Below are 127,921 nucleotides of genomic sequence, written 5' to 3'. Positions count from 1 at the left end.
ATCACCTTGGACACGGCCTTGATTTGCCTAAGCGATGGAATCACGAAGGATGATCTGGTGGGCCCCACTATTGCCTGCGAATTTTTGGCCAAAACTAAAAGAGGAAAATGTGATGCTCTTGCAGGGTGTGATGGATGGAAGATACTCAGGCACTAGAGCTGGCCAGAATCCGACCCGATCCGAACCGAACCGAAGGCCTAGATCGGTGTGGATCGGGTAGGACCACTCAGATCCGATTGTACATTGGATCGAGTTTGGATCGTGGTCAATCCGGACCGATCCAATTTGAAATCCAATATGAATGGATCCGATCCAAACCAATCCAACCCGATCGGATCCTATATATAAGTTTTTTACACACACACACACACACACACACAGATGGGTAGTAAAAACTGTATGTGTGTGTGTGTGTGTGTGTATATAACACACACACACACATACACTTTTTACTACCCATCTCTCTACCCGTCCCAAACCGAATAAATTCTAACCCCTCTTTCTCTACCCGAAGGATGTGCCGCACCCACTCATTAGATATGGATACACCTGCTAGGTCATTAGATGTAGCCTTTGCAGTGGCCCACCCAAGGTGGTGCCTCTGGATGCAAGGTTCTAATCAGCAATGATGGGTTACTTGACTTTTTGCTCATCTCATTCCAAAGTATTGGTAAATCAAATAATATAAGTAAATGGATCGGTTTGAAAATCAATAAGTTGTTAGTGGTGAAATATTATTTCAAACAAAGGAAAAAGAAACCACCAGAATGCATCTGTATGGCCCTTTTGAATGAACTTCCACAGAGACTTCAGAGCGGACTCGGATCTGAGTACTCCCCCTGCCTGTCCCTGGCTAGAAAAGGACAGGTGCTTTGAGGAGTAATAGTAATGTATGGGTTTTATCCACACGGTCCATTTTTTACGGTACAGCACAAAAATGAGGCAGATCCAAGGCTTAAGTGGACAACACCAAAGGAAGTAACGTTGATAATAACACCCACCATTGAAACCTTTGTAAGGCCCACCGTGGTGTTTAATTACCATCTACCGTGTTGATAAGGTCACATAGACATGGATGAAGGAAAAACGTAAATATCAGCTTGATCCAAAACTTCTATGGCTCTCAAAATGTTTTCAACAATAGGTCTTTTAATCCCTACTGTGTGATCCACTTGAGCCTTAGAGCTGCCTTATTTTTGGACTTGTACCCTAAAATGATACTGCAAAATGGATGGACGGTGTGGATAAAACCCATACATCACAGTGGCCCCTCACCACCAATCAGGTGTCCCTATCAAGCCTTCTTTTACAGTGGCCCCTCACCACCAATCAGGTGTCCCTATCAAGCCTTCTTTTTCCATGGACTCATTTTTGTCAAAGTTGGTTTAACACAAGTGAGGGTTTTGCAAAGGGCATCCAAATGCACATAAAAAACCTTGGGTTGGCTCAAAAGGGAGATCCGGCCTAAAAACACCCCTTTGGAGGGTGCGTCCAAACAAACCTAATCACTAGCCTCTTAGCTAAACCTATGATCTTTACTTTTCCATGTAGGTGGAGATCATCCTTGGCTAAAACTATCTATCTGGTGCCCCATTGTTGGCCAAAGTTGCAGCAATTGGACCATCTTGTCCGTCCAATTATGATAATTTACTACTGGAATGTGAACCTCTTGTGGCCCGCGTTAAAAACTACAATTGGTTGAACTGTCATCACGGACAGATGATCAAGCTGTCCACTGCAAGCCAAAAGTGTAGCTTTTAAGATCGCTAGTTATGTTCAGCAACAATGTGATTTTTGCACAATGGCCCATCAACTGTGCAGCCGAATATGGATGGTCTGGATTATTCGATTGTCCGGCCATGTGTGTGGTGGTGATGCACTCCAATCCATCCAGATTTGGATCGCTTGACTTGGGACGACTTCTAGGGCCAAAAAATCAACAGAATGAGGTCAATGCATGAAGACTCCAATGGTCATCTGACGGGACTCACGTGGCAGGACTTGCCACATACGTGCCAAGGCACACACGAGTGCAAGTTCCATGACCTTTGCTAGTCGGGTCGCACCACACACTCGTTCTGGTCCAAAATTTAAACAGCATCAGATCTGCATCACTTGGAACAAAAGAAAAGGGGGGGACGTTCAGAGAATTGGTAAAGGGTGCACGTGCCAAGGTGCACAAGAGCGCAAGATCCAGGCCGTTCAGTAGCCAGGCTGGGCCATGTATTTACTTTGGTCCAAAAGTAGAGCCGCGTCAAGTAGGTAAGGACCGCTTATTCAATAAATAAATAAATAAAATGGACGGCTATAATTGCATGCGCGGTTCACAATCATCATAAACTGGGGTCCACTAAATGGGTGTGGGTGTGAGTCTAGCTATTAATTTAAATCTGATTGAAAAATGCGCAGGCTTGAGCTCAATTGTGTTATATATTATATTATATTATATATTTCAATTAATTTATAATTAGTAAGGGTAATTATTACTTTTTAATTCCCAAATCTATGAGAAAGACTTCCACAACAACATCGTATGGTAAGTTTATTATACATTAATTTGCATATGCGATCCACCTTGTGTATGCACCATGCGTCCAACTTATTAAATAAGATTGCCTCACAATGAAGTGGACTCTCAAAGTTAAAACCAATCTAAGTATCATGTCATTTACTAAACGCCTGTTTAATTTATTATAAGTTAGTGTAAAGGAATTATAATATTATTATGATTTTACTACAATCAAATCAAATAAGAGAATGGTTGGTCAAATGCAAGTGTATTAAGTAGATAAGTAACTTTTCAATAATTATGATAAAAAATCTTCAAAAAATCAATCATAATTTTTTCAAAAAAGACTATTGTTATATTTTTCTACAAATAAAAATGACACCATTGCTGTCAAAAACTACTGAAGTAAAGTAATTTGTAATTATTGTCCATTTCTTATATTTTACATTACAGTAAACCTCAGCAACCCACCAATGAAAATTGTTGTGATTGATAGTTAAAAGCTTATTATGGGCCATGAAAGTTTTGGATCAAGCTGATATTTGTATTTTATCTTCATCTGCTACTATTTTAACTTTTTGAACAGCTTTGATGGCAAATAAACTTTACCATGTGCCCTAGGTAGTTTTTAATGGTGGGCATTCAATCACCACTGTTTCCTGTGGTGTGGTTCACCTTAGGCTTGGATCAGGGACTCGTGGGCACTGGGCAGTTTTTAACTGTGGGCATTCAATCACTACTGCTTCCTGTGGTGTGGTCCACCTGAGACTTGGATTTGTTGAAGTTCTGAGACAAGTTTTAAAATGATCTGGAAAAACGGATGGACTTTGGATACATAACACATTCATCAGGGTGGGCCCCACGGTCAGGGTAACGAAATCGGACTTGAATGAGATGTCAAGCGTCAGATGAGACAGATAAAACTCAACCTCGACAGTCTTATCGGCTTATAGGGCACTTCTTTTATACTCTTTGTAAAAACACAGCTTGCTTGAAGCCGGGTGTGACCAACCACTTGTGACGTACAATGAATGCTGCGAGAGTAGTCTACGATCAAGAGAGAGACTGACTAACTAACTTTCAGCGAGTTAACCGAGAGAGCTCAAGAAACATACTCTCTTCAAATGCAGTGAAACTAATTACGCTCTTATCGTACTGACTAAACTCTGTTGGGCCCACCATAAATGTATCTGGTCTATCCATGCCGTCCATCCATTTTTCCATATTATTTTAAGGGTTGAGACCAAAATTTAAGCATACCCAAAGATCAAGTAGACCATACCGTAGAAAATAGTTGGAATAATGACTTCCACCGTTGAAACCTTTCTAGAGCCCATGTTTATTTCTCATCCAACCTATTCATAAGATCACACAGACATGGATGAAGGGAAAATACAAATACAAGCTTCATCCAAAACTTCCTGGCCCCCAAGAAACTTTCAACGGTAAATATTCAATTGACACTGTTTCCTATGGTGTGGTCCATTTGAGCTTTAGATATACTTCGTTTTTAGGCTCAAGTCCTAAAATTATCTGGTAAAATGGATGGATGGAGTAGATAAAATACATAAATTACGGTGGACCCCACACAGTTTACTCAGTATGCAATCCTCTTGCCAGGGTAACACGCACTAACGTGTTATCCGGGTAACACCTAACGCGCTCCCGTTTTTCTCGTAGATTATTGGGGTAAGGACCGAAAACCCCTCAGGTGTTGTTATCTGGACGAACAGGCGCTTTCTTTGGTTTTTACTCCGACCCTCGCCAGATATTTTTAAACAATCCTACCTACACGGCAAACTTACGTTAGTACTTTCTTTAATTCCAGTTATACCCTCGGACTCAATTGGCATTGGAGAGCGATAGAAACAGAGAAACAGGGGCATGGTCTCTCTAAATCACACTTGGTCCGGTTTTCTATCAATATGACCTGTCCATTTAGTGGGCCTCATCATGGATGCAAGATGTTTCAAAAATCATACTAATCAGAGGACCATAGCCATTACTTTTATTCCCCTCTCTAGAACTGAATATTGACCGTTAATTTTTATTTCTTTATTTTCAACCGTAGATTAGAAGGAATTTGTTTAGATGGCTAGGATCATCCAATTTGTGTGCGTCGAATTAATCCACGTAGAGTCCCGTAGATGGACAGTCCTGATTGAAAAATAATCATTACGTGTAATGTTCTAGCTTCTTTCTGGGTGCATCTCTCCTTTCCCCCGAGGAGATAGTTAGGGTCAGGTTTGGTGGCGTCCCCTGCCCCCTCTACACGCGTTGAGGGTGTGGGGCCCACTGAGGCGTATGCAAGGCAATGAAACCATCAGAGCAGGTGGCCCACCAATGAAATTTGGATGCCTGGAAAATCAGACTAATCCTAGCATCATGTGGGCCGCCATGTGAAATTGAAGGTTTTTGTGTGGCTGTTTGTTGCTTAAAAATTCATCATTGCTCGCTTGATAATTAGGTTGGTTGCGTAAAATCCAAACCAATCCGGCGGTCGTATAATCAATGGTAATTTATTTATTTTGGATTTTTTATTGTTTCGGTCATATAATCAATGGTAATTTATTTATTTTGGATTTTTTATTGTTAATTAAAGGTGATTTCTAGGTGTCAGCTCTCATGGCGTATCAAATACTTTCCTCTTCTTTTAGGGCCTATTTGATTTTCCAAAATCACTATAAATGCCCTATAAATAACTATTTATTATAATTTTACTTTATTTGAAAATAGACAGGTATCTCTATTTTGAAAATTGGTTTAAAATGGTGGGCCCCACCGTGATGCATATGACATATCCGCTTCGTCCATTCATTTTACCCAAACATCTTGAGGTATGAGCCGAAAAATGAGGTAGATCTAACATTCAAGCGGTCCACATCAAAGTAAACAGTGGTCCTAAGAAGTTTTTAATGGTGGGTGTTCGATTCCATTTTTCTTATATAGTGTGGTCTACTTGAACTCTGAATTTATCTCATTTTTTGGCTCATGCCCTAATTTCAATAGGCAAAATGGGTAGACAATGTGGATAATCTACACACATCATGGTGTGCCACACATATATTTAGCAGCATTCTTGATTTTATCCTCAGAAAAAAAGAGTTAAATTAACCTTAGAAAACAATGATGTAAAAAGAAATAATCATTATCCATTTACCATGTATTTACATTCATTTTAGAAAATCAAACATACCCTGACTAGAGGAGGGCTGCGAAGGTTGTAACAAGGGAACTGCATGGGTGGACAAACGAAATTGCCCCCGAATGCTCTAAAATAACTTGCATAAACCCATCTGAGCTTTGTGGGCCCATCATATTGTATACGTAAGATTTCACTCCATCCTTCATGTGAGAACTTAGGTATAAAAGATAAGTTGTTTTAAAGTTGTAAAGTTATAATGGGCTTAAAGAAATAATGTAAATTTGCTCATAAAACCTTTATACTTGTGAGGTGTGGCCCACTTGAGTTTTGAATTAGGTTTATTTTTATATTTTCACTTCATCCAGGCAAGTTACACTTGATTAATGGATTTGACCAAAGGTTTATACTATAGTGGCCACACACAAGAACTTATGGTTAGCATCCTATTCTCACTATTCATTTTGGTATGGCCCATCTATATTGCGGATCTAATTGATGTTTACCCCCATGAGCTAGAACTTGGGGATAAAACGTGGTGGATTTTACATATACAGTGTTGGAAATTATACAAATTAATGTATTTCTGTATAATGTGGAAACCGAAAATTGCAAAATAATCTGAAATCAGAACAGACTGAAGCACGTCTGAAACGTTGTCCTTAAAGCGTTATTTGCAACTACTAAAGTGAATTGAGTATACTGATTGGTTACAGGCAAACAACTTCTAAGATACGACGAGCCTGGTGTGGGTCTGCGTTCAGCAAACACGAAGGCCCATCAAATGGAACTCAATTACACACTTTCTGACAGTATCACAGTATAAAAGAAAAATCCCAAAAGAATAAGAAAAGAAGAGAAAAAATAGTTTCGACTTCTGCACAGGTCAGTTCAAATATTCAGCCACTGGTTCAATTGAACCGTCCTAGACCACACCGCTGGTCTGTTCTTCAAGCTAATGTTTAAGCCTTGCTATATTGCTGGAAACACTAGAATATATGAGTGGAGAGGGGTTGGTTGTCTCAGTTTGTATGGGTTTACTTGAGTGAATTGAGATGGTTTAGAAACCCATCAAGGCCCTCCTTTTATAGGCTATGGTGGCTATGAGGTTATGGTCCAGAGACTTAAATTTCATTAAGTCATTTATGGTTGTTGGAAAACTAGTCGCTTTATGGCCATTTTCTGACTGTTGTGCATGGACCATTAATCTTCTGCATGCTAACTACTGTGAGAACAGCTGGACCCTGCACTAATGGCTCAACTGTTACAGTTTCTGCTGCAATAGCTTTTTTCAATCCCTCTCTTTATGCTGAGAGATTTCTCTCTCAGTCTTTTAGTCTCTCTACTAACCAGTCACCTGTTATAGCCACTTAGTCGCACCGCGACTCACACACGTCTCACTCCGGTTCGCTCAAGGTCGTGAAGGAGCGACTCTCTGTGACACGATAGGGATGTGCGAAATACGCCACTAACGCCTCTACAGCTACACTGTCTCACATGCCTACGCCCTCGCACCCTGACCGTGACCGTGATTGAGCCCGAGCCCGTGCCCGTGAACACGCAAGGTCCATAGTCCACAGACTAGGTAGGTAAATATTATAATACTCCACATCCTTCATATAAATCACAGATTTTTCTCTCCCCTTTTCCATGTGGGACTATTCCCAAAAACCCACAGAAAGGTATTTTTTAAAACAACTTTTTATATATTATATATTATTTTATTATTGAAATATATTTTATTAAAATCAATATTTTTTTTTTGCAACAATCCTCCACTTGATTTTATAAAATTATTTTCTCGGTTAAACAATACTGCCAGAATAATCAGCTTATATGCATAAAGAAATATATCTTTCGATTTTAATCTTTCTTTAGTGTAAGTATCTCAAAATTCTGTCGAAATGACTGATAGCCGCAGCTTTGAACCAATTATTCCAAGATAACATAATTGAAAATACTACACATATATTCGTTATGTGTTTGTTAGAGTTCTCACAATCTTACTCAGCACAATTAATAGTCATGTGCTTATCTTAATTCGTGAATAATCCCGAGAGAAAACTCTTAACTCTCACGAGAGACGGCACCATCTCTACGTTCATATAGGTGAAATCTTTCCAGTGTCTCTGTTACTATAAAATATTTGTCCTTATAGACTGGATTTCATTAAGAGTTATAAGACTCAACCTTCTATCGTAACGCTCAGCACTTATCTATTATGGATGAGGTTTTATAATTTATTGCTGAAAACTTTCCACATATCAGTGACTTGTTCTTACCCATTAAACCTAAAATTAGAGATTTTCTGACTTTAGGTTGGGTTACCATCACTGGTGGAACTTTGGTAGAAGAGTTTCAACCCCATCCTTCTATATGTAGCCTTTACTACCTCTCTCGGTAGAGGTTTAGTGAAAAGATCTGTCAGGTTATTGCTTGATTTCATATAAGAAATAGCAATGATTACATCTCGAATCAATTGTCTGATATAATCATGTCGAAGACTAATATGTCTACACTTACCATTATAAGTGCCGTTATAGGCTTTAGCTAATGTGGCTTCACTATCACAATGTAGTGACACAACCGATATAGGCTTTACACAGAAAGAAATTTCTAATAGAAGATCCCTTAGCAACTCAACCTCTTTGCCTGTTGCAGCTAGGGCTGTAAATTCAGACTTCATAGTCGAATGCGTTATGCAAGTCTGTTTCTTGGATCCCCAAGATATGGCTGCACCTCCTAGGGTGAATACCCACCCTGCAGTGGACTTGTTGTCCCCTGCACTCGATATCCAGCTCGCATCGGTATATCTTTCCAATACGGCAGGAAACTCTGAATAAAATAGTCTTAAGTCTTTGATTGCTTTTAAGTAACTAAAGATTCTACTTATTGCATTCCAGTGTTCAGTACTGGGGTTACTAGTAAACCTACTAAGTTTACTCACAGTATATGCGATATCAGGTCTGGTGCATTGCATATCATACATAAGACTCCCTATAGCACTCGCATATTCTAATTGTGCAATTGTTCTTCCAGTATTTTCTTTTAGCTTAATACTTGGATCAAATGAGATTTTTGCTTCATTTATATTTAGATGGTTAAACTTGTTTAGTATCTTCTCAATATAATGAAATTGACACAAAGCATAACCCCTATAATGTTTTTTAACTTTGATACCAAGAATGGTATCAACTTGTCCAAGATCCTTCATTTTAAATACAGAAGATAGAAACCTCTTTGTTTTAGTCACACCTTCCAATTTATTACTTATTATTAACATGTCATCAACATACAAACAAATAATAACGATGTAACTACCATCTACTTTAGAATATATGCATTTGTCAGCTACATTATGCATAAAACTATGAGATAGTATTTTGAAATCAAACTTCGCATGCCACTGTTTTGGTGCTTGTTTTAATCCATACAAAGATTTGACTAATCTACATACTTTGTTTTCATTTCCTGGTAGAACGAATCCTTAAGGTTGTTCCATGTATACCTTCTCGTTGAGGTCACCATTCAGGAATGCGGTCTTTATATCCATTCAGTGGATGTGAAGATAATGTATGGAAGCTATCGCAAATAATATCCTAATGGATGTTATCCTAGCTACAGGAGAGTATGTGTTAAAGTAATTTATCCATTCTTTTTGTCTAAAATCCTTAACTACTAATCGAGTTTTAAAGGTTTAGATAGTCCCATTAGTGTGATATTTCTTCATAAATACCTACTTACAACCTATGGGTCTAGAACTTGAAGGTAAGTTAACTAGTTCCCACGTTTGATTTGATAGTATAGATTTCATTTCATCATTCATAGCTTCTTTTCAGAAAGCTGAGTCTCTAAAGGATACGACTTCTCTATGAAAAATGACACGTTGTGAGTCTATATAGTCATTTTCTAGACTCTTCTCTATTCTTGTCATTTGACTCCTACGAGGTTCAATAGGAGCTTCCACTATCTGTGAAGCTATGCTATCTGGTTCTCTATTAGGAGTTTGAATTTCATTATCCTTTGACTCCAAGGATAGTGAGTTTTCAAAGAATTCAACGTTTCTTGATTCCATTATTGAATTAGACTCCATGTTTAGAAGTCTATAAGCTTTACTATTTTGTGCATACCCTACGAAGGCGCACTTAATAGCTCTTGTTCCTAACTTAGTTCTTTTGGATTAAAGGTTCCGCAATATACAAGACACCCCCATACTTTTAAATATCTTAGGTTAGGTTTTCTACCTCTCCATATTTCATATGGAAATATTTTATATTTTTTAGACAAAATTCTGTTTATTATATGGCACGCTGTAAGCAATGCCTCACCCCATAGACTAAATGTCAACTTTGCTCTTATCAGCATTGAGTTGACCATCTCTACTAACGTTCTATTCTTCCTTTCAGCTATTTCATTTTGTTGAGGTGTGTATGGCGCTGTACATTGATGTATCAGTCCATATTCTTCACAGAAGTTATCGAATTCATTGGAGAAGTATTCTCCTCCTCTATCACTACGGAGAATTTTTATCTTCTTACTCAGTTGGTTCTCTACTTGTGCTTTATATATTTTAAACATGTTTAGTGCTTCACCTTTGCTCATTAATAGGTACACATACGCATACCTAGAGCAATCATCTATAAATGTTATGAAGTAACGTTTACCTCCGTGAGTAAGAATGTCATTTAACTCACAGATATCACTGTGTAGAAGATCCAATACTTAAGACGATCTTTCAACACTTGGAAAAGATTTCTTTGTCATTTTGGATCTTATACACACTTCACATTTTCCGGTTTCATTATCTGTGTATGGGATTAAACCGTTCTTAACCATGAACTTCAAGGTACTATACCCTATATGGGCTAGTCTATCATGCCACAGTCCAGCGGATTCAACCATATATGCAGAAGTGCTACTTTCATTTAGAGAAAAGTTAACCATTTCGTTACAAGCATGTCCCTTTCCGAGAAAATTTTCATTTTTGGACAGAATCAATTTACCTGACTCATATACCACCCATATGCCTGGTTTTCCCAAAAGATCCCTATAAACTATGTTTTACCTCATGTCTGGGACGTGCAGTACATTAGTTAGAATAAATTTCTTTCCAGAGGTGAATATCAATTTGACAGTTTTTTTGCCGACGACCTTCGTGCAGAAGTGCTACTTTCATTCAGAAAAAACTTAACCATTCTGTTACAAGCATATCCCTTTCCGACAAAATTCTCATTTTTGGACAGAATCAGTTTACCTGACTCATATACCACCCGTATGCCTGGTTTTTCCATAAGATCCCCAGAAACTATGTTTCGTCTCATGTCTGGGACGTGCAGTACATTAATTAGAATTAATTTCTTTCCAGAGGTAAATATCAGTTCGATAATTCCATTGCCGACGACCTTCGATCAGACTTCATTACCCATTTGGATTTCTTGACCATCGGTCAATTCCTCATAGATTTTGAAGGCTGATTTGTTATAACACACATGTACTGTAACGGCAGTATCATACCACCAACCTGGAACTTTGCCTTGGATGGTATTCACCTCAGTGATCATAGCCACGATATCGCATTGTTCTATTGCACTTGCCTCTTTTTTGGATTTGTGATAGCGGCATACTCGAGTATAGTGCCCAGTTTTTCCACAGACATGGCATGGGCCCTTGAACTTTCCGTTCTTCCTTTGGGTGTTCTTCTTGAATTTTCTTTTATTAGGTTTCAGGGAATCGTCCTTCTCGGGATGTTTGTTATTGATGTTTTCTACAGCATGTACCTTAGACGAGGTATTCTCATTATCATTCTTTTTATCGCGGTTACGAGATTCTTCCTCAATCCTGAGGTGTTTTTGGATTTGTTCTAGTGTATAGTCCTCGATTTTATGCAGCAACTTCTTTCTACAGTCTTTCCACATCGGTGACAATTTGACGATTATAGCCCCGACTTGGAATGATTCAGGAAGATCAATTTTTATCGCTTTGATTTTGTTTACTATTAGCTGCAGTTCTTGGATTTGGGGCAGCAGCAGTTTATTATCTACCATGCTGAAGTCAAAATACCTGGCGATGAGAAACTTGTTGGTACCTTCTTTTTCAACCTTGTATTTAAATTCCAGAATGGCCCAGATCTCCTTCGCTGATGACGTCTGTTGGTACAGATCGTACAGGCGGTCGGAGAGAGCGTTCAGAATGTGTCCTCGATACAAGAGTTCGTCTTCGGCTCTTTTGGTGCGGGCAGCTACTTGTTCAGGTGTGTCTTGTCAGATGCTTCAGGTAGTGCTTGCAAATTTGGATTTAATATATAATAGATCTTCAGCGCCGTCAAGAGAAATTTCAGCTTGTCTTGCCATCTTGTAAAATTGGTTCCATCGACCGATCAAGACGTATCAAGTCCTGATTCATTAACTTGATGGATGAAACACTGTCGGCTTCCATCAAATAAATAACACTTTAAGCTTGTTGGAAATTATACAGATTAATGTATTTCTGTATAATGTGAAAATCGAAAATTGCAAAATAATCTGAAATCAGGACAGACTGAAGCACGTCTGAAACGCTGTCCTTAAAGCGTTATTTGCCCCTACTCAAGTGAATTGAGTATGCTGATAGGTTACAGGCAAACAACTTCTAAGATACGATGAGCTTGGTGTGGGTCTGCGTTTAGCAAACACAAAGGTCCACCAAATGTAACTCAATTACATACTTTCTGACAGTATTACAATATAAAAGAAAAATCCCAAAAGAAGAAGAAAAGAAGAGAAAAAGTAGTTTCGACTTCTGCACAGGTCAGTTCAAATCTTCAGCCATTGGTTCAGTTGAACCGTCCTAGACCACACTGCTGGTCTGTTCTTAAAGCTAAGTTTTAAGCATTGTTATGTTGCTGGAAACACTAGAATATATGAGTAGAGAGGGGCTGACTATCTCAGTTCGTATGAGTTTGCTGGAGTGAGCTGAGATGGTTTGGAAACCCATCAAGGCCCTCCTTTTATAGGCTATAGTGGCTAGGGGGTTATGGTCCAGAGACTTAAATTTTATTAAGCCATTTCTAGCTGTTGAAAAACTAGCCATTTTATGACCGTTTTATGACTGTTGTGCATGGGCCATTAACCTGCTGCATGCTGACTGTTGTGAGACAACAGCTATGCGGACGTGCGAAGTGCAAAGTGTGCCACTAGCGCCTCTACAGCCACACTGCTTCACATGCCCACGCTCTCGCACTGAGCCCGTGATCGAGTCCGTGCCCGTGCCCGTGCCCGAGCGCGAGCGCGGGTGTTCCAGTGCTACACATTGGAATACGCAAGGTCCATAGTCCACGGACTAGGTAGGTAAATATTATAATACTCCACATCCTTCATATAAACCACAGATTTTTCTCTTCCCTTTTCCATGTGAGATTATTCCCAAAAACTCACAGAAAGGGTTTTTTCAAAACAACTTTTTATATATTATATATTATTTTATTATTAAAATATATTTTATTAAAATCAATATATTTTTTTTGCAACATACAGTTGGTGGGCTCCACAAAGCTTTAGGTGTAGAGGATTAAGGCGAGATAAGGGAGAGAGGAAAGAAGCCGAAGGGATATTTTTTAATTTGAAAATAGGATTTGTTTACCTGGGATGGATTAGAAAAGGAGAGTAAATTGAAAAATATAATAAAATTGAGGGGTATTAAGGAGGGCATTTTTAAATCGAGGGGTTTTTGGGAATGAAAATATACAGAGGGGCATGTGGTGCCGAAAATCCTGCGGCAGGAGTATTTGATTATTATCCTAGATTTTCACAAAACAGGGTATTTCAGTAATTGTCAACTTCCTTCGGAGCTCCCTACAAAGTCTCCGTCGTCTTCGTCTTCTTCGAAGACCTAAACGTAAAAAGAGAGAGACTCTGCCTCTCTTTCTCACTCACCTCTTTCCGTCTGCATCCTTCAAGCTCGATTTTCGCCATTAATGGCGGAATCCGAAGCTTCCGCCAAGGGGTCGACGACTCTCAGGAACGCTTGGGGGAGCGTCCTCGCCTTCTTCATCCTTCTATTGATCGGAGTCCTCGCCTTCTCGATCCGTCTCTTCTCTGTAAGTCTCTCACATCGCTTCCCCGTATAATCTCTTCAAAACACTAGATCGGTTCTCCATTCCATGATCTCGCTTTTAGGTCGGCATCTTGCGAATTATGCTATTGTTTTCTTAGACATTCTGTTGTCGTTTTGCAATTTCAGGTTATAAAGTACGAGAGTGTGATTCACGAGTTCGATCCTTACTTCAATTACAGAGTGACTCAGGTTCGTTTCGTAGGATCTATTCTTATGACGCTGTTTGAAGTTTATTTTGAGATTTCATTGCTACTGAAAGTCAATCTCCTCGTGATTGTGTGAGGTCTTGCCTTCTGATGACTGAAGCTTATAGTTTTAAATTTTAAGTAGGTAGATTAATGGTATCAGGAAATGCAGCACTTTCTACGAAGTTCTGAATTTTCTAAATGGACTTTTCTTATCTGAGATCTTTGTATTCATAATGCCATAGATTGAGCACCTTCATGATGGCATCATAATTTAGGGAGTTTTATGAAGGAAATGGGGGCAGTTCTCTCTTTTGGTATCAGAAGCAAGGAAAGAGGTGATGAATTGAATTTTTCTACAGAAGAAAGTATTGCCGGACTCCATGGATATCTTATTATGGAAATGAGAACTATGGTATTAGTTTTCTTAAGCAATGGATGTGTCTGGTGTAACTAAAATAGGTTCAATGATGAAAACCCAATTGGCTGAAGGCATTTCCAGTGTCCGAAGTACTCGTAGTAGAGCAGTCTATACAGTTGAACAGAGGGACCACGTTGTTATCCTGTGATCTTGTGTGTACTGCCAATTTTTGTAAGTTAGCTGTTGACAGATTATAGTTTTGTTTCAATTCCATGTGAACAAATAGACTTCAGATGCTATTGCCAGACACCCTGTAGCATTTTCTCATTCCCTGTTCTGTTCCCCCCCCCCCCTCAAGTGATGTTTCACAATTGATTGATCCTTCTCTTCATATATGAGCCTGTCGCTCGATGGTGGGAAGCAATTTGCCCAGCCTTGAAATGTGAAGGGTCCAGGGGTCTCCAATTTCAGCAACAAATTGGGATCTGTAATCCAGAATCCTTCAGCACTATAATCTGTGTAGACTGTCAAACCAAGCCTCAAAAATTATATGGTGGCTGACATTTACTTTTTATTGGTTTCAGTTCCTTACGAAGAATGGAATATACGACTTCTGGAACTGGTTTGACGATCGAACATGGTAATAGTGGTTATAACTCGTTTGAAAAGACATGTTTACACATTCTTTTAGCTATGACAGTGAATGAAATAAAAGTTACTAGAACATAATTCTTTCCCCATTTGTGACAAGGTATCCTCTTGGTCGCGTGATTGGTGGAACTGTTTATCCTGGATTGACATTGACAGCGGGTTCCATATGGTGGTATGTATTGTGGTTTATGTAGATAATGATTTTGGGTAATTTTGTTTTGCTCTTTTCCACCATACTTCTGGTCTGCTTTTTCTGCTTGGCTGGTCTGAGCAATCGGTGAACTTCTTATTTACTTTTTCTTATTTACCTTTTGATTTCAGGGCATTGAATTCTTTGAACATTCCCCTATCTGTGGAAACTGTTTGTGTATTTACGGCTCCAATATTCTCAGCTAATGCGGCTTGGGCGACATACTTTCTGACAAAGGTTCCACATATTCTGAATTTGTTCATGTTCTCCATTTTATTGACTGGATTATACTTGTTTATGTTTGCGTCCTACAGATTTCTCATGTTCTTTGATGATGTTTCATTTCTTTTCTTGCAGGAAGTCAAGGGTGTAGGAGCTGGATTGACTGCAGCAGCTCTTTTAGGAATGGTAATTTTGTGTTCTCACTTTTGTATTTGCTTGTGGAGGTTTTGATGGATATGGAAGTGGAAACCACGTTATTATACTTCGACAACTGAATGCAGCATTACTGGCCTTTCTTTACCTAGACCAATATCGATGAATTCTTTAGCTTGACATCTGTTACTTTATCTGGATTCCACCATTTTCAAGAGCTTTTGAGGTTGATGCACGAGCTTAAAATGTTAGTTTATTCTTGAGTTTCAGAGTTTTATTTATTTATTTATTTTAAATCTCTTATAATGTTTCTCATGAACTCTTCTTTTTTGGGCTACAAATGAAAGCCATCAAAGAGGAAAAATACAAAAGATCATTTTTTTTAGAGTTTAAAATATAAAAAGATACATCAAGTCCAATATGATGGATATGAATCGGTATGTGAATTCAAGATTTTGAAATGCGTAGAGTTGGCAAGGGCATTAGTTTCCCTTCATGCATGGTTAAAATCTTTCTTTATTAAAGAGGTTAAAATCTTAACCTCACTCAACAAAAACACTAATTTCCTAGCATTGTTGTCAAATAGCATTAGCGATTGTATGCGACCTAAGGGGCCTGTGCACATATGAGATTGCATAATCGCATATACCATCACACAGCGCCCCCAAAAATTTATATTTTTTCATCACATAATGCGATTGCATAATCGCATAAACCATCGCATATACCACATATGCCACTATGGTTATAAAACCGCATATGCCACTATGGCATATGCGACATATGCTCCCAAAATGGCATATGCGATTGCATATGACAACACTGTTTCCAAGGGATTAAGCCACTCCCACAATTGCACGGCTAGAATTTGCTTCCACTATTAAAGGCCCAATAAAATTCTTCAAGAAGATTTCCACACTAATCTTGATAAAAGCTAAAATAATAATAATAATAATAATAATAAAAGATAGTAGCTAACAAGTAACAATTCCGCATGGTTGTGAGTCCCCATTGTAGTTGAGCTGGAGAACATCATTTAATAGTCATGTGCTTGTTTTGTGTAAGTAGTAGGAACTCAGTGTTTAAGTGTTTTCTCAGGACTAGTGAAAATTTCTTTCCAGCAATAATGCATCCCTAGGATCTTCTGGTACCTATCATTTGCTCATGCGGCTTCTAGTTATGTTTTCACTTGAAGGAGCACACAAGCACCTATTGGTAGCTTGCCTCATCTGCCCGCAGAACCCCAAACTCTCTAAATCCCAAATGCCCCTACTCCTATGTGCTATGAAGCATGCATATGATGGTCAACTTGCATCCTGAACTTCCACCTAGTAAAGGATGTTGACGGGTCTGGCCTGGCCCATCATTGCTAACTGGTTCTGGTCCAGACTCCCAGGCCTGACGGGTTTGGTCTAAAAGTTTTTGCCTGACTACTAATTGGACCAGGCTCACAGGAGAACGACGGGTCTGTTGGATCAGGTTAGGTTGGGCTGGGGCAAGTTCAGGCCAGGGCAAGGTGTTCCATAATGTTAACGATGGCCATAACGGTCACCGCCGTTACCGTTATGATACGGGCCGTTATGGCCTTTTTTATTTTTTATTTTTAAAAAACTTGTTTGGGACCGTTGTGGACCATTACGGGACCACTATGGGGCCGTAACAGGCAGTTTTTTTCTTCTGTAACGGCCGTTACAAATGTTTCAGCCCCGTAAGTATGCCATGGCCAGGGTAATGATGGTATGTATAGCTATGATATAAAAAAATGTGCATTTCTGGCCAGGATCAGGCCTGATAAGTTTTTAATTGGGCCAGGGTCTGGTCTAGAATAATTGGCCAAGCTCGTGCCCAGATTTGTATTGTTTGGTTTGGTTCAGAACAACCCTGACCTGTCCCTGCCTGCTTTCCCCAACCTTGATTGAGACTTGGGTGCCCAGATTCAATGCTTCACAGCTGTTTTGTGTGGATATTAGTTCAAGAGTTAAGAATGTCACAATATCTAACCTTTCACTTTGTAAAATATTTATATGCCTTTTGTCAGTTAATTGCCTTTAGCTATACGCTGTGCATCAGTGAGCATAAAAAATCTCTCCTTGCAATAAGTTTTAGACTTAATAAATCAACAATGATGTTTATTTTTAAGAAATTGCTCAAAAACCTTTTTTTAAAAAAGAAAATTAGAATGTCAGATTCATGTTTTGGATACCTGTATGTAACAGCAAATAAAACCTTAACACCTTTTCAATACTCATTGATATGATTATACTCTCTTTACTTTAATATATCCCTTTTAATATCTTGATATTGATAGCGCATATCTTCCTTTTTTGTCTTGATTTTACATTTCTATAAATACTTTATTTCATAATATACTTTTAATACAACTGAACCCATGGATCGGCATTCTAGGTTTCTGGATCACCATCCCTGGCATCTGTTATTGATCTCCATTGAGCCATCCTCCTTTTCGTGGGGTTCTGCCAACAAGGAGAATATATGTGCTTGATCTGGTTGCTTTATTATTGTTATTTTTATTTTTATTTTTTGATGAATGACTTTTATGGATTAAGTCACTGGTTGTGGGTGCTTATCTTGTATTTTTGTCATGGCACTGTTCTCTGCTTTTATGTCTTGGTTTTGCCGCCTTCTTTTGACATTCTTTGATTTTACTTCCCATGTTTCTTTGGGACTGTGACTCTGCATGTAATTATCCTTTAGACAGACATGGCATCTTCCCTAAGCAATTTCTGCATTAGTGGTACAATTTTAGATTGAATGCCCATCTGTCTTCTGTTTTATGTTTAGGTGCCATCCTATATATCACGATCTGTGGCTGGTAGCTATGACAATGAAGCTGTAGCAATATTCGCTCTGATCTTCACTTTTTATTTATACATAAAGGTGAGACACATGAACCCACCTGATTTTATCCTTGGTGTTGATAGATGGTAATGCAAGGCTGATGCATGGAAAGGTTAGAACTAATTTGCGGACTAAATTTTTTCCACTGTAACAATTCTCCTCAATGGTGTCCTGGATAAAGAATTAAGATGACTTGGTGTTACTTCATTGAGACCATTATCTAATAATGATTCAAATCATATGCAGACATTGAACACAGGATCCCTCTTCTATGCAACTTTAAATGCTCTTGCATACTTTTACATGGTAAGCTTGATCTGTTGAAGTTACCATTACTGTCAGCTGTCAATCATATTAAAGGTCTTTTGGCGGATATTTTTCTTTTTCAGGTTTGCTCTTGGGGAGGTTATACCTTCATTATTAATCTTATCCCAATGCACGTGCTTCTGTGCATTGTAACTGGTCGCTACTCTTCTCGGCTGTACATTGCTTATGCTCCCCTCGTAAGTATCCATTCAGAAAAAAAAATTTATGGCATTGGGAAGTTTGTAGAACTTTTACTTCTTTTGCGAACCTTGTAGGATCAATCTGAATGTCCTGCAACTTACGTCACTGGAGAAATATAGTCTGTTATCGATGAACTATTTCCTTTTGATGGGAAGATTTTTCTTTGATATTTACCTACGTCAATGCAGGTTGTCTTGGGAACTTTGCTGGCTTCGCTGGTGCCTGTTGTGGGTTTTAATGCAGTGATGACTTCAGAGCATTTTGCATCATTTTTGGTCAGTTCATTTACAATGATGAATAGCATCATTCTTATTTCTTATTTTGATGTTTTATTGTCTAATATGTTTATGCCTTGTAGATGCTTTTTTTATTTTTATTTTTAATGAATGGGTAGCTTTATTGAAAGAGAAAGAGGTGGCAACAGCAGCCACACAACAACAACAGCAACTCAGGAAAACAAAAAAACAAAAAACAAAAAACAGTCAGCCCACCCAGGAAAAAAAAAAAAAAACAGACATTAAACAACAAACTTATCTTATGTCTTCGAGGAGAACAAAAGAGATCATGGTTGCCCCAGACTTTGCTGGAGTATCAGCCTTACTGTTACTCTGTTAGCCTCATGAGGGATATGAGCACCTCTTCCACAGAATGCACAATTTTCCATGAATGCGCTCAGCCATTAGTCCTCAAGATAGAATTGGATGAGTCTCCCTCAATAACCACTGGGATAAACTCCAGGTCCGCCACATTTTTGATAATTTGAAGAAGGATGCTTGCTTCATCAACATGGAATCAGTAATGCCAAGAGAATCTGAGAACCTAGCAATCACCACTCCGGGAGAATCACTAATTAGACCCCTCATCCCAACAGGCCTGGGATTGCCCCAAGGACTACCATTGAAGTTTGCTTTGAAAAATCTGATAGGGGGAGGCTTCCAAGATGTAGCAGCAGATTTGTAGACATTACCTCCTTCAAAAATAACTTCCAAACTATTCTTAGTCAACCACAGAGAAGTAAAATCCACCGCATTCCATAGCATCAACACCAAGACCTTGTTAATGGCCCTACCAACCACTGATACCAATGATCATCAATAATGTTCAACACCGAGACCTTGTTAATGGCCCTACCAACCACTGATAGGGCTGGTTCTTGCCTCCTAACAATGATATCCTGTGGGACCTGAATAACATTTTCTTGCCAACTACAGCCTTCTTGGTCAAGGTATTAGAATGGTGGGAACTTTCATGCATTATGGCCATTACGGAAAAAATGGCATGTAACGGCTGTTACAGTTATGGGGCTGATACAGGTTTTTCCAAAAACATGGGGGGTGGGTAGTGGCTGTTACGGCCCGTATTGTAACGGTAATGGCAGTGGCTGTTATGGCCACTGTTACCGCTATTGAATACCTTGCTGTGGTCGTATTTGCACTGTCCCTTGACACAACTTTAAAGGAATAGTGGTGCGAGGACTTCTCCAATGTGTCCCCCAAATCCGTACCCGGGACCCTCCTCACAATGACCTTATTGATCCTGCTTCTCTGATTTCTTGGCTTCACTGATGTAGATGACTCTAACCCCATGATTCTACCGTTCCTCATCTCTATGGCCCTTTCAGCATGGTCCATATGCCAATATATAGCAAAAGCAAAACCTCTGCTTTTGCCAGAGTTTTGTGCTTTGGCGAGAAAACTTCTGAAACAATGTGGAAGCTGAAAGACTTCTTTAGCATCATAATAACTTGAACAAAAGGTTAGATACGAGGAGACTGAATGGACCTATCTTCTGTTTCTTTCCTGCAACTTCCATCCAGCCTTCAATCTTCGCAATGGAACTCTCTACATTTTATGTATGGAGCAGCAAGTTTTACATTATGATTCTTGAAATAGTATGGGAGGCCTTTATTGCTGAATTCTCTTCACGAGCAACACAAATTTACTCAACAGAAAGCAAGAAAAAGGGGATCTAACTATCCATTAAGACAACTGATACAAATCACCAACTACTAACATTGGCCTTGAAGTCCTTAGCCAAAGCATCTGCTAAGGAATTAGCTTCTCTAAAAGGATGCCCAAACTAATCCCAGGAGAAAGAGGCTAAGTTTGACAACTCTTATGCAACACTAGAGCTGAAATAGTTTTGTGATCGCATTATTTCCATTGTGAAAACTTAATAGTTTGTTTTCACTAATCCCAGGAGTAAGAGGCTTCTGTCTTATGATTCTTATGCAACACTAGAACTGAAATAGCATTGTGATCGCATTATTTCCATTGTGACACTTCTTTTTCACTAATGCATGTCTCCTTGCGTAATGTCAATATGCACATGAACTATGGCATTGCATTTGGACTTGTTTATACAATGTGATCCATAATTCTGAATGTGTTTTCCTGCAGTGTCTTCTCAAATTCTTATGTTGAGTATCACATGTTTAATTAATAAGGGTCAAAGGGCAAGACTAGATGAATCAAAGAAAATGATGTAATTAATTAACGCATGTTAAATTAACAGGCGAGGGCAATAATAAAATGTACAGATGAAGTAAATGTTGTTTTTTTGGGTTTATCAATTTTTTCTTGGATCGGAAAGTGCACCAAATACATAAATCACCTTTCTTCTTAGTGGAGCCCAAGCTTTTCATTTTCTGAGTTTACCTGGCCTCTGTGATAAAGTAAGGATTACAAGTAGGTGACGAAGAAGCTTTTTAAGTTTACACAATTATACTGGTCTTGTCATGCATGGACTCTCTCGACTAGGAAAATTTACCTATTTTTGAGGAGTTGTGCGGAAAACTTGCAGAATTGAATATGAAAGATATCATAGGGCTCTTAATGACAGCATTTGCATGCCCATACAGTCCTGCCAGTGGCAATCCCTTTCCCAATTAATACACACACCCCAAAGAGCAAGGAAGCAGAGGGGGGGGGGGGGGGGTCATAGAGGGCAGTTGCCAAACAGTATTCTTGAGTACATGGAATTTCCAATTAAGAGGAGCAAGAGTAGCTCCATGCCTCCTGCCACAGTGCTGCAAGCCAAAAATGGTCAACATCTTCCTTTGACGAGTAATGTCGATAGCCAACAGAGTAGACAAAATAATGGTTCTGGTTTAAATAGAGAGGCAGGAGAGACAGTAAGAAGAAATGACTACAGTTTCTCTTGTTTTGAGTGTGTATGCAAAGCTCACCTTGTAGGCTTCTAGCTGAATGCTCATCTAAGAAGCTCAACTTCTATGAAAAGATTGTTGAAATCGAAGAGCGAGAAGAGGAGCCAAAAGGTGAGTATTGCAAAGCATAACAATTAGAACTTGATGTGGAGGGTCTTGAACCACTTTCACTATTGATTTGCTGAATGCTTACTGCTTCCAATGAAGATGGGTTGTGCACCAATATTTCCACACAGGAGTGCTTTGTGAAGGAAAAGCCGTGAAAATCATTGTAGATGGTGGAAGTAGCACGAACCTTCCCTCCTGGAGAATGTTAGATTAGTTGAAGATTAAGATGGAAGATAATCCACAACCGTGGATTGCTTGGGGGAATTATGAGAATTAACACATTGAAAGATCAATGATGATGATGATGATCATCCGAAGGGCACAAGAATAATCACTTGCTAGTAGGGTGGGGTAGGTTTTGAGTTATTGTTTGAAGATGGAAATTGATGCAGGACATGAAAATTAAATATGATATGCGAGATTTTAGGCTTAAGATCACGTTAGTCCAGAAACAATTACACAAATTCCATATCACACATAAAGGTCCAAACATTCAAATAAGGGGAATCTATGCGGGTCCAGGCCTATACATGATAGGGCTGAATCAATAAAAATTATGAACCAAACGATACTCAAAGATAAGAAATAATCATCCACACATGCATAGTAATTAGTCCCTAATCTAAGGGATTCACCAATTTCAAATCAAGGAACCTTAGGGTAAGAAAAAGGGGCATAAAATTGGAGATTTGAGTAATTTAGGGTTAGGTTTAGGGATTTTGGGTGAAAGCGAAGTGAAAGAGAGGAGAGAGACGAACCAGAGAAGTACCGCACGCATGGACAACAACAATGGCTCAGACCCACATGCGTGTGATCTCGGCCGCACGTGTGTGGGGCCCACTATTCAGAAAAAGGCCACCTTGGCCCTGGTCGACCAGGGATGGACTCCAAAACTCCCAAATCTCAGCTTGATCCGATGTACGGTTTGTGCGTCGTGCTCCGTCGAAGTTTCAGCCCTCCTGTAGGGCCAGATTCTGAAATTCTGATATGGGGAGGAGAATTGTTGCAATAGATGATTGATTCGAAGTGTAAATGATGGTGTGAGATGAGAAGAAGGGATGGTAAAAGATGGGTAGCAGAGATGGCGATAGTTGGGGGCAAATCGGGATATATGTGGATTCGCACCACGGTAGTTAACCCTTCGATGAAGGGAAGATTTCGCACCCAATTAGGCTTCACAACTCAGAGAGTAGGAAAACACAGAATTTTTATTAATCTTCAATCAATGAAAAGAGCTACAAGGGGTGCCTATTTATAAGAAAACCCTATACCCCAAAAACTCGCACCATGTGCGCAACCTATTGCTTGGCGATGAAGTAAACTAAAATAAAAACCAAACAGAGAAATCTAAAGCGTTCACGATGTTGTAAATAATAACAATAAGCAAAACCTAAAATATGAAATCAATCCGACGAGTGGGCTACGATCATGAGATCTCATGATGAGCTTTTCTTAACTATCGGGCCCACTTTTTTGAACCAAAACTTGTCTTCTAGCTAGGAGGCCCTCCCTGGACGTCATCATCGAGCCAGATCGATGGTGGGGTCCTCCTTCTGAGTATGTACGTGCGTAGGGGTGGTGGTGTGAGTGTGCATGTGCACGTGATGTCCCCATCAATTCTCCACGGCTGCGAAGATTTCGCCACTAGCGAAATAAAACTCCTGAACCACTTTAGGATGTCAGGATCAAGTCTCTGAAGCTCCTCCTCAGTGAGCCATGTGTTGTCTAAAGCTGGGCGTGACTTCCATTTAACCAGGTACTTCTGAAACCCGCCGTCTGATGTTGAAACTATCTGATGGTCCAGGATATCCTCTATTTCCTTTTTGGGTGTGTGAAGGTTAGGTATGAGAGGTGGAGGCTGGGAAAATGGGTTGGGAAGGATAGGTATGGGAGGTAGAGGCTGGGAAGATGGGTCGGGGCGGATAAGTATGGGAGGTAGAGGCTAGAAAAATGGGTTGAAAATGGTAGGTATGAGACGTAGAGGCTGGGAAAATGGATCGGGACGGGTAGGTATGGGAGGTAGAAGTTGGGAAAATGGTTCGGGATGGGTAGGTATGAGACGTAGAGGTTGGAAAAATGGGTCGGGAATGGTAAATATGAGAGGTAGAGGCTGGGAAGAAAGGTCAGTAAGAGTGGGTATGGGAGGTAGAGGCTGAGAAAATGGGTCGGAAATGGGCTATGGTTCAAGGGATAAATATGGAGAATGAGGACGGGTAGGCGAAGGGCCGGACAAAGTATTAGTGGTCCCCTGAAAAGTAACTAAATCCTACACGTTGAATGTGGAACTAATTCCCATAGAAGGTGGAAGATCTACCTCGTAAGCATTGAGACCGTTTCGTTTTATAATTTTGAAGGGTCCAGCGTTACGCGCGTGTAACTTACGAACGGCCCCCGGAGGGTACCGTTCGGGCCAGATGCAGACTATCACAGAGTCCCCAATATTGAATTCTTTGAAACGTTTATGTTGGTTTGCAGAAAATTTGTAATGTTCATTACTAGCAGTGATCTTATGCCTGATTTCTTGATGTCATAAATGAATGTGATGCTCAAAAGACTCCGCAGGCTCTGACACCCTATGAGATAGTGACATAGGGACAAGATCAATAGGTTTCCTAGGTTTATAAATAGTAACGACTTCATAAGGACTGAGACTTGTGGATCTATCGACAGAACTATTAAATGCAAACTCAGCTGTAGGTATTACGGTGTCCCATGTTCTGGTGTGCTCTATATCCCTCCTAGGGGGAGAATCATCCGGTAAATCATTAGGAAAGACATCACGTAACTCATCCATTATCGGAATGGCCTCAGTGGGTAATTCTACACTAGTCTCTGGTGCACTTTCTAGCTACAAGGCCGCACATGCCGTACCCCTCAAAATAGTGGTCTTGATGTCTCTCATGGGGTGGGTGCACGGGTGCACACCCATAATTGATTCCTTCACTAACTCCATTCATTGGTCTATCCACCAGGCCACCTACCTGAGATGGGACATCTACCCCAATGGTGGGGTATGTCTTGGCGATGGTCTTTAGTTGGGTAATGCGCACATCAAGTTGTTCTAAGTATTGGTCCATTTCCAAGCGCTTAATCATAAACTCCAACTTTTGGGACAACTTGTTTAGTGACACTTGCAATTGTTCCATATTTATTGTAGGGTGCCAACCAAAATTCAGCAATATAGTTGTCAAAATATAAGAGTTTTATTTATTTATTTATTTATTTAAATTTTTTAAAAAGAAAGAACCTAGTTTCTAAAAACGAAAAAGGAAAGTTTTTAAAATAAGTTAGGAAAGTTTCTAAAAAAAAGCAACCTAGTTTCTAAAAACGAAAAAGAAAAGTTTCTAAGAAAAAACAAATTAGGAAAGTTTCTATAAAAAAACAAATTAGGAAAGTTTCTAAAGAAAACAACCTGCTTTCTAAAAACGAAGAAGGAAAGTTTTTAAAGAAACAAATTAGGAAAGCTTCTACAAAAAAACAAATTAGAAAAGTTTCTTAAAAAAACAACCTAGTTTCTAAAGAAAAAGAAAAAGGAAAGTTTCTAAAAATAGAAAGTATGTTAGTTTCTAAAAAAGAAAGAGGAAAGTAAACCAGTTTCTAAAAAAGAAAAACGAAAGGAAATTAGTTTCTAAAAGCAGATTAAGAAAGTTTCTAAAAAAAACAGAAAAGAAAAGTTTCTAAACCTAGAAATAGAAAGCTAAGTTAATTTCTAAAATAATTCAAATAAGGGGATAACAAAAAAATTTCAGCAGCTTGTGTCAAGGTTTATGGACTTCTAAACAGCCATATATGATGAGAATTGATGCGTAATGGACATAAACAACCAAACCCTAAACATGTAATGAATTCCCCTACAAGAACCCTAGGCTCTGATACCAAATTTGATGCAGGACATGAAAATTAAATATGATATGCAAGATTTGAGGCTTTAGATCACGTTAGTTCAGAAACAATTACAAAAATTCCATATCCCACATGAAAGTCCAAACATTCAAATAAGGGGAATCTATGCGGGTCCAGGCCTACACATGATAGGGCTGGATCAATAAAAATTATGAACCAAACGATACTCAAAGATAAGAAATAATCATCCACACATGTATAGTAATCAGCCCCTAATCCAAGGGATTCACCAATTTCAAATCAAGGAACTTTAGGGTGAAAAGGGGCATAAAATTGGAGATTTGAGTAATTTAGAGTTAGGTTTATGGATTTTGGGTGAAAGCGGAGTGAAAGAGAGGAGAGAGACGAACCAGAGAAGTACCGAATGCGTGGACAACAACAATGACCCGGACGCACGTACGTGTGTGGGGCCCACTATTCAGAGAAAGGCCACCTTGGCCATGGTCGGACAGGGATAGACTCCAAAACCCCCAAATCTCAGCTTGATCCGATGTACGGTTTGTGTGTGGTGCTCCGTCGAAGTTTCAGCCCTCATGTAGGGTCAGATTCTGAAATTCTGATGTGGGGAGGAGAATTGCTGCAATAGATGATTGATTCGAAGTGTAGATGATGGGGTGAGATGAGAAGAAGAGATGGTAGAAGATGGGTAGTAGAGATGGCGATGGTTGGGGGCAAATTGGGATATATGTGGCTTCGCACCACGATAGTTAACCCTTCAATGAAGGGAGGGCTTCGCACCCAATTAGGGTTCACAACTCATAGAGTAGGAAAACGCAGAATTTTTATTAATCTTCAATCAATGAAAAAAGCTACAAGGGGTGCCTATTTATAACAAAACCCTATACCCCAAAAACTCGCACTATGTGCGCAACCTATTACTTGGCGATGGAGTAAACTAAAATAAAAACCAAACAGAGAAATCTAAAGCGTTCACGATGTTCTAAATAATAACAATAAGCAAAACCTAAAATATGAAATCCCATGATGGGCTTTTCTTGACTATCGGGCCCACCTTTTTTGAACCAAAACTCGTCTTCTAGCTAGGAGGCCTTCCCTGTACGTCGTCATCGAGCCAGATCGATGGTGGGGTCCTCCTTCTGCGTATGTACGTGCATAGGGGTGGTGGTGTGAGTGCGCGTGATGTCCCCATTAGAAATATCATGGTATCTTCTGCCTGATTCCAAGACATCATCTATATCAGTTTACTTCCCAGATATGCAGTGTTTATGCCGATTTCGATGTCTTTGTTAGCTGTTTGGGTACTATGTCACCTGTAAGAAGGGAATTGTCAAAAGCTGAATTTACATAAAGAAATACAAATAAATAATCAGAACTTCAGACAGAGTTAAAGACTTCATTGTGGGTAGCTTACCTTCTCAACTTAGACTAATAATAGGAACAAAAATCTCCAAGCATGTATTCAGCACATGTACACCTGCCCATCTGTGCATGCACAATATTTATCTTTAACATGTTTCTGCGAATGCATACATGTGCCAATTTGAGGATGCAAGAGTATGGACTTTATGATAATGTTGTTATTATTTGGTAACATTTTTGGGTTTATTTATTTTTATTTTTATTTTCTGCATTGTTTTAACCTTTTAATCCTCTGACTATGGTTTATTTATCTAACAAGAAATTGTCTTTTCTGCATTCTCTGCCAATGATTTGTGTTTGATTTGTATTCTTGTGCCACTAAATGCATTTCATTTGCAGGTTTTCATTATTATCCATGTGGTAGCCCTTGTGTACTACATCAAAGGAATTCTCTCACCAACGATGTTTAAAGTGGCTATGACTCTTGTTGTGACTGTTGGCTTGTAAGCTGCACTGACCTTTTATTTTATTGGTGAATTTAATCTGTAATGCATCTCTAGAAGTTTGAGAAATAGGAATCACATTGCCATTTAATTCAGACGTTGCTGTTTGCTTGTTCTTTAAAGTTAGGATTAAGCTTCTCTAATATGGATCAGGGTGTTCTATAGTGGCAGTCTTCTGTATAGATTACTGAAGGATCGCTAGGGTTTTCCGCTCTGATTTTATATAGTTATATTAGATTGGGTTGTAAAATATTGTACTTTTGACAATTGATCTTGAATACCAACTGGATGTCATCTTCAGGGCAGTCTGTTGTGCAGTGATAGCGGTGCTTGTAGCATTGGTTGCTTCGAGCCCAACAAAGGGATGGAGTGGGCGCAGTTTGTCTCTTCTTGACCCGTAAGTACTTACACCTACATTTGATAAGCAACATCTTTTAAATTTGTGTATTAGTTGCCAATTCAAAATGTAAGTTTAGTTTTTTTTCCAATTCATACTAGATGTATTGGCACTTTTAAATTTCTGTCTCAAAGGCAAAAAATGCGGGAGCATCTAATGCTAATCATGACTTGCTGAGAAAAAAGCATTCTTTTATGATCAATTGATCATTTAGTAGTGTTCTTAAGAAGTCGGGTACAATGGAAGATGGCTTGTGATGTTGATCATGGTTCAAAGGGCCGGCAGTAGACCTGTTTTGGACATTGGTGAATTTGGTTCATGATTCATCTAGATTGGTATTGCCAAAATGCTGACTTTGCCAAATTAAACTTGTTTTTGCAACTTCAAGTAGATTATTTTTGAGAAATTGTAATTGGATGAGTTGTGTACTGTTTATGCTGTTGCAACATGTTAAATAATCACATCCATTCATGTTATGCACCTTCAATTTAATTGCTTATTTGTAAATTGGTTGTGCTGTATGGTTTTATTTTACTTCTTTCAAACTTAAGATCATATTTAAATTTGAGTCGAAGATCGCGCCAGGTCTATTTGCACATAATCATCATGAAGCAAATGGTAACACGGGTCATTATGCAACAAGGTGGTTGAAGTGGGGTATCTCAGTTTTGGGACTTGATGATTTAGTTTTTTTGCTGGCATTGCCAGTTTCTTTCATGTGTATTTTTCCTTGCAATTTCTCTTTCTTAATGCTGTCATACGTTTCTTGGGACATACATTCAAGAAGATAGGCAATGGTAAATCAACTAACCTAAAGCAATTTCTAGAAAGATGGCAAAGTTAACGATCAAGGCTGGGAAGATTAACCATGAATTGTTGTTGCCAACTAATTAAGACGAGATTATGCAAAAAGTTCTAACGGTTCAGCTATTATTGAGATGCTATATTTTCATCATTTCACTGTTTATAGCTTTCAGTTTCCACTCTTATGGGGTGAACCACTTCTGCTAATCAGGAGGATTGTTTCCTTCTAGACAACTTGGTCAGAGTTGCCTTGTTTATAGAAATCTTTGGGCCTTGGGGGCCATGGCCCTCATTTCCTTTTGTAGTTTTTCTATGTTCAGTATTTTGGTCACCTTTTTCTGTGGTTTTATTTTATTGTATTTTCTTCCGTATTTGAGAAACTTCATAATTATTTCAGCTACACGAATCCTATACTGCCATTCTACTCTATCAAGGACCATATCCTCAGTAAGTTAATTTCTCCCAGGAAGCAGTTCTCATGAGAACCCTTTGAGAACTCATCCCATGTGATATGTATATCCGATCCAGGCCATACAGACCATCTGGCTTGGATGAAGGATCAGGTAAAGAATCACACTGTTTTGCAACTCAGGTGGGTGTGGGCATGCCCTCCCACTTTGCTGTGGCCCACCTGATTTTTGGATCAGGCTGATTTCTGGGCCCTAGGGGTTTCATGAGGTAACACATTTGATGGATGGATTGTATGTTGTGCACACATCATGTGGGATGAGTTCTCAAAAGGTTCTTACGAGCTCTCATGAAAACCAGTTCCTAGGAGAAATTTCTCTCCTTAGTTAAACCATAGGTCATTGAATCTTTTGTTACTGCCTCCACCCATGTCCTTTTGGGCACCTTCCCCTTGCTCTTTTAGAGCCTTCAACTTGAACCAACTCACTTCTAAGCCATGTAGTTCTTGGTCTCCATTGCACATGGCCAAACCATCTAAGTCTTCTTTCCCTCATCTTATTACCTATTGTTGCCACTCTTAAATTCCCCTGCATGTGTTTATTTCTAATTTTCGTCCGTCCTCGTCTTGTCACTCTTCCATATCAATGTCCTCATTTCAGCTATACTCATCCTATGAATGTGTTCTTCCTTGATTGTCCAAACATTCTGTCCCATAGAGCATTGCTGGTCTTATAGTTGTCCTATAAATTCTCCCCTTCAGTTTGATTGGTAAGTGGAGATCACATAAAACTCTAGAGTTATATCTCTACTTTATCCACCCAGCTCTAAGTCTATGAGCCATATTGTTCTCGATCTATCCCCTCATGAATTATTGACCCAAGACAAAAAAAAGAAGGTCATTTTGGGGTATTTCTTAGTCAACAATCTTAACTGATTCCTCGTTTCCACTACTATTGTTTCTAAATTGCATTCCATATGCTCTATTTTATTCGGTTGATTTTAAAACTTATAGATTCCAAAGCATGCCTCCATAGTTCTAGCTTTGCATTTACCCCCTCTCATATTGTTAATCAAAACTATACCAATTGCAAACAACATACACTATATGATCTCTTCTTGTAAATGCCTCATTGACTCGTCCATAACCAATGCAAAAAAGATACAGGCTCAATGCTGACCATTGGTGTAAACCTATTAACCTACAATGATTGGAAATTCACTTGTCTCTCCACTAGTGGTCCTCTCTCCACTGGTGGTACTCACATTTGTAACTCGCTCCCTCGTACATATCCTTAATCACGTCAAAATATCTTTTTAAGACTTCTTTCTTACCCAACACCCACCAAACTATTTCCCTAGGGCTTAGTTGCAGGATCCTTCTAACTAGCTGCTGCTCCTACTTCGGAATCTCACTCTTGCTCCCACTTCCTACCTGTTTATACTTGTTTACATTTCAAAAGAGGCACTTCCCCACTATTGCACCCGAATTTGTTGGCACTTCACTTGATGCTTTGTGCAACTATACTCTAGGGACTATTGTATGCTTCCTCCAATCTGCCATTAAAAAAAAGAAAAAGAAAAAGAAAAAGAAGAAACTCTCCGAGTCAATAAAGACCACTGTAGATACTCTTCCCGAAAAATTTCCACCAGCCGTTTAAGTAGGAAAATCGCTTCAATGATTGACCTTCATGTCATAAATAAAATTGATTCTCTGAGACATTCTTCTCATGCCTTAATCTTTGCTCTCTCTCTCTCTCTAAGGTTTCATAGTATGACTCATGAATTTAATTCTACGATTGTTAGTGTAGTTCTGTATGTCTCCCTTATTCTTTTAAATATGCACCACGGTACTTTTCCTCCACTTGTTTGACAATTTTTTCAATATAATAATCTTGTTGAACAACTTTGTCAACCAAAATAAACCAAGCCTTTATTAGTATACCATATGGTCCTAGGGCCTTTCTGTCTTTATCTTTCACAAAGCTTCTTTCACTTCAGATATCCTAATCTTATGAAAGTATCTATTGTCTCATATCTCATTTATTTATGATTCATTCTATTTCTAAGCTCTTAGAGTAATTGTTATCTAACAAGTTTTGTAAATAGCTCCTCCACCTTGATCTTATTGTCCTTAACCAAACCTTTTTGTCATTGTTCTTAATGCGTCTAACATCAACATGATCTAGGTTCCTGCCTTTCCCCTCTTTAGTTTTTGCAAGTTTGAAGACATCTTTTTCACCTTCTCTTGTCCCTAGTTTATTTTATAGATCATCATATGCCTTAAGTTTAGCCTCGTTACTTTCTTAGCATTCTTCTTGGCATTACTATATTCTTCTAAATTTTCCTTGTTTCTAGTCCCTTGTTAGGCCTTGAAACCCAGGCATGCTAAATCGGTTATGTATCGGCAGTTACCGTTATGCGATATGGAGTTGAAATGGTGGGGTCTAGAAAAAAAAAGAACAACAATGGCTGTTATGGTCCTCGTAACAGTTGTTACACACAATAACCCTAAAAGAAACAAAAAATAATAATACTTGATTTCTTTTCTTCCTCTTTTTCTTAATATACTGTCGCGGTTGCTGCGGCGCTGCTACAACGATTGTGGTAGCTATTGCGGCCTGCAACTTCTGCTTCTTCGTCGTCTTCTTTCCCCTCTAGTGTGGCCCCCCTTTCCTCTCTCTCTCTCTCTCGATTTACCCCCCCCCCCCCTCACTCAAAAAACAAATGGATGGTGTTGTTGTTTAACAACCACACAACCTTTTTTTTAATACTTTGCGGCACTGTTTCGGTGCACATGCACTGTTTCGGTGCATGGGGGCCACCTTAATCTATGTGTTGTATATCCATGCCATCCATCAATTTTTTCAGTTCATATAAGGACATGGTCCCTCAAATGAACCAGATTCAAATCTCAAGTGGACCACACGGTATGGATTAAATGTCCACCGTTAAAAACTTCGTAAGGCCCATTGTAATGTTTATTTGCCATCAAACCTATTGATAAGGTCACATAGACCTGGATGAAGGGAAAACACAAATAGCAGCTTGATCCAAAACGTCTTTTGTTCTCAATAAGTTTTTAATGGTGGGAATTCAATCCTCACTGTGCAGTCCACCTGAGATTTTGATTTTCCTCATTTTTTGGACCATGCCCTAATATGAGTTGGCTCAAAGGATGGATGGCGTGGATATACAACAAATGCGTCGAGGTGGGCCACACATTCAAGGCATCACTCATTATGGTTCACCTGAGATTTATATCAGCCTGATTTTTGGGACCATGCCTTAAAATGAGTTGTCAAAACAGATTAACGGCATGGATATAAAAATACATTGAGGTGGGCCCCACATTTAGGGCCTCATCCACTAGTGGTCCACCAAAGATGTGGATTTGCCTCATTTTTGACCATGCCGTAAAATGAGTTGGTAGAACGGATGGATGACATGGATATACAATACATACATCGAAGTGGGCCCCACGTACGTGGCCTGAAAATATTGTGCATGAGGCATATATTAACTCAAAATTAATTAATTACATTATGGGACTGTTGTTACTAAGTCACAATCCAAAATTTTAATTGTTTGAACGATTTTCACCTTTAATTTGTAGACACTTGTTTTTTGAAATAGGACCATTTGATCTTCTTTTTTTTTTTCATTCATTGTCCAATAAATGTCCACCAATCCATTAGTGAGATAAGTGCCAATAGATTGCATGAATTTGAGGCTAATTTGGGGCATCAAATAGTCCGCTAAATCAGCCCTAAATCAGCAATACTATTTGCCGGAATTTAATTTCAAAATTTTTTTTTCTTAAGATCCATTGGGAGAAATGATATCAAATTGTTAGGTTTGTGAATTACATAATAGGACACAAAAGTACCTAGTCTTTGTATTTTGAGACGAAATGTGCATGAGTCGTGAGGTATGTAATACATTGATAGTAGTTAAACCTGCAAATATGAGATGTTTTGATATTACATTCATTCTAATAAATTTATATTGACATTATATAGTTAAATAATTAAATATAAAAGATTTGCAATTAATTCCAAGTTGTCAGGTTCATAAATTCATCAGACAACCCGATACAACATTCTCACCAAAGACTGGACCACTACACTATCATAAATATGTTCAAAATTATAAATGAATGCATATTTGAAATATTTACAAAATTTCTGGATATTTTTCTGAATTTTTTGGAGCAATTTTTTTCTGACTGATACAAGGGCATATCGGCTGTTACGCCGATTCAACGTATCCGTAACGGTGGGCACCATTATGCCCACCGTTATCGCTATGGGATACCTTGCTTGAAATATGATCGCTTCTCACCAATAGCATTTTGGACCTCATCATTTCACCACCAACTCTTGCACTACCCATAAGAAAAAGTAGTAGTCTTGTACTTATATTGACTTTAATTTGCATTTGTGTTATATTTTGTGGAATAGCATACCAGCAGCATTTTTGTATTTGGTGGGAGCATAGTCATTGGTGAAAGCACACATGTTAGTTCTATTTTAGTGTCTGCCAATAACCGTTTATGAAAATAGGTGTTTTTATTTTTTAAAGATTATGAAAATAGGCGTTATACAACGCTCGGGCCAAGAAATTGTACAGTTCAGTTGAGGGTATCAATTTGTATAAGCGGACCCCATTGTTCAGTGATCCAAACTGTTGATATGATGGGGCCATTGTGCATGATCAATGCAACAAGTCTTCTATATGGAGAAGACCCTAACAAAGAAATGGCTAAGGAAGACGATACAGCAACTATACCCCATTCAACCAATAGAAGGTCAAATATTCTATATCTAGTATCTTCCAATCTGGGGCATTTTGGTCCACTGGCCATTCACAGTGAGCCCCATCATATCACTTTTTTGGCCCACCGAACCTTAGGCCTCACTTGTATGAGTGATTACTTAGGCCTTAGCACTGACTTGGTCCAAGCGTTTTATGATCCTCTCATAATATTACATAACAAAATCCTTCTCTTGGAAAAATATATAGGGAAATGGCGGATTTACAGAATCTTCATAAAGCTACTGTGAAGTTCTGCTTTTTCAATTTTATAAAATTGCAAATATGTTCCAAATCTTCATAAAGCTACTGTGGAGTTCTGTTTTTTCAATTTTATAAAATTGCAAATATGTTCCTAGATATGTATTCTAAGATTGCTCATTTTGCATCTTCAGTATTTGAGAAAATGTCATTCCATCCTTTTGATGATACTTCTTCAGGTCCATGACCTTTCATTAATCCATGATCTGTTGTCAAGTTACTCTCACAGATCTTTAGCCATTATCCTGTGAAGGTGAACTGATTATATTGTATCCAGCATTGACCATTCCTGGAACGGTCCCAGAAATGTCTTTCAAGGATCAAGAGAAAGCATTGACTGTTTAAGTTACCATGCATTTAGCTAAGCAGTTAGCTGCATCTCTCCTCGGAGAAAATAGAATGCTACCTACCTCTCACTGCCATCATCTTAGCCTTTATCCCGGCAATTTGGGGTTGACTTTGGTAGATTGGTGAAAGTTTTATGATTGACTGCTCGCTAGACATCAACCTTGCTCTTTCTCTGGTTCTAGGATTGGCTATCTTTTTTCTCTTCTTCTTCTTCTTCTTCTTCTTCTTTTCCTTTTTGTGTGTGTGTGTGTGTGGAAAGTAATAGGAACTTTCATTAAATGGAAAAGAAGCTCTGAGGTATCGCCAAATACAAACCAAAATGAAAGCAAAAATGAGGAAAAACATGCAAAAATTACAGTTTCTCAAAGCATCCTAGGCTCACGGCCCATTCATTTACAATAATTAATGCTCTACTAGCTACCCATTCCTCCCAACTGTTTTCATTTCAGAAACACCTTCCATTCCACAACCCCCCCCCGCCCCCCCCCGCAAATCATCCACATACTAGCTAGTAAGCATGGTCTCCAAAAAAGTTTGGCTTATGACAAAGCCACATTGTGCCAAGCCATGAAAATATCTTCGATGTTGAGAGGCATGGACAACACTAAATTGAAGGTTCTAAGGACAACTTACTACACTCCTCACACGAAAGGGCAATGGATAAATAGATGGTCAATTGATTCAGCAGAAGACATGCACATAAGGCATATATAAGGATGATCAAAGATTGCTTTTGAAGATTATCCATAATAATAAAAAAAAGACATGCATATAAGGCATATATTAGGGAAGATCATAGATCGCTTTCGAAGATGATTGATAGTCAAAATTCTTTTTCTTCCCACTAGCCACCCAGAGACCGCTATCTTCAGTGGAACACCATAATGCCATGCATGACTAGTCCGAGTAATCTTTGCTCCCTTCTTTTGAAGCACAAAGCAGAAGGACCGTACTGAGAACTGACCTGACTTGTCTTTAACCCACACCATCCTGTCTCAATCTTCACTTGACAGGCATCAGGGATGCAACCACTCTAGAAGAGTAATGAATTCAACCACTTCATTGTCTTGAGGATTTTGACGACACTGCGGAGCCCAAACAAGAAACCCACCGCAAAAAGAATAGCATCTAGCAATCATTATATTGTAATTCGGTAAAAGACGGGCCATTAATGGAAACTTGATATGGAAGGGTAAATCACCCCTCCAAACATCTTCCCCAAATGGGTCTTCTCCGCGTTCCCTAAGGAGAAGCTCGCACCTTCCTTGAATTTGGCTTTCACTTTAGATATCCCTTTCCAAACCGCCAATGCTCTGTATAGCAAGGAGTCCTTAGTCCACCACCCTCGTTTAGGGCCCCCACATTTGCTTTTGACAACCTTCCGCCAAAGAGTCCCTTTCTCCAAACAAAAGCGCCACCACCATTTTCCTAAAAGAGCCAAATTCATCAATTCTAATTCTCTTATATTGACACTGCCCTCATTGTAGGATTTGCAAAACTCGCCCCACTTCAAAAGATGGAATTTTTTTCTTTTTCGTGTCCCTCCAAAGAAATCACATCTTAGCCTTTCCAACCAAACTAAAACGGACTTTGGGCACTTGAAGAGTGAAATGAAATAAGGAGGCAAGTTTGATAATGTCGCTTCAATGAGTGTAATTTGCTCTCCAAGAGACACACTGCCCCTTCCAACTTGCCAATTTCCTTTCAAATATTTCCACAACTATGCCTCATAAATGTTTAGTCGGTTTCCCAACTTAGAGGAGCCCCAAGTAGGTTGAGGGATACGACTATGTGCCCACCTCGCATCCAAAAGGCCCAGCCAAACATTCTAATTCTTCTTTTTCCATATGAACACCAAGCATTTCACACTTTGCTAAATTTAGCTTATGCCCACAGACCACCTCAAAGCACCTAATAATCATGTTCAAGTTTAGCTTCGGTAGCCTCGCAAAAAAGAAGTGTTGTTTGCAGGCTGGATATGGGAGATCCGCCTTGAAACCCAAAAAAGACCCACATCCTGACCTCTAATCAGCATCATTCCCAGCACTTCAGCAATCACCACAAAGGGAATGGGGAAAGCAGGTCACCCTATCTGATACCTCTCCAACTTTTGAAGAAACCTTTAGGAGATTTGTTGACCAAGACCGATAACTAGCTGTTCCTTAATCCAACCTCTCCACATACCCCCCACAACCTATTCTATGTAGCATGTAGTCCAAAAATCTCTAATCTACATGGTCGAAAGCCTTTTCAATGAACAACTTCCAAACCACCCCATTTGCCCTTTCTCGTGCCTAGAATCGATGCACTCGTGCACTAGCACGATCCAATATGTCTCCCCTTCAAGAATGCTTCTTGGATTGGAAGAACTTCCAAGAACATCCCAAAATCTAGTTGTAAGAACTTTAGCCAGGATTTTATACGGCCCACCATTAAGACTGATCAATGTAGAGCCTCCCAACCTCTCCGCCCCTGAAATATTGGGAATGATCATAATGAAAGATGCCTCCATTTCCAAAGGAAGACGACCCCTCTTAAAAAACACCAGAGGAAAACCATCTAGACCTGAGGCTTTATCTCTCCCTGTAGAGAAGACTTTAACTTCCTCCTCAAAGAAGGGTTGTGCTAGTGATTCCGAATCATCCTGTGATAGGCAACAAATGGTTTGAGGCAGACTTAGGTAACATGTTTGGGACAGCAAAGGCCACTTCTCCACCCATTCAGGGAAAACAAGAAACCCATCGAGCCTTGACACGATTCTAACCGTTAGACCACACCCCATCAGGTCTGTCGGATCATGCTTGCCCACCCAATCCGGAAAAAGCCATCTTTCAACAAATTTCTGTAAAAGCTGACCACTTCTTCATGCACCCTATTTTTATCCTCAAATTTTGTTCCTTCCACTACAATACTACTCACCTTGTTGTTTCTTGCCTTGGCACTTGCAATGTTATGAAAAAAAATAAAAAAATAGTGTTTTTATTGTCCTCTTTAAGCCAATAGCATGCGAACATTGCCTCCACTTAAATTTCCTCTTCTATAAGCTGACCAATTTAGTCCTGTGCAAACTTAGATCTCAACAGTGTCTCCTCATCCGGCAACTCAGTCCCTTTTGCCTTCCGGTCCAGAGCCTGGATGTTGCTTAATATGGAGTCCGTTCCGGCTTGCCTCTTCTCTTCCACTTCTTTTTCCAAACCAAAATTCTTCTACATAAAGCGAAACCAGCATAGCCATTGACCTTAATGGATTCCCACCATTCCTTGATTAACAGTGGAAAACCTTTAACCTGTAACCACATTAATTCAAATCTATTGGGACCCCAATCCTCCAACTCCACCTCCACCTCCACCTTCAACAAGATGGGGCAGTGGTTTGAGGCAGGCTTAGTTAACATGTTGGGACAGTAAAGGCCACTTCTCCACCCACTCAGGTAAAACAAGAAACCCATCGAGCCTTGACACGATAGGCCAATTCTGCCCATTAGACCACATAAAGCTAACACCCCCTCCGGATCATGCTTTGCCACCCAGTCCAAAAAAGGCCTCATGGTGCTCGGTATTCTCCCCCTGGTGGTTTTTCCACAAAGGAACCTAGTGACATTGAAGCCACCTCCCACACACCATGACCCCATGGGTATTGGTCATATTAGAGCCACCTCCCACGCACCATGAACCCATGGGTATTGGTCATATTAGAGTCTCACATTGTTAATGCTTGCATGCCAGCATGTCATAATGCAGCCTACTTACATACATGGAAAACTTATTGGTTTTAGGAAGAGTTTTTTTTTTTTTTTTTGATAAAAGGGAATGGGTTTCTACTTGTTCTTCAATTCCATGTATTGAATTTATTTCCTGGACTATGTTGGGAACTGTTAGTCTGTAATAATCTCATGGTCCATGACATACACACTGCTGGGGAATCTCTTGTACAGCACAACATGACATTGCTTGTGGAATGGATTTAATTTGAGTCTTCAGGGGACTAACAGTCATAATGAAGGGATTCTGTTTACCTGGGTCGGTCTGTATGTCTTTATCTGATTTTTTAAAATGAAGTTTGTAGTTGCCCTTTTTCTTTTCCACTTTTGCGAAACAATGCAGTAAACATATTAATTAAGATTCTTTTATTTTTTTATTTTTACTTTGTGCTTGGGCCACAATTTATTTTTCTTATTATTCTGATCCTTCTCTACGTTGGAATTGAAACAGAACATACGCTAGCAAGTACATTCCAATTATTGCTAGTGTTAGTGAACATCAGCCACCAACCTGGCCATCTTATTTTATGGACATCAATGTTTTGGCATTCTTGGTTCCAGCTGGCATCATTGTAAGTATATATTCACTGCTTGTCTAATTCTCATATTGATGCCCCAACTCAGTGATTTTCCATAATAATTACATTTCCGTACCCCCAAACCAGTGATTTTCTTTGTGGATTAATTGCATTGCCAATGTGTTGGCCAAAGAGTATGTAAACCACCAGGCTCTTTGGATTGGGATGTTGTTTCTACTTAATGCCTTTGGGACACTAAAATTTTTCGTTGCCATCTTAAAAAAATAAGAGTAATAACTTGTTTGTACACTTACTGTGTATAGAAGCAGTCCTATTTCTTGTTACCGCGAATACAAGTTATGCTCAATAGGAGTTTCCACAGAGTGTAAAGTTTGTTTTATGGCTATGCATGTTGCACAGTGGGGCAGTAACTTCACTGGTTGTTAAACAATCATAAATTTATGACTAATCCTTCGATAGGTATGAACTTGTTGTTTCTGATATTATAGGTTTAACAGCCTGTAACTTTGCATGCATGAACCTTTAATGAGAGTGCTATGACCTCTTCTTTTATGAAGCATTTGATTTCTATATCTCGAGCCACTTGTGCTTTGCCTAGACTCTAGAGTCTAGACATAGTGGAAACATCTATTTTCTTTGTTTGGTTATGCTTTTATTCCATTCACAAATTTCAATGTCTTTTTCTCTTTTTCTTTCTTTCTTTCTTCTTTTTTGCATTTCCCTTTTGCTTTTATTTATCTTGTTTGTGTTTATTTATTGTTTATGGATATCATAGTTTGTGGACTTATTTCCATGTGTTGACAATAATATCTAATCCTTTGTAGTCTCATACTTAAGCATCAACTGAGTCTAGTTAGCAAGATTTTATTCTGGATGCAAGGGGTCCGACCTAAAATTTTTGAAATCATGTGATTCTATCCAGCATTGGTGTTAAGAATCAGAAGGCTGAGAACCTGGCAAGTGAAAAGGAGTGCAAGTTAGTGTTCATTTTGTGATTAACGCATTGTGGTGAATCTAGAAAATGAGTTAAAAAGAAATCCGTGTGTGAGATAAACAGAATTTTAGGAGGCCACATGTGCAGTGAATGTGACCATTGGTTATCCTCTTCTAACCTTCCATTTTGTTCTTACGCTGTTCCCACCTGATGATTGGACCTGCCTGACTTTTAATCTAGGGGCACATTAATGGCAAGTCCTGCTCTGTGAATAGCCTAGATCTCTCACGCTTCTCCTACGTTGGCACGTTTGGGGTCTGGGTTTTGCAACTGCAGATGCACAACTGCAAGTAGCATTCCCGTTCAGATAATTGAGTGAAATGTTGATCAGTCGATACTGATGAATGTTGTTAACATTGCCAATATCTAGTCCTAAACCCGAATGTTGCACAACATGTCGTACTTTTTGTGTAGATTGACAGCAGATTCGTCACTTTTTGGTCAGGCATGCTTTCTACCCCTATCTGATGCAAGCTCCTTTGTGGTCCTGTATATCACAACATCCGTGTATTTTTCTGGTGTCATGGTAAGATCTTTTTAAATCGTGCATTAGGTTGTTTATTTCCTCTGCTATTCTATTACCATCCTTTTGACATAGTTTTGGGTTTGTTTTCCAGGTGCGCCTAATGCTTGTATTAGCTCCAGCAGCATGCATTATGTCAGGGATTGCTCTTTCAGAAGCCTTTGATGTTTTCACACGATCTGTCAAATTTCAACTGCCTGGATTGCTAGACAACCTCGCTTCTGGTGTAAGCCCTTGTTTGGTTTTATTCCTGTCGTCTTTGCACATTCTTCAAACACTCTGACGAGTTGTTATCTAGCTTCTTGATTAACATTCAAGTTATTTCAACCTTTTTAAGGCAGGGGAAAGTGCTACTGGAAATGGTGTACCTCAAAATGATGTAGCAAAGGCTGACAAACGCTCAGCTGGTGATAAAACTGAAGATATTTCCAAGGAAAGGCCGTCGAGAAAGAACAGGAAGAAGGAAAAGGAAAATATAGAAAAGGTTCCTATTAAGTCTAAAAAGGAGAAGAAGCTTCTGGTTTTGCCTTTGGAGGCTTCTGTCGTTTCTATTCTTCTACTGGTCATGTTGGGTGCTTTTTATGTGGTATGTCTCTTCTTTCTATTTCACATAATATGAACTACATGGGCCCTGTGACATTATACCCATTGGTACATCTTTGCTTATGATTTGATTGAGGGTTGTGTTGCTGAACTGCTTGATAACGTCTGTTGTCAGAATATGACCCCCATGTGCCTTTCCATGACATCTTTTATTGGTGTCTATAGTGTGATTGATATTTTTCATTGTTTAGTAGATTTCATGGAAACCAGGAGATAAAATAATGTTACTGAAATTAACTTTTAGAAACTATTAAGTTTGTCTGGCAGCATAAGGGGTCATAGGATGGGTTTAGTAGAGATCTTTAACATGGAGAAGAATATCTTCAATATTTAAGGGTGTTGGATGATGACATGGATTAGATTCTTTCCTTCCTACAATTAGCATGAAAAAACAAGAATTTGGTGCATGTGTGTGCGTGCATGCACCTGCGTGCATGTGTGAATGGTGTACTCCTATAATTAGTAAATATGAGGAGTTGGTAGATCATCTATTTGTTGATTGGACAGCAGTTCAGGTGATCTGGTGTTGTTCAGGTGATCTGATATTTTTGTTCAGTCTTTTGGGGGAGGTTGGTGGGTTCAGGATTCTTTATATAGGGCGTCAGGGATATGCAAGGGGGTCTTTACTCTAAAGTCCAAGTTTATAGAGGGAGTTGGTTTTTCTCTTGGTGAGAGGGAGAAGATCCTTTTTTGGGAAGATACGTGGGTCGGGCAGACACCCCTCCAGATTGCGTTTCCAATGTTGGCGCACCTCTCCTCATAGAGCAATATTCCAGTTGTTAGGTGCTTCTCCTTTAGTGGGGATGTTGTGATTTGTTCTCCTCTCTGTTGAAGAACTTTGCTTGACGAGGTGGAAGACTTTCTAATGCTTCTGGATTGTCTTTAATCTGCTATCTGGTGAGAAGGGATCGAGATAGGATGGTTTGGCTACAGAGTAAATTAGGCCACCTCTTGGTCTGTTCCTACTATAAATTGTTGTGGCCTTCGTCGAGGGGTGGTGCAAGTGCACAAACCTCTCATGTATGGTTCTATACGGCTCCCTTGAAAGTTGTAGCTTGTGGTTGGTTAGTTGGGAGGAAGGTCTTGACTATTGATAATCTTCAAAAGAGGTCAATGGTCATACCTAATGCATGCTTGGTGTGTATGACTAATGCGAAATCAGTGGTCAGTTTGTTCATTCATTGCCATTTGTGCGGGCGGTGTGGATGAGCTTCTTTAGGCCTTTCAATATGTCATGGATGATGCCCAACTCCATTGGCTTTCTCCTCTTGGATTGGCATGGCGTTGGGCTTGGGACGCAAGGGCAATTTAGAGACTGGTTTGACTGGTGACCCTTTGAGCACTTTCTGGGGAAAGAAATGGAAGATGATTCCATAATGAGAGCAAATCGAAGGTGGAGGTCTTTAGTAGGGCCAAGCTTTATATGGTGGAATGGGCCTCTTGTATGAAAAGGGTTGAGGATTGTAATTTTTCGTTCATTTTTTTTTCAAGTCATTTACACTATCGCAACATTTTTTAAAAAAAATAAAATTACCGTTATCTCTAAAAAATAGTAATTTTATTGAAAAAAGCACCGAGATGTCGCAAAAGCTACAACCCTAAGAAAAGAAAATTACTATCTTTCAGAACATTGATACGAGAGGGCCATTCCACTACATATAATGTCGTTCTGCTAGTGACCTACGCCACCATGTTGCTCTCATTCCGAAAATATCTCCTGCTCCTTTCTCCCCAAATTACCCAAAGGGCAGCCAGAAAGTGTGGTCTCCAAAGAACCCTCGCTTCTGAAGACCCACTCCATGGCATGCCTTGAAAGCCTGCTGACTAAACTTCGCATTGTCTGAGAAATATTTAAACTCCCAAGGAAACAACTCCACACCTGTCACGCGAACGATAATGGATGAAAGGGTGATTGGCCAATTCATTGTTTTCCATATGCATGAGGCGGACATTAGGGATCATCACTGACCATTTTTTAAGTTTGTCTAGGTCAAGACCCTTCCCCTTCTAGCTAACCATCCAAAGGTTGCCGCCATTCTTTTTTGGGTGTGCATAGGACCACATATGCCGCATTTATTCCTACTACTATCCCTAAATGGTGCTTAAAATGCATAGTAGAAAGTGTGAAACGAAGAGTGCTGCGTGTCGTGCCTACTTGTACTGACCATCCTTGGATGGAGCTTGAAGCGCATAGTAAAGTGTGAACCAAAAAGAGTGTCTTGACTTATCCTTTCGCCAGACCATCCTATCCTAGTTCCCTCTCACTGAGCGGCATAACTGGATGTGATCTAATAGTGATACATACTCCACTTCTTCATCAAAAGGGAATCTACGGCAAGGGGAAGGCCATACAACTGACTCTTCTCAGTAAGAGAAGCATCGAGCAACCATAATATTTCATGCCATGGAGAGGCAAGCTATTCTCAGAAACGCAGTTTGCAAGAAAGTTTTGCCAATCTACACATGCTCCAAAAAGCAGATCTTCTCCCTGTTATTGAGGGAAAATCCAATCCCCTTAAAAAGCTTAGACTTTCACACAAGAAACCCTTTTCAGATCGCAAATGCTCTATACAAGGAGGTATCCCTAATGCACCACCTTGCACCCATAATTATTAGTAATAGTCTCCCTCCATAGGTCACACTCTTTCATCCCAAACCTCCACAACCACTTACCCAGCAACGCGATATTCGTCAGCCCCAAGTCTCTTATTTTGGCTCCTCCCTCTTCGTAAGACTTACACATCTCCCCCCAACTTACCAAATGGAACTTTTTCTACTCTTATGAATCCTGTCATAAGAGCTCATGCCTTTGCCTTTCCAATCTAACCAACACGAACCTCTTGCATCTAAATAAGGACATAAATTAGAAGGGCAGATTTGCCAAGGTTTCATTAATTGGAGTAACTCGACCTCCAAGGTATAGGTACCAGCTCTTCCACCTAGATAATTTTCTTTCAAACTTCTTCACTATTTTGTCCCACAAATGTTTAGCTAGCTTCCCTATGCACAGGGTGAAACCAAGATAAATGTAGCGGAAAGAGCCCACCATACACCCAAAATCCCCGCCATCTGCCTTATCTCTTCCATAGACATGCAAATGCCCAGCTCTCACTCTTGGCTATATTAACTTCTAGCCCTGACATTACTTCAAAGCACCTTTTAATCATTCTTAGCTTGTCTGCCATGGTTGCATTGGCCTCGAAATAAAATAAAATATTCATGTTGTCGACAAAGTGAAGGTAGGATATTGGCGAGCTTGACCGTTCCACTTTAAATTCGTAAAAGAGACCGAACCCCTACCCTCAATACAACATTCTACCCAAAGCTTTTGCTACCACCACAAAGAGGAAGGGAGAGAGTGGATCGCCTTGCCTAATACCTCTTGAGCAATGAAGAATCCTTTCGGAGAGCCATTAATCAAAAGTCGAGAACCTAGTTGAATCGACACACTCTCTCATCCACCTCCATTTCCTCCCACACTCAATCTGGCATAGCATATAATCCAAGAAGTCCCAATCCACATGGTAGCAGGACTTCTCAATATCTAGCTTGCATTCGACTCCTTTCAACACTTATATCATGTATCCCCTTGCCTAATACCTCTCGAGCGTTTGAAGAATCCTTTCAAAGAGCCATTAATCAAAGCTGAGAACCTAATTGAATTGACAATCTCTCTCATTCACCTTCTCCATTTCATCCCACACTCGATCCGGCATAACATATAATCCAAGAAGTCCTAGTCCACATGGTCATAGGACTTCTCGATATCTAGCTTGCTGTCGACTCCTTTCAACACTAATATCTTGAATCTATGAACTCATGGGCTATAAGTGCACTGTCTATAATTTGTTGTCTCACAACGAATGTTCCTTAATTCTTAGATATGACGCTTGCTAGAACTGCCTAGAGTCTGCAAGGTAAGACTTTGGCAATGATCTTATACTGTCCACATATCGGGCCGATTGGTTTGAAATCCCACCTGTCACCTTCGGAATAATGGCAATGAGACAACCCTTAAAAGAATATGACATGAAGCTCAACATGTCACCTTTTAGGGCTTCCCAAAAGGCTTAGAAGAACACCAAAGGGAATGCATTTGAGCTTGGAGCTTTATCCATTCCCAAAGAATCGACCAATGTTCATGGTATCAACAAAATCGGTCGATATTATCAGTATTGCACTGTTGCGATACAAAATCCGAAGTTAGAGTCGGAAATTCCTTGTATCGCCAAAAATATTGGCTGATATCATGAAAAATTGACAATATCACAAGATATCACGAACTACCTTTTGTTATTTTTATATGTATTGAGGATATTATCGATGCATATATCGATAATAGTTCTGGAAAAAAAAAGGAGGAAAAATAGGGAAAAAATGTACCTCGTCTTCCTCTTATTCTCCTCCTCCTCCTCCTCCTCTCTCTCTCTCTCTCTCTCTCTCTCTGAAAAAGAGACTGCTACGTCTCTGCAATCTTTTTGGAAAAAAAATGCTATCAACCTTAATTACTCGCCATGCGTCACCCAATGTTAGGCAAAGGGGTCGGTGACTCGGGTGGGCCCTATCATGATGTTTATGTGAAATCCAACTCGTCCACCAGGTGTGTCATCCCATGTTAGGCCTAAGGTCCAAAAATTAGTACCATTCATGGTTTAGGTGGACCACATTATTGGAAACAATATACATGCAATGCTCACCGTCCAAACTATTTCCCTTGGTTTGGCCCACATGAGTCACAGATTGGCGTAATTTTTAGGGCTCCATTTCTAAAATTTGTTGTGGCATCAAATGATTGGAGTGGATTATATATAATCATTACGGTGGGCCCTATAAAAATCAACGTTGGACATCTTTTTACCAATTGTTTCATTTGGTGTGGCCCACCTGAATCACAGGTTAGCTTGATTTTTTGGCCCTAGGCCTAAAGTGAGATTACACATTTAATGGTCATGGTGGATTTCACATACCGTACCACAGTGGGCCTTGAAAAAATGAAGAGTGGGCGTTCTTATTTTAGCTTTACACACACACACACACACACACACACACACACACACACACACACAATGGTGAAGGTCTCAGCCCAACTGGTTGGACCACAAGTAATGGCTCACCCCCATAGCGTAACCAGCTTATGGGGGGATTCGCCCAAGCGTAGGCACCTCCAAGCTAAGCACAAGAATCACACAAAATAGAAATAAATAACCTATAATTTTTATTCAATTCAACAGTGCCTTGATATTACTTATCTCAGGCCCTTATATAAGCTCTTGAAATATATAAATAAGGAAAACTCATAATGTTATTGACAACCAATGACCTATTACAAATATGGAAAAAGAAATAAGAAATAGAAAAATAGATTTAAAATATTTGACCAATGGATTGTTTATAGCTAGTTGATTTATTTGGCTATCTAATTTCCCAAATAATCTAGCTACCTAAATAGGAGGCTTAGCCTCCTTATTGATGGACTAGTTGTTAGGTTGTACTTAATGGGCCTGGGCTTGGCCCATGGAATGTGGGCCCAGATCAGCCTACATCAGTCCTCCCCTACTTGAAAGAGCTTGACTCCAGTGAGTTAATGGCCTGCTTTTATTCGTAGAGGTCAAGATTTAGATGCTGGAAGTTTGTGCATGTGATTCATATAGCTTTGAGAGATGTCGTCCCTGCCAATGGACGAGAAACTTCCAGTAACCACCTTGGCATGCGTAGACGGTCTGTTCATCGAGAACATCAAGGTGGCAAAACGTTTGGAAGTGTGATGACTTGTTCTTCGATACCATTGTCAATATGATGCCTACAATAGATTGAAAGATCTTCCACATTGAAAGGGGGTCTGATAAGTAAATTTGGTGGGAGATTTAAAGCATAAGCATTGGCACTAATTTTCTTTAGGATTTTGAATAGTCCTGCATTGCGAGGATGGACCTTCTTCGAGGTATCGAGGGGTAACTGTTCAAGACGAATACGGGTCATAACCATGTCACATTATGCAAATTCAACAAAGTGACGTCTTGTATCTGCATGTTGCTTATAACTTTCATTACTTGCGGCGATATTGTGTAAAACTTCGTCATGCAATTGATGCATATGGCAGATGAAGTCATTAGTTTATGCGCACTTGGTCTTGACTCTATGGGTAGAGGAACCAAATCAACTGGAAGATGTGGTCATATACCAATTACTACTTCAAAAGGTGACATCCCTATGGACTTGTTGACTGAGTTATTATTAGCAAATTCAGCCATGGGTACTACTATGTCTCATGTAGCTATATGATCGCGAGCAAGACATTGTAATAACTTGCCCAAGCTACAGCTGACCACTTTCATTTGACCATCGGTCTAAGGGTGGTAAGCACTAGAGAACTGAAGCTTGGTTTTTGTTGTTGCCCAAAGAGTTTTTCAAAAATAGCTCATGAACTTGGTATCACAGTTAGATACAATTGTCTTTGGAAGCCTATGAAGACCAACCTCTCGAAAGAATAATTGAGCAATTTTGAGAGTGTCTGCTATATTCAAGCATGTTATGAAACGAGCCATCTTTGAAAATTGACCAACCACCACGAATACTAAATCAACTTTCCTAGCAATCTTTAACAAACCTAGGATGAGGTCCATGCTAAGATCTTCCCACGGAGCATGTGGGATTGGTAGTGGTTGATATAATACACAATTTTTCTTGTGACCCTTAGCAAGTTTGCAAACCTTGCATACCCGGCAAATCTCTATAACATTTGATTTAATACAAGGCCAAAAGTATCTATTTCCAACGAAAATTGGGGTCTTATCGCGGCCCAAGTGTCCACTACACCCATTGGCATGTAACTCCCTCACAACATACTCATGGACAGACGTATTGGGTATACAAAATTGCATTCCTCGGAACAAGCAGCTATCATGAATGCTGAAATGTGGGTGTCTCGCATGCTCTCCACTAAGAACGCCGGTATAAATAGAAATAGGCTTTTATTTAAGAAGTGTGGAAACCCATTCCACATTGAGAAGAATGAAGACGGTCTATCAAACCATCTTGAAATGACGAGTGGGCTCAATGAGACAAACAACTGAATTGAGGGAATTAGCCATGTTTTGCAATGGCCATTTTGCTCAATGCTAAATAGTTACTCTTGAATGCCCCCCTTAGAAATTCTCTAGGTTTATTTGCACTTTTAGTTGCTTCATATTGCATCCATCGAAAAAGAAAATGTTGGTTCATGTTGCCGTGGAAATATATGTAATTTCGTGTGCGTGCGTGTATGTCTGTAGTATACTCTTGTGGAGTATACCCGTAGCGTAGCGTGGCCGTAGCGTTACGTAGTGTCCCAAATAGCGTAAATCTCCTATAGCGTACGCTACAGCTACGTAGCACATAGCGTCCGTAGCGTAAGCTACAATGTATTTTTTTACTATTTTAGTTTTTTATTATTTTTTCACGTTTTCTTTGTTTCTAATATTAAGGAATGTGACCCTTGTATTGTACTTGATACTTTTAACCTATGAGATTTTTATTTCTTTTCATAATTGTGACTTGTGATTTCAATTAGACATTATTAATTAAAGTGGTTTGCTTAGAAAGTTGTTGATGTGATAATTATTTGATTTGGCTTATATATGTGGATTGACTTTTGATAAATGATGACTAATAACTTTTTCGAACATGCTTATAATTGATAAAATGAATAATCTTTTAGGCATTTTTAAATTTTTATATATTTTTTTCCTTTTTTCTTCACTATTTATCATATTTGTCCTATTTTTAAATTAAAAAATAGAAGTATCGTATAGCTTACACTACACGTTATAGAGGGTTGAGCACTATGCATTATGCTACCGCTTTTTAAAATACGTTTTATATATACACACACACACACACACACACACACACACACACACACACACACACACACACACGAGTGTGTAGGTTAGTCTTAAAAATAACCCAACACAACCCTTACTGCCCTAGCCATCTCTCCCTCTCTTCCCTTCCAGCTATTGTTTTTCTTCTGAATTAGATTTCTGCTTGGAATCAGAGCGTGCAATTCGGGACCTGATCACAACCTGCGGTAGTAGGGCCCACTGCTGACGTCATTCGTACGTACATGTGACGTCAGCATTGTACGACTTGGCAATCATTTTGGAGCAAATAGTATGGATTTGGTGGATCTTGATTTTAGAGGAATAATGGAGATTTTTCTACATTTTTTGAAGAAGTTTTGTATTATGTTTCAAGGAAAGGGAAGAAAAATTGAAAAAGTCTAGATTTCTTTTTTTTTTTTTTTTTTTTTCTGCTGTGCTGTTTTTCTTAAGGACTTTAGAGCAAATCTTCCACAAGGGGTAGGTGTGATTGATCAAGAGCAATCGCCGGATACAAGTATCACGAAGTTTCGTCAAGGTTTAAGTAATGCTATCGGATGTTTCATAAGAAGGGAGTGTTGTTGGCTCTTGTTTTTGGATGTTTTGTTGGGATTTCTTTATTCCATCCTGTTCTGATGTTATGGGGCTGCGATGTAAAATCATGTTGCTGGGATTGCGAAGTTGAAGTTCTTGCTCCATGCCTAAAAGTATGCTACGCACACAAGGTGTTCAATGTATTGCTTCACTCAACTTGACATAAGGGATTTTTACTAGTGGTGGATCTTTTCTTCTCAATTCATCATCTCTTCCTTTATTAGGCCCATGTTGTTTGTTGTGAGTGTAGTTCACTCACATTATGTTGCACGTGATGAACAAAAGTCTCCACATTCTATTGTGGGTGTATTCTCTCAAGTGTGTGAGTGTAGTTCACTCATTTATTGTGCAAGTTGCACATGTTTGTGAGGGAATTTTACATGTGGATGACAAGTTTGGGACTCGATGGTTGTCGAGTTTAGTTGTGGCCTCCTACTTGAAGAGAAGATTCAACCGATGAAAGAAGTTCAAGCTACAGTCTATATCCTACCATGTTGTGTTTGAGCAGCAATGATCCATGTTCATAGTCATTATCTTCCTTTTATGTATTCCAAGCTGGGCATGATCGATATACAAGCTCCAACTTGAGGGGGAGTGTGCAAAATATACGTAATTTTGTGTGTATGCGTATATGTCTGTAGTGTACTCTTGTGGAGCATTGTAACTTTCCTTCATAATTAATATTTATATGAGTGTGTGGCTTAGTCTAAAATATAACCCAACACAACTCTTGTTGCCCCAGCCGTCTCTCCCATTTCTTTCTTACCTTCCACTTACTATTTTTCTTCTGAATCAGATTTCTACTGTTGCTTCTCATAATCCCATTTTTCACTTCATGAACATTAACAACTTTTTTCATTGTAGGTTCATTGTGTCTGGGCAGCAGCAGAAGCTTATTCAGCACCATCTATTGTTTTGTCATCTTACTCGCATGATGGGTTGCATGTTTTTGATGATTTCCGAGAAGCTTATGCCTGGCTGAGCCATAATACTGAGGTGGATGATAAGGTGATTCTTCTATTCTTTATAGTTGTAAGGTGATTCTTCCTCAATTCTTTTCTTGTAATATTCCAGCATGCATCATCTGCACCATCACATCTTATTTCACTTCCACAAAATTCATTTGTAGTTTTATTGGAAATTATCTGCGTTACTTTTTGTTGTTTATTATTTGCAGATTAATTATTATTTTTTATCATCAACAAGAACCAATATACGGGGTGCCAGAGGAATTCTCTGTTGTTTTTTTGAAAGATGGTAATTTTATTTAGGCTGCCAAAAGAAAGCAAAAACAGAAAACAAGAACAGACAAAGAAACAGCAACAAAAAACAAAAGAACCAATCCGAAAAGAAAAGCACCCTCTGTTATATTCTTCACATTTATATTAACTTTTAATTCTAACATCCATGGTAACAGGAACCTGATCCTCTTCAGTGATTAGTTTTTCCCTATGGAAGAAGCGCCCACCTTGCTTCACATTGTTTTAGAAAGTCTGATATTGACAATTAAACTAGTTCCCATTGTTATCCTCGTCAAAATATGGAGTCTCAAATTGCTCCCGAAGCAAAATGGAATGGAAAAAATTCAATCTGTGGCCATCTGTTTCCTACCTTTGCGCTATTTTGTAGAAGTGAAACTTAAGATCATATATGCCATAGTGATTTAGGATTAAAACTTTCAGTTCAGAGGTGAGTTTTGGCAATTGTAGGTACCATGTTAGTCCTACTTAGAAACTCAAACTCCATTTTCTTTAGGCTAGTGTTGAAGTCAATGTGTGAACTTGGCCAAGGAAGGTGTTTCCGTGCAATCTCTATTCCCAGTTTCTATTATCTTGATGGATATTTGTTTCTGTTATCATCTTTTATTAATAATTCTCTTGGCGATCAGGAAAAAGAAAGGAAAAATTTAATGCCAAACACATTAAAAATAAATATATCAACCAATCTAGATGACCATGAGTGAGTGTATTCAATAACTCTAGGACAAATCAAATACAAAATTTTTCCATTATAGCGCATCTCAAAAAAGATGTTAACGTTTTCTATTCTCCTCTTTTGTTAATAATTCTTGCTGGTAAAAGGAAAGGAAAAAACAAATTCAAGTGTCAAACTTGTTCACATATTTCAGCATGAGTTAAAAATATATAGCACCCACTTTAGATTTATATATAAGTAGTTTTGATTAACTTTAGGACAAAGCAAATCCAAAAATTGCTAATTCATTTCAGCGTGTCTCAGAGTTCATATATGTCGAGCATGAAATTAACATTACCTTTTCATGCGACAACTGGTGAATTTACAAGCTTGTCATGAAACATCGTGACTTTTTTTTTCTAAGAAACTCATGTTTTATTGCTTGTTAAAAAAACGGCATGGCTCGTGATTTACCCAAGACCTGACCTCTTTGCTTTCTGAGGATATTCAGGTAACTCGAAATAAAAGGTATGTCATTTCATGTTTCATTGCTTGTCATAAAACAATGTGGCTTGTGATATACCCATGATCTGATCTCTTTGCTTTTTGAGAATATTCCAGTAACTCGAAATAAAAGGTATTTCATTTTCAGGTCTCATCACCTATTTACCGACAACCTGTTGTACACTACTACCCACTTTTTTATGCTTAATTTTTTCGTATCCAATTTTTCCCTTGAAAATATTATATATCCAGGGAAAATGCTTGTAGAAAAGGGTTACAAGTTAACCTATGATGGCTTGTAGGTGATCAATTACCTTTTTATATCGGCAGTTTGGAATATGTGATTGTCTGCTTCCTTGCAACATACTGTTGCAAGTGCCACAATAATGAGGAAATTACTGATACTTCTGGAATTGGCTGGGAGAATATTGTCCCTTCAGGAACTGTTATTCTCTGGCTTATTTGAATAAAAGATGGTTCCTATTTTGTTTATTTGTTCATTTCCTGATGCAGGATAATTAACCACTTGCTCTAAAAGCTCGAATTGATAGAGCATGGCGAATCAATCCCTTTATCTCGTAGCCCAGGCCCCACATCTCATGGGTTAGGACCTCGGACGAACCCTCCCTCATGGGCCCCACTTCACAGAGGTTCCGCCTCACACGAGCCACTTGCCTTACACGGGCCGCCCACCCCGAGTGTGCCCCTGCATCCCACAGGCCACCCCACTCGAGCCCGGTGTGAAAATGCCCCTGCATTAATCACCCCCGCTGAGGAGTATCGAACACGAGACCTCCCGCTCTAATACCACATTGATGCAGGATAATTAATCACTTGCTCTAAAAGCTTGAATTGGTAGAGCATGGTAGATCAATCCCTTTATCTCATAGCCCAGGCCCCACATCCCATGGGTTAGGACCTCGGCCGATCCCCCCCTCGTGGGCCCCACTTCACATGGGTTCCTCTTCACATGAGCCACCCGCCTCACAAGGGCCGGGCCCGCCTCACACGAGCCACCCGCCTCACAAGGGCCGGGCCCGCCTCACACGAGCCACCCGCCTCACACAGGCCACTCACCCCGAGTGTGCTCCTGCATTATATATTCCCAGTTCTTGTTTGTCCCATTAATTCCAATTTAGATATTGATGGTTTTATGAGTACTACGATTCATGTTTTTACCCATGAAGGCGGGTGCCAGTTGACTTCTTGGTCAGTAGGCAAGCTCTGCTCCCTAAATTGCTCATGTTCTTAATTTAGCTTGTAGATTATGACTGGCAGGTTTCTGACTAGCTAAGATAGCTTAACCAATACAATATGGGTGCTTATCAAATAATTGTTACAGGTTGCATCTTGGTGGGACTACGGCTACCAAACAACTGCAATGGCCAACCGTACTGTTATAGTTGATAATAATACATGGAATAACACACATATTGCAACTGTTGGCACAGCCATGTCTTCTACAGAGAAGCCAGCCTGGGAGATTTTCAACTCCTTGGATGTAAAATATGTTCTTGTTGTTTTTGGAGGTTGGTTTCCTTTGTATTTGACCACTACAATTCTCAGGACCTTTACTAGAGGAAACCATGTTCATTCAGAAGGGTTACTGTGATTTTTTCAGGTCTTGTTGGCTACCCAAGTGATGATATCAATAAGTTCTTGTGGATGGTTCGCATTGGAGGGGGTGTCTTTCCTCACATTAAGGAACCAGATTACCTTGTAAGTCATTGCGTTCAGGCTGTGCATTCCATCTAAGATGATGTCCTTTTTTTTCGGTTTAGATTATTTGACTGTACTGCATAACCATGTCAAATCTTGAATTGTACTTTCTGATTTACTGCTTTTAGAAACTATACACACATCTATCTTCTTGGCATGGGGTGGGTCTAGGGAAAGAAAAGAACGTTCTTTGGATAATGGCTTTACTCACAATCTGGTGGGCTGTTTGGGAAGAAAGAAATGTTAGGTAATTTAATAATGTTAGTAAGCCGATGGAAGGCATATCCCAAAGGGCTAGATTGCTGGTTATAGCATGGGCTTCTTGTGTCTCTAAAGTAAAGAATGTAATTTGGCTTTTCTTGGGTCATTGTTGGGTCGTCTTCTCGGAGCCCGGTTCTGTTGTTGCTTCTGCTTTCTTTTGTTTTTAATAAAATTTCGTCATCTTTCAAAAAAAAAAAAACTATACGCAGCACATTTATAATATGACAAGGATTGCCCTCTATGTTGTCTACAACTTATTTGTTGCTGGAAATGTTGGACGGAAATGAGCAGTTGATGACAAGTCTTTTCACCCTAACGTTGTATAACAGAAGGATGGTCAGTACCGTATAGATTCTCAAGCCACACCAACAATGCTGAATTGCCTCATGTACAAGCTCTCGTATTACAGGTCTGCACAAATTTCTGAGTGTTCTCCCTTGAACTTTTTTTATTGGTATGCATTGTGGATTCTCATGATGGTTTCACCCATTTTTTATTACTTTCTTAGATTCGTGGAGACGGATGGTAAGGGCTTTGATAGAGTAAGGAGGACAGAAATTGGAAAGAAGCATTTCAAGTTGACCCATTTTGAGGAGGTCAGATCATCTGAAAATTTTGTTGGAAGTGTATACTTAATAAAGCATTTCTTGTATATAGGGGCTATTGCATAATCAGTTATGTTTGTTTTTTTTCAAAATTTGGATATATTCAATCACACCATATTTATGTTTTGCCCCATAATGGTGATAGGGCTGTTCATGGGCTGGGATTTTAACTGTTCACTCTGGGCCTATCTGAAATTTTGATTTTGATTAGCCCAAACAGAGCCCTCTGACAGCCCTAAATGGAGCTCTTATTTCTGATGAAAGTAACCTTGATCTTTTGACAATTACTGGATTGCCCCTGCTTTGATGTGTGCACATTTGCAAAGATGCAATTTCTGAACCAATTGTCCCTTCTCGATTCTTCTCCGGTCATCGATTCACTTACACGATCTTTCATTGATTCAGGTTTTTACAACACATCACTGGATGGTGCGTATTTATAAGTTGAAACCTCCAAAGAATAGGATCCGAGGAAAGACAAAGAAACCAAAATCGGTATATTGGATCACTAGCCCTAACTATATATTCTGCAACTCATTATGGGTCAAGGAACCACCTATAATCTTTTTTTGCTTTTCTGCAGGGTTCAAAAACAAGTTCACCGACCAGTCGAAAGGGAGGTGGAAAGAGGAAAAACCCATGGCATTGAAATATATGCATAACACAAGTTTCCTAGGGTAAGTCAATTTTCATTCGATATATGTGCATGAGTCCCTAGCCCTGTAGGGGGCTGCACTGGCGAAATTTGCCCCTTTCGCCCTTAACAAATATGAATGCCTGATTAGAGGTTTTGCACCCTCTTCCTTTCATCTTGTATCTCTCTTTTTTTCTTTTTCTTTTTTTCTTTTCCCCTGATTATCATAGTATTCAAGGAAGAGATAGTTTTATGAAACCATTTGAACGGCTTAGAGAAGAAAGCAATGGAGAAATTTGAGAACAGGCCAATATAGCATTTGCTATTCTGGCTTTTGAGAAAATCTTTAGGTGCTTCATGCAGTTCTGTTGCCAATAGGGCAAAAGCTCATACAAATGGGGAATTGTATGATTCTTGAGCGAAGGATATGCACATTATCCTCACAGTAGAAAACAATGACTTGAATGAATAGATTCAGTGGCGAGGAGCATAGTTGCAGGGTACAGTAAAGCCCAGTTGTTTGAATCTCCCTTTGCCCTTGTCGCATTTGAGTCGGGTTTCACTTGGGGGCATTACTCAATGATCCTAGTTTTCTAATTTGTTGAGCCCCACTAAGGATGGATTTTCTCCAGAAATCCACTAGGTGGAATCCTGCAAGGAAGCAGTTGAGAAAGCCCAACGGTCCTATCTTCAATTGGGGAGAAGGCCAATGGACAGATACCTTTAGTCTTTCGATTTGGGAGATAGTTGTTGAACAACTCCCCCACCCACTGAGGCTCTTCATGTCAAATAATCTGGACCACCAGGCCTGTGTTGGAATGTACGAATTCGAGGCTTGGGGACAAGGATATCTTCTAGGATCCCATAATTACAAAATACCAAGTGCTGGGATATTGTTTCATATAGTCATTCCAAACATGAGATGGTCGATTTTTTAGGATAAAATGTAGTTTATAATTATCATTTTGGAAACTGTAGTTGAAAAAATAAAGGTTGATGCTTACAGTTGTGAGGTGTGTCGATCAACATATTTCCCATTGTCAAGGAAGGGAAAAAAAATGCATATATGGATGTGCTTCTGTCTCCTCTGTATCATGTTCCATGCTGTTTTCTTCCATTTTGTAGGGGCGGTTTCAATCATCCATGTGGACAGTAAGGGGGCGTAAGTTACTTTAGATAGGCCACTTATGCCACAAGTAGTTTATCTTGGTTTCTACTTATTCTGCTGATGAGTATGTTTGGTAAATAACGTGCTTATTAGCCAAAAAATAGAAAAGCTTCTTTGGTTTCCAACATCTTTAGGTGTTTATCCCTCAAGTTTGTTTGGTCCCCATTACATCCACCGTCTATCGTGTGGGCCCTACCTTTGATGTTGACCATTTGTTATGTGGGCCCCACCTTTGATGTGGACTGTCCATCATGTGGGCTCACCTTGGATATGAGCCATTCATCATTACATGACGACCTTTAATGTGTTGTTCATTATGTAAGGGTCAACTTTGATGTTGGTCATCCATCATGTGGGTCCACTTTGATGTTGGTCATCTATCAATGTTATTGTCCATCATGTGAGGCCACCTTCAATATCCACTGCCCATCATGTGGAACCACCTTTGATGTGGGCTGTCCATCATATTGGGCTTGCATTGGATGTGGGTAATTCATCATTAGGCTCCAACCTTTGATGTGGACTGTCCATCATGTGGGACCCGACTTCAACATCCATTGCCCATCATGTGGAGCTCAACTTTTATGTGGACTGTTGGGGCCACTTCTTTGAAGTGAGTTGTCCATACACCCACCTGTTTTGAATGTGGGCTATTATCATTAGGGGCTGACCTTTGATGTGGACTATCTATTATGTGGGCCCACGTTAATATGGGTGATCCATCATGTGGGGTTAACCTTTGATGTGGCCAGTCCACCATGTCGGGCTGGCCTCCTTTGACACACAGGGGGTCAAAAGTTAAAAAATCTAATAAAAAATTTATGGGGATAAATAGCATTATGCACATGAGTTACTTTTCAATCATGTTCACCAAACTAAAGTGAAGAAAGTAACTCAGGGGGTGTTTGGATCTTAAGTTACTTGAGATATGCTACTTATGCCTTAGGTAGCTTATCTTGGTTTCTTCTTACTAAGCTGAAGTGATTAAGGGCATTTGGATCTTAAGTTGCTTAGGATAAGTATGTTTGTAAACGACATAGTTATTAGCTTCTCCTCTCTTTTATCTCTTCTCTTCAGCAACTTATGAAAAGTAGGGGTGTACGCTGAGTCGAACCGAGTTGAGTCGACCTCAGCTCAACTCGGCTCGGCCACTAGCTAATCCCAGCTTGAACTCAGCTCTGGCTCAGTCCTCGAGTTGAGTTTGATCCAAAATTGAGCCTCTGCAGCTTTTCACAAACACATGCAGTGTAGTTTCAATTTTTCACTGTATGTAAAACAACAGCAGTTGTTTACAAGTATTTCATCAAACACCTTATAGGCAACATCAAAATCAAGAAAAAATAGTATTTGTTTCATATACATACCTTCCTTGCCAATAGCCGACACTTCGTTGAGTCATTTCATCAAACCCTTGGTGAGCAACATCGATATCAAAGAAACTGAGTCACCAAACTAGTTCGGGTTCGATCCGAGTTGAGTCGAGCTTGGGCAAGCTCAAACTCAGTTCGAGCTAAAAGACTCAGCTCGAACTCAGCTTCGAACCGAGTCGAATCGAGCTTTTTCGAGTCGAGTCGAGCGAGCTAACTTGGTTCCTGTACACCCCTAATGAGAAGTAGAAAAACTACAAAAAAATTAAAATTAACCAAAGTGGTTAAGTACTTTTAAGTTAAAAGTTACTTATAACTAATCATAAAACCAAACTTACTTATCTGAAATAAGTAGAAAAAGTAACTTTTTTGGTGGTATCCAAACCGGCCCTAAGTAACTTTGAGTAAAAAAGTTACACATAATTGATCGTAAGCATTTAAAATAATAATAATAATAAATAAATAAATAATAAACTGATTTGGTGGTATCCAAACTGGCCATAATAGATTCACATTCCCCAATCTTTATCCCACTATTTCTGTTACTGCATACAGTTATAGCTGCGTCCCTCACCTGCCCCACGATGGAAGCACTTGGTGTCCTTGACCATTCATTCATGGACCACAAAATGGATGGCCAGGACAATCCAGTCTGTGTTTTTTGGTCGTGCCCCTCCCATGGCGATGGACCCTAGTTGGCATGTGAATGAACAACATGCCTCTTCCTGGATTAATTACGGTTTTTTCTGGAGTAGCGAGGTTCCTTGATTTATTATTATCATTATTATTATTATTATTATTTTAATTTTAATTTATTAAATGCCCAGTGTGGTGGTCTCGTTCTTAGGGGTCATTCTTTTGGGTTTTATCTGGCTTTCTAGAATATTTTAAAGATGGACAGATAAGATTGTGTGGAAAAGTTGGTCTAAATCAACAATTAAAGAATCCGTGATGTTGCCTTGTTCTAAAGAATAACTTTGATCAGTTGATCGTAAGCCTTGAATCCACGGTTTCTAAGATGGATGGCTATGAAAGACAAATGTCCACAGTGTCGTTTTGCATGGTGGACTTTGAATTGTGTACAACTTAACGCGCAGTTAAATGAAACCTTTCGCCTCTTTCTATCAGGGCTGGTGCCAGAACACTATCCCTGACTGAGGGCAGGGCCGGTGTCTAAACAAAAGACGTCTTTTTAACAAAAAATATTCAAGGCGATCCTACCTGTCCCACATGCAATCAGGGCCCAGAATTTCATTCACAGCTATTCTTCCACTGCCCCACATGGCCCTCTTCACCCATACTAGAAGCTTTCCTAAAATGGTATTTGAACCAAGTGTAAGTGTCACTGTATCCTTAACAAGCTGTGGTTTTTATATGACTTGAAAGTCAGAAATTTTGCAAATCTCCCGAACTTTCTCATGTCATCCTTCAATCGCATTTAAACCGGGTGGAAGTCACTGTTCCCTTGCATGCTTGACTAGAATGAACAATGAACAGACGAATATTTTGTAATTCTGCCCATCCTTCACATGTCATCCAAACCATTGGAACTGACACAATTGACTGTCAGCTACCAACCAGCTTTTGCTGCTTCTCAGTTGGGAGTTAAAATGAGAATTGCCAGACCCAGTCCCTGAAGCTTAGACGTTGGTCGGCAAAGTGCATATTTAGAAAGGCAAATGATGCAATAGGAGACATTGGCTAGATCAGCCTCTGAACCTTATCCTGAATTGAGAGACTATTCCTCCCAGTACCGTAAATATTCCATCAAACTCTCCTACTTTCGGAGACGTTCTTAGGAACAATAGCATAACTTGGTATACAAAAAAGGCACAAGTGATTTAGACAAGGTGAGCGTAAAGAGGTGAATTGCAGCATGGCGGCGACACAAATGTAACGTCAGGCCATCAATGAGGTTGCCCCACAGTAGATATGCTATGGCCCATAGATCAGGCCAATTCCACTGTAGGCAGAGCCACATTTTAAGAGTAAAATGGATGGCTAGAAGGAAAATTTTCAAGCACTTATATTGGACGAACACTTAGTAGCATGTGATGTGAATAGCAGCCTAGGTTTTGGTATAGGTCGTGTTTTTTTCCAAGTACATAGATTGGATCTCACATGTGTGCCGTGTTGGGAAGTGTCTTGATTCACCTCTTAATCTTGTTTGCAAGTCCATTTAGCGTCTCTCGTTGCCATTGGGCGAGAACAAACAGTAAAAAAAAATATAAATACTCGGAGAGAGGGAAGGAAGTTTGGGATAAGTGATTCAACAAATACTTTCCAAGAGGCAATACACTAGCAAATATTGTAGATACCAAACTAGGAACTCCAAATGAGTGTATTCGAAGGGGGGGAAAAGTAATTTATCAAGCACTCATTTTCCCTACGTGAGGTACATATGTATGCAATCTGGACTACTCATTTCTTTGGACCTTACAGAATGTGGACCACTAGTTTGGCAATCCTAGAGCCACCAACTGGATGACTTTCGATGATTACAATGGATTATTTAGGAAAAGAAAAAACACCGTACAAACATTTTCAATCACCAATCTCCAATTCATAACTAGGATCATCATAATATTAGCATGATTTTGGCAAATGGAGCATGCATGGTAGGATCCAATACATGAACAGTCCAGATACCATACACAAGTGCCGCATGTACTACGCATAAATGCCTAAGCATACATGCCAGTGCAATAAAGCTCCTGTATGTGCCACACACGTGCCATCCCAATGGGCCCAAGATCCAATCCATCTTATCAGAACAGAATCACTACATTGATGTCCTAGCCTAAAAATCAGGCTGATCCACTGGTCAGGTGGGCCAAAGATTTGAAAACATGTGTCCCCACTCTGAAAAACTTGGCTGAAGCTTTCTAACCCCCCACATGTTTCCAGTATTGATGACCACGTGCCAAGTGGACCAGATTTATTTTTGGGAGATTATGTAGAATGCTGGACCAACCTGATGGATAGATTGGATCTCGCAGCTTGTTTAGCATTGAATCCTTCGCCATCCATTTGAAGGCAAAGGAGATTATTCAAACGCCATTCTCATTACCTCTCCATCACCTCAATTTCCTCTTGGGATACAGACTATATTCAAAAGCTGGTAAAAAAAAATAAAGACTTTCTTTCAATGGCAACAATAAAGAAACATTCTCATGGTCAAAGAATTCTTCTAGATAGCTCGAGTTGAGACATAGTCTTCAAGGCGTCCAGATGATGAGAAAGAATGACTCAAACGCCAGCCCTCTCTCCTCGACATCCAAACTCTCGAACGTCGTATTGTCCAACAGAATTGCTACACCCACGAAGTCGTGAAAGGCAAGGTGTCTTGAATGGAGATGTTGGATCAATAGTGTTTCCTGCTAGGAATCTTCATAGAAATGTGGGCGTATGAAGAAAATTCCCAAATAACTTGAGATACTTCCCCTGGACTAGCAGTGTAATTAGATACAGATTTCCACATATTGTACTGCTTGAAGGTGTCACAGTTTCTTAGGCAAGTTGTAAGTCTTCTTAAGAAATTTGGAAGCTGTTTCATCGTTCCGATAACACAAAACACGGAGAAGCGTGTTTGGCTCGGTTGGGTTCCAGTTGCCTGGAGTCGGAGGCAACGGAGGGTTTGATTTGGCAGAAGGGCCATATGCCTCAAAAGCCAAGCGTCTAAACCGTTCAATCAGGTTCTCAGTGTCTGCTTGAAAGAGGGGAAGGACACGTCTCACTGGGGTTGCAGCCTTCTCCACTAAATCCTCTGGCAACCTGTCTCCATTGCACATGTAAAGATCTTTAAGGGTCACGAAATCCTCCTCTATAATCTGGCAATCTTGGCGAGAGAAAGCACGGGATGGACCACCAGCAAGAAGCACCAGCAGAAACCCATCAAAAGAAGCTTTCATTAATGTTGTAACCACAGAGTTACACAGTTGATTATGCACAGTGGAAGAGATCATATCGAGAGTTGTGTCAAGCTCTCTACAGAAAGGCTCGATCCTTGAAATTGCCACATCGCCTACATACAAGCCATCCCATAAAACATGGCTTAGGTCGTGGAAAACCACCTTAAATGCAGTCACCTCACAGAGCTGTTGGATCCCTTCCTGACAAGCAACTAAAGAAAGCTCAAACTTGTTCTGCACCCCCTTTGCAGTGTCTATGTGAGAAGATTTGGTGTTCCTGAGATAAGTGACAATCCTTTTCTCCAGGGTCTCCAACTCTGTCCGAATGTGGTATAACGTATTCATGCGGACACATAGCTGCACGAGTCCAAAGGAGTCATGACCATTCAATGCCCCAACCTGAGAGTTCCTTTGGTGAGAACCTTGCAAGTTCTCTTTCTTCTTAAATACTCCCTGAAGCTTTGACCCAATTTCACATCTGGTTAATGCTGGCATAGTGGGAATGTAAGTATTCCGTGTTCCTGCAAACATGGAGTAAGAATCTGTCAAACAGATTTTTAAGTTTGAGCCCTGCTCACATGATGTGCCAGTGCGCTCGTGGCACATTTGTCCGTCTGAAAAATATGTGAGAGACATAGCAACTCATCATGCTTGCGGGCCCGACCATGTAGATGCCCGAGTCCCAAAATTGGTCAATCTGCTCATCAGGATAGCCACGTGTATAAAAAGAAAGGGGCAATTAAAAAAATCAGCCATCCACATTCGACGTGCATGTGGCCCACCAGACAAGTGAACCAGCCAATTTTTTGGCCAGTGAATGTACATGGTGGAGCCTGCCTGATGAGGAGATGCTTGGGTCTTGCACGTGTGCCACATGCTGTGAGTGCAATCGAGCCCTGGTTGCATTTCCCTTTAAGGTTTAAGACAACATGCTGAATATCTTTTGTGGCTTTTCAGGACATACCACAACCAGATTTTGCCCTTGATATGTAGTGTTGTAGACTTTGATCAATTCCAGTGATCAAGTCAGGAAGCAAGGCCTGATGCATGGTCATTGGCAGCTGAAAGAATGCATGCAAAGTCTCGTCTGTTATTCGTAGAACTTCAATGGAAGAGGGAGCAAACTTGTCTTTATTTGCCATTGGATTCCAAACCTACAAAAACACAACAGTCAACAGGTTATCTTGGGGAAAACTAAACAAACAGATGAACATATTTAACAGATTCAAAAAAACATGAGGCATTGAAAATGCAATGCTAGATGAGCATGGCAATTATGAGCTACATCAGATGTGTATGCATGCACGTATAAGTGTATGCACTTTTTCCGTGTGAAATTTCTTAAATGCATGGTCATTCTCTGATCAAAATAAAAAGCCTTGAAAATTATATATTCACCATCAGCATTTCTCCCACTGAACTTCTCTATCTCCTCACTCTCCAAGGCTGTCAACGGGCCAGCCAAGGTTTGTCCAAGCCCAGCCCATAAAGTAAAACCCAGCCCCAAGCTGTTGGCCCAATTATACAAGTTCAAGCCCACCTACGATGATTATGTAAGGCCAGTGCACGACTCTACCGGAGCCTGACCACCCACATTTGTGCAATATCTAGGCTGTTCATTAGGTGTTTCCCACCATGCATGACATATTATGAAATGGCCTTTAAACCCTAAATTGGCAAGGCCACGGGGTCTCGGATACAGCCCAAGTCCTGCCCAAAGCAGGCCAAGCTGGAAAGCCCAAGAAGACAGCGTGGTCTGTTGACAGTCCAATAACTCTCTGTGGAAACCTTTTTTTTTTTTTTTTTGGGTACAGCAGCAATAAATTTTATTTAAACTAAACTAAACGAAAGAAACATGAAAGGGAATAAGGAAGAGCAGGACACTGAGAGGCCAACCCACCAGCTCCCCCCACTCTAAAATATTACAACACATTAACCCAAACACCTGAGAGGTCACCCCATTTACAAACATTGAGCCCAACCACCCAGGCCCTGAGGTAAGCCGCTTCACTAGACTCAGAACTGCTGAAAGTATGGTTGTGTTGTTCTTTCCACAGAGACCACAAAAGAGAGGCTGGAGACGCACCAAAGGACTTATTTCCTCTTTCCAACAGCCCGCAATTCTAGGCCATAAGATAATATATCCAACCACACCAGTCATGGCCCAAGCCACACTGAAAATATTACAAAAGTCCCTCCAAACCTTCTAGGCGAACTTCCTCTTTATACTTTTATTGGTTCTATAACTACAATTTGAATAATATTTATTAATTATTTAATATTTAGTTCTCATCAACAATTATAAACCTTTTCCCTTTAATTTTTCATAATTAATTTGATCATTTTTTTAATCTTCCTTAGAACTTCTATGGACCAATCAAAGCCCAATTTGGGCACCTGGTGACCTAGCCAGACTGATTGCTTGTCCCATTTTCAAAACAGTGCATTTTGAGTTCCTTTAGGGACCATTAGGTGACCCTAGAAGCAAGCAACATTCCAACACCAACAGGCAACAAAGTATTAAATTACATGCTTATCAAATATGAAATTAAATTACAGAGTGAATAAGTCATGGAAGACTGAGAATAAGCATACCTCTAGCTGCACATTCTTATCAATCCATTCCTTTAGCCTGTTGACCCTTGTTTTTATCCATGCTTTAGCCAGATTGGCAACTGCATATTCAGCCTCATAAAGTTGCATCTCACGGATTATTGTTTTCCCACCATCTTCACTGTTGACTGAATCTTCAACAGCAATCTGCACAAGCTCTTTCTCCAACTTGTCTGCAACTTCGAACACTTGGACAGTATCAGGTGTCAGCTCAGTAACACGCTGGATTAATTGTTTTAGTTCATTCCCATAGCAACGATGAAGGGTAGTAACAGCAACACCTGCAGCTAATGGATGCCATCTTTTCAGTATTGGACTGAATACTTCCTTTTCTTTCCTTGCTAGATCACCAATGTCCTTTGCAAGGATGCAAAGAAATGGAGTGGGATTTGGCTTGGTTTTAGATGATCGCCTGCTTGAGGCTACTTTCTCCATTCCCTGCCTTAAGACAGATCAAACCGATTAATGAGTCATCAATCCAACAGTTATGTCCCTTTTTTAAAGTCAATTGTTAAGGATATACGTGCAATAGAAAAGGAGTTTGCTTCGGATGTGATCATGACAGATTGCTACCAGCATGTGTTGTCAAATGGGATCTACGCACAGCCACTTTCAGGCAAAGGAGATTGTCCATCTTCCAGGCACTAATTTTGATGGATGATGATAAAAAATCATGGCAAATTCATGATTCTAACTATCAATTAGCGGTACTCAGATGTAATTTGAAAAACAATAGTCAATGGGCTGTATTCAAGGTTAGAACACAGTGATCAAGATCATCTGATCAGCATCACTTTGGACCAATGTCCATTTACAGTAGCAGTAGATTGACATCAGACCATTTCTGTACATGGGCACCACAAAGCAACCCATGCTAATTGGGAATCTGTTGCAGCCCAAGCAATATGAACTAACAAAAAACTTTACTAGACAGCATAAACAAATAAATGGGGCTTGCACCACTAAAAAACAGAGAGAGCTTGCCTGAGCAAAAGCTGTTTGGAGTGATGACTTGATGTAAATCTCAATCTTGTTGCGAGCTACATCGACTTGTTCTCTCCTCCTGCGGCTATTTTTCGCACGAGAAATACCTTCAAGTATCTTTCCAGATAATACCCCCAAAGAAACAATACTCTGCATTGATGAAACATTTCCTGGATGGAATGTGTCATGATACGCAAGTAGCCGTTTTTCCACCCAACCCAATATCGAACCCAATGTCGAATTAAAGATTTCTGAATATGCAGGATCTTTTATTATCTTTTCATCCTTTGCAACCTCAGCCAACTGATTCTCAGCTGCAAACAGCAGTTCATTTTCCACTTCACCTGTTGTTACAAAACGGTTGAATAAAACCCATGAGAAGCAAAGGTTATGAAGCACTTGATTCATGCCAAGGACCACCCATGTCTTCTTTATTAGTTCTATAAGCTCATCAACCTCATCTATGATTGATGTTTCTTCATTACAATCAAAACATGCTTCTAATAGCATCTGGTACAATCGGAGATTCAGCGGAAATCCATCTGCCCAGTGGCACGTCTCAGGAACCGACCCATCAAACGATCTGCAAGCGAGAGATGTCACAGCATCGCGCAAGCCTTGCATCAACTCAGAATTCTTTCCAGTTTCTATTGGTCTGTCTGAAGCTCCGCATATAATTTGTCGAAGCTGTTGCGAGGCAGAATTTGGATTTTCTAATGGCTTAAAAGGATGCATAAGTAGCCCCGCCTCAAGAACCTTCAAACTTCTCATCTGCCAGGCAGTGTATTGTTGCTGGTCAGGAAAATCTGAAGCCCTTAATTGCTGTAACAGCTCTACTGGCAAAACCATTGATTCGAAACTTCTTCCATGCTGTCCAAGCATAAACAAAAGCCATGGTCAATTACATGGAAACCTGCAATGGTGCTGCAAAATAATTAGCACCATTACTTTCTTTTCAAAACAAATAGAAAATGATGTCCTTGTTACAGTGGCCTATGCTAGTCATGGTTGAACATTTGTGTCCCTGTATTAACAAAGAAGGACAGCGAAACAGAGAGAATCACTTGGAACTTGTCCATGAGATGAAAGTTTAGGTGTTGATTGAGAAGACATAAAGCAGTAAACTTGTTCAGTAGTGATGAAGCAAACATAATAAGGTAGGAATACACATGATTTAATGAATATACATCCTCCTTGAGACACTTAAAAACATACGAACACCAGGATATAAGCATCCACAACAATCAGAAAAAAGATCTTACCAGCAAGAATATAAAAAAGGAAAATAAAAAAATAGATGGTAGCAAAACTGCAAGAATTTGAGCCAGTAGATCAATGGTAGACAGGGTGCGTTTCAACATTGAGGTCTCAGATTTGAACCTCGCTTACCAGCCAATAAACAAAAACAAAAGAAAAAATGATTTTTAAAAAAATAACTTGAAACTGCCAATGAAAAATCAGCATGAACTCAACAATGAATTATCAGACTTATAGATATTATGTTGCACCAAAAATCCGTGAATCTTGATCTAAGTAATGACACTGCTAGCAAAATAAGGTGAATGCCATTTTAAAGGGAATCTACATATGCCGTGGTTACAAAAGGGGATAAAAATGGTCATGCAATGGAAAAAAGAAATGTAAAGAAAAGAAAATCTTTGACTGTTAAGTGGAAATGCTTAAGAAAGAAATCATTCATATACTTTTCAAACGATTCACAGGTCTTAGGATCTCTTTTCCGTAGACGACATAATACACAGAAAAATTCATTTGAAAATAATACAAAACGAGTTTTAAATGGCTTAGATTTTAGTCTTTTTCACTGTGTTTTCCTAAGATGTTGGCAAAATAGCTAGTATTTAAAAGAGTGTCATTTTTCACAAGGAAAGACATGTTCTTGCCACTACGGGTATTGAAGAACGGATGAATAAAGAAATCAAGTTTTCAAATGGGATAAGAAAATGATGAAAATCCATAATATGTAATTCCAATTAACTAAAATGAGATGAATTCATTTTTAGGCATCTATCAAACAAGCCCTAAGAAAATGGTGAAAATATAAACTAAGTTTTCGTCTCATGAGAAATGTCCTATCTGCTAAAAACTCCAAAATGATGGTTGAAAGATGATTTCTCAACAAGTGAAGCATCTCTGCAACATAACCAATTACATTTTTCCAGTGGCTAACTCTCTATGGGGATTACAGGATTACAAGCAATTTTCCAAGGAGTCAGCGTGTACACTGCAGAGATCTATATTTTTCCCATGCAATTATATTTCATTTGAGAAACAGAATTTCTCCACGAAAACTCCTACCAAAGTGATCGCAAATTGCAACCACTTCAGAATAAAGATATATGCCATCGATCAACAGCAACAGAAAACATTACAATAAATCAGTAGTAGTAAAAAATCAACAACAGATTAGCTAAAATTCAAAACCACCAGTACTGCCATACCATGCACAAAGAAAGAAGAACAACAGAATATTGGATCGACATATGTGATTCAAGAAAATGAAAACATCAAACAAGACCCAGAAAAATAAGCTTGGAGAAAATCAAGTCGTCGTCATCATCATCACCATCATCGTGGCTTGTAAAACTTGTCCCAGCTATTTGGGTCTGCTAAAATCAAATGAATGCTGATCAGATGAGATGAAAAGGTCGGTATCCATATCTGATTAAGACAATGCCTAGAATCCAATAACAACAGCCATGATCCATGACTAAGAAAAAAGAAACTCAAACCCAACGTCACCAAGCATTGGAGCAAACTCACAAACCCACAACACAAATCCTGATAGAGAGAGAGAGAGAGAGAGAGGAGAAAAGAAAATGAGAATGAAAATGAAAGAAAGAAAGAAAGAAAGCATGAAAAGGCAATTCAGCGAGCATTTACCAGTCCGCCAGTGATCCTCAGCACGGCACGCCGGACACGGGAATCCGCCTCCTCTGAGACACTCATCTGGACTCTCATGAGCTCCCCAGCAGTCACCGGCTTCTTCGGCCTCAACGGGCTGTTCTCCTTCCCCAGGCTCTTCGATGAATATGAACTAAACCCCAGCGCCGCCTTCATCTTACTCGCCGCGCTCGACGTCGCGGATCTCTGCGGGGATGGCGAGGACGCCTGCGGCGGCGGCAAGATCGACTTCTCCGGCTTGCCCGCGCTGTCTCGATCGGATTGCTCAGGAGTTTGGAGCAATGGCATTGAAAGGGAAGATCTGCAGGCAGCAAGGAAGATCTCATAGGCAATTTCTCGCAGTTCGGGATCGGAGAGATCGCAGCTCAACTTGCCAAAAGGGTAGGCGAGGTCAGAAATGAGGATTTTGGGATTAGCCGCTTGTCTCTTGGATTCGCTTACGCCTCTGTCCCTGAAAAGAAATGCCATCTTCGTCTAGAAATGTAGGTTTTCTCTTCCTAGATTGGAAATTGCTTCTTGTTAAGCGTTCTTGAAAAGGCTAAAACGCAAGTAGAGGTTCTTTTATCTAGAGAGAGAGAAGGTGAGAGCTTTGGTTACTGTACAAGATCTTTGTAATATGCTTCGGCAGGATTTAGTAAATGGTGGTGATAATTTTATTAGAGAAAGGTTAGCTGGGCCCGAGTAAAACAAAATTTGAGGCCCACCACAAAACTCTGTGGGGCTTACCACAATGTCTTGTACGATATCCACTCCGTCCATCACTTTCTCCCCTTGATGTTAGTGCGAGATCCCAAAAAATGAGGCAGATCCAAGATTACGTGGGCCACACCACAAAAAATAGTGGGGATTGAATGATTGGGGCCGCTGAACTTTTGGATCGGGGTTATATTTGTATGTTCCCTTCATCCGGTCGGTAATCCCCTTTATCGACGGTTGGATGGCATATAAAACATCACGGTGTGCCCCACTAATCTTTCAATAATGAGTGGTCAATCCGCACTGTTTCTTGTAGTGTGGCCCACCTGAGTTTTGGATTTTACTCATTTTGGATGTCGCATCATAACATTAGCTGGAGAACCAGACAAAAAACCAGATGAAAGGTGTGGATGGGAAACGGTTTGGCTACTCCCCCCGCCACCAGACAATGGCTAATGGTTGGTGCCACGTGGGACCCGCCCTGATGTATGTGTTTCATCGATGCCGTCCATCTATTTTTCTAGATCATTTTATGGCATGAGACAAAAAATAAGGTATATTTAATCTCAAATGGACCATATTATAGGAAATAGTGTTGAATGAACGTCGACCATTAAAAACTTTTTGGGCCATAAAAGTTTTGGATCAAACTGATCTTTTTTTTTCCCTTCATCTGGATATATATGATCTAATCAACAGATTGGATGTCAAATAAACAGTACAGTGGGCCTTAGGAGGATTTTAATGGTGGATATCCAACCACTATTTTTTCCTGTAGTGTGGTCCACTTAAGATTTATATTCCTCTAATTTCTACCATGAGGCCATAAAATGATCTTTAAAAATGGATGAACGGAATGGATGAAACACATATATCATGTTGGGGCCCACAGAGCACCGACCGTCAGCTACTGGGCTGGTGGCAGGGGAGTAGCCAATCCGTTTCCGTGTGGATGTCATAGACATCTGGTAAGCCGACTGAGTTCTGCGATTACCCGGGTCTCCCGTCCTGAGTCGGGTATGCATCGTTGCATGGACCTTCATTTTAGACTGTTTGAATCATGGGTCCCGTCCTGGATGGACCGTGGATCGATGAATCGCATCCGTCCATGATGATGAAGATTTGATTTCACCTCTCTCGTTGGACCACCAGACATTTCCTTTGTCCATTTATAACGGTTAACGGTACATCGATCCGATGGGCTTATTTATTTTATATTATTTTGAATTTTAAAATATTTCTTTCTTTCTTTCCTGGCCGCTCAACACTTTCATTGTGATTGCATTATGTTAAACATCTAATCAGTGATTCCAAAGGAGATTGTTGAAACAACGGCCCACGTTTCACAAGAATTGATTAACCTTAGATTGTCTTATCACTTAAAATTTCATCATAGGGCCCACGGATGGAATACTCTTAATCATTGCATTTAAGCCCATTGTTTCGTCAAGAAAATTCATTTCACTGCCTGTTCTGTGAGCCATAGCATCTTGGGCTAGTTCCAAAAATTAAATAGATCTAAAAATCTTCCAATGGCCTATAGTAGTTTTTATTTGTCATCCAACCTGTTCATAAGATCACACATACATGGATGAATGAAAAACATAAATATCAGATTGATCCAAAACTTCTGTGGACCTTAAGAAGTTTTAAATGATAGAGGCTCAATTCACACTGTTTCCTGTGGTGTGGTCCACTTGAGCTTTCTTTATTATTTATTTTTCGGCTCAAACGCTATAATTATCTGGTAAAATGAATGGATGGAGTGGATAGAATACATAAATCAAGGTGGGCCCTACAGGGTTTACTAAGAGTATTGAGTTATTCAGTAAGCAATCCGCTTCCACTAACGTATCGAGAGATAATCCATCCACCGTGATTCCGTTCAAAGTAAAATGCAATGCTCTTTGGAGGCATGCAGAAGCAGTAGATTCCCATAGTCCGTGCACGCTATGAATATTTTCAAAATGTTCTGGTCATATCGTTGTAAATTACGTTGAATATAAACTATTACAAAACATTCATTCAGTACTGACCAATAAATAATTTTAAAGACACGAGTATAAAATGATTTATTTTTAACTGTTAAATAAATTTTCCTTTAAAATCACATTAATTTCATGATTAAAAAAAAACTAGGGAAAAATTAGAACTGCCTATGGTTGAAAACCTCGTGTTAATATCATTTGATTCTAAGTTTTTGTGAAAATATTATTTATCCCTGAGTTAACATAGCTTAAATCAATGAGCAACACGTGACTAGCAGACATAAGGCGCTCTCAATTTGCAATGTGTAGGATAAGTTTTAGTGGAGATCTGCCATGGCAGGACTCTCGTTTAACCAGTCATTGCACTGTATAACTTTCACTGAGAGAATACTAATTGTAAAGCTCTAAAAGAGCATTCAAAAACCTTTTAAGAGACTGCAAAATCAGAAATGATGGGCATGAAGCCATCCAAGTCTTAATTATTAGGACCCATATCTAAATCCAACATGGACCCAGGTTGTGTTAGAGTACCTATTAGGTACTCATTGGATCTTAAGACCTAAGTTTTGAATTGAATTCAGATTAGGTTTGCTTCAAATGAGAATAGAGCTGTACATGAGTTGAGTTAGCTTGGTTAGTTTGCTCAACTTAACTCGGAAAAGCTCTGCTTGTATTGGCTTGAAATTAGGTATAGGTTGAGTTGAGTTGATTTTTGAAGCTTAAAAAATTTTGAACCAAGTTTGAGCTTGCCTGAGCTCAACTCAACTCAGCTCGAACCCTGGATAGAATCGACTTGAATTGAATCGGCTTGATGACTCAGCTATTTTGATTTTAATGCTTCTCGTCAAGTGTTTGATAAAATGCATCAATGGAATATTGTTTTTTGAACTGCTCTCATATTAGAATATTCTCAAAATGGATATTTGAAGGAAGATTGGAGAAACAAATCTCAAAAAAAAAAAAAAAACTTTTAAAATGTAGGAATATCATTATATATTGATCTTGATGTTGTTTGCCGAGTGTTTGATGAGATTATTACAAGCATTCTTACTAATTTACATTTGAAATGTGAGAAATTGAATATATAATCTAGAAAATGTCAAACATGCTTGAACTAGGCTGGAGTTATGTTGATTGAGCCAACCTACCCTGTCAAGCTGGAAGACCGAGCCAAGTTCTGTGCCAAGCTCAACTGGGTTCAACTCATGTACAGCTCTAAACGAGACCATGAGAACATTCATACAAGTGGTCCCACCTAATGGATGAATTAAATCGCGTGTAAATGTGCCATTTCGACGCATGCATGGTGCGTAATTGGGCTCCGGGAGGCAAGACCCGAAAGCCACGAAATTTCTTAACATGCCAAAGAAAAAAGGACCGGGCCGTTATAATTGGATCCCGTGGTCCCCTGACCAAACAATTCCAAGAATTACATTCTCACCATCAAGTGCGTAGGCTAAAAGAATGTTACCGGTCCAAATTCAACGGCCAAAATGAGAAGTCGAGTATGTTTTGTGAAGACGAATTTAGAGTTACACCCATCCCAGATGGGCCCATGGTTTGGATGGTTTGGATTGATGTGCATGTGTCGTTGATCAGACACCACAACTTAAGAAATGAACTAATGTAGACCTGGCAGAAAAACCAAAGTCCCATGTGGGTCCCAATCGTTGAATGCTTTATTAGTTAACAAGGGAAACATGTGAAATCATGACAATTGAGATTTAATAAAGCAAAAAGCGTTTGCCGTGTGACCTTCACCTCCTGGAGAGATCTCAGCAACCGCCATAAGTCGTCTTAACATACACCTCGATGGATGGTTGCTATCCACCTTACCTCATGGGTGCGTAAATCTGAGCCATTAAAAAGGAGAGTCCCACCACCAAGATCATCTGGTGCAAAGATCAGATGGATCCACCCATCAAGTGAGCTATAACTGCACGTTGAATCACTCTCGCCGTTCATTATTTTTTTAAGGTGTGGCTTACCTGATTAGTAAATCTGCCTCGTGGGTCCACTTTCAGAATGGCTTGGATTTAGTACGCACGTGACGTGATGGGACAAGAGCGTAAAGCAGATAATACTTACAGTCCATTGAGATGCACGCAAACATTCCCCTGCATAAATATGGGGAACGGATTGGCTACTCCCCCTGCCACCAGGCTGATGGTCGGTGATCTGTGGGCCCCAAGATGCTTTTTTTGTTTCATCCATTCCGTCCATATATTGTTTTCAGATCATTTCATCATATGAAACCAAAAATTAGGTATATCCCATTCTCAAGTGTACCACAGTACAGGAAAAAATGTTGAATGAGCGTCGACAATTAAAAACATTTTGGGGGCCATAAAAGTTTTTTGATCTAGCTGATTTTTGTTTTTTCCCTTCATCTGGGCCTGTATGAGCTAATCAAAAGATTGGATGTCAAATAAACAGTGCATTGGGCCTTAGGAGGATTTTAATGGTGGATATCCAATCACTATTGTTTTCCTGTAGTTTGGTTCACCTGAGATTTATATCCCTCTAAATTTTTTAATAAATCCATAAAATGAAATTTAAAAATGGATGAACGGAATGGATGAAATAAATAAATTATTCTGGGGCCCACAGAGCACCGACCACCAACCACGGGGCTGGTGGCAGGGGGAGTAGCCAATCCGTTTCCATAAATATCAGCAGCATTGTCGTTGTTTTCCTGAGTTTTACTGTCCGTGCTTTGATTGGTTTGTTAGGTTTGGCTAGTGAGCCATGCGCCGGCCATTGAACTTTCAAGCTACTCGCAGCTCACACTCGCAAAGGTGTTACGCATTTGAAATCCAAGCCGATCATCAGACAGGCCCAGCTGTCTCGAGACAACGATCAGAAAGTCAAGCTTGTTCAATGGTCAAGTTTGGCACACGTGGGGAAAATAATGGACCAATGGTTCACGCTCACGGTAAGAGTGAGGTCTACCAGATGACCCTGACTTTTTCACATGATATCTATATGGTGGGCCCCGCTTTATGAACGGCCTGGATCCTTGGAACATATATCAAGTTATCTTCTCTGAGCTATTCGGCCTTCAAATATGCGCGCATGCATCCTGATCCGATTGATCTCTGGCCCACTGCGGGTTACACCACCATTCTAGCGGACCAAATGATTAGACCAGTAGATTTACTAAAATAAAGTAACATTCAACCACACTGCAGCAATAAAAGATAGAGGGTAATGGAATGGGCCCCACATCATTAAATAACGGTAGATGATGACAGGGTTTTTTAATAATGTAATATGATGATTGCAATGATAGAATCTCATGAGTATTTCATGGATTGAGGTGTTACAGTTAAATGGGGAAAAATAATAATCAATTCCAATCATGACAAGAAAAGGATGGTTTCTTGACTGTCTTGTTTTAACGAGGCGGTCCTTTATTTTGCTATTCTGCCTTAACACTATCATTCTCATGAATAAGCAGTTTGGTGTCTCTTTCTCAATCTCTGGCCACTCATTCAGTTGGTGGGCCATGAATGCATTTGATCGAGTCTCCTTCTAAGTCTGTGGCCGTTCACTCAGTCGGTTGGGCCATTCACTTTAATAAATGATGGTATTAAATGCTCACACTATTAATAAAAAGAAGCCTTCAAGTGCGTGAGACATGAGCGCATCCTTAGAGGACGCAGGTTGCGTCCTACCCCCGCCCGGATGGTAATCCGTCCGGGCAGGGCTCTGAGGGGCCCAAAGTGATGTAAGTGTTTTATCCACGCCGTTAATTGATTTTCTCATATCATTTTAAGGTATGAGGCAAAAAATGAAGCAGATCCACACCTCCAGTGGACCACATCAAAGAAAGCTGCAGTGATAATGACTCTCACCGTTGAAACCTTTCTAAGGGCCACCATTATTTGTTTTTTTACCATCCAACATATTAATAATGTCATGCAGACGTGGATGAAGTGAAAACACAAATATCAGCTTGATCTAAAACTTCTCTAGCTCCCAAGAAGTTTTTAATGGTGGAAGTTAAATCCCCACTTTGTGGTCCACTTAAGACCTGGACCTACCTAATTTTTTGTATCATACATTAAAATTATCTGAAAAAAATTATGAACGGCGTAGATAAAATACTTAAATCAATTTGGGCCCCACAGAGCCCTGCCCGGACGGCTTACCGTCCCGGCGGGGGTAGTACGCAATCCGCGTCCGTCCTCAAGCTGGTAATGTGCATACCTATGCGAGATCCAAGCCGTTCATCAGATAGGCATTATTGTAAAAAAAAAAAATTTTTCTGACCATCCGCACATGTGGTCCACCTAGTATAAGACCACTGGCCTTATCCTTGGGGCAGGGCATGCTCATATGGGATACGCCCGATAAGAGGCCTACGTTACTTGTCACAGTATATTTGCAAAGAATCATTTTTTCGGAAACGGATTGGCTACTCCGCCTGCCACCAGCCCCGTGGCTGATGGTCGGTGCCATGTAGGCCCCACCATGAGGTATGTGTTTCATCCATTCCGTTCATCCATTTTTACATATCATTTTAGCACACCACAGGGAAACAATATTGATTGGATATCCACCATTAAAATCATCCTAAGGCCCACTGTACTGTTTATTTGACATCTAATCTTTTGATTAGGTCATAAAGGCCTAGATGATGGGAAAAAACAAAAATCAGCTTGATCCAAAACTTTTATGGCCCCCAAAAGGTTTTTAATGGTTGACTCTCATTCAACACTTTTTTCCTGTAACGTGATCTACTTGAGATTGGGATATAACTCATTTTTGGGCTTATACCATGAAATGATCTGGTAAAATAGATGGACGGAATGGATGAAACACATACATCATGATGGGGTCCATAGAGCGCCGACCATCAGCCATTGGCTGGTGGCGGGGGAGTAGCCAATCCGTTTCCCATTTTTTCGATCTTCTGTGCCAAGGAAGCTGCATCTATTCTTGTCTTTCAAATAATATGGTGTTTTTCTATAGACCATTTCCCAATTATTGTCTATCAAAATGCCAGATATTGAAAAGCAAGGATGGGTGGGCTTATAAGATTTAATAATATCTATAATATTTTAGGATATTCACAAAGTCGAAGATAGATAGGTCTTATCTGGTGATTATTTAATTGCTATTGGAATGAAAATGAGTTATTGGCCTTCATCCTTTTGATTCACAATTAGAATAGCTATGGAGCATTATCAATGGTTTAGATTGTTTAGAGGAATTTAATGGACAAATAAATATTTGCCATTATACCACTCAATTTTTCCTTTGAGAAGTTTTTCATATCATGTTATTAACAAAAGGAAATGCCTCCCTTCCATAAGAGATGAGCTAAGAGGATCAGAGAATTTTGGTTACAATAGGGATAATCCTTATTGCATTCAACCTTTTTTCTCTCTTCTTGATGGATTTGAATTTCAAGAGAAAGTGATTAGAAAAATAATATCCACTAGAGATCATTTCCACTCAGATGTGCCAGACTGACAATTCTCAATATTCATATGTTGAGCATCATACTTAAATTTCTTACAACCTCTAGAACTTCTTATACAAGTTTTCTATTTGCCAGGCTCAGCTATGATGGCTTTAACTTTTCTTAGCTGAAAAACATTCCAATTCAATCTCATATATCAATTAGCTATATAGGCCTTTGAATACAATGATTAAACAACATAATTCAATATTTTTTTATATGAAAGCTTAAGACTTGGACAAGAAATAGTGCATCGTGATAATATTTTGATTTTTTTTTATCATGATCCATCATATATTTTTAAGGTCGTTTATCATTTGCTCTATCTTATGGGTATGATGTTGCATCCACGGGCATCCTATTACTTTTAGAACTCTATTTTCATTATCCTAATGTATGCATTTGAATTCTGCTCATATATTTCTACTAGTACATCTTACATCGCTTTAACAGTCTTACACATCTTATATATGGGTATGAATTCCTTGTGCATGGTATTAAAAAAAAAATGTTACAAGATGTATGATTATTCATCTACAATTTTATATAGTGGCTAAAGGTATGTGGTTGAGTTGTCTTGCAAATTAGGATCCTCTAAACTAATTCTAAAGTGTATGCTATGTCATGCTAATATAAGAAGATTCTCATAGCACCGGATCATCCTTCCTAATAATTACAATTTAATTATTCACCTCTAAGCAATTCTACAACTAGTGCTTTCATAGTCATCTTTACATTGCAGAATTAACATTACTTAATTAAAATCGTGTGTTAATACTTATTAATTAATCTTATATGAGATCTAAAAGGCCACATACTTAAAGTGGTTGGGTACAATAATCAAGTTTTCAAATTAAGAAGAATGAGATGCTTTTGCAATAACTATTTGTATAACATCTACAACTCCTTTATCATGAGTGCAAGTATTATTATTTTGGCAGCAAATACAAACTTCTACTCAAGTTGTGCGTGCATAACCTTAGAGAATGACCATATCTAGCATTAAAGGATTACGAATTTATAACAAAAGACTTATTTGTGCAATTATAATACTTATAATTCAACTATCATCAGTATCTATATTAATATTGCATCCCTAATCAATAAGCCGATTAGCATTGTTGATAATTTCAACATCCATGATCATCACCATTGATCATGGATCTAACCATCACTATCGATCACCAGTGTTGATTACGGATCCACTCATCGCCGTAAGTTGATAAGGGATTAGACCATCACCAACAATCATCAATGTTAATTAGAAATCTAACCATCATTGTCGATCATCAACAATGATCAAGAATTTGACCAGCACAATTGATTATCAAAGTTGATTAAGATCTAACAATCACCATCGATTATTATCATTAATTAGGGATCTTCAAAACGTAATGAAAAATAAAGTTTTAAAAATTTTCAAATTTATTTTTATGGTCCCATGGATCTGTTTTTAGGTATTCTCAAGTTTCTAAAAAAAAAAAACTTTTGATGATTTGGATTTACCTGATTACTGTCAAGAATTAATTGTTGATTTTGCCGATGTTGTTCCCTTAATCAAAATGTTTTTCCCTAATCTACCCCAAATGAAAGAGAGGACGAGAGGCACGTGCTAACTTTAGAAGATATTTACATGATTTTAGGGACCTCCCTAAAGTTGAAGATGATTTTAGGGACCATTCTAACTACCATGAGAGTAGAAATGACCTATTCACCCTTCTAATTCATGGTTAGAATGGTCATCAGACACCATTAACAGTTTAGATTGTCTAGAGGTAGCTTAATAAACAATCAGGTATTCTCTGGTTATTACTCTCAATTTTCTTTGAAGAAATTTTCAGATTGTATCTTCAAATGAGGGAATCCTTTCCTTTTATAAAGAGAGGAATTGGGAGGAACAGGAAGAGTTGGTTACAATAGGGATAAGCCCTATCATATTCAATCATCTCTATCTCCCCTTGATTGATTTAATTCCAAGAGAGTGATTTGAAAACCAGTATCCACATGGAAATACTCTGAGTGAATCAATATGGGACCCACCCACAAATGGTTTCCTACATGTGGGCCCCACGTCTAACAATCAAACACAAAATGGTGAGACCATTGCTCACACATGGTCAAGCTTGATTGGTGCAAATATAAACAACTGAAGGATACAAATGGTGGGACCCCCACAATGTGGACGACTGCTTACACATGGTAGAGCCCAGGATTGTGTACAGACCAATGGTGGGGATCCTTGTATTAACAACCCATGTTTGAAAAGCAACACCAATCAGGTGATCTTGGCCATCCATCAACGGCCTTTAAAATGAACCGGCTGTACAAATTGAAAATTGTTCCCTACTAAAAATGGTGATAAACATCATGTGATCGATATTATTCTGAATCACGGACCACACAAAATATGGCCCACAATCGCTAGTCTTCTGACTGATATGCGAGAAGGACGACAACGGGTCAGGTTGTCCGGCTAGAGTCAGCTAGCACTAGTTTGGCAAATTTAGAAAGCGGGCCAAGAACTATAGCCCGAACCCAACTAACGACACATTATCCTTTTAGGTGGGTCCAATCCAATTGAAATTCATCAAGCTGAAACCAACTCTACCCAGTTGAAATTCATCATGCGGAAGTCCAACCTGACCCAACCCATTCAATGGTTGCGCTTGACTGACCCACCCAGACACATCACAAACCCAACCTAAGTTTTAGAATGAAATATGGGGCTATAGGTATGAGCTGCTGAGCCCAGTTAGTACATACATATCTATACATTATATTACTCTATTTCAAGTTATGGGTTGGGTCAGATATCGTTAGCTACCACAGCCCATTGCTAACTTAAAAAGGTGAATTGGGTTGGTTCGGGTAGGGTTCAACCAAGACGTACTCATTTGCTTAAATGGGTCATATATTTACTCAGCCCGGACCCATCATAGACTGGCTGTCCAATGGATGCATGGGCCCACCCAGCCCATTGTCACCCCTAAGTTAGTTATTCAGGTTTGCTAGCATATATCCTAAAGCATTGCAATAAGATAATGTAGGGCTCTAGCCATTGGATTTGGGTGTTTTTAGTAACCCAAACAGTGTATGGGTGCCCAGAAGAACTCTTAGATTGAATATACGAGATGTATTCTAGCAAACCTCTTACAATCTTGTCTCCTCCATGAGAGGGGCAACGTTTGATGTCATGTGTACACATGCTCCCATCCTTCTTCGTCAAAGATTTTTAGGATTCAATGGTTAGAATTGTCCCATTTTGCTTCAGTACAAAGGTTCAAAATTACATGGCCTATCAAATATGATATTAATGAAAAAGCAGAATGTGGGCATGTACAAATTGTAAATTTAAAGTGGAAAAGCAAAGATTTTTTTATTTTTTATTTTTAAGTAAAATGATTATTTTTCACTTTTTACATGGGTCTCATGCCTGCATATGTGGTGCTAGAGTGAGTGCATCCAGCACCCTGCTCCATGTTTCCCATCACCTTAAGTGCGGGTGATACACAATCAGAAAAAAATTCTGAACAGGGGCGTGTAATTAAGTTAAATTGAATTGGCCAATTGAAGGTCCGCAGTTATGTATCAATAACACAAATCTCTCTTATTTGACCTTTCAGCTATATGGTTAACAAGTGTTTATTAGACGTTGAATTGAAAGATATCCAAGAGTGGTATTTTTAGCAAGAAGATTTTTTCATTTGACCATCTATTACTTAGTGTATGCATAAAACATAGCCTACTTTTAAAGGGTTTTTTTTTTTTTTTTTTTTTTTTAAAAGTAAATACTCACCTTTTTAGGTTGTTAGTAAAGTAAGTGTTCACCACATAAAGTATGGTATTTTTAAATATGACTAAAAACCTCCTGATAAAATCCTTCTTAACTAACCGACTTAATTAATTGTGTGACCTAAAGCTTTTTGGGGTCTACTGTGATGTCCTTTTGACATCCCCTTGTAACGTCCTGGATTTTCACTGTTTTGGATTTTCAAAAATTCTTGAAATTTTTTCTATTAATTAACTTATAATATCACTTAATGACCATTAGCACTCAATGCTAGTTTATACAGGGGTGGTACCAGTAAAGAACCGCATAAGTTCGATTAATCAACCACAGGAAGCCAACGAATCCGTCCGGATCTTAACTAATAGACCAAATTAACCCCATTACTCTTTTAGCCCAAAACCGACGATTCAGAGTAATCATGATATAATCTTCACTTTCACTAGTTATAAATAGGTCACACTATAGTTAATCTAAACCCTAATCATTGCCCACAAGAAATTTCACTATCAAATTCATTCCAGAAATGCCCCGATTCTTCGAACGAGCTCTAGACTGCTCGTTGGTAGGCCACTGGTTCCAAAAATATAGAATAATGTCCGTCTTACTGGGCTTGACGTCCATCGCGGGAGTCGGACCTGGGTACTGCCCAGAACCGCTTAACTTGAGCCGAAGTACAAGTGCATAAGAAGTATATGTACCATAAAGAAAGGAACTGAAACTTAAGTGAATTGGGTTGTCCACTCTTATACAAAGTTGAGGATTTCGGACCGGCGGTTTACAACTAAACTTTACTCGTGAAGTAAGGATATTTCCCTACTCATATCTGTATAGCCGCGGCCCCGATCGACTATCGATGACCGTTGAACAGACTTCTAATCATATCTGTCGATCGGCACATCCAAATGACGATTCAATCATATACATACGTAGATCATCATTAGGACTAACTATCCTACGGTGTATATTGACTTGTACACCCCATAGTAGGCCCTAGAGGATAAAAAATCCTTCCATAGGATTAATATAGTAAAAACCTAACGTTTGGGGCCATTTGTATCGAATCTGGCATTATAAAAGGGGCTTACCCCTCTCCCCATACGAATTTGCCCTAGGAGGAAAAGGGAAACGGGAGAAGAGGAAGGGGAGAAAGAAAAGAGTGAATGAGGGTGTTGTTGGTGACGCCCAAAGAAACTTGGAACTTTGGCAATCTCATTCTTTCTCCCACATCCACACTCTAAGCTCGATTCCCAACCAATTGAGGAGGTAAGCGCCCATCTTTTTGTAATTCTTTGTGTTGAGGGTGGATTTGCATGAGATTCTAACATGCAAGTACATTGTCTTAGAATTCCGGGCGATCGACTCCGAGTTTGGCGCTCCTAGGTCGTTTTCCAAGCCTCCAATGATCCATAGGTGCAAACTATTATTTTTAGGTGGCCTAGTACTAATTTTAGCATGAGTTTAATGATTTTGCTTGCTTGGATGATGTATTTGGAGAATCTAAACAAACCTGGGGAAGACCCTACCCTTGAACCTATCGATTCACATGGAATAGTTATGAAATGTTGTTGCCTTTCCTATGATTTAGTTTAAATAGATGATTGCATGTACTTATCTTGTTTGGTTTTCATATGATGTATGATCTATTAACTCTTGTGTAATTTGGTTATATTAGGTATAGAAAGTACTTAGCTTCCTCACTAACCCACACAAAACACATGCACTCTTGTTTCATAATATTGGTAGCTTTGCTTGATAGGAAAATCTAAATTATATGCTGAGAAAATATGAAACATGATATTGTTTTATGCTAGATGATAACCCTACTAGTTGGCATGTTATAGATTACCATCAAATCCTTGGATTGGTCAGAAATATGATGAGAGTGAAGGTGGTTTCATTGGTAGGACTGTCTTGAGGTTAAACCCATGGATTTGGGCGGGTGCGTGTGGGCGACAATAGTTAGGCTACATGGGTCGCTCGAACTCAATACCGTCTATCCCGTACTCGCATAAACTTGTGCGATCTAGCCTACTTGCTAACCAACCTTGTTCGTTAATCTTATTTGCTCACATATGCATGAAACCTGGAACAACCTTCAACCATTGGAGCCTATTGTCAACCATTTGAAATCGATCCATTGACTCGAGAGCCGGGTATGGTGGAATGAGACACTGTGTTAGAGCTGTCGGCCTACGCTGGGGTGACACGCCTCCTCGTAGTGACCACGAGCGATCTCACATTTTAACACTTCCCATGTGCTTGAAGTAGGGGATGAGGGAACCCGACGGGTCAAGGATCGCTGGGCTTTGGCCTCACACGTTAAGGTTCTTGGCCTCGTAACCAGTTCAGGGCATTGATACGTAGGGTATGTCAGATTTCCCAACCTACTGGATGAATGGACCTAACTAAAAACTCAGCTAACATGATTACATTGCATCGCGCTAACTAAGGTGGCGACTTGGCAGTTCAGGTCACTCTGAGGGAGTGTTGGTCATACGCGATCGTTAAATGGAGTCGCTTGAGGGAGTATTATGGTGAGGGCATGCATCATATCATCTATCATGCATACGCATTAATAAGATTAGTTAGGTGTTTATGAATGATTGTCTTTCATTAAACGCATAATATAATTGATGTCTGTTACAACTTAAGACTAATAGCACCCACTGAGTTGATCACTCACTCCCACTCTGAGACGGTGTTTTAAAACACCAACCAGACTCTCCCGTAGATGCAGGTGACGCAGATCACGAGGAGCCTGACGGCGCGAGTCTTGACGAGGAGGACGAGTTGTCTTACTTCCAGTTGATGGGCGGTTCTCCATCGGCCTAGTAGATGGATTTGGAACGCTGGGTGTTGGACTCAGTTCATTATTCTTTTTGGACATATTTTTGTGATTTGGTTAGGGAACGCCTTATGCGACCAATTCACATTATTTTGGACTTGTATATTTAGCCTCTTTTATCTCAGTAGACTAGTAGTTGTGGTTGTATTTCATGTTTCAAGAAATTTCATATTGCACATCTAAACCTGATTAAGCGCAAATTAGTAAAATCGATTATAAGCAATGTCTTGGAACTCGGGAGCCAAGCGTATGCACGACCCCCGATTTTTAGGGCGTTACACCCCTTCATCCATTAGTTTTGCCAACTCATTATATGACATGAGTCCAAAAATTAGGCAAATCCAAAACTAAGGTGGGCCACACCATAAAAAATATTAGGGGATGGAAACACCCAATGTTGAAACCTTTATGGGCTTACTGCTAATGTCTTTATGGCATCCAGTCTGTTTATTAGTTTGGCAAGCTCCTAATAAGACATGAACTAAAAACCTTGGTAATCCAAAGCTCAAGTGGGCCATACAAAATAAATAATGGGGATGGAAATGTCTATTGTTGATACCTTCGAGGGTCCATCATCATCTCTATATTTTACATGTTCATCCAATCAATATTATAAGAATGAAGACAAAACACAAATATCTATATCATTCAAAACCTTTGGAAGTCCCAGTAAAGCTTGAATAGTATGTGTTCGAGCTTATTATTTTCTGTCGTATGGCTCACCTAAGTTTTTCATATGCCTAATGTTTAGGATCAGGCATCCTACCATGAGCCCATGTGATAAGAACATTATGATGTGCTCCATTAAATTTTGGCATACCCGGGCTCGTATTTAGGTACCATTTGGGTAAAAAAAATGCAAACTATGTTATGGGAGGGGAAAATTTGTCTTTTTAAGCTATTAATGATTTTTATTATTAGAACCCATCAATTAAAATAAAAATAATTAGCTGATTTTTTTAAAGATAATTTATTTAGAAAAACTTAAAAAGTAGTGATTTTTAATACATATATTGAATAATTGATGACAATATAGAAAAATCCCTTTAATAAAAATATTAAATAATTCTTTGTTAGGTAAGCATAGATTAGTCCACTAATTAAAAAGAAAAAGAAAAAGAAAAAGTGTTCATTAATCAGAAGCTAATATTGCTCCACCAATCTTATGTTGGCACTGTGACGTGGCTACGGTGGATCCCACGATTTAAGCGTTTGATTTGAGTTAATTTATGTAGCGCGTCATTTTCAAATGCCTACGTATCAAGCATTGCACGCTGCCAGAGTAACAAATAATTTTGTGTAACCGTTGAGACGGTAGGATGAGATGAAAGCAAAGCAAAAGCTCTGTGAAGCCGTTGATCTACTCTACTCCCGCGGCCCCACAGGATCCAATGGCTACGCGCGTCTCTTGCTTGAATGCATCCGTACAAACGATTTCGAGCAAGGAAAGAGACTGCAATCTCACATGGAACGCCACTGCTTCAAACCCAACGACACCTTCCTCCAAAACCGCCTTCTGCATCTATATGCCAAGTGCGGCAAAATCTCCAGCGCCCAGCAACTGTTCGTCAAAATGCCTCAACGAGATGTTTTCTCATGGAACGCCATGCTCTCGCTGTACTCGAAATTGGGTCTGGTTGAGAACTTGCGAGAGCTCTTTAATCGAATGCCCACCCGCGATTCCGTCTCGTATAATACTGTAATTGCGGGCTTTGCAAGCTGTGGTTGTTCCGAGGATGCTCTGGATTTTTTCCTATGGATGCGAGAAGAAGGATTCGAACCGACGGAGTATACCCATGTGAGTATTCTAAATGCATGTTCGCAGTTACTGGATTTGAAGCTCGGTAAGCAGATTCATGGACGTCTTACTGCTAGTAATTTGAAAATGAATGTGTTTGTCTGGAATGCTTTGATTGATATGTATGCGAAATGTGGCGAGATTGATCAAGCGCGGAGCTTGTTCAATCAAATGCTCGATAGAAATGTAGTTTCTTGGAATTCAATGATTGCAGGTTATTTGAAGAGTGGGCAACCTGGGAAGTGCCTGGATTTGTTTCGCCAAATGCAAGTTTTGGGTGTTGAGCCGGATTTGGTTACGTTGTCTAGTGTTCTAGGTGCCTATCTTCAGAGTGGATTGGTAGAAGAAGCACGTAGGATTTTTAGTGAGATGAATGAGAAAGACAGGGTTTGTTGGACGACAATGATTGTGGGTTATGCGCAGAATGGAAGAGAGGAGGATGCCTTGGTGTTGTATAGTGAAATGCTGTCGGAAAATGTTAGGCCAGATAGTTTTACTATGTCGAGTGTGGTGAGTGCTTGTGCTGGATTGGTGTCTCTGGATCATGGGAAGGTAGTTCACAGCCAAGTAATTTTGATTGGAATTGAGGTTGATTTGCGTGTATCAAGTGCCCTTGTTGATATGTACTCTAAATGTGGAGAAATCACAGATGCTTATGATGTTTTCAATAGAATGGCGACCCGGAATGTGGTATCTTGGAATGCCATGATCATGGGCTATGCACAAAATGGAATGGATAAAGATGCTTTGGTTCTTTACGATAGGATGTTGAAGGAAAACTTGAAGCCCGACAATATTACCTTCGTGGGCATTCTGTCTGCTTGCAGCCATGCCTCCTTGATCGAAGATGGGCAGATATATTTTAATTCGATTAGCAAACTGCATGGAATGAAGCCTACTTCGGATCACTATGCGTGTATGGTCAATCTCCTTGGTCGTTCAGGGAATGTGGTTGAAGCAGTCAATTTGATTAAAGGCATGCCTGATGAACCGACATCCTTAATTTGGTCCACGCTTTTATCTGTTTGTAGAATAAACAGTGACATCAAACATGCAGAGATTGCAGCAAGGCATCTTTTTGAATTGGACCCACTTGATGCGGGACCTTATATCATGTTGTCGAACATGTATGCTGCTTCTGGAAGATGGGATGATGTTGCATCTGTGAGGTCTCTTATGAAGGACAGAAAGATCAGAAAATTGGCAGCTTACAGCTGGATCGAGTTCAATAACAAGGTACACAAGTTCATATCGGATGACAGAACTCATCCTCAAACTGAGGAGATTTACAGAGAACTGAGTAGACTGATGGTGAGACTGAGAGAGGAGGGTTTCGTTCCCAACACAAACCTCGTTCTTCATGATGTGGGGGAGACAGAGAAGGTTGAATCCATCTGTTATCATAGTGAGAAGCTCGCTCTTGCATTTGGATTGATCAGGAAGCCTCGAGGGGCGCCCATAAGGATCGTGAAGAACATACGTGTTTGCAGTGATTGCCATTTGTTCATGAAGTTTGTTTCCAAGGTTACTGATCGGCATATTGTGTTGAGAGATTCAAACAGATTCCATCATTTTGTGGGTGGGCAATGCTCCTGCAAGGATTATTGGTGATGGGAGCTGTTTTTCTTAAGGGCCTGTTTGGAATTTGGATTGGAGAGGACTTTTCAGAATATGTCATCTGAAAAAATGTATGGATGTCTGGCTTGTGCAAAACATTCCCAGCAGAGGTAGAAATGCTGCAAACCATTTTATCAACTTGCATTGTTTCACTTCCTACTCAAAGCAAAATGAGTTGCACTAATCCTCTCTGACTCGATCAGAACCACTTTTATATAAATAGAACCCAAGCATAGGCTTCTGGTCCTTACGATGCTTATACCATGAAAGGAAGAAGCTTTTAAAAGATGCATGCATTTTAAGGAAGTAACAACGGAGGGAATAATAGAACAGGAAGAGCACCGGGATATTGCATTGGAATCACGAAACAAGAGTAAGTGGTGCCTGTGGGGTGAGGGAACTGCCTCAAAGCCTTTGCTGCAGCAACTTTCATTTAGACATGCAAACTGGATAAACAGAATGCATTGACATGCATACATGATTGTGGTGATATTACTGAGAAATAAGAAGCATAAGCCATCTATCAAAGATATAGATGGGTCATCCAGGGCTTGGCGTGGATTGTTTATCAACTATGTTTCTTGTGCATGGGAACTGGAATTGTACATGACAGCAATGCTTGGTAATCTCTGAAGTTCTGCATGGATACAGGCATGAATATGAATATGGATAGTTTTGTACCATAGAGAAAAGAAATATACATGCGGCTTATTCATAAGGACCTCTTTGGTAGACACCTAAAAATGAGTATATCTCATTTTAGTTAATCATGATTATATAGTAGAGATGATGGTTGTTGGTTATAACGCTTATTTTCAATCCTTGTGAAAAGGAAATATGATCTCTAAGGCATAATTATGATTAACTAAAATGAGACGAACTCAATTTTTGGCCTCTACCAAACATGCCCTAAGAACATCAAGGACTATTCTTTTTTGTAAGTGTAATGTAGTTCACAAGCAACATAATTGGGTTTTCTGTTATTCATGAGAAGTACCATGTACTGGGACATATTGGTATTTTAGCTCATCTTGGTTTGCATGAAGAGAAAGAACCACTAGATTCTAAGTATATGTCTTCCCATTTCTTTCATGTGCTTGAATTGGAGCCGCAACTAGTGGACCCTTTCTGATTTCAGTGAGATCATATGGTGCTAAAGTTCTGCTCCCTGAGAAGCAACTAGTTGCAAGTGTCTATTAACAGAACATAAACTTGAATGACTATGGGATGTTGAGAATATAGATAACCTGAATAAAACCAGATGAGTTTTTTGAGTGTTTTGTACATTTGGGGGCGGTTTGGAATTTCTGTCAAATGCAGATGGGAGCGTGTGTTTGCAGCCCAGGACACAAATGAGATGATAACGTGTCTGACCCGTTATCACTTCATTTTCATTGTGGGCTGCTCTCTCTGAATGAGAGCTTTTAGCATCCAGCCATCCGCACTTTGCTGGATGGGCCAAACAGTCTCTGCTTCTGCAAAATGCACACAGCTGAATGCACACATGAGTCCACTGTCGTTGTAGGGACATTCCAAATGAGGCCCTTGCTCTATTTTAAGTTTTTTCAGTCTATACTCATAGGGCGTGTTCGGATATATGGAATCCATGTGGAAACGGAAATTGTTTTCCACTGACAAGATAGTTGGGCTGTTTGGATATATAGGTTCCACATAGTAGTCATTACTCTTATCCATGGTTAGAATTCCCTAGCACAAGAAACAAGATTCCCTGGCACAAGAAATAAGGTGACTTCTGTCTAATGAATTTGAGGTTTCCACCTACTATCTAAATAGGCAACCCATTTTTTGAATCCTGTTTTCTACATTGATCCTTGGAGATTATCATTAGGTAATCATTACATTTAGAATCCAAACAGAATCCATGTATCCAAACACGCCCTAAGGGAATTAACTTTTCCTTTCTTACAATTTCCTGAAAACATTTTCTTTTTCTATGAATCCAAACCGGCCCTTAGAGAGAGAAATCCCCACCCTACCTCTCTCCCTCTCCGTTACTTTTAGAGATGAGAAATTGGATGGTTATTGTGCATGTGAGATAGATGGGGCTGTTGCAAACGTGTTTACTGACATTCTTTGTCATACATACAGGCCTTTCATTGTGTGTTGGCCCACATGAACATGCACTAGTGGGAAAATCATGTCGGTCTACTCATCAGCTGGGCCATGAGAGTATGTTGGATATGGATAGCTGGATAATTTTCCATGATCGGCAGCGTTTCTCATGCATATCTGTACCTGATTAGTGGACCAGCTTGATTTTTATGACATGGTACTTTGTGGTGGGCCCACCCGATGAATGGACTATATTTCCCATCTGCCATAAACTGAATTCCAAAGCGTTTCCTTTTTAAAAAAAATTTTAAAAATAAAATTTACAAGATTGCTCTTATGATGAGTATTGGGTTTGCAAGTGTTAGCCTAATGGGGTAAACCTCTTGTGGCCTTTGGAGATAGAAGTTTTTTATTTGTAGATTTTTGTTTTTGTTTTTTTGTTTTGTTTGGTTTTGGAATAGAAACACTAGGGAGTCACAAATCTGTTTCTAGGAAACAAGTTCCCACTAAAAGATATTCTGTTTATGGTGTTTGGCTATTGGGTAAGCTATTATCAAGAATCTGGATTTTCTGTTTGGATACTAGGAAAGAATGGTTAGGATCATGGGTTTGAGTATCATAGAACAGAGCACTTGAATATGTACATCATGTCACTTGTGCCAACATGGCACAATTGAAATATAAGACATTCATTGGGCTAGGCCTGTCGTGAAATAACCTTGTCCCAAAGAGAAGGGCCAATTCAATCATCAGGTCGCCCATAATACAGAGACCACTAATTTAGCTATTCACTAGAGCTGTACAATTCAAACACAAATAAACCAAATCCGCCCACATTCAAGAACCATTTTGAATGCATATTAATAGTTGATTAGCCATGCCATTCAAAATAAGTACTCACTAATTGAGTCTCAACTATATCCAAAACACAATAAAATCTCTTTTATCAACCATAAAATAGAAACACCACAAATCCAAAATCGAACATGATTCATGTAGCGGACCTCAATTAGTTGGGATAATGCGTAGATGATGATGATGATGACAGTAATGGTAATTGTTTCGTGTGAGAGTTTTTGCCTAATTGGGTAACTGGTTCCGGTCTTTGGCGAAAGATGACCGAAGTTCACTATTTGCTCAGTGATTAGAATAGAAACTCTAGGCAACTTTTTCCTTGTTTTCTGTTCCTTTTGAAAGATAAAATTATAGAAACTCTAGGTTACTTTTCATTGGGTGAAAGTAGCGTGTCACCATTAGCAGATAACTTCTCTTCGGTTTGATTTTTTTCTTTTCTTTTTGAGAGAGAACGAAAAAATTCATTAAAAAGGAAGAGGAATAGAATCCACAAAGCTAAGGAAATTACGCAGCGTCCCTTAGTCTGATCATACAACCGAATCAGTGGCTTGGACTGACTGGGTGGGTAAACAAAATGTTTAGCCCAGCAGCCAGGGACCTGATTTCCTGAAAATACATTCCCTTGACCGTGCGACCGTGTGCGTCTGGTCTTCTACTTCGGTGAACTATCCTAGGTCTCTGTGTGAGTGCATGGAAGATTGTCTGTATTTCTAGAAGATTTTTTTTCTGTGAATTTTATCATAGCTAGATGATCTAGATGTGGGGTTGTCAAAGCATGGCAGTCTGGGAGGCTGTCAAAGAGAGGTGGTCTGAAGCACTGCTAACAGTTCCAGTGCGGTCATGCACAAACGTGTTCTGGGCCACCATTTCGCAAGTATGCTTGTTAAGTCAAGCAATTGAAATAAGTATGATCTTATTGTAGAGATTGAGGTGAAATGATGGAGACATCTCGCGCATACGTGCACGCACGCCACCTCACCTACGCACGTACGCACGGAGTAGGAGGGCCCCACCATTGATCTGTCTCGATGACGACGTATAGGGAGAGCTTCCTAACTAGAAGACGAAGTTTGGTTCATAAGATTGGGCCTGATAATCAAGAAAAGCCAATCATGAGATCTCATAATCGTGGCCCACTCGTCGGATTGATTTCATATTTTAGGTTTTGCTTATTGTTATTATTTAGAACATTGTGAACGCTTTAGATTTCTCTGTTTGGTTTTTATTTTAGTTTACTTCATCGCCAAGTAATAAGTTATGCAAATGGTGCGAGTTTCTGGGTATATGATTTTTCTTATAAATAGGCACCCTTTGTAGTTCTTTTGATTTATTGAAGTTAATAAAAAAATTTCTGCTTTATTTTTCTACTCTCTTCATGAGTTGTGGAAGAATTCAAAAGTGAGTGTGAAATCCTCCCTTTTCGAATGGCTAATTACCGTGGTGTGAAGCCACATCGATCCCGATTCACCCCTATCCTCCATCATCTTTTTTCCCATCTTCCCCCACCATCCGTACTTCGAATTCGTCCTTTTGTTACATAAGATTTTTTCATTACAGAAGGTTTCCAAATTTCAGCCCGCAGGCGAGCTGAAACTTTGGCGGAACACCACGCATAAACCGTACATCGGATCGAGCCGAGATTTGGGGTTTTGAAGACCATCCCTGGCCGACTAGGGCCAAGGTGGCTTTTTTCTTAATAGTGGGCCCCACACACGTGCGGCCGGATCACACGCACGTCCGTCTGGCCATTGTTGTTGTCCACATGCGAGATCGTCTTTTGGCTCAGGTTTTTATCCTCTTTTATCCTCTCATAGCCGTTTGTCATGAATCCTAACCCTAGATTACGTTTTTCCTAAGTTATTTGTCAATTTTCTTACCCTAGGGTTCCCCAAATTAGAATTTTTGAATCCATTGGATTAGGGACTGATTACCATGCATGCGTGGATGATTATTTCCTATCTTTGAGTATTGTTTGGTTCATAATTTTTATTAATCCAGCCCTATCATGTGTAGGCCTGGACTCGCATAGATTCCTCTTAATTGAATGTTTGGATTTTCATGTGGGATATGGAATTTGTGTAATTATTTTTGAACTAATGTGATCTTAAGCCTGAAATCTCGCATATCATATTTAATTTTCATATCCTGCATCAAAATTTTAATACAGGGGCATTTTCACACTGGGCTCGAGTGAGGTTGCCTGTTGGATGCAGGGGCACACTCGGGGGTGGGTGAGTCATGCAATTTGGGGCCTAAGGGGAGGTCTCGTGTTCGAGATTCCTTACCAGGGGTGAGTAATACGCATTTCACACCGCGCTCAAGTGGGGTAGCCCGTGAGATGCGGGGACACACTCGGGGTGAGCGGCCCATGTGATTTGAGGCCCACGAAGAGGGTTCGACCGAGGTTTTAACCTATGAGATGTGGGGCCTGAGCTATGAGATAAAGGGATTAATTCGCTATACTCTAACAGTTCGAGCTTTTAGAGCAAGTGGTTAATGGTCCTGCATCAAATTGGTATCAGAGCGGGAGGTCTCGTATTCGACACTCCTCACCGGGGGTGATTAACGCAGAGGCATTTTCACACTGGGCTCGAGTGAGGTCGCCTGTTGGATATAGGAGCACACTTGGGGTGGGTGACTCATGCGATTTGGGGCCCAAGGGGAAGTCTCGTATTCGAGATTCCTTACCAGGGGTGAGTAATGCGCATTTCACACCGGGCTCAAGTGGGGTAGCCCGTGAGATGCAAGACACACTTGGGGTGGGTGGCTCATGTGATTTGGGGCCATGAAGGGGGTTCGGTTGAGGTCTTAACCCATGAGATGTGGAGCCTGTGCTATGAGATAAAGGGATTAATTCACTATTATCTAATAGTTCGAGCTTTTAGAGCAAGTGGTTAGTTGTCCTGCATCATGAAAACATATATCTAATGTAGAAGCATCTTCATAGTGTGAGATGAAATCAGTGCATGAGGTGGACTATCTTTCAACATTGTAGGGTGCTATTTGTCGACCCAAAGTGTTGGGGTTTTATCTTGCTGAGTAGATCTGAGGCAAATCTTGGTGAGTTCCAGATTCGGCGATATTGGCAAGATCAGGGTTTCTTACATGGATTTTTTGTTTTTCGATAATTGAGAAACAAGGCAAGCCTATAGAAGGTTTGAAGACTTTCGGTAATGGTTTGCATGCAATGATGTCATGTGGAAGGCTTATCACGGTATCGTGAAGTGCGACGACAGTAATGTTTTGTATTGGTGCAGGTCTTCCGGAATGCTTAAGAAGATATGGAGCCGAGGTCTGTTGAAGACTGTATGGAAAAGACATGGTCGATGAGCTTAAGATGATGTGTTGTAGTGCTTAGAAATTTCAGTTAAGGGAGGCTATTAGAAATCACAGCCGAACAAGTTTTTTTCATTGTATAAGTGGTAAGTGTTTGGTTAGCGTTTTATCCCAATTGGATATGTTGGTCTCTGTAGAAAGATGAGAGATGCTTGCTGTTTGCAGAATTTGCGAAGATATAAATTCTAGATGACTTTTTGTTGGGTGAAAGTGGTGTTTCAACTTCAGGAGAACTCATCTTTTATAAAAGATGTGGTGAATAAAAGCAAGCTTTTGTAGAGAGTGTTTTGTGTCGTTTTTTCTTTAATATAATGCATTGTGGGCAATAAGAAAATATGTTCCTGTGTGCTTTTGGTGCTATAAGATCTCCTTGTTTTTGACAGTGTATTGTGCGTGTGCATGTGTGCTCGTGGGTGTATGTGTCATAGCATGGAAGATTTTCTGCCCACTAGACCTGTTTGGATTGCGGCATTAGTGGTTTAGAATTGCATTTGGTCCAATGTAAGTTTCATATGGTGTTTGGATGTGCTTGGAATCTTTTTATTATTTATTTTTTTCTTTAATTCGATCGCGGGAGAAGGAAAGATAGAAGGCTCGAAGGATTGAATTATTCCAGGTATCATATCATCCAATCCCAACAAGAAATACGGTGAGATTTCTGAAATCCACTGCATTTGTGGGCCTCAAGTTGATACATGTGTTTTATCCATTCCATTCATCATATACGCCCTTTACAAGTGACAAATGAGTTGCATATGCATACTGGTGACCAACATCAGTTGTGAAATTACAATTTCATGGCCCTGCAAATGGAGGTTTCACTTAATACAATATTTTTCTTAAAAGAAAATTTTGGCTCCAAATGTGAGATGGAACATGCAAAATATCATTGTAGACATATAATCATTGTGCAGTAATGGTGTGAATTTCACCTAATGCAATTCGATACCGTTTAATATTGCATTCCAAACAGGCCGAAGTACCTTTTACAATCATGCCATGTCGGCATGTGTGGGGAGACTAGGAGTCCAATGGCCACTCTTATGGCCGACCCAATCTGAAAAATGATTATCCACGGGCCAGGTCCAGGTTTGTTTGGGCCAGGGTTTTTTACTGGTTAGAACGAGCCTGCCTATTTGAAAATTTGATTTTTCTGGGTCTGGTCTGTGTCCATTGACAGCCTATTTTGAAATTTCTAAAATTTTAAAGAACCTGTAATTGACTGGAGTGCCTCATAACTGTGTTTTCTAACATAGCATGGCCATTATACATGAATAAACGTATTATGATGAGAGAGAGAGAGCCTTTCCTCGGCACGCTGTGTAGTCAATCTTTTACAGACGTCCGAATCCAACGGGCAGGATATTAAAAAATTCATGCGATTGGCAGATTTGGCCTACCCATCACTGGACCCACCAAACGATTAGTTCGGATCATGGGCTGCTGGGTCACATATTCAATTGAAGACAGCTAGCAGCTAGCACTGAGCTTGTATTCGGTCCTTCATCTGTAGGTTGGCCCAGCCCAGTTGAAACCTTACCGTTGATCAGGAAAATGTCCACAAGTTGCACGGTTTAGATTATTAAAATCCAAGCAATTTGCGAGTGGTAGCCTATCCACTGTGGAGCCCACACATGAACAGCTTGGATCATGGATTGCTGGGCCACGTTTCCAATTGAGTGCATCCCATCACAGGCTGGGTTTGACCGTGTTGCTAGGCCCTTGTCTCATAGGTTAGCATTCCACAATAGAAAGGTCCACCATTGCACGGTGATATTATCAAAAGTCACCCAATTTGTAGATGGTGTTAGGTAATCCACTAGAAAAAGGGCATCGAATTAGGACCGTTGGTCAATTTATTTTGACCGGTTCATTTGTTTCGTACACGTGTCGCCAATTTTGCTTGTTGAGGCATGGTATCTGAACCATTGAAAACTTCTGATAGCGGCTCGGATATGACACACGTGTCCGGCGAATATACTCACCAGGAGGTTTTGCTCCAATACATCCCGACGTACTGCAAGATGATGCGTCGTGACTTTAACCAGTGGAATTTGGATTTTTCAGTTACAGCACCGTTTATTATGTGATAGGGATTCTCTTGGACGGGGATTATCGTCAAAAACTCTCAGATCGAATGTTTTAACCCTTTGATTATACAGATGTTATGGAAACCATTCATTTTTCAAATATTAAAAAGCGATTTTTCAAACGGTTGAAATAATAGATGTGAAAGATTTTAATTATTGTATATCCAAGGTGATGTTAAACAGATAAGCGGTTCAGATCATCGGAAGACACCCAAATTTAAAGGATAATGTCCCGATGTACCATATTGCAGTGGTCCGGATGTGTTCGAGCAAACCTCCGCTACCAATTCCCCGGCGACTCTACGCTGATAATCCAACACGTTGAAAAACAAAAGTGCCAACGTGATTCTCGCGAGGATAGATTGAAAAGGTAACCTAGGCACACGTAACAACTCAGCATATTTGTGAGAATCCAGACCATTCATCTGGTGGGCCTTAGCCTGAATATGAACTTAGAGTATTCAAATTCCATCCGTTACACTAATCAGGTGAGTTGTCGTTTGAATTGAACATAAGCTGTTGGTGATTTTCTTTAAAGCCGTTACGCGAGCGTGGTCCATATGATGAGTAGATCAGATTGATTTAACGGTCGTAGTATTTTAAATGTCCGGCCCACCTGATGATTGTCCCCTAATCCGTACATGTGTTGTTGACACGGACAAGGATTGCGTCCTACCCTTGCCCAGACGGTAATCCCTTCGGGCAGGGCTCTGTGGGGCCCACGGTAATGTAAGTGTTTTATCCACGCCATTCAACGCTTTTTTCAAATAATTTTAATATGCGAACCGAAAAATGAGATAGGTCCAAGGCTTTAAGTGGGCCACAAAGTGGGGATTGGACGTCCACGGCTTTAAGTGGGCCACAAAGTGGGGATTGGACGTCCACCATTAAAAACTTCTTGAGAGCCTGTGAGAAGTTATGGATGATGTTGATACTTGTGTTTTCACTTCATCCACGTCTAAATGACCTTATGAATAAGTTGTATGGTAAAAAAAACATTACGTTGGCTCTTAGAAAGGTTTCAATGGTAGGTGTCATTATCAGTGTAGGTTCCTTTGGTGTGTTCCAATTAAGCCTTGGACCTGCCTCATTTTTTGGTTTACATATTAAAATTATCTAAAAAAAGTATTGAATGGTGTGGATAAAAACGTTACATTACAGTGGGCCCCACAGAGCCCTGCCCGGACGGATTACCGTCTGGGCGGGTATCCGTCCGGGTGGGGGTAGGATGCAGATCCGTCCAGGTGGGGGTAGGATGCAATCCGCGTCCTGTTGACACGCACACGGACGCGGATTTCTTATGAAATTCTGTCTTAGGGAGTTCCTGTGCTGGAGCCCAGGTGAGGCCATTGTGATGTTTGTGAGAGATCCTACTTGGCCATCCATTTTTTGAGTTTTATTTTAAAAGAAGATGTCAAAAATGAATCCGTTTCCAAAGCTCAAGTGGGCTGAAAACGTGATAATTGAATGTCCACGGTTGAAATATTCATGGGCTACAAAATTTTTAAATCACACTATAATTCATGATTTTAGTTCATCCCAGTAGAAATGAAGTTATTAACGGTATAGATGACATTTAAATATTACACTCGAACCTAGGTAGATTTCAATGGTAGGAATTTCTCTAACTATATTTTCCTTTAACATGACCCACTAGAGCTTTAGATGTGGTTCATTTTTGACATCATGTCGTAAAATCACAGAACCAATGGAAGGGAAAGATTTCTCACAAACATCACAGTGGCCCCATCTGATTTCCCAGCTCCGGAACAGGCTTTCGCAGGAAATCTGCGTCCCACGCATGACGCAATTCACATCTCAAAAATAGTATGGCAAATCCTCGTGGCGTTTCCTCGCCGAGCAATTGGTAACCACTAGCTTCTAGATTGTTCCGATAATAAGCCAACGAAAGGCCCGCAATTTCAATCCAACGGCTCAGATTCTCCCGAAGCTTCAAGAGAAGAAACCCTCCTTTTATAAAACCTAATATCCCCTTTCCGTTTCTCTCTCACTTGCAGGAGTCACTCGAGCTAGCTAGACTGCGGCCTTATCCACCTCCAAACCCCCCAAAACCCTACGCCTCCAGAGCGGTTTTCAGGTACGAAAGCCGGTTTTTGGTTTCTGGTTTTAGGGTTTCTGAAGGTTTCTGATTCTCCTTTTACAATCCTGCGTACATATGAGAATCTGATTTCTGTTTGGTTGCGAGTTGTGAAATGTTTCATTGTTTTATTTGTGGAGGGCGTGTTTGGATCTACGATTTGATTCGATTGCGATATTTAACTTGCAGAATGAAAATGAAACTTGATTACTGCAATTGTTTCGTTGGTGTTGTTTGAATGATTTTGGTTACATGTGATGTGAGACATGAAATGAAAGCAATCGCAATTGGGGATTGGTTATTCAGTGTGGATGAAGTGGCAATCTAAGTTGGTGCACGTGTTTGGTGTTCCCTGCAGTGTACACCGAAACATCTCCACCGTACACGTGGCACTAGTGTGCGGTGATCATGGCTGTTGATTTGGTTTGCCACCATGTGGATGGGCCACAGCTCGAAAAGCAATGTGATGGGGCTGCGGTCGCCATCTCTACTATATATCACACGATTACATGTGGGCAAAATCCCCAGCAAATCAACATCATTTTAGTTTTTCGACTGGCTAAAACGAAAGATATTTAAGGGTTTTGAAATTTATTAGAAGGCATTTAGGGAATTTAAGAAGGAGGCCTTGTCACTATCCAAATGACGGGTAGACTCCATCTATAATTCACCATCATTTTAAAATGTTTGTTACTCATCTCCTCACATTGGGACTCAAGTATCTCTATTATACATAATGCGAGTAGTGTTTGGCCAATTTTACCTTTGCTATTAGTCAGAAGGGGTGTAAACTTTCAGTTTAAAAGGGAAAAAAGGAATGTGGCTGGACCTTCAACCAAGGGTATGATTGTCGTTTTATTTCTTTCATGCGAGTAGCCTGCTCCCATGTAGCACCTTGTGCTCCTTTTTGTGTGTAGCCCACACAATTATTAGGGAGCCCATTCAGCAAAGGCTTTGTAGGGTCTACTATGATGACTCTGTGACATTATTGCATACACCTGTTGTTTCAGCTCATGTTAGGACATCAACACAAAAAATAGTTAGATCTAAAACTCAAGTGGCCCATAGCAATGGAAAAAGTTGGGATGGATTGCCCACTGTTGAAATCATTCTGGGTCTCTCTCTCTCTCTCTCTCACTCTTCCCCTAGCTGCAATCAGAAGCCCTGGCCAGAAAGTTGACTTCTCTCCCCTACTCAATGTGTGTTGCACGTGCCATACGCCTTAGTGGATATCTACACTACCCAAACGTTGGGTCACAGCATATGGAACATATCTCTAAAATCACAGGAACCAAGCAGTTCTAACCATCCAATTGCTGGCTGTCAAAGGGAGGGATAGAAGTAAAATGGTGAGTGGTCTAAATTGCAAAGGCAAGATCACATATTAACAAATATCATGTTCTCAATGTGATTTTTAGGGTTCAATTCATCCAAATAGAGGTCATTGATTTGGAAGGTTTGGATTGTCATGAAACAAGGCCATGGGTACAGTTGAAGTGTCGCTGCCCATTTTAAAATAGTGGTGAACTATAGTGGGTTAGCTCATGAAAAGAAACATGGTTTTTACAAATGCCTTCACTTCTCCCCTCTCCCAGCATTTGCATACTGTTTCCCTCTTGCCAACACTACTAGTGGGTGTTAACTCAAAACAAGCAAGAGTTCCCATTCTGTGCGAACTTGAAGCTTCCAATCACAACTTTTTTTTGGGTGGCATGTGGCCTATTGATGTGATGTGCCCCCAGATAAATGGTTTTGATCATCATTACACGTTTGCCACATGTTTTGTATGGATGGCCGTTCGTAGGGCACGGGCAATGGTCTTTGCAGGACATGAAGGCATAAATTCAGCAGAAGAAATATGTGAATGGGTGCCTTCCTTGTGCTGTTAGAGAAAAGCTTAGCTTTTCTTTATATGAACATGAGGCCTCCTTCAGTTCCTAGGATTATTCACAGCCTTTGATGCAAAATCCTCCAAACTTGCCTCCAACCAATGTTCTGAGGGAAGTTAACTGAGTTACCACAGCTAAATCAAGACTTGCTTCCGGTTAAGCAGGTCAAGTCAGCTGCCAGTCAACTAGAGACCTGGACATAAGGCTGGCAATAGGCTGGGCCAGCAAAATAAAAAATTTGAATATGGCTGGCCCAAAAGCCCTGCCTGACTAGTTGTAAATTCTGGCCCAGGCCGACCCATTGCTAGCCTACTTGGAGAATGCTTCAATAAGTCGTCAAACACTGGGCTGGGACCATGTCTAGGCCATGTAGTTTTTGGGCCTAAAAATTAGGGCCAGACCTGAAAAATAGGCGTGGTGCCTGATGACTTGAAATTGAGGCTTGGGCTGGAAGCTGATGATGGGCCAGAAAGATCCATTAACAGTGCTTTCCATATTTGTTCTTCACTGCAAGCATGTCTGTATGTGTTTGTGGCTGTGTACCTTCTGTTTTTTTTTTTTTTTGAAAAGGAGAACATACACTTTCTTTAAAAAAAAGAAAAAAAAATTCCTATTCTGCATTACTGTCTAACATCAGATGGTGCAATTCAGAATTGATACTGTTGATGTCTCCTTCTTTATCTCTGTTTCTATCTATCTATCTATCTTTCTATCTACACAAACAAATATTCAGCCGTTAATGAACAGTCTGGTAGCAACTGCACCAGCTGGTCTCCAGTAAAGGAGAAGGGTTAATGTCAGTTGGACCAGCTGGTTGTCAAACTCCTTCTGAGCTAACTTGAGAAATAAGTTGATGCCAAATAGCGTGGACAAGGATATGATGGTGACTGCACACATAAACACGTATATGAGAGAATGATAAACACGTATATGAGAGTGATCACGCACAACTAGTTGCATGATATTAATGATGTCAACTTTAAGTTCAGAAAAGAATCCTAGGGATCTCGCTTGAATTAAGAGCAGTGAATCTGCAGGTGTATATGATCATCCCTATATGCATATGCGTCTGTGGTTGTGTGCTTTTGCGTTTTCATTGTGTTGGTGCTGCTGTGGATGGACTTTCTTTTTTATTTTTATTTTTATTTTTTTGGAAGGATCTGCTGTGGTTAGAGTTGTTAAAAGTAATGATGAAAACTCTTAGGTTCTAAAAGGACATGGCAGCGTCTTTCAGCACCATGTCGACAGTTGGCTCTTTGGTGGCCCCTAGCGGCCTTGCGATGGACAAGAAGCTTTCAATCTCTTCAAACAGGCTCTCTTCTCTTGCTTCAATATCTACAAGTTCCCTAGGTGGCAGGAGGCAGCGTCTCCATCTGCAGAAAAGATGTTCTCCTAAGATAAGTGCAATGGCCAAGGAGTTGTATTTCAACAAGGATGGGTCTGCTACTAAGAAGCTTCAAGTAAGTTTGTGAATCAGCTGCTTTTGATGTCTTATACTGTCACTTTTAAATGTGCATGTACTACTTGCATGTCCCTTCCGGCTGAGTGGGAGGAGCATGTTATAAATTCTTATGCAGAGGGAATGTCTCAGGATTGAGTTCCAATGGTTTATTTCATATCAGCTTTCAGAAGAAATGAGAAGTCCATGGCTTTGTTATCTCTAAGCTTTTGTTTTCTGCCCTTTCAGGCTGGTGTGAACAAGCTTGCAGACCTTGTTGGGGTCACTCTTGGTCCCAAGGGCAGAAATGTTGTCCTGGAAAGCAAGTATGGCTCCCCAAAAATCGTTAATGATGGCGTGACTGTGGCAAGAGAGGTATGTACTATTTGGTTCTTATCAAATCTCAGGTCGAGCATCAAGTACAGTTTCCTATGTTTTGCTTGCACTTGCTGCTCCTGTTATGTGAACCTGTGGTTACTTGATAAATACATTTTATTTATTTATTTTTTTATTTTTATGGACTGCTTTACACTAATTTTTTGGATGTAAATTCGATTATGTTATTGAAGCACCATGCTGCTATATAATGCCCTAGTATTTTGCAATTGATACGATTGATGCAGGAGTGATAGTGGAGTTTGTGAGTTCTAGATAGGTGTATCAAGCAACTCATCGTCATGCCATTGCCACCATGTATGTTGACCTATCATGCATGTGCTCAGTTCTAAATCAGGCTGGTCCATAGTGATTGAAACAAGACAGCTAAAGAGAAGTTTGCCAAATTGCTCGTAATTTGTTCTGAATACTGTGGTCCACATGATGAGTGGGCTAGCCTGATATTTGAGATGGCATCTACATTATGGGCCCACAGATGGTTGACTTAGTTATTGCTGTGTGTGCCATGTTGGCACATGTGGTGGATCGGATGGTTCATAGATGGGTTGCTGCACACATGTGAGATTAGCAAACCTTATGTAAAAATAGATGTGTTATTGGTTAGTAGTCATACTGTTGTTACTGATTGTTATTCAAAATTTCAATAAATTTTCTTAGGTTGAGTTGGAGGACCCTGTCGAAAACATCGGAGCTAAGTTGGTTAGACAAGCTGCTGCCAAGACCAATGACTTGGCTGGAGATGGTACTACTACCTCAGTTGTTCTGGCCCAAGGCCTGATTGCTGAAGGTGTCAAGGTTTGTGACATTTTAGCTTACGCAATCATTTAGTGGCAGGTCTTCAAAGGTGAACTTCTTTGAGAATTCAGCATACAGTGTTGTGTATTACTAACAGGAGGTGATTTATTATTCAGGTAGTTGCTGCGGGTGCGAATCCTGTTCAAATTACTAGAGGTATTGAGAAGACTGCGAAAGCTCTCGTGGCCGAACTCAAGTTAATGTCAAAAGAGGTGAGTTAGACCCTCTTGGGAGGGTGCATTCTAATGTGGATTTTGTTCAAGGTACAGTATTTTGCGTTGCTTTCATGGCTACTGTCTGTCTGTGTGGGCTATGGGGCCACTGGCCTGCTGCCTCACTGGAAGCCACTGGAGACTACATCCTGGGTCATGTCTCAGGAAGGCAAATACACTAACTGACTCGACTCTGGAGCTGGGTGTGTGCATGTGTGGCCCTTCTAAAGAGGAGCATTTAGCTGTGTTTAACTTCTCAACGGAACTTCAAAAACGCTATTTTTGGATTCTTGAAATTCAATTGGGTGGCTAGGGCAGTTCTGGACACACAGAATCACAGAATCTAACTGTTGCTCACTGCTTATTTCTCCCATTTCACTGCCTTCTTTACAATAATCACAGAATGTTTCTTGAGGTTTTCAATTTTTTTTTTTTTTTAGGGTTCAAATCATCATGCAGTTAATTGATGTTGCAGGTTGAAGACAGTGAGCTGGCAGATGTAGCAGCTGTCAGTGCTGGAAACAACTATGAAATAGGAAACATGATAGCTGAAGCCATGAGTAAAGTGGGTAGGAAGGGTGTTGTGACACTTGAAGAAGGCAAGAGCGCTGAGAATACCCTCTATGTTGTGGAGGGAATGCAGTTCGATCGTGGTTACATCTCTCCATATTTTGTGACAGACAGTGAAAAAATGGCCGTTGAATATGAAAACTGCAAGGTTTGTGGTTGTTTGGTTGAGTTCCCATCATGCAGCGTATCGGCCGCCCCCATGATGTGCTATGGGGGTGAACTGGTCCCTTAAAATAAGGGGGCCGCATCAGCTGATAGCCTGATACACACTGGATCGGCATTGATGGCCGATAGAGGCCCCCATAAAGGGCCCGTTTCAGAAAAAAAAATCCAGCTTTTTTTGAGTTTCTGTGCTTCTTTCTTCATTTCAACCATGGAGAAAGCTTAAAAACACATTTTATACTAGATCTAGGTTTATTTCAGGGATAAAAACACATGATCTGAGTGCCACTTGATAAACTGAAGCAGAATGAACCATTTTGGGAAAAAAATAGAGGAAGGGGAAAACTATACATAACATACATATATTTTTATTCTTTTTGTTGTATTTCAGTGTTATAGGCCCTAATGTATTAAACCATGTTGAATGTGTTTGGTCTGGGCCTGTTGGGTTGACTTTCAATAGGTGTTGGTGACAACGTTCTTATCAAAGAATGGTCTGATACACCATCGAATACATGTTAAAAACTTTAGAAATGATAAAGCACGATTGTTTTAAAAAGTTTTCCCATTTTCCTGTCAATCTTTTCAAAGTTTTTTGGGGAAGGGGAAAAATACATCTGATACATGCCCATATCATTTGATACACCCCATACCATATTGTTTATTGGGCATGGCTGAAACACCTGCAGATACTGTTATTTAAAACCTTGGTTCCCCCTTTTTACTTGCAGCTCCTCTTAGGCCACAACATTCTTAGAATTAGCTAGAACCTTGTGATTTTGGATTGTCCTGATGGGTGGTTCTTTCATGTGCAGTTGCTTCTTGTTGACAAGAAGATCACAAATGCTAGAGATCTAATCAATGTTTTGGAAGATGCAATAAGGGGTGGATATCCAATCCTGATAATTGCTGAAGACATCGAACAAGAAGCCCTTGCAACCCTTGTTGTGAATAAGCTCAGAGGGGCCTTGAAGATTGCTGCTCTAAAAGCTCCTGGATTTGGAGAGCGCAAAAGTCAATACCTTGATGACATAGCTATCCTGACTGGAGGTTAGGCCCTCAGCTATTGCTTGTATTTTAGGCTGTTGATTAGCTGGGCTGGGGTTGATCAAAAAAATAAAATGAACAGGCTTGCCTAACCAGCCAGTTGAAAATCTGGGTCCAAACCAACCTCAGCATGGCTGTTAAGAACCCTAAGTATAATTTTCATTATCTTGGGTAAATGTTCATCCAGACCTAGATGTGCTTGTGCTGTATCACCGTGTTAGTTAGCCTGGCTGTTTAGAACCGAAAGCGTTTTTTTTTTTTTTTCATGGTCTGTGGTAAATGTACCTCCAGATAGGATGTACACGAGCCGAACCGAGGCGAGTTTGGCCCAGCTCGAACTCGGCTCGGCTCTCGGGCCAGCTCGAGCCGAGTTTGAGCTGAGCTTGAGCTTGGTCTAACTTGGACTCGGCTCGAGCTTGACTTGAACTCGACTTAAAGTTCAAGTCAAGTTCCGAGCCGAGTCGAGCTGAGCTCGGTCTAGCTTGGACTCGGCTCAAAATTTTTTCGAGCTCAAAAAATCATCTCGACTTGGCTTGAATCCTGTTTCGAGTCGAGCTTTTCCAAGTTGAGTCAAGCGAGTTAACTGAGCTAACTCGGTTTGCGTACAGCTCTACCTCCAGACCTAGATGTGCATTGTTGCTTCACCTTTTTGTTTTATGTTTAGTGTGTTTCTAAGTGTCATTATTTTTTTCTTTTTTTTTTTTAATTTTTTTATTATTATTATTTTTTCGTGTAGCTACTGTGGTTAGAGATGAAGTCGGACTGTCCCTAGATAAGGCTGACAAGGAGGTTTTGGGACAAGCTGCTAAGGTAGTACTTACCAAGGATGCCACCACAATTGTTGGTGATGGGAGCACTCAGGCTGCTGTAAATAAGCGAGTTGCACAGATCCGGAATCTTGTTGAGGTGTTTTGTTCTTTCATTTTTCTTTTTTCAATTGTAATTAAATTGTTCTTGGCCTTTCCTTCTCCATCATCCTTCAGCTATTGAGCATCCTTAGTGGCATATATATTTCGGGGTTTTGCAGGCAGCTGAGCAGGATTATGAAAGAGAGAAGCTTAATGAAAGAATAGCAAAACTCTCTGGTGGTGTTGCTGTCATTCAGGTAGTCTTTAGGAGTCCTCCTCCCTCAAACAAGATGGTTATGATTGAACAACTAATTGGTATAAATGTGTTCAATTCCCCAACATTCTTGGCACTGCTGGACAGGTTGGAGCACAAACAGAGACCGAACTGAAAGAGAAGAAGTTGAGAGTAGAAGATGCTCTTAATGCAACTAAGGTATCTTCTTCTTTCCAGAATTGGGGCCATTTTTCAGTCTTGAGCTATTTTCATGCTTGATGTTTCAACCAAACCAGGATAATTTGTTTTCTTGATGTGTGTGATGTTTTCAGGCAGCAGTTGAGGAGGGTATTGTTGTTGGGGGTGGCTGTACGCTGTTGAGACTCGCATCAAAGGTGGATTCCATCAAGGATACTCTTGAAAATGATGAGCAGAAGGTAGGTAAATGAATGTTTGATGAAAAAAAGAGAAAGAGTTTGATGTTTGGTTTGCACGTCTATTTTGTGTTTGTAATATGGGTCTTGATTCTGTTGTTTTGACTTGTCTGCAGGTTGGAGCAGAGATTGTTAGGAGGGCTCTGAGCTATCCACTTAAGTTGATTGCCAAAAATGCAGGTGTCAATGGAAGTGTGGTCACTGAGAAGGTGCTTACACCATCAAACTGAATTAATTCTGGCAAAACTTCTTGAAGCCTTTTATATTCTGTTGCATTGAATGGTGCCATTTTGATTGTTCCCTTTAGGTTCTTGCCAGCGACAATCCCAAGTATGGCTACAATGCTGCAACAGGAAAATATGAGGATTTGATGGCCGCTGGAATAATTGACCCTACCAAGGTAAGTTGCTTTTTCATTTTTTGTGTATACATTTATGGTATAGTGGCATGACAAACATGAAATTTCAGTTAAATTTATTCTCTTTGTAGTTCTGATCCCTTCAATGTTTAACATGTCACATATTTTGAAAATAAACTAGTATGTGTGGCACATGCATGAGCACATGCCATAAGGAGGTCATCCCCTTGGATGGAACATGACCAAAAAACTGCACAGATTATATTAACCTTCAGGTTTTCCCTTTGGATTTGAACCACCCACAATGTTACATTTAACAATGCAATTGATAGCCCTTTAAAAATGGATGGTTAGGACCACTGGATTACTGTGATTTTAGAGCGATTCTCCATTGATGATTGGACCCTCGACCACAAGGTCTTCATAGCTGTATGTTAGCTCCAAATGGAGGAGATGGAGCTGTCACCATTTTGAACATGTTGCGAAACTAACAAAATAGTCTAGGTTGGTGCAGAGGATGCATGCATGTGGCTACCAGGCAACTCATGTACTTGTGGAGGTGGAGGCAGCCTGCAATGTAACATAAGTGCGAATTTATCAGAATTCTTCACACAATGCATGTCCGTACCTGCTGTTTCTGGGCCATGACACAGTTAAAGTGTGACCCATTAGGTGTGTGCCTTAGACCAAGCATAGATATAGGCTGAGGGCACATACATGGAAAAACTCTGCATGAGAATGTAGTCACAGGACATGAATGGCACTTGACCAAAAGTGCCAACTTCCGCGTTTTATGTAGTATAGATAAAATACAAGTTCAAGGTAGCAATCACTTCGATCTAATAGGGATTGACCACTATACCCTTTTTTGTTTTCTTTATGAGGGAAAGCTATTTGGGAAAATCCTGTTTTTCCGGTTTTCCTTGATTTCTACATAATTCTGCAATGCATGCAACTTTTTTCTTTTTCTGTGTAAAGGGGATACATTCTATGTTTCATACATGCATTTACTTGTTTATGCAGTGTTTTTTTTTTTTCTATATCATGATATTGATTGTATGCATTTATTGGTGCGTTCCGTATGGTGGGTTGATGAGGTGGACATTGATAGACATGTTAGTGTTGGATGGACAGTTCCAAGTAGATGATGTACTTGCCCCTTTTTTTTTTTGGGTTTTCTCTGTCTGTAGGTTTAAATTAATTTACTAAGGTAATACAATGCATTATCATATCACTAATGGAGTGTGCTGGCCCGTTGGATTTTGTGGGGCTACCAAGTTTGACACTGGCATGTTTTAGTGTCTAGATTGCATAGATAATATTGGGTTGAAACAATCTTCTTTATCTTAGCATATCGAAGTTGACAGTGTTTGGTTTTTCAAAATGTAATGGAAAATACAAGTTTTTAAATTTCAAAATTTGTCTTAATTAACTTAAGGATCCTCGTTTAGATATCATCAAGTTTTTAGAAAGCAAAAAAACCTAAACCCTGTGGCTAGGGATTACCTTGATTAATGCCATCAATAAGTGAAGAACGTCGACGCTGATTCGCACCCCCCCCCCCCCCCCATGAAGGAATGGCATGAGAGACACAAGTCAACCTGGGAGTAGGCCCGGGCTGACATATCAGATCCTGTCCAATTGTGAACCTCACACATCTCGAATGTGTTATGGAAGGAGGGAGATGGAGATATCTCTCTCTCACTTCTCTCGTTTTCTTCTCTCTTGAAGTGATGCCCAGGAGGGTTTGGGACGTCCAAGGCTCTCTTCCCCGTTGTCTGCTCCCTCTAGGATAGGATCTATGCGTAAAGGAGTTGGGGTTGCTAGTAAGATACAAGTTATAGTACTCCACCACCTTACTGACTTTGGTATATGACTTGCTACATCAGAAGTCCGTGATCCTGCCTTAACCAAGGTATCCCGTATCGGTATCGGTTGGCATAATGGTGCCCTCTGATACGGATACGGATATAGGGGTGTAACGGTGATACGGGGGCGTAAGGGCCCGTGACGATGCAAATTTTTTTTTGCCAAAAAATTATGGATTAAATCTGGAATATTCTAAGCATTCCAAATATGCATTCATTTATAAATTGGAACATGTTTATGGTGGTGTAATGGTCCACTCTTTGGTGAGAAGTTGTATCGGATTGTCTGATGAAGTTATGACCCAGACAACCTGGATTTGATTGCAAAACTCATATATTTAATTTTCTATCTACTATCAATGATAGATATATTAGAATGAATGTAATATGAAAATATCTTACATGTGTAATATATTCGAATTTTTTTAAAAAAGGGTCGAAAATAGTGTGTAAATAGAAAAAAATTATAAAAGAATATAAAATGACAACAACAATCTGTAAAATGGACATTAACATGTTCTACTATGATTAACACATCATATTCTACCATTAAAACAGCAAAACATTCAATAAAAAAATGATTTTTCGAATTTTTTAAAAAAGGGCCGAAAATAGTGCGTAAATAGAAAAAAATTATAAAAAAATACAAATGACAACAACAACCTGTAAAATGGACATTAATATCTTCTATTATGATTAACACATCATATTCTACCATTCAAACAACAAAACATTGAATAAAAAATATAAATACCTATTTTTGAGGAATTTCTGGAAAATGGCCCACGGAGCTTCGAATCAAGAAAATCTTTAATAAAAGTTGCTTTTTTCTGTAATACCAAGCTAAGAGTGGTTGAAAATAACAATAGAATGATTTAGGAAGAGTTTGGAAGAAAGAAGTTTAAAAAAAGTGAAAAAACAGACCTTAAAAAGGGAAAAAAAAAATGGCCGTTTTTTGACCGTTACGTCCTAACCGTTACGGGGCAGTAACGATTGTTACGGCTACAGAATCGGGGGGTGTCCCGTTACGGCCTTGTATCGCGTAACAGCCACTGCCGTTACCGATACGTATCAGCCGATTCAGCCCTATCGTAACGGATACGGGATACCCTGGCCTTAATCATGTGCCCCAATTGACCAAATCCCTCCACTCTCTATGGCCACTATCCTTGTCCAATGTCCCATGCTTGCGTAAGGTATGGATCACCATATTGTAACCACTGGATGTTCATCATTGTCAGTTTAAAACAAATTAATGGCTAAAACTAAAAGTTAACAGTTGAAAAACCCCAATTAACTATTAGAAAATCTTTGTGCTGGCCTGCCTTTAAAACACCTGAATGGTCCAAACATAATATTAGTCGTAAGTAATGTCCTGGGAAACCAAATGGATTTGTTGTTGTATCATGTGAGCCTCAATGAACCTTGATGTATACACGCAGCTACACCCACTTTTTCTGGCCATAAAATGACCTAGTAAAGGGAGCCAAAGCACATGTTATCATGACCTTTCACCCTACACGTTGTCAGCTATAGGATTAGTTAAAGCTAGTGCAGCTACAACTAGATCTAGTCTTAAGCATGATGGGTCTCCAGCTTTAGAGACTTGGGACTTGGCACTCGATCCTGCTAGTGTAAGTGCCCAATAGGTCCAACCCAGGAGCCTATATACATGGCACACTCACACTCCCATGTGGGGTTAGGCCTAAGGTATACTGACTCGTTGTCATGCCTAACGGTGGATACTTTTCATCCCGACTTGTCGTTAGTCCTGTCACACAGGATGACCAAAATAACAATTACCACCACAGGTTTGTCCTGTAACCTGCCAAGTGGTCATGGCTAAAAGGGTATGGAGACCCATGTCCCACAACTCTCCCTTGGCCAGTGGCCATTGTATCCAATCTTAAGTTCTCAAGGACAAGCAGAGGAATCCCTCTCATTAACCCATTCATATAGCACGATTGCAATGTTCCATGCACACAAGGCCCATGAATGTATGCATCACTAATAAGCTTCATATAAAATAGTGTAAATATTCATTTTTGGCACAATCCCAACAATAACATCAGAGTAAAACACTATGAAGCTGTGGTCAATATTTGTTTCATTCTATTTTACCAAAGTCAGTCATGGGTTGTGTACTAGTTCTTGCAAGCTGTTTCATTTGGGTCAGTGCCAGAACTAAGGCACATCAGTGCCACCTTTAGAAATTGGGAAGTGTGTGGAATACTTATTATGCACTGGGCTCCATTCTTCGAGGAAATGAAGCCAATGCAAATATAGGGAACTTCCAAATGCACCCTGTCAGTCTGCGTTGTCCAAGCATGGTCTGTTCTGATATTTTGTCATTGAAAATTAGGTGGTGAGGTGTTGTTTGGAGCATGCTGCCTCTGTGGCCAAAACCTTCCTCACATCAGATGTTGTGGTTGTCGACATCAAGGAGCCCGAACCCATCCCTGCTGGAAACCCCATGGACAATTCAGGTTCGCCAACAAAACCCATAATGCATTATTGCCCTTTTTCGTTTTTGAAAGTTGGATCCGATTCCAAATGCAGTAATGAATTAACCGTTTTCTGTTTTTGTTTATTATCAGGGTATGGCTACTAAATAAGCTGAGATGTGAATGTGAGGTCCACTGGGAATAAGACCCACCAATGTGACGGTAGAGGTCTTTATTTTTGTAAAATTAAGTTTATGGTGGTAGTTGAGACTGTTGAAGCTATAGTGAGGCCCTTAGTTTAGTGGAATACGGCATGAGATTGTGGGTTCAAGAGATTGCATTCTTTCTCATGATGTTTCTATATTTCTTGAAAGCAGGACATTACAGTGCTGTTCTTCTTTGTACCTCTTTGTTGGAAGTCACTGTAATAATTGATTGACATCATAAGAGGTAACGTATGGGGGAGTTGGATTTGGAATATGCTAATTTGAGTTGCGGATGTATTTCTTAAAGAGACATCACCGCCATCTAAGAAATGCCTTAGCATTCATGGCCCCAAATTCTTTGTTTCCTGATGAGGGGCAAAAAATTCTGTACATGTGGTCTATGCTACGGTCAGTCAACCTCATGATCTTGTGGCCTTATGTTCTGGTTCCAGTCCAAGGTGGTTTTTTTTTTCACACGCGCACACACCCCCACACACTCATGCTGTAGTGGGATTTCACCACCTATGGATACTCAGAACCCTTGACCCGGTGTTGAAACTCCTGAGAGTCTATCACCGGAGCAAGAGTAAGGATTCCAAGTCCAAGGTGTTTGACTATCTTGAATCTCTGAAAGGACCCCCACCTCATAATGTATGGCTTTCTAAGCATCCATGAAAATGGTTTAGGAATTGTGGTGCTCGATATCGCAAATTTTCAAATGCACCCCAAACAGGGGGTGCAACTCGAGCAGGTTGGGTTGTGTTGATAGTCCACCCGGCCTCACCTGCCAACACAGCCCGACCTGAATGCCAAAGCCAACAGGACTTCCTGTGTTATTGACCCTAACTTACCCAATTCGACATGATCAGGGTTTGAAATGGGCATAAAACTCTTTTAACTGTTACATGTCACCGTGTATTGCCATGTCAGGCTGTTTTGGGTTGATACAGGGCATGCTACATGGCTGATGCGCCCATATTGTTCATGGCTGCTACCAGCACCCATATCGGTCATGGCTGATGCTATTATGTATTGGGAGACACAAACCAGTTTTGTATGGAACGAAACTTGGAACTGACCGATCCAACTTGACCTGAATGTTTTCAACTCATACCCAACCTGATTTCAAACTGTGTTGGTGTTATCCAACCTGAACCCCCAACCTGAGCACCTTTTGATGGTCTAACCCAACTTCAGTTCCTGACCAAACTCGGTTGGGTCAATCGGGTTTGGGCTACAGCCCTACCCTCAAAACCTTCTATTTTTGTGCAATTTTCTGTGCTGTTGAATGCTATGAGACCCGAAGTTTATCTCGTAGGAAAAACTTCCAAAATGAGGAATGTTACCAGTTGATATTGTGATTACTCTGTGGGCATTCTAATGAGGAATGAATGGTTAGAAACAAATGGCCCTTTTCTATGTGTGGCCCACCTGATGAGTGGAACAGTTGAGCATTCGGGATGATATTGCACAGAGACCTGCTTTTGGTATGTGGTCTTGATCTTGTACGCTGTTACGAGAACAAAAGCTAATTGCTGATGTGTGACGTGTGCGTAATGATGTAAGTTTTGCTTATTGCAAGTTGCTACTCATTTAGACGGCACACCAGGTACCTGGAATGGCACATGTTCTACTTCTGCAAGATGGCTCTGATGGCACATGTTCTACTTCTGCGGGATGGCTCTGATCTATGCTTCCAACAAGAGGAATCACTCGCCTTATTTTATATGATAAATCCTTGTCTGCATTGCTTGGACCAATAAAATTATTGTTATTTATGAATTTTTGGACTAATAAAAATATGGTCATATTTGAAGTTTGCTCTAATTTTATTTAATTTTTACAAAATTGATTTGAGATGTTTGGGAATTAATGATATAATTTAAAGAGATCCTTGGAGAAGCTACCATATTCATTATAAGTTATATGAATTAATCTATTTGAGTTTATCATAATAAAGATTGCAAAAAATTCTAAAATTTGATCAAATTGCTGTAGGTTATCTCACTAGTGGATGGAATTGACACTGTCCGCCTCCATTGCAGCTTTATTTCCACTTCATGTAGGGGTAGGTTTCTTGATAGATTATTTCACCACAAAATGGCAGTGGCATAATTCCGCACATAATTAATTATTTCTCTATATTGATCAGTTTAATGAAAATTTTAAAAATATTATGGCGAACACCAATTGCATATGCAGTAAAGTTTCTCAGAAAATAACAAGATATTAGATGATTTTCTTCATAAGGTTTTCTAAAATCTAACTTACATTTTTCTCTTTCTTGAAGGGTAAGGTGAATAAAAGTTTGATAATATTCTTTGATGAGTTTTTTAAAAATAACTTTGACGATTTTGTCTTCCTTTAAGAATAAGGAGAATGATAGCCAAATGGTCTCAAGCAAGTACTCTATTATACAATGTGCTATTAGTTGATGGTCACTAGACTTTTTAACAAAAGGGTAAATGACAAGATTTTATTTTATTTAATATTAAATTAGATTTGTTTGTTGTCTACGGATACATCAATTAATTGCATAGTTAGAAAATATGTAAACAATTGAGTTGTGGATATAAAGTATGTAAAAAAGAAAATTGTAAAAGCAACCTGACCATTCGTAAAATTGGATGATGTTATTCCATCGAGAGAGTACATTGCGGAAACTGTATTGTGTTTACTTCATTATAAATGACATGGATATATAGATGTGGGTGATTTATAAGAGATTTTAACAAAGATTCATGAATCCATCTATATAACTTTACATATTATACAATTGTAAATATATATCCGATAATCTAATGCTCCTCACAGCTAGAGCATGTATATCAATCATGCCAACTGAGAACATCTGCAAAGAAGACAATGACGATCAGTATATGCCACCACTCCTAACATATAACATGCTTGGATATTAGATTTTTAAATCTTACTTGTCAGTGGATTGAGTTTCTGTTTTAGGTTGAGGCTTCTCTTTTAAATTATAGGCCATCCAAACTTGACAGCTTTCAAGATACTAAATGACTATTCATATGTAATTCATTTTTAATACATACGTGTAACATCGTGTTGTAGGTGGGTGAACTACCTCCACAACGGTCAAGAGGGGAACTACACCCACAACAGTATGTGAAAGCATACTTGCAACAATATGAAAATATGTGAGTGACCTATGATGAATGAGAAATTACGTTTCCCGATTGATTATTTCAACACAAAATAGTAGCAGTTTATTTCCATCAAATAATTAATTATTTCTCCATATTGATCATTTAAATAAGTGTTTTATTTATTTATTTATGGTGAGCATTGATTGCATATGCAGTAAGGTTTATCAGAAAATAACAATAAATTAGACGATTTTCTTTGTGAGGTTTCTTAAAGAGTAACTTGGACATTTTTCTCTTCCTTGGACGATGTTATTCAATAAGAGGGTACATTGTAGAAATTGTATTTTATTTACTTCATTATGAATGACATGGATATTTAGAAAATGTGAAAGATTTGTAAGAGATCTTAACAAAGATTCATGAATCCATTTATATCGCCTTCCATAGTATACAATTATAAATACATATCTTATAGTCTAATATTCCTCATAGCTAGAGCATAGATATCAATCATACCAACTGAGAACATATGCCAATCATGCCCAATTGAGAACATATGCAAAGAAGACAATGACGATCAGTACGTGCCACCACTCCTAACATATAACATGTCTGGATGCTAAAATTTTAAATGTTGTTTTTCAATAGATTGAGTTTTTGTCTTTGGTTGAAACTTCTTTTTAAAATTGTAGGCCATCCAAACTTGACAACTTTCAAGCCACTAAATGACTATTCACATGTAAATCATTTTTAATACATACATGCAACATCATGTAATAGGTGGGTAAACTACATCCACAATGGTTGAGAGGGGAACTACTCCCACGAAAGTATGGGAAAGCATATATGCAATACTATGAAAAAATGTGAGTGAACCAGGATGAATGAGAAGTTAGGTTTCCTGATTGAAAGCATACATTTTTTTTTCATTTTTTTCAAAAAAGAACTGGGGATTTCATATATTGAATTAACGGATTATGTACAGCCTGACGCTTAGTGCGCGCTTGAGAAACCAAAGCGGACCATAAACAAACCAAAGCGGACCCAGGTACCCTACAGAGGGAACAACCTAGGCCCAAGATGACAAAAAACACCCTATAGACATTCGGGCTTCTGTAGGAAAAAAAGGAATCTGAGAGAAGTCTATCATAAAAAGAGAAGCCGAAAAAGACCCCAAGCTAATGCAGATCTAATCACTATGGGAGGAAAGTCGAACTGCCCCCAAACCCAGCCTATCTAGGAAAAGGCCGCCTCTCACATGCCTAGGGAGGAGCGAATAGTGACGAAAGAACGAGAAAACCTGATACTCACTTCCCATACGGGCCATACCATCTGTTGGGCCATTACCTTATCGAATAAATGTGCCCAAAACTAATATGACCAAAAGCTCTCCAACGCAGAATTCTTTCTATCCAATAGGCCCATTTCCATGAGGGGCACGTGATGCCATTAAGAAAATCAATCACCAGCTTTGAGTCTGACTCTACCATAATATGGGGAATCTATAAACTGACACAGAAAGCGATCCCGTCATGAATTGCATGAAGCTCCGCATATGTGTTGGAAGCAAGCCCATATCTTTCTGAAAACGCGAACATAAGCTCCCTGTCATGATTCCTGCAAACGCCGCCACCCCCAGCCGGCCCTGGGTTTCCCTTAGCCGAGCCATTTGTGTTAACCTTGGCCCAACCCCTGCTAGGTTTCACCCACTTGACGATTGAATGTGGGGGACGGGGGAGGGGAGAAATTGAGATCCCCAGAAACGCACGAGCAGAACTAGAGGGAGGCGGGTACAACAATTCAGGGCCACACTGAACTAGCGAGGATATCCACCATTTCACCTTGAACACAATCCCATCAACGTGCATAGTCTTGCCTTCGAATTTAGCTAGGTTCCTAGACTTCTAGATCTCCCACAAGATGAGAGAGGGGGAGATCCTACGAATCGGGGATAGATGCTAGTGCAGACCTGCAGAGATCCACCATAGATCTAGGGTCTCAAGGATGGGCAAGTTAGAGGCGAAAGGGACTTCGAGGGCCCGCCCAAAAAACCTTCCAAACGGCTGAGGCTGTTTCGCTGGAGAAGAAAAGATGATGCAGAGTTTCAATGCTGTGTCCTGCAGGTGCAACTCCATTGCAGCAGACACACTTGGAAGCCAGAGATATGCCACGCCCCTGCATGGTTGCATCAGTTGGGATCGCCCTCTACAGGATGCGCCAGACAAAAATAGATACTTTGGGTGAGAGTTTCTCATGTCAGACCCACCTCGACCAAGCCCTGCGCGGAAAGGGAGGCCTGCTGAGATCCCACACTGACTTGACGAAGAAATCACCCGAAGCAGAAAGAGGCCAGATACAACAATCAGGTCTTTCCGATAGATAGAAGCCCCCCTGAAATATAAAATCTATAACATACTAAGGGAGGAAGGCGAATGCAGATGAAGGCGGAAGAGGGCCATTCAACCGAAACATCCAAGGCTCACCTTGGATGTGGGTCATTCATCAATAGAGGCTTACGTTTGATGTGGTCCGTCTATCATGTGAGGCCATCTCAATATGGACCATCCATCATGTGGGGCCTAGCTTCAATGTCCATTGCCTATCACATGGAGCCCACTTTTAAAGTGGACCATCCATATAGCCCCACCTTTGAAGTGGGTCGTCCATCATGCTAGCCCGTTTTGAATGTGGGCTTTTTATCAATATAGGCTGGGCATTGATGTGGACCATTCATATATGGGCCTGCATTAATATGGGGTCATCCATCATGTAGGGCCAACTTTTATGTAGACTGTCCACCGTGTGAGCCCCACCTCCAATGTGGAGAGTGCACCGTTTGGAGCTTCCTATGATATGGACCGTGCGAGAGAGTTTCCTTTAACATGGACTATGAGAGAGAAGTAGAAAAGTTATACGTTAAACAGTTAAAAATAAATAACTTATTAAGATAAATAACTTTTAGCAGTAAATTAATTTTACAATAATGTTTACCAAACTAACTTAATTACTTAACGTAACTTCAAAAGCAACTTATTTGGTGGCATCCAAAGGTGACCTTAGTATCGTACATATAAGGGAAAATATTTAATCCCACGCCCCGCCCAAATTGGGTCCATATGATTAATGGTTTGGATCCCCCTCCCACATTGGTAACATATGATTAATGGTTTGGATTCTTCATTCATGAGTGTTAAATGTATAAAATCCTACAAGTCTTCATGCTGTCTCAGATGGTATCCAAGCCACTCATCATGTAAGGGCACTGTTAACATACCTTGGCCCACGTGCTACAATAGGAATATGGTAGAACAATCATCATCCAAAACAAGCGGCAGTTATATCCATCAGTGCTGAAACAATAAGCCCACCTTGAATATTCCTATTATATATATTTATATATTCCAAACGCCAATGTCCAATCGATTTTGTATGAAAAATAGACGTTATCCAAACAAACAAATTGAAATGATAAAATTAAATTCTTTTAAACCTAAATTACTAGAATTTTTATTTTTATTTTTTCAGATATGTATGTTACCTTCAAATATTAGGTAACTAAAAACAAACTCCTAACTATATATGTTAAGACTTACTTAGCAGTTAATAAATCTTATCATCCAATAACTAACAAAATTCTAACAACTAATCCTTATCAAGTATAGCTCTTGATTAAGTTACTTGAAAATCCTGTTTAGGCTTAAATTCTCATATGAATAAATTGGGGAGGTGAACTACAGCACACATATGTAAGTATGACACGTGCCAATCATTAGTTGGGGTACGACCGTGAACATGCCCTGACCCATGAATCAGGACATTCATTCATCACGTGGGCCATACTCGTGTGAGTAAAATGGACGATTGGAAAGGTATAACCAACACATAGTCACGAGCCTCTCCTAACAGTTCTGATACGCCCTGGGGCCGATATTTTAAATGAAAATTTATAAAATAACTATCTAATTAATATCAAATTTATATTTGAGTGCCTTTTTTCAAAAAATATATATTTTTTAAACAAAATGGCAGTGGCATAATTCCGCACATAATTAATTATTTCTCTATATTAATCAGTTTAATGAAAATTTTAAAAATATTATGGCGAACACCAATTGCATATGCAGTAAGGTTTCTCAGAAAATAACAAGATATTAGATGATTTTCTTTATAAGGTTTTCTAAACTCTAACTTACATTTTTCTCTTTCTTGAAGGGTGAGGTGAATAAAAGTTCGATAACATTCTTTGATGAGTTTTTTAAAAATAACTTTGACGATTTTCTCTTCCTTAAAGAGTAAGGTGAATGGTAGCCAAATGGTCTTAAGCAAGTACTCTATAATACAATGTGCTATTAGTTGATGGTCACTAGACTTTTTAACAAAAGGGTAAATGACAAAATATATATATTTTTAAAAAAACTACCTCATTAATTGATATAAATATCATCCTACTACCTTCCATCACGGCTGCCTAGATACCAAATGTTAGGTGGTCCAGGTGGGCTCTACCACGATGTTTATGAAAAATCTCATGGACCACAAGGTGTGTGAGGCCAAGAGTTCAAAGTTGAGCTTTATGTGATTCAGGTGGACCACGTGATTGGAAACAACGTATAGGACAATACTGGCTCTCCAAATTATATTTTCATTAGTATGTCCTCCATGAATTATGGCTGGGTATAATCTTTGGCTTAAATGTTTGTGTGGAATCTAATGATTATAGTGGATTTTATGGATCATCTTCATTTTTCGCCACTGAGAAAAATGTGTGAAATCTAATGATTGAAGTGGATTTCATGGAATATCTTATTTTTTGCCTATGTAAAAAAAAAAAAAAGAAAAAAAAGAAAAAGAAAACAACTAAATATCTAATGGTCGGAGTGAATCTTATGTAAAGATCATGGTGGGAGTGAATCTTATGTAAAGATCATGGTGGGGTTATTTATTTTTTATTTTTTCCTTTGATAAATACAATACGTACAGTAGGAGGGCTTGATTTTGGACAGGGTCCACCATGATGTTTATCTAAGATCTACTTTGGCCATTACATGTCTAATCCTAATTTAAGCCAAGAGCCAAAATATCAGGATGACTTCTCATTCATGTGGGCTACACTTAAGCAAACAGTTGGAAGAGAAACATCCACCCTTGATTTTGAGAGGGCCCACTAGGATAATCACATGAAGTCCACTCCAACCATTAGATGCCGCCCAAATTTAAGCTTGGGATCTAAAAGTCAGTCCCATCCATGATTTAGGTGGGATGTACTAAGGGAAACAGTTTTGAGAGTGATTATTGCTCTGCACACGGTTTTCAATCATGCCATCCATTTAAAAATGTATGAAGGTAGTGAAATGTTAATATTATCAATTAATGAGGGAGCTATTTGAAAACCTTTTTGAAAAGATACCAGAATATAAATTTCATATTAATTAGGTAGTTCTTTGTAAAATCCTCTATTTAAAGCCTCTAGACACTCCATAAGTGGGCCCATACATTCAACACCCAGTAATAAAAAAGCCACTTTTTTTTTTTTCCCAATAGAATGATATTTTAATGGATCGGATAATATCAAAACTGAAAATCGAGATAAATACCAGCCATTTATAGGGCTGTAACTGGACAGGCTTGGGCCTCCTTGGGTCGGTGTGTCAGGAAACGTGATGGGCTTGGGTCCATTTGTTGCTTCGATGGGCTAGGCCGGTTGAGAATTGGGCCTTGACAAAGAAACCGGTAAGGCCCAGGAAGACCCTGGCCCGTTCTTGAGTGTGGGCCTTTGCTTACGTCCCATTAGATGAACGGTCAAGATTGTCTAAATGTCCAACCAACCTTACTAAAGGGAAGGACCACCACGGGATGCATGCATATGCATTTTATCTGCTACATCACATGACCATGCTTCCGGAAGCTGTGCACATCTGCAGGAGGGCACACGTATGCGATATCCAGACCGTTCATCAGCTGAGTCTTTAAGGTGAATGTGCTCTAGCCTAAAACCTGGTAAGTCCACCCTTCAGGTGGGCCATAAATGTGTAAAGAAATGAACCGTTAGAAAAATGATAACCAATGGTCCACGTCAATGTACATGTTGGGCCCTCCTGGTAAGTTGACTGGGCTGAACTTTATAGCAGGCCTTAACCTTAAAAGGTCAATTTAGTTGAAATCAAGATCAGAGCTAGTCTTGGCCTGACCCATCAACATGGCGGCCCATCAGATCAATAGTCTCAAACACCATACACGTTTGCGAATTTACAATTGCTGTGATATTTGGATCATAACACATTTACATGATGGTCATCAGATCAAGAATCTCAGTTTACCAATGAACTGTCAGAATGACATAGCATTGGAATTCTTCCAAAGTTTCAACAACTCTGTCAAACATCAAGAGCTGCATGCACCATGGCCACACAATCACCCATGTCATGGGCTTTAACGTACTCAATGGGGCAAGTGGGCCACCCAACCTTGGTGAGCCCAACTGATTTGTAATGGGCTTGGACCTATTTACAAGTGTTGCCCACATGACCAATATAAGGACCACAACCATTTTATTTTTGGGCCCAGGCCATGGACCCTATAGTGTGGGGTCATTGAGATTTTAACATTGTACCTATGGTGTAGGTTATATTCATGGATCCAGTGTCCTTGGGAAATTGTCAACAGCAGTCACATGGGTGACGGTGATTCTGTCTTGGCTAGGTAACATATGCCTACCTGACAATCAGCCATAGGCCAGACGTGATTCCAGGTGTCGGCTATCATCGAATGGCCCACATCACTTGCCGATTAACTAACCTATGCTTGCCATGTGGACTTTAGACCATGTGACTGTTCTACTTCCACATGTTAATGGTCCACATTGCCTCAGTAAGGGTTCTATTTTTCTCACATAGCCTACAATTATGTGGTCCAATATTTGGAAATGTACTAGATGAGATACATTAATGTTGGCATTTGGAGCTGTGGTCCCGGTCGATCCTACCCGCTAGGACCTAAACTCTGCAACTTTCATGCCCTTACCTAGTGCCAAAAAAAAAAAACATAGAGGAAGAAAATATACTGTTTGGGCTCACAGAGTATACTGTTGGGCTTTGTTCAAGTCCAGAAAATATAGCCCAAGCTCATGGACTAGACTGGGCTGGGACTTGGGTCCCGACCTCATGGATTGAACTTAGACTCTTTACAGCTCAACCCAGTTGCAATCTACAATACGTTACTTGTAAAGAGCAGCTCGGTAATTCTACACCATGTGGGAGCATCCGCATCATTATCACGGGGTGTATGTGTCACAATGTAACACGTGTGAGATCTGAGGTTTTTATTCGTTGGTCTAACATTATTTCGACTTTCTACATGAAAATCGGGCCATTTTAAATCCAGGTGGTCACAACATATCTAAATAAATCAATGGCTAGAAAAGTAAGAGGCTGTTTGATTTTTAATTTCCATGGTAAATACATGAAAATAAGTAATTATTACTTACTCTACCTGTTTGAAATTTGCCAGGAATTAAGTTTTGAAAATCCGTCCATACAAACTCTGTTATTACTGATTTAAATATGTGGGCCCCTCCATGATATATGTGATTTACCCACACCATCCATCCTTTAAAAAAAAATACATTTTAAGGCATGAGCCCAAAAAGGAGGAAAATAAAAAGCTCAAGTGGACTACACCTGAGGAAACAATGATCATTAAGATGTCAATAGTTGAAAGTTGTTCTCCCTACGGTCCACATTGATGTTTATTTGTCATCCAACCTGTTCATAAGGTCACATAGTCACGGATAAAGGGGAAATAAAAATATCAGTTGATCCAAAACTTTTGGAGTCCTCAAGAAGCTTTCATTGGTAGAAGTTCAATTCCCATTGTTTCCTACAGTGTGGTCCACTTGATCTTTGGATCTGCCTCATTTTTTGACTCATGCCCTAAAATGAGTTGGCTAAAGGGATGGAGGGTGTGGATAAGACACACACATCAATGTGGGCCCTACAATTTAACATTTTTCTCATCAAGTGACGTGAGAAGTGCTATATGATAAAAGTTCTGGAGGAGAATTCCAATAGCCTCACGCTCTAGAATGGGGGAGGACACCTTAGCTACTAAGGCCCTCCATCTATTAATAAACTGCGTGAAGGTCTCATCGGATTTCTGCAGAGTGGCATGCAGATCGGCTAGACTCGATTCTACCTCGATGTTGTAATCAATTTGGTTAATGAATTGTTCAACCAAGTCGTCGAAGGTCTTAAAGGTGCCCGGTACCGTGCTAGTGAACCAGTCAAGGGCATCGCCAGAAAGATTCCCAGGGAAAAGGCAAATAAGCAGGGCGTCTTGTCCTGCTTCGGGACAATCGTTGCAAAAGGAGACTAGATGGCTACGAGATATAAATGAAAGGTGGTAGTCAACATCACCTTGGAAATTCAACAGAAATACAGAGGTAAATAATTATAAAATCAAACCAGCCCTAAATGTAATTGTTATGGACGTTGATTGCATGGTGACCTACCTCGAGTTGATATGATTTGACCAGGCTACATAAAACGGTTAGAGATGGAGTCAAGCTAAGCATGTTTGAAAGCTGATAGGTGTGAAGTTTGTACTCGGTTGAATTTTATATATGATAGCAGCAAGTGGAGCAATTAAATTTGTTAGGTAAAATATCACTTGACATGACTACAACCCAATTAAATGTCATTAACTTGAGTCACCATACAATCTGCCTCCTTTTTTAATACATAAGATGTAAGCACTATTTGGAATAAAAGATCTAAGCATTACTCTTGAGAAATAAATTATTTATCTTGGGTCAATTTCTCTTGTGGCCAGGTTGGGTCCAGGTTAATCCAAGGCTACTTGATTAGACTTACATTAGCAATAGATCAGAGTAAGACCCAAGATAAAGGGAAAAAAACAGAAGACACAGACTCGCTAGTAACCCCCACATCCATCAAAATGTATGTGTTTTATCCGGTCTACATATAAAATGAAGTGAATCAAAAGATCTAGTACACCACACCGTAAGAATAATGGCTATTAAACATATACAGCTTGAGAACTTTCTAAAGGCTACAAAAGTTGTGGATGAAACTCACATTTCTGTATTTTCATTCGCTTGGATGGCAAATAAACATCCATGGTAGTACCTAAGAAGCTTAGAAATGCAGGTGTCATTATCCGTGTGGAGTGGTCCCGTTGAGCTTACAATCTGTTCCCCTTTTCGGGTCTTGCCTTAACACGGGCTGACAAAATTCATAAAAGTGGGGCCCACGGAGTTTTCCCACCGGCTACAGCCGGTGCAGGGGTAACCAGCCAAGACGTGTCCAAAAGTGGAGAGAGAAACCGCGTGCCGAGATTCAAAGAGAACGTGCGGATGGCGGTGACTGAAATTTTCATGATTTATAGTTGAAAAATCAGATATTCGTCCCTTTTCACAGGGCGTCGGACAGAAAGATGACACCCCATCCCGTCCCTAAACCCTCACTCATACGAGCTTTTGAAACGTCGTACGGAACGACACCTACGAGTGGGGACGAAACGCCACGTCACATCACTTGGTGGAGGTGGGGCTGGGGCTCATGACATGACTACGAGCCGCCGACAGTGCTGACGCGTGTCCATCTGTGGGCCGTCGGCAGGTAACTTCGTTATCTGATGAGCAGGATTCTGTAGATTTTTCGTGGGTCCCACTGGTGGTGTCAGCGCGACAGATGGCGGTCTCTTTGAACGGTCAGATATGGGTACCTTACCAAGATATGGATGGGGACAAAAGCAAGATAAAATACGGCAGGAGTAGGGGTATTTGTCCTTTCCGATTTTCTTCTCTCTCCCCGAAATGACGAACATGTCCGGTTCCCATGCCACGTGGCGCTGCCAAATGAACAGTGACCAAGGGAAATGTTTTGATACTCTGCCAGACTGTGATGGATGATACGCAGTCAGTTGGATGTTAGTGAGAAATTGCATACTGTGCATATAAGTAATTCAAACTAAACCATACAAAATACGGGCAACGGTTTGGATGTACTGTGGACCAAAAGTTACTTCGTTTTTTTTGGTTGATTCAGCTATTATATTGATGTATATTTATTGGACGGTCAAGAATGAAAAATATCCAATGATCTTATTTCAAAACTCAAGTGTCCGTGAATAAAGGGTTAGGATGTTTCAACTAATCTGATTTTTAGAATGTAACTTATCTACAGTACGTTTCACAATTTTGGTTGGTTTAGTTTGAGTTAATTCATCTCTCGTGTACCATTTCTAAGTGCATGAGTATGAAGCGTCATTGGCAGCCGAGTATCATGTAACTCCCACAGTGACCATAGCCTGCGTGGGGATTGTGTTTTGACGATTTAGACCGTTGATCTGATGATACCCATACGGGACTCCTCAAAACATCTTTCGAATTGCAAGAATATAGCTATTTGATCTTTGAAACTTCGATTAATGTGGACCATCCCTGTATTTTCCCTTTCTTTTTATAGCCCGTCGATCAAAGGTTTAAAGGTCTCCATGGACCATGAGCAACGTAGATAAACGATCTGGATCGCTTGACCATGGGCCCCAACTTAAGATCCTCAACAGCCTGCACAGTTGTTGAGGGTGATGACTTGAAAAAGGGAAAATAAAATAAAATCAAAGGGTAGCCGTACTGCCCATGCACCCCTTGCCGGGCCTGATTTGCTTGATTTGTGTGGCTCAGATCCATCAGCCAGGGGGGTCCGACAGTGAGGAGATTAGTGGACGACTAAAGGGTGGGCCCACATGTCGACCGAACCCATACATAAAAACCAAAGTAGTACACCTTATCTTAATAACGTTGTAAGAAGCGTCTAATCGAATCCAGCATTTTATCCTTAGACATAGGTGGGGTGCATTTTTGGATATGGGTGAGGTAAACAATTCAAATTCAACTGAGGTTGTTGTAGCTTTATAGGCAAGATAATACCCCTTGTGTTATACAGTCCATTCCACCATGATGGGGCTGGACCAGTATGGTCCACTTGTTTGGCGCTACTTATTTATCATCATCATCATCATTAAGCCAAATACCAATTATTGGGTTGGGCAACATGAATACTATTATCTCGTGCCACTCTATCGAGGCCATGCTTTCAATCAAATCATAGCTCATCAAATCTTTCGTTGATGCCTGCATCATGTCTTCTGGACATTTCTCTTATTCTTTTAAAATCTTGAAATACAGTGAGTCACTCTTACAGTTTATTTGGTTTTTCAATTTCTTATGAAATGTAGAGTAAATAAGCCATAATTAGTATCAATTTCACGTTTTAGTTTAAATAAGAATTATAATTCATAAATTAAGAGTTAAAAACACATATAAACTAGGTAAACTGTAATCATTACATTTTCACCTAGGAAAACTATCATTTTTGTAATTTTTCCTTTAAGTGAAATAAACAATATTAAAAAATCATCATTATAATCAAATATAAATGACGTCATCACACGATTATAGGAGTAAATAACCATTACCCATTTATAACCATTTGCTGTTATAATTAGAAAACGAGACAGGCTCAAGATGAGTGAGGTTCTTGTTCTCTTAGGCCTATGACCAAATCATCTAAGTTTACTTTCCCTTATCATATTGCCTATATGTAATATTCTTATGTTTCTCTAGATATATATATTTCTAATTATGTTGTTTCTCATTTGGTCACTTATCCATTGCAACATTTTAAGATGATCACCCTTATGTTGTGTACATAAAATTCGTTGTCCATATGGTGATAACTTTATGTTCACTATATATAAAATAAGAACTTAGATACGCGATGCATTTTGTCTACCTGAGTTTTGGATCAGGTTGACATTTGTATTTTTACTTAGTGCCAGTGAGGTCATATCAAATGAATATGTTTGATGAAAGATATGCATCATGGTAGTCCCACGAACAAAGCTATGGTTGGCATCCCGTCCTTATTATTACGTGTGGCCAACCTAAGCTGTGGATCTAAATGACTTTTGCCCAGCTAATGGGAGTGTACTCGATAGGCAAAGTGGAATTTTCATGTACAATAGGGTAGCCCTAAAGAGCTTGGGTGATTGTAGGCCGTTCCATCATCAGGTAAGATGTGCCTTTGAAATTTATTGTGCAGATGCCTTGTTTTTTGCACAAAATTGAGAGACAAAGCAAGACTTTGTCGATTCAACGATGGTCTTGTTGAGGGTCATGACTTGAAAAGTAAAAAAAAATAAAAATCAAACGGTAGCAGTACCGTCCATGCACTCCTTGCCAGGCCTAATTTGCTTGATTTGTGTGGCACAAATCCATCAGCCAGTGGGGTCCCAACAGTGAGGAGACTAGTGGACGACTACAGTAGTACACTCTATCTTAATAACGTTGTAAGAAGCGTCCAATCAAATCCAGCATTTTATCCTTCGACACAGGTGGGTTGCATTTTTGGATAAGGATGAGGTAAACAACTCAAATTCAATTGAGGTTGTAGCTTTACAGGCAAGATAATACCACTTGTGTTATACAGTCTATTCCGTCCTGATGAGGCAGGACTGATATGGTTTACTTAGTTTGGGGCCCCTTGTTTATCATCATCATCATCATCTAAGCCAAATACCAATTATTGGGTTGGGCAACATGAGCACTATTATCTCATGCCACACTATCAAGGTCATGCTTTCAATCAAATCATAGCTCATTAAATCTTTTCTTACTATCTGCATAATGTCTTTTGGATATTTCTCTTAGGGCCAGTTTGATTTTTAAAAGCTTGTGTAATTACCCTTGTAAATGGATAATTATTACCATTTCACCCTATTTGAAAATCAAACGAATTTCTGTCTTGGAAATCGTTTCAAAAGATTTAGTTTAAATTGGTGGACCTTAATTTGATGTGTATTATTTATCCATTCCGTCCATCCGTTTTACCACAATATTTTGAAGCATAATCCCAAAAATGAGGTAGATCCAACACTCAAATGGCCCATACCAAAGGAAACAGTGGCTCAAATAGGTTTTTGACGATAAGTGTTCGATTTCCTTTTTCCCATGGTGTGGTCTACTTGAGCTTTGGATATGCCTCATTTTTTGGCTCATTCCATAAATTCAGCTGGCATAATAGATGAACGGTGTGGATAAGCAATATGCATCACGGTGGGACCCACATTTTTTGTGGCTTTCCCTGTTTTTGTGTTTAAAGAGCAGCTAGTCAAATCAAGTATGGGGAATAATGCTGTAAATACTAGATGAAATAATTATTACCCATTTACAGGGTATTTACCACTGAATTTAAAATTCAAACAAGCCCTTATTCTTTTAAAAACTCAATTTATGCTAAGTCACTCTTAAAGCTTATTTGGTTTTTCAATTTCTTATGAAATGTAGAGTAAATAAGTCATTATTATCATTTTCACGTGTTTGTTTAAATATGAATTATAATTCATAAATCAAGAGTCAAATACACAAGTAAAGTTGGTAAAGTAAATTATAATTATTACATTTTCACATTGAAAAACTATCATTTTTGTAATTTTTTTTAGTGAAACAAACAATCTAGAAAAATCATCATTATGATCAAATGCAAGTGATGTCATCACATGATTATAAGAGTAAATAATCATTACCCATTTATAATCATTTGCTGTTATAATTAGAAAACGAGACACGCTCGTAATGAGTGAGGTTCTTATTCTCCAAGGCCTATGACCAAATCATCTGAGTTTACTTTCCATTATCTTATTACTTATAGGTACTATTCTTATGTTTCTCTAGATATATAGCTTTCTAATTTCGTTGTTTCTCATTTGGTCACTTATCCATCACAACATCTTCATTTAAGGTGATCACCCTTATGTTGTGTACATAAAATCTATTGTCCATATGGTGATAATTTTATGTTCATTATACATAAAATAAAAAACTCAGATACGCCATGCATTTTGCCTACTTGAGTTTTGGATCAGCCTGACATTTGTATTTTTGCTTGGTGCGAGTGAGGTCATATCAAATGAATGGGTTTGATGAAATATATAGATCATGGTAATCCCACGAACAAACATATGGTTGGCATCCCATCCTTATGATTACCTGTGTTGTGGCCAACCTAAGCTGTGGATCTAAATGACTTTTGCCCAGCCAATGGGAGTGCACTTGATAGGCAAAGTGGATTTTTCATGTACAATAGGGTGGCCCTAAAGAGCCCTGGTGATTGTAGGCCGTTCCATCATCATGTAAGACGTGCCTTTGAAATTTATTGTGCAGATGCCTTGTTTCTTGCACAATTGAGAGACAAAGCAAGGCTTTGTCGGTTCAACTGATGGTCTATTGGTCCGTTGGTTCAACCGACGGAGTGCAAAGGTTTCTCAACCAGAAGTAGAGTTAGACGCTGTTAGTTCAATTAATAGCTGTTGTCGGTCCAAGTGACAACAACCAACGGGACCAACTTAATTATGCAATTTTGCGTAAGTTAGGATATTTAAATCTAATTACGATTAGAGCTTGGTGAGACGGGAGTTTTCTCTCAAAATACAAGTGTTTTCTCTCTAAGGGCAATGGTTTTACAAGGTGAGAGGGTTCTTTGCACTTATAAGGGCTTAGGAATGGGTTTTCTTAAGAGACTAGGGTTTTCCTAAGTGCACATAGCAACGAGAGATCGGGTGATTTTATAATCGGATAAGGTGAGTAATGTAAACTCTAAGGCTTTTGATTATAAGAGAGATCTATGTCGCGTTTGCATGGTTTTTTCCCGTAAGGTTTTTTCACATTAAATATCTATGTATTCTGTGATTGTTTGAGTTATTTTATTTATTGTAATTATTCTATCTTTGTTAAAAGTGCTTCCACAAAGCACACAAATTGACGGTAATATTAGATTCGAATTTCTAATACATAGGGTTGGTCCGGGTTTATTGGGTTTCAG

At 39.7% G+C, this 127,921-nt stretch overlaps 4 protein-coding genes across 5 annotated transcripts; 3 read left to right on the top strand and 1 right to left on the bottom strand.

Annotated features, from left to right (window-relative positions):
* The first annotated feature begins 13,496 nt into the window (after nucleotides 1–13,496).
* Nucleotides 13,497–55,752, top strand: LOC131257790 (dolichyl-diphosphooligosaccharide--protein glycosyltransferase subunit STT3A). The gene is made up of 23 exons (XM_058258688.1): nucleotides 13,497–13,725; nucleotides 13,869–13,931; nucleotides 14,873–14,928; nucleotides 15,040–15,111; nucleotides 15,261–15,366; nucleotides 15,487–15,537; nucleotides 18,307–18,402; nucleotides 18,610–18,669; nucleotides 18,753–18,866; nucleotides 19,059–19,145; nucleotides 27,767–27,870; nucleotides 28,172–28,267; nucleotides 39,112–39,232; nucleotides 40,639–40,719; nucleotides 40,811–40,942; nucleotides 41,054–41,302; nucleotides 50,637–50,780; nucleotides 53,533–53,719; nucleotides 53,812–53,909; nucleotides 54,500–54,579; nucleotides 54,679–54,766; nucleotides 55,181–55,270; nucleotides 55,359–55,752. The coding sequence occupies exons 1-23, from the start codon at nucleotides 13,603–13,605 to the stop codon at nucleotides 55,422–55,424; spliced, it is 2,364 nt and encodes a 787-aa protein (XP_058114671.1). The 5' UTR covers nucleotides 13,497–13,602; the 3' UTR covers nucleotides 55,425–55,752.
* Nucleotides 55,753–60,990: 5,238 nt separating this feature from the next.
* On the bottom strand, nucleotides 60,991–68,915 carry LOC131257779 (protein unc-13 homolog). 2 transcript variants are annotated; one of them, XM_058258667.1, is made up of 5 exons: nucleotides 68,354–68,915; nucleotides 65,453–66,322; nucleotides 64,451–64,906; nucleotides 62,820–63,009; nucleotides 60,991–62,397 (listed from the first exon to the last, which is right to left on the bottom strand). In XM_058258667.1, exons 1-5 carry the CDS (start codon nucleotides 68,840–68,842, stop codon nucleotides 61,445–61,447), a joined length of 2,958 nt encoding a protein of 985 aa, XP_058114650.1. In that variant the 5' UTR covers nucleotides 68,843–68,915; the 3' UTR covers nucleotides 60,991–61,444. The 2 variants fall into 2 exon arrangements, with proteins under 2 accessions (XP_058114650.1, XP_058114659.1); XM_058258676.1 differs by having other exon boundaries at nucleotides 60,991–62,376.
* Nucleotides 68,916–84,275: 15,360 nt separating this feature from the next.
* On the top strand, nucleotides 84,276–87,261 carry LOC131257770 (pentatricopeptide repeat-containing protein At4g02750-like). Its single transcript, XM_058258656.1, has one exon. It carries the CDS (start codon nucleotides 84,488–84,490, stop codon nucleotides 86,570–86,572), a length of 2,085 nt encoding a protein of 694 aa, XP_058114639.1. The 5' UTR covers nucleotides 84,276–84,487; the 3' UTR covers nucleotides 86,573–87,261.
* Nucleotides 87,262–96,874: 9,613 nt separating this feature from the next.
* LOC131257767 (ruBisCO large subunit-binding protein subunit beta, chloroplastic) lies at nucleotides 96,875–110,109 on the top strand. Its single transcript, XM_058258643.1, has 15 exons — nucleotides 96,875–97,030; nucleotides 100,124–100,379; nucleotides 100,607–100,732; nucleotides 101,411–101,548; nucleotides 101,665–101,760; nucleotides 102,236–102,478; nucleotides 103,308–103,542; nucleotides 104,276–104,445; nucleotides 104,567–104,644; nucleotides 104,749–104,820; nucleotides 104,934–105,038; nucleotides 105,152–105,244; nucleotides 105,343–105,435; nucleotides 109,624–109,747; nucleotides 109,859–110,109. The coding sequence occupies exons 2-15, from the start codon at nucleotides 100,137–100,139 to the stop codon at nucleotides 109,870–109,872; spliced, it is 1,830 nt and encodes a 609-aa protein (XP_058114626.1). The 5' UTR covers nucleotides 96,875–97,030; nucleotides 100,124–100,136; the 3' UTR covers nucleotides 109,873–110,109.
* Nucleotides 110,110–127,921: the final 17,812 nt, after the last annotated feature.

This window comes from Magnolia sinica, chromosome 1 (assembly GCF_029962835.1).
Source record: "Magnolia sinica isolate HGM2019 chromosome 1, MsV1, whole genome shotgun sequence".
Lineage (NCBI taxonomy): Eukaryota > Viridiplantae > Streptophyta > Magnoliopsida > Magnoliales > Magnoliaceae > Magnolia > Magnolia sinica.
The sequence above is the reverse complement of the archived record's forward strand: the minus strand, read 5'-3'. Positions and strand labels throughout refer to the sequence as shown.

Coding starts and splice junctions, on each gene's coding strand:
- LOC131257790 (XM_058258688.1), top strand. CDS start 13,603: ATGGCGGAATCCGAAGCTTCCGCCAAGGGGTCGACGACTCTCAGGAAC. Junction 28,268..39,111: donor AGTTTGTCTCTTCTTGACCC/GTAAGTACTTAC, acceptor GAATTGAAACAG/AACATACGCTAGCAAGTACA. Junction 50,781..53,532: donor ATACTGAGGTGGATGATAAG/GTGATTCTTCTA, acceptor TAATTGTTACAG/GTTGCATCTTGGTGGGACTA.
- LOC131257779 (XM_058258667.1), bottom strand. CDS start 68,842: ATGGCATTTCTTTTCAGGGACAGAGGCGTAAGCGAATCCAAGAGACAA. Junction 66,323..68,353: donor TGAGGATCACTGGCGGACTG/GTAAATGCTCGC, acceptor ATGCTTGGACAG/CATGGAAGAAGTTTCGAATC. Junction 62,398..62,819: donor AAGGGCAAAATCTGGTTGTG/GTATGTCCTGAA, acceptor TCTGTTTGACAG/ATTCTTACTCCATGTTTGCA.
- LOC131257767 (XM_058258643.1), top strand. CDS start 100,137: ATGGCAGCGTCTTTCAGCACCATGTCGACAGTTGGCTCTTTGGTGGCC. Junction 100,733..101,410: donor GCGTGACTGTGGCAAGAGAG/GTATGTACTATT, acceptor AAATTTTCTTAG/GTTGAGTTGGAGGACCCTGT. Junction 104,446..104,566: donor AGATCCGGAATCTTGTTGAG/GTGTTTTGTTCT, acceptor GGGGTTTTGCAG/GCAGCTGAGCAGGATTATGA.
- LOC131257770 (XM_058258656.1), top strand. CDS start 84,488: ATGAAAGCAAAGCAAAAGCTCTGTGAAGCCGTTGATCTACTCTACTCC.